At 43.6% G+C, this 144,179-nt stretch overlaps 1 protein-coding gene across 2 annotated transcripts; it reads left to right on the top strand.

Moving 5' to 3' along the window:
- The first annotated feature begins 76,935 nt into the window (after positions 1-76,935).
- KCNK5 (potassium two pore domain channel subfamily K member 5) lies at positions 76,936-122,430 on the top strand. 2 transcript variants are annotated; one of them, XM_081186447.1, is made up of 6 exons: positions 76,936-77,265; positions 77,588-77,835; positions 111,628-111,739; positions 113,667-113,833; positions 115,250-115,418; positions 116,945-122,430. In XM_081186447.1, exons 2-6 carry the CDS (start codon positions 77,650-77,652, stop codon positions 117,760-117,762), a joined length of 1,452 nt encoding a protein of 483 aa, XP_081042573.1. In that variant the 5' UTR covers positions 76,936-77,265; positions 77,588-77,649; the 3' UTR covers positions 117,763-122,430. The 2 variants fall into 2 exon arrangements, with proteins under 2 accessions (XP_081042573.1, XP_081042572.1); XM_081186446.1 differs by lacking the exon at positions 76,936-77,265 and having other exon boundaries at positions 77,478-77,835.
- The last annotated feature ends 21,749 nt before the right edge of the window (positions 122,431-144,179 follow it).

Raw genomic sequence — 144,179 nt, 5'->3', positions numbered from 1 at the left:
TTCGGCTGGCATGCAAAGGGGCTTTGTGTACATACTGGTGTGCATCTGTAGAATGCCAGTCCAATGCCCGGATGGTGTGGTGGGTTGTGCATGGTGGGAATGTGACTAGCCTGCATGGCCCCACAGTCCCTTTCATGCCTGGAGCAGTGTCTGAACCCTCCCTTAGACTGCCAACAGCAGCAGCTGCTAGGCATGGAGTAGCATGCTGCGTGCATGGCACCTTGATGTTCTTACACATGTATGCATGAGTGCTAGAGATGGTGCATCTTCTCTCCACTTCAAGAGACCCTGAGAACAGCAGCAGAGGAAGCCGCTTGGGTGCGTGGAGCAGCGCACCCAGGGGCGGAGCAAGCTGCCCTTAGGGGTGGAGCGAGGGCGGGGCCTCTGGAGTCTGCCTGCCTCCTCCCACTCAGCCACCCTACAGCTGAGGGGGAGGCAGCAGGCAGACCGTTTGGGCAGTGCGGAGCCTGAACATGCCCAGTGAGTGCCACCTGGCATTTTGTCACCCCCCTCCGTGGTGACACCTGGGGCGGTCCACACCCTCTGCACCCCTCTTCCTCTGCCCCTGCCTGGGAAGGAAGCTGAGGCTCAAAGAATGATGCATCAGGCAATTCACAATGACAATAACAAGACATCCCTAAAAGAAAATTTAGAGTCATAATAAGGAGAGTGCTTTTTTTTCCAAATTAGGGCCTAGCAAACTTGGGCACTTGGAGTGAATGTAAATCTCTAGGTCATATCCATGGTGGGATCCCATGGACAGTAATACTAAAAGGAAAGGAGTTCATGATGGCTGGGAGTTTGTTAAGAGGGAGATAGTAAAAGCACAACGTCAGGCAATACCAATGAGACGGAAACATGGAAGGTGCCTAAAGAAGCCAGGGTGGCTATCTAAAGAACTTTTAACTGAGTTAAGATTAAAAAAGGATGTGTACAAAAAATGGAAAAGGGGGGAAACCACCAAAGAGGAATTCAAACAAATAGCCAGCACGTGTAGACACAAAGTCAGAAAAGCTAAAGCACAGAATGAACTCAGGCTTGCTAGAGAGGTTAAAAGCAACAAAAAAGGCTTTTATGGGTATGTCCGTAGGAAAAGGAAGAACAAAGAAACAGTGGGGTCACTCAGAGGAGAAGATGGTGAAATGCAAACAGGGGACACAGAAAGGGCTGAACTCCTTCTTTGCCTCAGTGTTCTCCGATAAAGAAAACAATGCCCGACCTGTAGAATTTGGAGCAAATGATTCAGCAGAGAAAACACAGCACAGAGTAACTAAGGAGTTTACTCTGCTGCTCCAGAGAAGTGGACACGGAGCAATGGATCCAAACTACAAGAAAGAAGATTCCACCTAAACATTAGGAAGAACTTCCTGACAGTAAGAGCTGTTCGACAGTGGAATTTGCTGCCAAGGAGTGTGGTGGAGTCTCCTACTTTGGAGGTCTTTAAGCAGAGGCTTGACAACCATGTGTCAGGAGTGCTCTGATGGTGTTTCCTGCTTGGCAGGGGGTTGGACTCGATGGCCCTTGTGGTCTCTTCCAACTCTGTGATTCTATGATTCTATTCTATGATATCCAGACGACCATTTTATTACACAGGGCTCTGATAACACAGAGCCAGAACGCAGACTATAACACTGGATCAGATTGAGAGAGCACAGGGGCCAAGCTCATAGGCAAGTGGGTCTGCTTCAGAAATTCAGAATGTCTTCCACACGGTGGAGGCTGCCTCAGAATCTTGGGTGTGTGTACACTTGGCATCACACAGATGATAGCATCTCATGAACTCCGCAGTTGTGTGTCAGCTTGCATGGTGCTGCTCACAAACCATTTTGAACTTGGGATTTAAACTCTGGTTACTGTTGCTCCCAGCTCAACATTATGTATGCTGAGCTACGAAAAATAATGCACAGATTATAAAAGTATTCTCATTATGTGTGGCACACATGCACACCCCCTGCAGCTTACTTGCAGCAAAAGACTTGTTTTACGTTTTCTTACCATTTCCTATGCAAGGGGTCAGCTGGAGCGCTGGCTGATTTCACAAGCTAATGATCAAACTCTATGGAGGCCAATTACCAGGAATTGTTGGTTGTGTTAATTATAATTAGGCACTTACCAAAAGAATTAACACCTACCTATCTCAATTTTCTATTCTCAGCTGAAGATTCTCTCTCTCTCTCTCTCTCTCTCTCTCTCTCTCTCTCTCTCTCTCTCTCTCTCTCTCCAAACATTTAAATTTAGTATGAGGGAAGGTGGAATTAAGCAGACCTTTAAAAGTTAGAAGCAAGAAGTTGTGTTTTATTTCCTATTGTCTTTTAAAAGCATCTGTTCAATAAATATTTCAAAAATACAGAATGCTACATATTGAGCACCATAAATAAATGAAGATCAAACAAACATGCAGCCCAAGAGTTACTACTTATTTGAAATTGCAGATATAAACTATTACGTTTTAAATGGTGTATTTATCAAAGTAAAGGTATATCAAAACAGCTTCATCGTGACATTGCATTATGTCTGCAATGGTATGGAGATATATTGAAACCCCCGGAGAAGTGTTTGGCTTTTCTTTAAAGAAAATGCTTATTTATTAATTTAACGTATTTCTATCATGCCTTATTAATACAATTAATAAATCATAAATAATTCCCATGCATGGAGCCAAGCCAATGAGTGGGTGGGAAGAAAATCCAAGTTAAGTAGTTTATTAAGTAATCAGGAAAGCAAGAAAGAAAGCAGGTGACATTAAAAAAATGGATACGAACCATGGGGGACCACAAAGAGACCTCTGGGATTAGCAGGGATATCAGGGATCACGCAATCCCTGAGGTATCCTGGACCCAAACTGTTAAGGACTGGGGAGTCAGCTACATTAGTAAAGAAACACCGCTTTGAATGCACTATAAACATGCAACCCCAGATGGCGCCAGAGAGCAGGAAATTTTAAAACACGATTTTCCATAGAGATTTTTTCTTTTGTTAAAATGATCCAATTTCTGACTTATTTATAGCAGTTTCCCCCCTGTGTTTAGATCTACCCCTGGTAAATTAAAACAACAAGCTTAAGTCTGGCCTGGTAGCATATGGGCAACCACTGCAAGCATGTGTTGGTGGCAGTCTGTCCGCATCAACAGTCTAGCCACAGCAATTTTCACCAGCTGAAGCTTCCAAGCCAAGCCAAAGAAAAGCCTCGTATAGCGTGCATTTCAATAATTGAGCTGTGAGGTTACCAGTGCATGAATCACCATGTTCCCGTATGGCTAACTAATTCAAACAAACTTAAGATCTCTCAGAAACAGATGTCTTTGTTCATTGGCAGCATTCATATTACTGAGGTTGCTTGACACAGTTTAACGTGCTGTGAATTGTTTGTAGCACAGCAGCTCAGTCAAATTGTGATTGTTAATGTGCATCCGGTACACTGCATGAGCCACTGGTCTGGATGAACCAGACAGTTCTTGGAGTAGCAGCTACCTGGCTTCAGCAGCAGAGGGTGCTTGTGATGCCGCCGTGTGTATTGGCGCCTGTGCCAGGTGTCAGAATGCATCATCATTTCATCATCATATTTCACATGCTGTGACATATTTGGGCTTGGGTGTGTGGATGAGTTAGGTAGGCGTATGTTTGTTTAGATGAAAGTCAGCAGTGGCGAAGAGGACAGAAGCGAAGATCAGTGATGCTTTGTTTGCTTGAGATGTTTCCATAGGAATATGCATTGCTTTAAAATGAGAGGTACCTGAAGCAATAATATATACCGTTATCTACCTCAAAGTGCGCTCATACATACTTTGAGTAAGCAACACATTTAAGGGAAACATGTATTTGAGGCAGGTGGTTTTGTTAAAGAGATTAAATTGAAATCCCAAAGAAGGGCCTGCAAACCTACTTCACATTTGACTAGTGATATGTGTTTTCTGAATTGGAAAATTGTCCAGAAAAGAAGGGGGGGGTGAATTGCTGCAGTGGTTACAAACATTTAAATAGTTATCCGTGTCAAAGTCTCAAATCCCTTTTTGCTCAAATAGAGAAAAAGAGATAGAGAAAAGGGTGTCTGTGTGACCCATGCTGAAAGCATCCATGTAACTATTGTAAGGTATATACTGAACCTCGTGGAGCTTCCTTCTCAATATACATGTACAGGAGAGAGGCTCAAAGGTACTGTGATGTTTCTGGGATTCTTTGCCCCTGTTTCTTCGTTCCCAAAAGTTCATTAGATAAGCTAAATGAGGGGTGTTTAAGTTGGTCCAGGTTTATTACTGGGACTAGATCTACTCTAAAATACTAAAGTATTAACAGAACCGCACCCACAGGATTAATGAGCAGGAGCATTCTTGTGTGGGAGAGATTTCACTGGGTTATCGTGTTACAACGCTGCCAGTTCCCAGTCCTTACCGATACCACTTCCTTTGAATGTGCTAATTCTCTTTTTTAGTACTTTTGTTGGGAAGGCCGAAGTATTAACTTGGGGTGAGTCAGGGTCAGCCCAGTACATTTTGCCACCAGAGACAAAGCCCAAAATCAGGTGCTCCTCTCACCGCCAGGGAAGAAGGGGTGAATGCAGACTGACATCCAGGAACACGGTGATGGGAAGAAAGATCAACATTGGGAATCTGCTGCCACCGGGAACCCTGCCGCCTGAGGCAATCTCCTCACCCGGTCTCATGGGTGGGCCAGCCCTGGGGTGAAATATGGTTATTTAGAATCTGCCCCTATCAAAACACATGGAATCCAAAGACCTTAACTTCTCCTAGCTCCCAATAGAAGACATTTTAACATAAGCCTGGGTGGTACATCAATAGGAAATTGCCTGTAACAGCTGATGTAATGGCAGGACCTACTTAGCCTATAAAACAGGGGTGAAACAAAGGTCTACCAATTGCAACAAGTGACTGACAGTTTGGTCCCATAGAAAGGCAGGCAGAACTGGGTTTGGGATAAACAACGCTGGCAAGATGTACTTCTGCCTTTTAGAAAGGAATGGGGAAGGCAGGTTGGGAGTCTGGGTGAAGCAGGTGTCAAATTCTGAATTACAATACTGTATATAAAACTTAATTAACTTTTTGCATCCATCACTAACAGCTACTATATTGTGCTTTATAGATCTTAATTTTAAGGCAGATCTCCAGTTAGTTCTTGTGAGTGACCCAGATTAATAAAGCACCTAACCGAGTGCTGGCTGTGGGTTTGAGAAGTACCTCTGCTGGGCTTCTTCCCTAGTGGGCCAACCCGGCTGTGGCAGACAGCAACAGTCCAAGCAGTGCAGGTGGCCAGGCCTAGCCACCATTTTGATTTCCCATATTGCCCTGGAATGACAATATGTCAAGGGCATTGCAGATAATTAAAGTAGTGGCTCAACCCACTTTCCCATGTTGATCAGAGTATTGGGCCTGGAAAAAATGTAAAGTGGTGTGGGGTCAAGGAAGGCCTTGGTGGTGTGTGCTGCCAGGCACTGAGATCCTGACAGAACCACAAGGTTCCCATGAGTGGACACTGGCTCTGGTATCCAGGAAGGACAGAACAGGAAAGTAGGGCTGTGGGATGCCCAACCCTTAAATCTCACTAGCTGCAACTGTTGTGAGAGTTTTAGTCAATGTTTTGAAATCTAACTTATTATATAAGTGCCAAGTATTGTTATTGTGAAATTGTGTTTTCCATGAGGCATACAGTGGGTTTTCAGCATCAAGCTAAATTTATCCCTGCGGTAGCTCCAGTGACTTGAATTTCTCCCGCTATGCTTGAGTGTTTCCAAATGTACAGAAATCTGGACTGTTGCTTGGGCTAACAAGGAGGTAATGATTTTTAATATGTGGAATATGATATCACCCGATTTACATCCATGTGTTGGATCTCTGCCCCTCTCCTCTTATCTTGCAACTCTCACATTTCATTGCATCATTAAATGAGCTTTTAACTCTACATTGTAGCAAGTGCCTAAAACCACCAAATCCACATAAAACAAGCCTAACCTCAAAAGATTCCCTCTGACGTCCTCCTTTGATGGCGTGGCTCACTAACCCTAAGATCCTTCCACTGTGAAACTCTCTGCGCAAAGTTCCAAGCAAAGATGGGAATCAAAACAGCCATTCATCAATCAGCACCACACCATTTAGAGGATGGGAAGCGCTCGTAAAACACAATCAGCTGTTGGCATTGCTTCTAGCACACTGCAAATATTTAAGGAGAGGGTGGAACTCATTTCAAAAGATTCTATCCATTTAATAGATGATGTAGAAGCTAAACAACTTTTTAAAAGCCCAGCTATGTTGTGAAGCTCTTGCTAAGGTACAGCCTGTTGCATTTCTGAGGATTTCTGAGCACTTTGCATTTTTTTAAAAAAATGATCTGCCCTAGAGATGTTGCAATATCTATGACTTAGGAGATCAGCTTTCCCATGTGAGGGCTGTGTACATACAATGTTTTATTCTAGAATCAGTGGAAACCGAGCTCTTGTTTTTGCTGTGTAGTCCACACTTCATTTGGAAACAGAAGTAGGCAACCCCAGAAATGGAGAGTGTAGGTGGACATAACAGCAAGATCACAATCACCACTTCCTTCTTCAGCCACCTGGGACATGCGCAAGAAGGAAAAGACATGGATAACCTAATCAAGAGGAAGGTTTTCAAATGTGTATCAAGTAACCACACTCACTCTTGTGGACAGCAAGATCTAGAACCAGGGCTCCCAAACTGTGGTCCTTGGGCCACTGGTGGTCTGCAAACTTCATTCAGGTGGTCTGCAGTGTGTCTGTAAAAATACAGTTTAAATCATCAGCATCTAGCACAATGTGTTACAATTGCTCCAACAAGCAGAAAAATCATTAAGTGGTCTCCCAAGAATCTCAGCGGTTTTCAAGTGGTCTGGGGCAGGGAGGGGTGTAGTTTGGGAACCAATGATCTAGAATCATTCTAGACTAAAAACAGCATGTTGAGTGTCAGTATGAAGACTCTGGATTTTTTTACATATGAAAAAGCTTTTGCTGACGCAGCATTCTGTTGCATGAGACAAGTGGGACAAGTCCATCCAGTTAGGCAGTCATGCTTGATCTGTAGCTGGTTATGCCAAAATGGGTTGGCAATGACTGTTAAAGCTGGAGTCATCTTATCTAGAAAACCAGAATACAGGTCACTAGATTGTGAAAGTGGAAAGTCAATAGAGGTATGTATTGCTTCATTGCCTCTATAAATCTTTGCTTATCCTTCACTCTTTTTTTTTTAAAGGATGGCGTCTGCAGCAACTTCTCATGCACATGGATGGGCGAACACATACACATTCATAAATGCATACTATGCTCACTGGTACGGCACATAGTCTGATCAGATAATAGTGGATAAATCAGCAATTGTGGGTGGGGAAGGCAGAAAGCATGAATGGCAGAGATGTTGCTAGGTACTTTAAAGATCCAAAGCACAGGCCTGTGATGCAAATTTGCATAAAATCAACAAATTCTCATTTATGTATTTGTGGATAGATGGAAATTTATAGCTCTTGATTTGATTATTTGATTATTTAAAATATCTCTAAGTGGTGTACAAAAGAAACTGAAGCAACAACAGGCAACTTAGACAAAATATCACAAAAATACATAATTACATATAAAAATGCTATTTGTGGTATTGGGCTTGGCTAGATAAGGTCTGAGGAGTGTGCTGATTTGTAGAAAATCCGAAATTGAGTTTGCTGAGATGTTTATGAGGCGGTGTCATAGGTTCTTCATTAAGTCACTCACCAGGATCTTATGTATTTCGTCATTCACCATCAGAGATCATTTCACTCTTGACGTGCCCGAAGATTCACCGACTGCACATGTTGACTTGGCAGGAGGCTGACATTCTAGAAAAGGAGCTAATGAAACTAAAAGCGGGAAGTGATCACTTTCAGTTCTTACCAGTACGTCTACTATTTTCACCAGGCTGAAGAGTGGTGGTGAAACTGACCCTGATGTTGGGAAAGATGGAGGGCACAAGGAGAAGGGGACGACAAAGGATGAGATGGTTGGACAGTGTTCTCGAAGCTACAAACATGAGTTTGACTAAACTGTGGGAGGCAGTGGAAGAGAGGAGTGCCAGGCGTGCTCTGGTCCATGGGGTCACGAAGTCGGACATGACTAAATGACTAAACAACAACAAATGACACTTCCTCCCTCACTATGTAAGAAAGTGAGTTGGCCCTTGGAGGTGTCAGCTGGGCATTCATTTAATATCAAGAAATCGTGCAGAAAAACCCATTCTAGGTGTTTCAGTCCTTGAGGGTTAACTTTCTTATCCATGGAAATACGAGTAAAGGGGGAAATGTCATCCAGATCTATTCCACGTGATGTTAGGCTTCCCTCTGGGCCATCGCCAATGCGGGCATTAAAGTTCCCACATAGTAGGATTTGGGCATCTGAGTATTTCACCTTTATCTGCTCTATAGGGCTTGTTAGATCAGTTCAAATCTTAACCACCACTGAGATTCAGAATATTTTTTTTCTTGTTTTCCTCCTCCAAAAACTAGGTACATCTTGTGGTCTGGTGCGTCTTATAGAGCGAAAAATACGTAAATAAAATAGTGGTCAATTGGAAAGTTGATTCGGACATTTAAGCTGGCACATTCTACCTGAGAACCCATCACTATCCTATCGTATGCAACAAATAATTCTTAGGAGATGTGATTGTGGTTTATTGTATCTGCAGTGCTTGAGGTTTTTATGGTTTTTATGGTTGTTGTTGCTTTTTCTTTTTGTTCCCTTTGTGAATGATGCCATGGCCTTTGGCTAGCACAATAAAGTTTATGATGATGGTGGTGGTGTCCCATCTGCCCCTCACTTCCCTCTACAGCACGTGCAGAAACTGCCTTCTGTGGGGCTCGCTATCGGTCTCGTCCACTTGATCTGCCGGAGCCTGTCATTGCAATACATACCTCTAGTTCCTAACTCACCAAGGGTTTGAGACCCATCGGCTACCCACACCTGGTTTAGCTGGCCACTTGAAACCGTTTGTAATGTAACTTGGTTACAGTAATACAAAGTTAAGTAAAGGTAAAGGGATCCCTGACCATTAGGTCCAGTCATGACCGACTCTGGGGTTGCGGCACTCATCTTGCTTTATTGGCTAAGGGAGCCGGCATACAGCTTCCGGGTCATGTGGCCAGCATGACTAAGCTGCTTCTGGCGAACCAGAGCAGCGCACGGAAACGCCGTTTACCTTCCCGCAGGAGTCGTACCTATTTATCTACTTGCACTTTGACGTGCTTTCAAACTGCTAGGTTGGCAGGAGCAGGGACTGAGCAACGGGAGCTCACCCCGTCACGGGGATTCGAACCGCCAACCTTCTGATTGGCAAGTCCTAGGCTCTGTGGTTTAACCCACATTGCCACCTGCATCCCTAATATAAAGTTACCAACATATAAAAATAAAAATCAATTCATTTCCTTTCTGACACACCCTCCCTCTCAGCTTTCGGGCTCTCACCCAGGGTCCAAACAAACTCTCAGATCACCCACAATAGTGTTACAATGAGAAGAGACTGCCCACAGCTGTGCAGGTGGTGCTGTGGTCTAAACAACTGAGCCTCTTGGCCTTGCCGATCTGAAGGTCGGCGGTTTGAATCCCTGAGACGGGGTGAGCTCCTGTTGCTCTGTCCTAGCTCCTGCCAACCTAGCAGTTTGAAAGCACGCCAGTGCAAGTAGATAAATAGGTACCGCTGTGGTGGGAAGGTAAACGGTGTTTGTGTGTGCTCTGGTTTCCATCACGGTGTTCCGTTGCACCAGAAGTGGTTTAGTCATGCTGGCCACATGACCTGGAAAGCTGTCCATGGACAAATGCCGACTACCTCACCCTGAAAGCGAGATGAGCGCCGCAACCCCAGAGTCGCCTTTGTCTGGACTTAACCGTCCAGGGGCCATTTACCTTTACCTTTCCTATCAATCAGCTGCACTTTCCACACCCAGTTCCAGGTACAGCAGGTTTGTTGAGTTTTCCAAGGGGTCCAGAGAATGGGAAAAGGATGACCTCCACTCACAGAGCTATCTTAACCCTCGGTCCTCTCTTCCTCCTCCAGCTGCTTAACAAATGAAAGTGGTGGCTGACTGGGCACTGCACTTTGTAACATAGCCAGAATCCTTGTAAGCATAAAAAACTAGTTTGTTTTTTTAAAGGGGGGTGGGTGGGACAGAAGATCCAAGGCCAGTGCAAATGATGGAAGAGCTCTGAGCTATCCACTAACAATACCCCTGAAAAATGGGGAAGGGGATTTAAGGAAAGAGGCAAGGAGACCCTGCAGCCACGCTGGCTGAAAGCAATTAGAGTTGCAGTCAAGAACATCTGGAGGGCATCTGGAGGATGGCAAAGGCTGGTGTAGCGTCCACCCCATGTGTGTATCTAAAACTGAGGGTCACAAGCATCTGATGAGGTGGACCTCTGCCCACCAAAGTTTCCAGCACAATAAATTCATTATTCTTTAAGGGGGCACCATGAGGCTCTTGGTTGTTGCTGTTCTCAAAGCAATCACATGTTATTTTTCCATATGAAAAAAGATAAATTTGCCTAAATAAGGCAAGCCCAACCTCAAAATTCCATGGATTAATTGATTCTCATTCCGTACTCACAGCCGTCAGTGTCTGTGAACACACAAAATATACTTAATATGGCATTCTGTAATATGGTTTGACATGGGGATCACATGTAAGATAACACAAAAGGATGCAGTGTGCATTTTTCCTTACTCTTGAATGCCCACCTAAGGATTAGACAGCTCCACAAAAGTGGAAGGGTTGTTGAGAAAGTTGCAGAATGCTGAGAGGCTGTATAAGAAGAGTTTATCTAAAATGAAAGAAAGGCAGAGGAGAGAGGCTATAAATATGCATCCTATGCATGTGGATTCCACCAGGATATATTGCAAGAAAGGGAGTTCACCAAGGGATAAACTAGATGTGACATTAATCGTATTATTGCCTATTCTGCACTAATTTTCTTCAGCCATAGCAGGGAAGGTGGAGAGAGGAAGCAATTCAGATGAGGATAGCGGCAGGGTAAGAAAGCTGCTTTAACACTCTACCATGGCCTAACTTGATCCCAGTGCTCTGACATCAGCAAGGCCAGAAAATGAATGCTCTGGGACATGGCTGGGATCCAAAGGATCTTAAGACCTCACAGTCCTCCATACCTCCAAGTGAGGGGCAAATTTAGGCATGCTTCAGCCCATCTTTAAACTCTTCCTCCCCTTAGGATTGTAACCTCAATAAAGCACTCCCATTGCTTCTAGAATGTGATATCTGTATATAAAGGGTTTAAAAAAACAACCATCTACTTCCCTATTCAATAACTGTCATGTGACCCTTTTAAGGGGTCAGGCAATGGTTGGCTGTCTTGGGCTGGTTCTCTTGCCTAATGTAAACACTGACACAAATGTCAGTCTGTCCTCTATAAAACCACCATAGGGTCAAAAGTTGTGCCTTCCGGACTTGCGTCGGAATGAGTTTTGAAAGTGTTTTCATCTCTTCCTTAAAATACAGTTAAAGTCCTTCTCTCCCAACAAGAATCTGCTGCGTCAGTTGAGAATCGTCGCAACACTCCACAAAATCTCCGTGTTGCTCTTCATTGTCAGGACTACAAATGAGCTTCTGGATTTAGTTTCACCCACAAATGGGTGCAATGTCATTCCTCTTCATATTTGGTCCTTGATAATGAAGGGGTCTGGCCTGATTCATGGGCAGCTGGTCTTCCGTCATCCTCTACTAACCACTTCATGGACAGACTCCTAACACTCTTTGCCAGACTGAGAATGATAGCTCTATGTTTGTTTTTTTAAGGCCTAGGGAATTTCAGACGGGAAATCCCAAGCCAGCTCCATGTCTGAGAGGTCTCTCAGCACAGTGGCCTCTGTGGGGCCTGCTCCTACATGGGCTTACCTGACATAAGTCATGAGTTTACCTGAGCACCTGACGTGGTGTGAGTCCAGGGCACTGAGAGAAATTAAAATAGTCACCTACCACTGCCACTGTTGGGGACATTGATGGGCCCTGCTGGGGTCTTGGCAGCTGCCCTAGGATGCTGATTCTGGGCTGGGAAAACCAAATTTCCTATTTACCACATAGAGCACATTGTAACACTATTTAAGTCCAGTGCAATCCTAAATGTGCTTTCTCAGGTATCCTGAGTTTAACAAAAGATACTCCCTAGTGCAAGTGTAGCCAACATGGTGCTTTCCCAAGGGGTTGAACAACAACTGCCATCATCTATGGGTTTTGTTTCTATTTAGAACTAAAAAAAAACCCTAACAAGGATAATGAAACTGCACAAATGTAATATATTCCATCCTGATGCAGAAATGGCCTTTTTTGCACTCCTGAGAGCTATGCAATTCGCCAAACAGTGATCCAAGGATTGCAAATGTATTTTACCTCACAAACTGACCCTTCCATCAGTGATTGTGATCCAGAATATACTTACTGACATCTGACAGGAAGGGTTTCTAAGCTATGGTGAACATGCACTCAGCACAGCACTACATGCAAACACATACAGTGGTACCTCGGGTTACATACGCTTCAGGTTACATACACTTCTGGTTACAGACTCCGCCAACCCAGAAATATTACCTCAGGTTAAGAACTTTGCTTCAGGATGAGAACAGAAATCGGGCAGCGGCAGCACAGTGGCAGCAGGAGGCCCCATTAGCTAAAGTGGTGCTTCAGCTTAAGAACAGTTTCAGGTTAAGAACAGACCTCCAGAACAAATCAAGTTCTTAACCTGAGGTACCACTGTATATCAAATATTGTGCACATTTGCATCCAGCATTCAAAGTGGAGATGTAGGATTGCATTCAATGGCTTTGTACTTGCAGCAAATGTTTATACTTGCTCAAGATGGGTGATCCAATTCTTCACCTTACCCCTCTACCTACTTCAACCCTCTGCACTATTTGTTCCAAATCATTCTGAGGGAGGTCCCCCAAACCTCAGGAGCTGCTTTTCATGGGACATGGTGGGGGACTGCACTGGGTAGGTGGAATCTGTGAAAAATAAAGTGAATAATCAAGTTGTCTGGAAGAGTCCAGTCTGTATCTTTCATGTTACATCCTTTCAGTACCGATTCTCATAACTCATTAATTTCAGTGCCCATTTGTATTATGCAATAATCGTATTATTTGATTATAACAAATCTTATCTTTTACCTACAGAGTCCCTGTTTTGAAACTCCTTGGATGGTGAGAAAGATCTATAAATATACAACAGTATACCTTTTCCCCCTGAATTGCATTGCTGAGGTTCTCCCACCATGTATAGCTTTACTCTTGGCAACATATTCCCAGAATAATGACACAACAGGGGCTGGTGTGGAGCAAAGCCACATCAGAAGAAACCTCTGCCTTTGAAAAGCATCCAGAAGGGTTTTCGTTCCCAGTTACTGAATTCCATTATCAACAAATTCAACACCAAAATGTACAACCATTATATGCGGGGTGCACAATAATGGCAATTCTCCACCATCAAAGCAGGCTTCCCATCTTTGACATCACAGTGGTTTCTGAGTCGCTCTGAGAGCAAGCCAACAGGACAGGGTCAAAGCAAGGCACTTCGAACTGTAAGCTAGAAAGCTAGACAGAGACTGTCCTGCTCCTCTGATCAAAAGCCTCACCTTTGGAAACCTCATCTTTACCAAGGTCTGTTCAACATTTTTCTTTAGCTTCTCCTGGTGTTTCTTATCATCACTTTTATCATCACTTTATTTCCTCCCAATATGTGCCAGACGAAGAAAGAGGCCTCCTTAATCTGTAGTACAGGTTAGCTGAATGTTGAGGCTTCAAAGGCATGTGTCTCCTGACATCATTGTTAAGTCCGGTGATGGGCAGCCCCACCTACCTGTCCAATCTGACCTGCAGTGTGTCCGGGACATAAAGATCTGCATCCATTGGCCAGATCCAGTTCCCTACTCTGAGATATATCATTGTGGAAAGTTACATCTTCTTTTCATACTCTCCCCCCCCCCCGTGCTTTTTTATATGCAGTTTTATATCCGATGGGAAAAAGACATTAAAAGGAGGTGTCAAGACCAAGGACATATCTCGATATTGAAGGAGCAAAGGAAAATGCCTTGTTCCGCTTACAGAGCTCATAAATAAATGTGATTGAGTAATGTTTTAAAACAATAGTCATCTGACTTGTGGACGCAGTGAAAAGGACTCTGTGTGCTCAGCATGCAGACAAAATTCCAATCTTCTTTCTACACCAAGTAAATCCAGAGTAGATTTGGGGAGAAGTGCATTGCCTCTGGGCCTTATACCCCCATGTGCTGCTACTCAGATGAAGGGGAAAGCAAGGCAGGAACACTCCTGCTCCCTGCAGGCGACTGTTATTCCCACCTCTGCTTGTCAGGGAAGAAGGGAGGGTATTTGGGAAAAGGGCTGGTGCAAAGGGTCTGGGGGGAAAGGGGGAGGGGAGGGCCACCTGAGATTGTGGGAAGGATGCCAGGAATTCTTTAACTATTTTTATCTGAGCTGGAGAAGAATGTGAGGGCTTAGTAAGCTCACCAAAATTCTTCTCTAAGCCTGGCCTAGATGAACTTTGCCAGCATCTCAAGCTAACCGAGAACCACAGAGCACTGGAGCACAACCAAGGACACAGAGCTAATTCAAAGAGGAGTCTACAAATCAGGTTTGTCCTTTTTTGCTTTTTTTTTTACATTTAAATGGATCACACCATTATGTCTCCGGAGAATGCACACTTCCCTCACCGTTTTAACTCAGTGCTTTTTTATAATCCATTCTCTTTAAATGCCCCATTTCCCTTTGTATCTGGCAGCACTCACTCTGCACCCTGTGGGACCCAAGCAGTGGTGTCCAAACTTTTTTCAAAGAGGGCCAGATCTGATGAAGTGAAGGGCCATGAGGGCCGACCAAAGTTGTTGCCCAGGAAATAAATTGACACAGAAGCCGGATTGAACCGACCGATGGGCCAGATTAGGCCCCTGAAATGGACTTTGGACATGCCTGCACTACTGGAAGGGGACAAGCAGTTCGGACATAATGGCCATGCAAATAAACCCTGTGTGAGTTGAGTGACTTGTGAAGGGGCCGTGCGCCATGCCTACTGTCCCCCACTGCAAATGAACAACTAGAACCTCTGCTGTGTCAGCAGCTCCCTACGCAGGGAACTTTGACACAGACCAGTGCTGGTTTGTCAAAATTTGTTACGGGTTCACTTTGGTTTTTGTGTTGCAGCTGTTTTTCTTATGACTCTTACCACAAGGTCAAGGTCCTCAAGCAGCAAAGCAAAGTAACAAAGATGCAAGCAGCTTCTACAGCAGAGACGTAGACATGGCATAGTGTCATCCATTTTGATCCATCATGGTTGCCCTACTGTGTGCATGCAACTGCCACCTACTCTCAGCAGCCAGAAACATCATAACCAGACACTGGAGAGACCTGTCAGGAATAAGCATGGGCCAATGGTACTAAATAGCATGGGAAACAGCCTTACTAGAAAAATTAACCAATAAACTGAAACTGACATGGGGACAAATAGAAGAAGACGCCTTCACCCCGCTATGGCTCCAGCCAATCAGAAGCCGCAGAAGCCCTGTAGGATGTTTGGGTTCCAAAATTACTTCTGGGTTTGCAGCGTTCGGGAGCCAAAACGTCCGAGTACCAAAGCATTCGGGATCCAAGATATGACTGCATGTGATTTCTAGATCAATACAATTTGAAGAAAGATATTTTCACAGAGAAGTGGGGACAGATCATAAATGATGGAAATCTGGAACTTCCCCAGGGGCTCATAAATAGTGGGGGAGAAGGCCACAATTGACAGGCCATCTCAGTGTCTGCTTGCAAAGCACAGACTATTGGGTTTATGTGCTTGAGATAATGCCTCTCTCTCCACCAAACCCTTTTGCTGTGGAACCCACTACAAAGAAATGTGAAATTATACTGAAAAATAATGAAGTGGAATGTAATCCCTCAACAGTGCTAATGGGTTTGCCAGTCTCCTTATAATGAGGCACCACTTGAGCTAATTAACAGTATTTTGCACATACTACATGATCCTTTGTCTGGCCTCCCATTCAATTAACACATCTCTTCTTCCTCTTCCCCTTTCCACTGAATTACACAGAGGGCAGGGTGACCTGCCAAGACTTAAAATCCCCTGACCTGAGGGGAGAGTTGACTGGTCTGTGTTGAAAAGCTGGCCTATGCTTTTACCTTGGGAGAGAAAGTATGACTATGCAGGTGTCATTATGGGAGAAAAGATTCTGTATCCCCCTACAGGTATGTCTGACAAGGCACCTATTGTGTTATCTTTTGATGTGCAATTCTGAGTCCGCTTCAAGCTGCCTGCAAACTGGAATCATCTATGTCGGGGGTGAAGAACATTTTTCACCCAGGACTGCATTCCCTTCTGGGCAGCCTTCTGAAAGTCATATACCCACAGCCTCCAACTGCCCCTATTTTAACAAGACATTCCTGAAATTGGAGAAGTCATCCTGGCTTCTGATTTGATCCTGGAACTACAACTCTCATCAGCCCCAGCAAGTATCAACAATGGTCAGAGATGATGGGAGTTGCAGTTTATCAACATCTGGAGGGCCAAAGGTTCCCCATGGCTGGTATAGGAGAGTCCTAAAGAAAGGGGTTATCTGCCCTTTCCAGAGATACTTCCTGTGTTTTCAAGTGTGCATTATGATGCTCGGCCTGGGTGCATGGATGACTTCCATGTGGAGGTGCCATTTATCTCACTTCCACTGGCACAAACAGATCAATTTGCAAGAGCAGGGAAAGAAAATAACAAAAAAGTGTAGGCATGTAAAATGGGAGGGCATTTTCATAGCTACATTTTATTGGCTGCTAAGAATGCTAAGTGTATAAAAGAGTTATTTATATGCTTGTTACATGTTTGCAATGTAAGTACATTTTTTTCATTCAATATTAATCATAAATATGCATAATATTTGACTTGGCACAGAGACCGAGCTATACCTAAAGGGCTCCTCCAAACTTTCTGGTTTAACACGATAGTGTGGAAATAGGAGCATGGGATGCATCCTGAGGAACATAGTTTTCCTTTGGACACATCAGCAAGCAGCCAGGTTCATGGGTTGTGCAACCCACCGTATCTCTCATACATAGATTGCAGGAATAAAGATTGCCAGAAGTGCTGCCATTCCCTGGAGTGCTTTTGTCAAGCCCTTAGGTATAACCAGCATTAGACCTACTACAAAGCACCACATTGCACATTGCCTTGGAGCTCATTCCATGCAGATAAGGACTGATTCATCCTTGCACATCAATCACTCAGGGACTTGCAGCGAGACACGTGTAGCGTTTGAGGTGAAGTCAGTTGTGGAATGCAAACTCTGACTCTGTCATGACTGTGATTTATTTTCACTACATGGGTATGAGGCAATGTTGCATGTGAAGGTATGGTTTCCCTGTTGCTCACAGTGTGGGATATTTTTTATTGTGGAGTGCCATCTACCATGGGGGGAGCCCCATGTAAGCATGAGGCTGTGAAAGCACAATAGCAACTGTATTAAAATCAGCAGCAGGTGTATGTGAATGCTGTCTGCCATTGCCAGTTTTGACAACACTAGTGTGCATGCGCATTTCTGATACACCAAGTCGGCAGCTCTAGATATTGCATGTGAGAGCTCCATGTTGTAAATGCATGAAGCACTCTTTTGGATGAGCAAAAGGAGGAATGGGGATGCAATGAGGAAAGAGACTGTGCACTACCTTGAACACCTTTGGAAGAAGAATGAGGTAATAATGTAATTAATAACAATTCACGAGGCTAACCAAATAAATGATGCAAGGAGGGAGCTGCAGCCCAAGATAGGAAAGGAGGTGGTGAGGGAACACCTGGCTACTTTAAATGAAATCAGCTCTCCAGAGCCTGCTGAGCTGCACCCAAGTGTGCTAAAGAAGCTTGTGGATGTAATCTCAGAGACTCTGTCTATAACCTTTGAGAATTCTTGGAGAACAGGTGAGGTCCCTGCAGACCGGAGGTGGGCAAATATTGTCCCCAACTTCAAAAGTGGGACTGGGGGAGAAGACCCAGATAACTACCAACCAGGAAGCTTGACACTGATACAGGGAACAGATAATTAAACTCTTGGTCTGTGAGCACTTAGAAAAGGATGTTGTGATTAGTAAGACCCAACATGAATTTCTCCCCACCCCCCAAAAAAAGTCATGTCAAACGAATCTCATTTCTTCTTAGACTAGGACCAATGGAAGGAGATTCCATCTAAACATCAGAAAGAACTTTCTGATAGTAAGAGCTGTTTGACAGTAGAACAGACTCCTTCAGAAGGTGGTGGACTCGACTTCCTTTGAGATTTTTAAGCAGAGGTTGGATGGCCATCTGCCATGGATGTTGAAATATACTCAGAGTCGCAAAGTGATTTCATGCTCTTTATTCAGCTCATAGTGGCGAGGAGGAATGAATGAAAGTCCCATCACAGTATCTGCTTTATATACATTATTTACACAATGGGCTGCACATGATTGGCTAATTCCGGAATTCTACTGTAAGCCAATCAGGTTGTGGATTCACTTCTATCTGGAGCAGGATTGGGTGGTTCCTGCCAACCAATCATACTGCTGCATTGTTCTAGGACCAATCAGACTGCTGCATTCTGAATCCTATTGTTCTAGGACTAATCAGACTGCTGCAATTTGGATCCTATTGTTCTAGGACCAATCAGACTGCTTCAGTTTGGATCCTATTCAACTCAGTACATAACACCCCTCCCCTCTAAGTTCCAGTCCTGCCCGGGAGGTTGCATTCATAGTCCTCAAGGTATGCCGGCGGCCTACGTGTGCGTTGCGGCCTGGGGTGTTCCCTGGTCCGGGCTCCAGGTTCTGGCTCATGTTCCAAGGATGCTGGCTGTGATGGGGCTGTTTGGTCTGGTGCAACCGACTCGCTCAGTCGTGGTTCTGGTTCCGCTGTCCTTTCGGCCTCACGGGTCCTCTCTGTATTTCCTGATTCTGCCTCTCCTGCTGGCCCCTCCTGCTCTATGGGCCTCACTGCCCCGCTGTTCCCTTGGGACTCCTCTGACCTGTCCTCCTCCTGGGTTTCTCCCGGGAATCGTCGCCGTATCTGGTCGCAGTGGCGGCGCCAGCATTGCCCCCCATCCGTTAGCACCTCGTACGACACGGGGCCAGTGACCCTGGTGACTGTGGCGGGTACCCATGCTGGGCCTGCCCCAAAATTATTTGCGTACACTGGGTCCTGGGCCTTGAAGGTCCGGGGGTTCCTGCCTTCCCCCACCACTACCTCATCCTGAGCTCTATCGGGGTGAAGGCGGTCCAATCTGATTGCAAGTCGCCGACCCATTAGTAGTTCAGCGGGGCTCCGGCCAGTCGTTGAGCTGGGGGTGCTGTGCTGTGCTAGAAGGAATGTGGCAAGGCGGTACTCCCAGTCCCCTTGCGTCATGCGGCGAAGGGTGTCCTTGGTGGTCCGCACCATGCGTTCTGCTTGGCCATTGGTGGCAGGGTGGAACGGCGCCGAACGGATGTGGCGGATGGCGTTCTGTGCTGTGAAGGTTTGGAATTCTCCTGACGTAAATGCAGTCCCGTTGTCTGAGACGAGAGTGTCAGGGAGCCCGTGGGTTGCAAACAGCCTGCGCAGTACCCGGATGGCTGCAGATGCAGAAGTGGACGGTACCAGTGCGACTTCCAGCCATTTGGTGTAGGAGTCCACCACTATGAAGAATGTTTTCCCCTGAAAGGGGCCAGCGAAATCCACATGCAGGCGTGACCATGGTGCTCGGGCGGACTCCCAGGACTGGACTGGGGCCCTTGGGGGATCTGGGCGGGATTCTTGGCAGGCCTGGCAGTGTTTGACCCAGGCCTCTATCTCTCCATCGATCCCCGGCCACCACACATAACTCCTGGCAAGGGCCTTCATTCTTACTACCCCTGGATGTGTCTCGTGTAGGGCTGTGAGGACCCTTTTGCGGAGGGGCTGGGGAACGACGACTCTGCTTCCCCATAACAGGCACCCCTTGTGGGCCGACAGTTCATGTTTGCGGGTTGTGTAGCCGGCGAATTCTGGCCCGGGGCTGCTGCTGGGCCATCCCCTCCACACCCAGTCCAGGACCCGGGAGATGACCCTATCTTTCTTGGAATGGTGGGCCACTTCTTGTGCCTGAATGGGGCGGTCAGGAAGCAGCTCCAGGCTCATAACCTCTTGTGCAGGTGCTGGGTCAGGGCCTGTTTCCGGTAGTGGTAGCCTGCTGAGGGCGTCCGCATGGCCCATCGCCTTCCCAGGTCGGTGAATCAGTGCATACTGGTAGCTGGCCAGGAAAATAGACCACCTGAGGACGCGAGGAGACAGCACTTGGGGGGTCTGCTTTTCGGGGGCAAAGAAGCCAAGCAACGGCTTGTGGTCAGTCACCACGGTGAAGGGCCGCCCGTACAAGAAATCATGGAATTTTTTTACTCCCTTCACGATTGCCAGACCCTCCTTGTCGATTTGTGAGTAGTTCCGCTCGGTTGCGTTGAGTGTCTGGGAAAAGTACGCCACCGGTACCTCTCTTCCATCCGGGAGTTGGTGCCCCAGGACAGTGCCAATGCCATAGGGTGAGGCATCGCATGCTAGCACCACCGGCAGCCTCTCGTCGAAGTGTGCCAAGACAGAGTTTGAGACAAGCAAGTCCTTGACTGCCTGGAATGCGGCCTCCTGGCGCTGGCCCCACACCCAAGGGGCCCGCTTGCCCAGGAGTCTGTGTAGGGGCTCCGCTACCGCCGCCTTGTGGGGAAGGAAGGAATGGTAAAAGTTCAATAGTCCCAAGAAGGCCTGAAGTTCAGTCTTGCTCTTGGGCGCTGGGGCATCACAAATGGCCCGTACCTTGTCCCCAGTCGGGTGGACCCCTTCTGCGTCCACCATAAATCCCAGAAAGTCCACCTGAGGCACTCCTAGTAGACATTTTTCCCGCTTCACCTTGAGACCCGCCGTCTGGAAACGGTGCAGAACGGTGCGGAGGCAGTCCTCAAACTCCTCTGGTGTGGGCCCGGCAATCAACACATCATCGAAGAAGGGGGTGACGCCAGGAATCCCTTTAAGGAGAGAGTCCCTTAGATTCTGGAATATGCCTGGTGCCACGCTGACCCCGAATTGCAGCCGCTTTACCCTGAACGCTCCTCTGTGCGTCACAATCGTCTGTGCCTCTGCTGTGGCCTCATCTACTGGCAGCTGTTGATATGCTTGGGCCAAGTCCAGCTTGCCAAAAAATTTCGACCCAGCCAGGGTGGCAAGGACATGGCTGACCACTGGCACTGGGTATGCGTGGGCCGTGAGGGCCTTGTTTATGGTACATTTGTAGTCTGCGCAGATGCGGACCGAACCATTAGGCTTGACGGGTGTGACGATTGGGGTTTCCCAGGGGGCATTAGGCACCGGCTCCAGCACTCCTTGCTCCATGAGCCGGTCCAATTCCTCGTCTATACGGGGTTTCAAGGTGAACGGGACCCGGCGGGCCTTGAGCCTGACCGCTCGTACTGCGGGGTCAAGCTGTAGCGCAATGGGGGGGCCCGTATACTGTCCCAATTTCCCGTTGAAAACCCCTGGAAATTCCTTGCATATGGCGTCCACGTCCACTTGTAAGCTAGTGTGGTTCACCCCATGACAGCTAGCCCCAGTGGTCCGAACCATGCCAATCCCAGTAAGCTAATGTAGGGGCCCTTGACCACAAGCAAGTCCAGTTGCCGCGTCCGCCCTCGGTATTGCACCCTGAAGGTCCCCACCCCCATTGTGGGGACCTTACGTTTCTGGAAGTCCCGTAGGGTGAATGGGGCCGGCCTGAGTTTGGGACCCCCAGTAGGACACAGTTTCCTTAAGGTCCTTGCTGAGATTATGGATAGAGTTGAACCCATGTCAAGCTCCATGCGGCATGGGGCCCCCTCTATCTGTACCTCTACATAAATTTTCTCTACGTTGGGGTGGGGCAACTGGTATACCTGGCAGTCCGTGAGCTCCGTCGAGTTGCCTTGGTGCGTTGGGCCCCGGGACCTGGGGCTCTTGGGTTGGTCATCTGATGCCTGGTGTCGGGTGGGCCGAGCCCGACACACCCGGGCGATGTGTCCCAATTTTCTGCACTGCCTGCACTCTGCGTTGCGGAAACAGCAGGTCCTCCTCTCGTGACTCTCCCCGCAGCTTGCGCAGTTTCCTCCTTCTCGTCGAGGCAGCTGTGGTTTGTGCGCTGCTTGAGTGCGCTGCTGTACTTGGTGCACCTCCTCCCTGTTGGATCCTGAGTCGTCGGTGAGGTCTTCGTGGTGGACCCTCGGTTGGGATGGCAGGCTCGGCCGTGCCTCTTGCGTTGACCTCTCAGCAGCTTCCGTTGCCAGGGCCTCCTCCAGAGCGACCTGGAACGTTAGGTCCTTCTTAGCGTAGAGGCGTCGTTGCAGCTTCTCATCCTTCAGTCCATCGACGAGGCGGTCACGAAGCATGTTCTCCAGCTCTGAGAAGTTGCAGAACCGGGCGGCTTGGCGGAGAGAGGTCAGAAACCCAGTTATGGTTTCCCCAGGGGCTTGTCGCTTTGCGTAGAAGGCATTTCGACGAGCCACCACTGAGGGCTGCGGCGAAAAGTGCCCCTTCAGCTGTTCCATTATTGTTTTGTATGGAACAGTAGCGACGTCTTCAGGCGCAAGGAAAGCCCGGGCGATTTCAAACGTCTCCTCTCCGCAGACGCTGAAGAATATCGCCCTCTTCTTGGCGTCTTCTTCGTCGGTGACCCCTTTGGCTTCTAGGAGGAAGGAGAAACGGGAGGCGTACGCTTCCCAGTCTCCAGATGCTGGGTTGAATGGCGAGAAGCTGCTGTTGGCTGCCATTCTGAGTTCCTTGTGTCCCGGAGCTGAAGCCTGGATACACGGTGCGAGGCAGCGGTGCGGCAGGTGGCGGTGCTGCGGTGCTGTGTGTGGCAGTCAGCTCAGCGGGATCCCACCTTCGTCGCCAGTGAAATATACTCAGAGTCGCAAAGTGATTTCATGCTCTTTATTCAGCTCATAGTGGCGAGGAGGAATGAATGAAAGTCCCATCACAGTATCTGCTTTATATACATTATTTACACAATGGGCTGCACATGATTGGCTAATTCCGGAATTCTACTGTAAGCCAATCAGGTTGTGGATTCACTTCTATCTGGAGCAGGATTGGATGGTTCCTGCCAACCAATCATACTGCTGCATTGTTCTAGGACCAATCAGACTGCTGCATTCTGAATCCTATTGTTCTAGGACTAATCAGACTGCTGCAATTTGGATCCTATTGTTCTAGGACCAATCAGACTGCTTCAGTTTGGATCCTATTCAACTCAGTACATAACAGATGTTTTAGTTGAGATTCCTGCATCACAACGGATTGGACTAAATGACCCTCAGGGTCCCTTACAACTCTAGGATTCTAATGCATTTCCTAGCACAATTCAAAGTGTTGGTGCTGACCTTTAAAGCCCTAACTGGCCTTGGCCCAGTATACCTGAAGGAGTGTCTCCTCCCTCATCGTTCAGCCTGGACACTGAGGTCCAACGCCGAGGGCCTTCTGGCAGTTCCCTCACTGTGAAAAGTGTGGTTACAGGGAACCAGGCAGAGGGCCTTCTCGGTAGTGGTGCCTTCCCTGTGGAACAGCTACCTTTCAGATGTCAAGGAAATAAACTACTATCTGACTTTTACGTAGCAGACATCTGAAGACAGTCCTGTATTGGGAAGTTTTTTATGTCTGATGTTTTAGTATGTTCTGATAAATGCTTTGAGCTGTCCAGAGTGGCTGAGGAAACCCAGCCAGATGGGTGGGGTATAAATAATGTTGTTGTTGTTGTTGTTGTTGTTGTTGTTGTTGTTGTTGTTGTTGTTGTAAGATACAATTCTGAAAGACCCATACAATCTGATTCTGAACTCTTAGAAGTAGGACTGCACAATGTGGAACCCATAAAGCTGAATACAGTCCATAATCCATATACCATCTCTATACCTGCACAAGCTCATGCTGTAAGCTTCTTGCTTGCCCAGAACAATTTTAAAAATCACCAAAAGTTTTAAGGATAGTGAACTTTCTGCCTCTGGTAAGATACCTGCACAGCTTTGGCTATATAAAAGGCGCCAGTCAGAATGTTAGTCCTGAAAATGCTTGCCTGTTTAGGTAGAAAATTATTAGCATAGTTTCCTTGTTATCTAACACTGGGCTTACTTCCAGGAACGGGATAAAGTCATCTTCATTCTTTTCAGTTCTACCAAATAAACAGCATTCCTCATTCCTTGTTGTTACTATTTGGAAGTGAGGTGATCTGGTTTTCTTCCTTATTGTGATGTCCCCCTGTAACTAATCAGCAATGAAAGCCAGACCTGTTCTACCCATGAAGCCAAACAAAATTGCAGGGTGGACCATAACTTCTTTAGTGAGCAGGTGAGGAGCTTTGCATTAAAAAGTCTTGAAATGGTCAGGAACAATTTGCAAGCTCAGTCTGTTTCCTGCATGCAAATTTTCTATGTGTGGAGGGGTGAATCCTGCCCCCTGCCCAACATAGGGAATTCCATGAAAACGTGATTCTGCCATTTGGAGCAGGAAACGGTAAAAAAATGGTAAAAATAGATAAAAAATTGGAGAACTCGCCCATCTCTAGAAATAATGCCACGGTTTTTCTGGCAATAGCACTTGTAACCTAAATATAACAGTTCCCTCTGATACAATTACACAGGTGTAAGGCTGCTGCCAGCGACTCCCAGCTGGTTGCCCAGGAACGTTCAAAGACAAGGGAATGTTTCTTACCCTCCACTTTTTATTCAGTATTTACAGAGAGAGGCCATAGAACCCAGCCTCTTGGATAATGGTGTTGTCTTGAGTGAATCTCCACACACACCCATCTCTCCCACTTCCTCATTCGTCATTCTCATAGTCTCTCCTACAGGTGCTGGTATATGCCCTCAGTCTAAGAGCTCTTTGCTCTCCTACTTTCAAGGCTCGCTGGGTTCTGGGAGATAGAGGGTCTGGAATGCTTTCTAAAGACACTGTGTCTGTCAGCTGTTGCACCCCTGCTGCTTCCTTCTCGTCCTCTCCCATAATTTCCCAACTTTCCCTCTCATCTGCCTCTGAGCTGTGACCTCCCTCAAACCCCTGTTCTAAATCTAAACTGTCTTCCTCTTCCTCCTCCCTGGAAGGGTCAAGATGGGGAGGCGGTCTCCACCATTCCTCCTCTGCCCAGGCCCTGACAGCAGACTTGCTTAAAGAACTGGGCCAAGGCTGAAAGTTGATGACATTGGCTTCCACTGACACATTCAGCTCAATCATCTTCTTAGTTTTGTGATATGTGGAAGATATACCTCTCTACCCAGAAATGTGACACATGAGATACAGGGCTGTTGTTGTTATTGAAAGAAGAAGAAGAAGAAGAAGAAGAAGAAGAAGAAGAAGAAGAAGAAGAAGAAGAAGAAGAAGAAGAAGAAGAGAGTTGGAAGGGACCCTGGGGGTCATCTAGTCCAACTATTGAATTCAATGGACTTACTCCTGGGTAAGTGGGGTTAGGACTGCAGCCTAAGCCTAGGAGACAGTCACATTCAACTCAAAGGGAATTACTTCTGAGTAGGCATATAAAGCATTGTGCTGCATGACTAAAACCTAAGCATATTTATTTGGTAGTAAATTCGGCTGATGCTGATGAGATTTTGTTAGGACTGGGTTGTAAATTCTGTCACCCTTCGTTAGCAAAATTCGATTTGGGTGAAAAGTCACCAGTTCTCAACACAGAGTTCAAGCAAACTCTCTACAGCGCAGTCTTAAAACGAGACTAGTAAGGCACAAAGGATGTGGATGCTGAAACTATTATGAATAATGATCTGGATGTGTCGATTTTAATTTGGTTGCAACACAGAAGTATTTTCTGCTGGCCTTCATTTAAAAAGTTGCTCAATATGTGAGTAATTGCAGTGCATCCGAAAGGATGACTTTGAACTTATGGAAAAATTTCTTGGCTTTGAAAAGAGAACAATATGATTTGGGTTTTGGGTGGAAAATACGTTAGGTAAAGCGGAGCAGTGAAGAACTCAAGGCTGAACTGTTGTTGCCAGACACTACTCTTTTGGCACTGCATCTTCAGTCTCTGAAGTGGTTTTGGCAGTCTTGACATCTCTCTTAGAGCCACAATGTTGTATATAGGAATATATTGCTTCATTACTTCAATCCATAACAAAGGAATGAGACTCAAGGAAGCTGCAGCATATGTATAGAACAGAAATGGGATAAATGCATGAGCAATCAGTTATTGAGATAGTGCTTTTATTCAGTGATCTGTAATCAAAACCTACATATAAATATAATTCAGGCTAGACAGTATTATACGTTCTCTTCTGCAATATTCTCTTGCTTTTCCCAATGCCATCTTAAGTAGCTGAAATCCATTTCTACCTCCAGCATTGCTATTTTCTTTAATGAGAAAACAAAAGAAGAACAAGCCACTGTAAGAAGAACACTACTAGAATGGGCCAGTGGTCCATCTCATTCAGCTTCTTGTTTCCATATTGACTAATCAGCTGTTCCTAAGAAGTCCAAAGGCAACAGACATCTCCCTGCATTGCTTCCCAGCAGAAGGTTGTATATAGCCAGCATAACGTGGAGCCATTAACAGATTCATCCTTGGTAATCAAATCACTGGAATTCCAAAATGGGGATGGATGATTTCTGCTGACCTTTTTCATTTAATGCACCTATTGAAGTTCACTTCTGTATGAACCTGAGCAATAGTCGGCTTGTAGCATTTACCTCTACCTATAGGCAAAGAGATGCTATCTTAATTGACCATGGTAGTCAAATAAAAAACACTTTATGGGTGAACAGCTTGTACTTTAAATTGTTTTGTGAATATTAATTTGTTTGCTATATTTATATGTCACCTTTCTGCCAATGCACACAAAGCATTTTACAGTCTTTTTCTCACCATTGGCCGTGTTGGCTGGAGCTGGAGTCCAGCAACACCTGGAGACACCAGTTTAGTCATCCCTGCCTTAAAGACACAGATACTACATACTGCGGCCATAGTATTAACCTTTGCTTATTTTCCTCACACACACACACCCATTTGTCAGGAGCAGGGCAGCTGTATATTGCACAAGGTAAGTGGAGTTAACTCTTTTTTTATAATAATATTTATTGAATTTTCACAAATTATATAAACATACTCACTACAAACAAACAAACACAAAAACAAACAAGTATAATTTCAAAACCTTATTTTCTTAAACCTTACTTCACCGACCTCCTCATACCTCCCCTTTCTGCATTCCAATTTCAAATTTAATTCAGCAAATCCTCACCCTTAATTTTATCTAGTTGTATTCTTTTCTCTTTTTTTAACTTAATCTTTACAGCTGTAGTCCACTTACTTTCTTTTTAAAAAAATTCTTGCAAACTACATCAGCCAAAACATACAGACATTTAAAAGGTAAAAATAAAGAAATAGAAAAAGAAAGAAAAGAAAAAGAATAGAAAATAGAAATCAGATTAACACATATTAACATAAAAGAAACAAACTTACAGACGTTACACATTGGCTTCCATCCATCTCGATTTAGGTTAGATAAACTTATAACCATTCTGCAGTTGTATTATAATAACTCTATACATCGCAGGTTTTAAATTCCGTCCACTGTTATTTTTTTAATTCCCAAATTACCTTCAATATAACTTAAAAATTTATTCCAATCATTCTTTAGCTTTACGTTTTTTTGATGCCTGATCCTCTGTGTCAATCTCGCTAACTCTATATACTCAAATAGTTTCGTCCGCCATTCTCTAACCGTGGGGATGTTAGGGGTTTTCCAGTTTTGCGCTAACAGGATCCTAGCCGCCACCGTTGCATATTGGAAGAATGTTTGAGCTTCGCTTTTGATCTCCTCTCCGATCATACCTAAGAGGAACGCTTCAGGTTTTTGGGGGAAAGTGTATTTCAATATTTTCTTTAATTCATCATAAATTTGTCCCCAAAATCTTTTCACCTCATCACAAGTCCACCATATGTGGAAAAAATTACCTTCTTTAGTTTTACATTCCCAGCATGTGCTATCCCCGGTCTTGTACATCTTCCCCAGTCTTGCCGGGGTGATGTACCAACGATACATCATTTTTTCTAAGTTTTCTTGGAGAGTAGCACAAGCCGTGAACTTCATACCACTCCTCCAAAGTTTCACCCATCTGTCATGTTCCAGGTTATACCCCAAGTCTCTAGACCATTTGACCATGACACCCTTCACCTTTCTATAATCATAACATTTTAACACTCATTAATTTTACAATATCTCTTAAGATAGATTTTAAATTTCTTCCAATCTTCTTCCGCCGTCTCTTTCCTCTGGTCTCGGATTCTGCCAGTCATTTCAGCCAGTCCCATGTAGTCTATCACCTTCATCTGCCATTCTTCCAGAGTGGGTAGATCTTGTGTCTTCCAATACTTTGCTATGAGTATTCTTGCTGCTGTTGTGGCATACATAAAAAATGTTCTATCTTTTTTTGACACCAATTGGCCGACAATGCCCAAGAGAAAGGCCTCTGGTTTCTTAGGGAAGGTACATTTAAGTACCTTTTTCATTTCATTATATATCATTTCCCAGAAGTCCTTAATCTTTGGGCACGTCCACCAAAGGTGAAAGAAAGTACCTTCAGTTTCTTTACATTTCCAACATTTATTATCAGACAAGTGGTATATTTTTGCAAGCTTGACTGGGGTCATGTACCACCTATAAATCATTTTCATAATATTTTCCTTTAAGGCATTACATGCCGTGAATTTCATACCAGTGGTCCACAACTGCTCCCAGTCAGCAAACATAATGTTATGACCAATATCTTGTGCCCACTTTATCATAGCTGATTTCACTGTTTCATCTTGTGTATTCCATTTCAACAGCAAGTTGTACATTCTTTGCTTATTTTCCTCACCCCCCCCCATTTGTCAGGAGCAGGGCAGCTGTATATTACACAAGGTAAGTGGAGTTAACTCTTTATTAGGAAAAAACAGCATCTGTAAAGAGCACAGCAACTCACGGCTCACAGAAGAACCCCGACCAAACCTAAGAGGAGGCATGTAGTGGTGATAGGGGATTCCCTACTGAGGGGAACAGAAGAAGTGATCTGTGGGCCTGACAAGATGTCTCAGGAGGTATGCTGTCTCCCCGGGGCTAAGATCCAAGATGTAACTGAACGACTGCAAGGAATCATAAAACCCACTGACAAATACCCCTTCCTCTTGGTTCATGTGGGAACCAATGACACTGCAAGCAATAGCCTCCAGAAGATCAAAAGAGACTACGAGGCTCTGGGCAGGAAATTGAAGCAATTAAATGCACAGATTGTCATCTCATCTGTCCTCCCAGTTGAATGATGTGGCCCAGGGAGAGAGGGGGAAATAGTGGAAGTGAACAGCTGGCTTCGCAAATGGTGTAAACAGGAACGGTTTGGATTCTTAGATCACGGACTGCAGTTTCTTGAAGATGGACTTCTGGCAAGCGATGGGCTGCACCTCACAACAGTTGGGAGGAATGTTTTTGCCAAAAATCTCAGAAACCTCATCAGGAGGGCTTTAAACTGACTAATGTGGGGGAGGGAGACAGTGCTCCTGAAGGTAGGAGTCTATCAATTGATGAAGATGATCATCCAAATGTCATAGACCAAATGGAGCAAACAGCACGCAGACCTAGTGGTGGGAGGAAAAAATCCTTAAATAAGAGACACGGGGGAATGATTAATGGACTTCAATGTCTGTACACTAATGCGCAAAGCATGGGAAATAAACAAGATGAGCTTGAGCTCTTGGTACAGCAAACTAAATATGACTTAATAGGCATCACTGAAACCTGGTGGGATAAGTCCCACGATTGGAATGTAATAATGGAGGGATACAATCTATTTCAGAGAAACAGACCAGACAAGAAAGGAGGAGGAGTGGCGTTATATGTCAGGGATGTGTATACCTGTGAAGAGATCCAAGATTTAGAACCTCAAAGCCAAAGTGAGAGCATTTGGGTCAAAATTAAGGGAGAGAAGAATAACAGTGAACTCATTGTGGGAGTTTACTATAGATCCCCAAGCCAAACGGAGGACATAGATGATGCCTTCCTGGAACAGATGGCCAAGCATGCAAAAGGAAGGGAGATAGTAGTAATGGGGGACTTCAATTACCCGGATATTTGTTGGACGTCAAACTCAGCCAAGAGCATAAGGTCAAACAGATTCCTCACTGGCCTTGCAGACAACTTCATTGTCCAGAAAGTGGGAGAAGCAACAAGAGGAACAGCCGTTTTAGATCTGGTCCTAACCAATGTTGATGACTTGGTTAGTGGGGTAGATGTGGAAGGATCATTAGGCGCGAGTGATCATGCTCTTCTGAAGTTTACTATACAGTGGAAAGGAGCAGCCAAGCATACTAGGACTCAATTTCTTGACTTTAAAAAAGCCGACTTCATAAAACTTAGGGAAGTGCTGGGTGAGATCCCATGGACAGTAATACTAAGAGGAAAGGGAGTTCATAATGGCTGGGAGTTTGTTAAGAGGGAGATAGTAAAAGCACAACTTCAGGCAATACCAATGAGACGGAAACATGGAAGGTGCCTAAAGAAGCCAGGGTGGCTATCTAAAGAACTTTTAACTGAGTTAAGATTAAAAAAGGATGTGTACAAAAATGGAAAAGGGGGGAAACCACCAAAGAGGAATTCAAACAAATAGCCAGCACATGTAGACACAAAGTCAGAAAAGCTAAACACAGAATGAACTCGGGCTTGCTAGAGAGGTTAAAAGCAACAAAAAAGGCTTTTATGGGTATGTTCGTAGCAAAAGGAAGAACAAAGAAACAGTGGGGTCACTCAGAGGAGAAGATGGTGAAATGCAAACAGGGGACACAGAAAGGGCTTAACTCCTCAATGCCTTCTTTGCCTCAGTATTCTCCGATAAAGAAAACAATGCCCGACCTGAAGAATTTGGAGCAAATGGTTCAGCAGAGGAAACACAGCCCACACAGATAGTACAAGAATACTTGGCTAGTTTAGATTTATTCAAGTCTCCAGGGCCAGATGAACTGCATCCAAGAGTATTAAAAGAACTGGCAGATGTGATCTCAGAACCACTGGCAGTCATCTTTGAGAATTCCTGGAGAACAGGCGAAGTCCCGGCAGACTGGAGGAGGGCAAATGTTGTCCCTATTTTCAAAAAGGGGAAAAGAAAGGACCAAATAATTACCGCCCAGTCAGTCTGACATCAATACCAGGGAAGATTCTGGAGCAGATCATTAAGCAAACAGTCTGTGAGCACCTAGAAAGGAATGCTGTGATCACCAATAGTCAGCATGGATTTCTGAAAAATAAGTCATGTCAGACTAACCTGATCTCGTTTTTTGACAGAATTACAAGCCTGGTAGATGAAGGGAACGCAGTGGATGTAGCCTACCTTGATTTCAGCAAGGCATTTGACAAGGTGCCCCATGATATTCTTCTAAAGAAGCTGGTAAAATGCGGTCTTGACTATGCTACCACTCAGTGGATTTGTAACTGGCTGACTGACCGAACCCAAAGGGTGCTCATCAATGGTTCCTCTTCATCCTGGAGAAGAGTGACTAGTGGGGTGCCACAGGGTTCTGTCTTGGGCCCGGTCTTATTCAACATCTTTATCAACGACTTGGATGATGGACTCAAGGGCATCCTGATCAAATTTGCAGATGACACCAAACTGGGAGGGGTGGCTAACACCCCAGAGGACAGGATCACACTTCAAAATGACCTTGACAGATTAGAGAACTGGGCCAAAACAAACAAGATGAACTTTAACAGGGAGAAATGTAAAGTATTGCACTTGGGCAAAAAAAATGAGAGGCACAAATACAAGATGGGTGACACCTGGCTTGAGAGCAGTACATGTGAAAAGGATCTAGGAGTCTTGGTTGACCACAAACTTGACATGAGCCAACAGTGTGACGCGGCAGCTAAAAAAGCCAATGCAATTCTGGGCTGCATCAATAGGAGTATAGCATCTAGATCAAGGGAAGTAATAGTGACACTGTATTCTGCTCTGGTCAGACCTCACCTGGCATACTGTGTCCAGTTCTGGGCACCACAGTTCAAGAAGGACACTGACAAACTGGAACATGTCCAGAGGAGGGCAACCAAAATGGTCAAAGGCCTGGAAACGATGCCTTATGAGGAACGGCTAAGGGAGCTGGGCATGTTTAGCCTGGAGAAGAGGAGGTTAAGGGGTGATATGATAGCCATGTTCAAATATATAAAAGGATGCCACATAAAGGAGGGAGAAAGGTTGTTTTCTGCTGCTCCAGAGAAGCGGAAACGGAGCAATGGATCCAAACTACAAGAAAGAAGATTCCACCTAAACATTAGGAAGAACTTCCTGACAGTAAGAGCTGTTTGACAGTGGAATTTGCTGCCAAGGAGTGTGGTGGAGTCTCCTACTTTGGAGGTCTTTAAGCAGAGGCTTGACAACCATATGTCAGGAGTGCTCTGATGGTGTTTCCTGCTTGGCAGGGGGTTGGACTCGATGGCCCTTGTGGTCTATTCCAACTCTATGATTCTATGATTCTATTCTATGATTCTTCTTCGATAGGAATTACCCCATGAAGCAGTTGCAGACTGAAGGTCCCCACCTTCCCACAACTAAGTCCCCTCCTCCCCAGGGCTTTCCCCAAACAGTCTGAGACTGCACCTGTGTACCTGCTCCTCCTGTTACATGCCTCCTCTGGTTCTGGGAGACCGCGGGGAAGTGAGCTTGTCACATCAGGAGGGAGAGACACTCATGCCTCTTTGCAGCCAGACTCCTCTCTGCCTCTTGGTCTCCTTCCTCTCCTGCCTTGGCTTCTGAATCTGGACTTCTTTCTGCCACAGACTCTTGCTGGTCATTAAACCCTGTTAGCTCTTCAGCTTCTGACACCTCCTTCTCCCAGGCCTCTCCCTTTGACTGCTCATCATTGTCCCACCACCAATCCTCTGGCTCTGAGCCTTCTTCCTTTAGGGGTTTCCCAGCTGGCTCCTCCCACCATTCCTCCGCATCCAACTGGTCCTTGACACCATCTCTTTTGTAGTATGCCTACCAAATATCAATATAGCCTTTTAAATGGGGGGGGGGTCTATTTTATTTCTGTCTCACATTTATATCCCACCCATCATGGAACTGAAGGTGGTTCCCAGGTGCTCACATATCCATTGCCTGCCCAGACCTGCTTAGCTTCAACAAGGTGGTTGCCTCATGTGCCTTCCCCACCATGCCTTAAGGAGCTCAACAAGAGCCAGTAAAAAATCCTAGCTACTATGGTGATTCATAGTAAGTATATTTATTAATGCGCGCACACACCCTGTGCTTATGCAGACCTAGTGCCTTGCTTTCTTCTCCAATGGGCTTTTAAAAATAGCCGACTGGATCTCTTCCCTTTCTTCTCCTCCATGTGGAGGCTGATGCAGTTTGTGCCAGCACCTGCATGGACTTTGTAAGCTGCAAGACAACTCATTCAGTTGCAGGTGAAACATTCCTGATATTTTCTGTTTGTCCGAGTTACGAGACGATCCATGATTCATGTCTGAACTGAATTACTAACATCATAATAACTGGTAGATACAAGCTACTCTAGTAAATATGCAACAGGGCTCCAAACACAAAATATGTTGATTGTTTTCTCAGCAGGTGGTTTAAGGTCACTAGCTTCTACAGCTGCTAGACGTACAATAGCCTCCCCCTGAATCCAGCATGGACTGATTCGTGGTAAACAATTCCTGTTAAACTGGTTGTTAGGGTTTGATGACTGTACTTCAAGCAAGGGGCAGTTGGATAAGGGAAAGGAACATGTAGCAGAGTGAGAAATCTGTGTTACAGGTGAAAAAACAATTTGTCCTATAATTACCTCTCACACACAAGCCTCTCAAAGCACTGGCTACAATAATAAATAAGGATTGGTATTATTTAAGAAAAAGTGCTACTATGACTCAGGGAAAGCTGAGATACAGCTGGAACAGATGTTGTCTTCCATTCAGTTTCTGATCAAGTAATCAATGAAGTGATCGTAGAAACTAAAGAAGAACTAAGTTAGACATCATAAAAAAATTCCTTCCAGTAGCACCTTAAAGACCAACTAAGTTAGTTCTTGGTATGAGCTTTCGTGTGCATGCACACTTCTTCAGTTAGACATTGTAAGTGATCTCTGTTTCTTGGGAGGGGGGAATCTGTCTGCTTCAATATACTGCCTTTTCTTAGAGAAGAAATAGTAAATGAATGGAGTTCTTTCACGCCATCTTTTTTGAAGTGAATTCCTTCATTGCTCTCTTTGACAGCACCATAAAAGCTATTTATAAGTCCTTCGTGATTTTTTTTTCTTTGTGAACTGCGTTAATAATGACTGTACTTCTTTTAATCAGTGGTATAGAACTTGTTCAGAATTCTTAGGGTGGGAAGAAAAACCTAGATAATAGGAATGATTCACTAAGTGCTTTTCACAGTGATTTCAACCTCATGCTTAACTCTTCAACTGGAATCAACAGGATTTTAGACCACTTTGGCTGGATCATACCCAATTATACTGCTACTTTAAAATGCATGCGTAGTGATAAGCTATTACGTAGGTGAGGAACTACACAAGGGATCCCCAAAAGAGGTCCCCAATTTGCCCACAATGTAAGAGGAATGGTGAGCATGTCACGACACATGAAATCTTAATAGCTTGGTTCTGGGTTCTTAAAGGATCATCTTCTCCAGTATGAACCTGACTGAAATTTAAGAGCTGCCTTGGAGACCCTCCTCCAAGTACTTCCAGTATGTGGTGACTATGGAGAAGGCCTTCTCAGTTATGGCAACCCTTTCGTATAATATTCTTCTCCCTCAGTAGCTGAGAATGGTCTAAATTCTTTCATCATTCAGAATGCAGGTTAAGATCTTCCAGTTTTCCAAGACTTTTAGTGTCTTACAATAGCTGTTAATGCTGTGAACCCTCATTTCTGCTGCTCTGATTTCATTTTTAAATGTTTTATTGATCTCTTCTGTTTAGAACACTTTTAATTATTGTTTGTTCTTTAGGTAGCTGTTTTTAACTCCTGCAAGCCATTCTGAGATATTGTTTTACTAGAAAGGTAACCCAGATCTCTTGGTTTCACACACTTCTAAATAAACATGTATAGTCAAGTGCTTTCGCTAGATTGTCTCCTTTTGCAAACTGGTGACAACCAATTGCATAAAATATTTGGCAGGTGCCCCATAGCGGCATCCAGCTACTAGGATGAAAGAATTCGCTATTGTATGCAGGGCCACTTAAGGCAAACTTCAAAAACCTTGTTTATCAAATGTTCAGTGGTTCCAACTTCCAAACCTGCACTGGAACTCATCTTGAAGTCTGGCTCCTTGCAACTCTAACGACAAAAATGTTCCAAAACATATCCGGGATGGAGATCATCTGACATTCACCCCTACTAGTTAAAGTCAGTTTCTTTGCCACAAACTATGCAACTCCTGTCTGTAAAGTCTTTGAACAGAATCCTTGCTTCTGCCAGCATTTATTAGCTAGCAACGGTTAATTATCTACTCGTACATTCATAGCATATGAGAATCATGTGAACTTAAGATGTAGCTTCTTCCTCCAATAAGTAGTGTGAGTCATACGAAAAAAAGAGATGTCATTCTGATTGAGCCATACAGGCTTAATCAGACAACAGTGTCAGGTAAACTGTGGTCCCTCAGGTAAAGAACACTCTTTTTGACTCACTTCAGTGGCGTCTGCCATACTAACCTCTGGGTCTTTCAATGCAATGAGCCACAATGTGACCATCCACCCTTTAGAAGACTTTCCATCATATTCACACAAATCCATTTTCAATGGTGATAACACAGTCTCCTGTCTGCAAGTAACAGCTGGCAGAAGAAAGGTTGTGATACTGCTTCGCCCTTTCCCGACTAAAAAAGATGACTAGATGTTTGCTTCAGCACTGGACAGAGGAAGTGCACTGCTTCCAAAGAACAATAATGGTGGCATATTAAACAGTGTTTTAAATTGTTGTAGGGATGGGGTTCCTTTAGGAATGGAATTCTAACACAGCAAGAGCGTCTCCTTCCCTCAACACATCATGAAAAAAATGATGGCTTTAAGCATTAAGCACCCAGAGGTGAGGCAAACCAGAAAGCTGCTGTAATTGAAATGGTGTGTGAAATAGAGATAAAATATTTCAATTTTTCTTTTATTTTTTAAAGTTCATTTTATAAACATTTCTATTGTTTTCATTCATCTGGGTGAACAGCCTCAAACTTTATTTCTATGTGATGGCAAAAACAAACTCAAGGTCCTTGCACTGGGGCTGGGATTTGTCTGAATCAGACAACAGTATAATCCACTGGACAAAGTACTGGACTAATTTGCAGCAAAATCCCTGTCCAGCATGATTTTGTCAGATACTCTTAGGCAAATCAATATTATTGTTTGGTTTCTTGTTGGAAGAATGATGAAGACAAGATCTGTCTTTAAAACACCATTAATACGGCAGAAATGACAACAACATACATTTCTCTTTGGTTGGTCCAATAAAATTGATCTGCATTAGCTGTTAACAGACAGGTGACTTAACTATGACTCCCAAAGTGTGAGGAAGGTCCCTTTAAGACAGACATATATCCAGATTTTATGAGGCTCTGCGTTTCTTGCTGCACGTTATAGTCTCTGAGCACATTTAGAATACCTTCAGTTTTTCACTGGTCCTCTTTATTCGGCATACATAGATCACCTTTGATGTGCTGTACTATATTTTTTTAATTATAAGTTCAATGTATACAGTAACTCATCAATAAACAGAGGCAGCCATTATCAGTATTATAATTATGGGAGTCCAGAGGGTGCCAGGCATCCTTAGTTATTTGTTTGCTTTTTGAAGGCATAGTAGAACTAAAATTAGGGGAAGTCAGAGGTATGGCTTGTGGATCTCATTAAAGACCCTCTGTCTCCCCCACCCGCCCATAATCCAGCCATTATTTCATTATATTCGCGGACAGTTAAAAGCAGCTGGACACTTTTGCTGACTGCTAAGGTGAAGCTACATTTACAATTAGATATAAGGACGCAGAGAAGTTATCCATATGGTCACTGACTGCCAAAATCTCTGCTTGCCATGTAATCAAGCGCAATGGCACTCCATATGTTTCAGTGAACTGAAACAGTGTGTGCTGGGTTTGTTCTCATCAGTGCCTTTTTGTTTCTATAGTACCTTGCAGTTCATTGACAGAACTGTCTACAGGGGAGGACGGCTGCAGAACTCAGTACAAGTCTGAAAGAAGGAACTGTCTCTACAAAGTAAAGACCTTGGAGTCACTCTGTCTCCATTCCTTTTTTCTGACAGAGATTCTTTTATGGAACATATACTCGGCTAGCCAGCCTGAGTCTGGGTCTGTGCATAGTAATTACGGCCTCACTGCTGGTTGTTGCCTCCCTCTAGAGAGGGGGTTTTGTGAGTCTATAATTGTGCAGTGTTCACAGGGGTGATCTCAGGGCAGCTGAAGTTAATTGGATTCATTTGGAGATGGGGTAATTGAATCTGCATCTGCAGGTGAAATGTGAAGGCAATGACTGAACTGGTTAAAAAGCAAGATGCTGGAGAGGGTGACACTACTTCCAGATCACCTGTTTATCTTCACCAAGGTACCTTTGGGGTGGGACTAGAAGTTATGAGTCGTGATGGAGTACCGACCAGTCCATGCTTCTGGGAGATGCACAGCTGAATGACATCATGTGTCATGCATTGTGTATTTGTCATGTTTGGAGCCTGAGAGCTCCAGTGTCTTGCTCCCAAACCTATGTAGTGCTAGTGGATGTATATGAATACACCACTGTGCCCTACTCAGTGTGACCCCAGTCCATATTACAATGGGTGACTGATCTCACAGCCAAATATTACAAGCTGGACTAATTTGCATACCACACCAAATAATTGGAAATGTTGCTGACATCAGTAAACCTGGCAGGTCATGTCCAGGCTGGTGGGTCCAGAGGTGGGGACAATAGAAACATATAGATATATAAATAAAACTTTCAGGCTGTCTATGATATTTACTGATTTTTAGATCCTGGTACCAGTTACCTGCCAGAAGGTAGTTTTATGAGCTGCACCACTTAAAAATAATATGTGCTTGGCAGCCTTGCTTAGAAGTAGTGAAACACATTTCTACAACCACTGAAAAAATGTTTAAAATTTGTTTCTTGATTATTCTCTCTCTAGTTCTTTATTTTCATTTTTTTTTAAAAAAATTATATTTATTGAAATTTTACAGACAATAAAAGGTTACAAAATTAAAAATAAGAAATAAAAAAGAATAACAATAATAAAAGAAAAAGAGATACAAAAATACAAAGACAAAATACATAAAAAGTAAAAAAAAGTTAAAAAGAGATCAATATTTTCATGTCTTATATTTCATTTACTTGTTTCCTGACCTCCTCACACCCCCCTTTTTTGTATTCCAGTTCACATGGTTAATTCAGCAAATCCTTACCCTCTATCATTTATCTTTACTCAAAATCTTAACCTATTATAACTATATATTTTCAACCATTGTCAATCCGTATTTACTTATTCTTGTTAATCTTTTTACCAATACCGCTTATTTTCAATCCAACATCCCTTTAACATTCATTAATTTTACAGAACTACTGTAAAATCTAGTTCCTTATTTTCATCAACATCCAATCAGAATAGAGCTGCTTTCAAGAAAATGAATGTCATTTTTCAAAAAACACAATAAAGGATTATTTACTCGTACACATTGTAAAATAAATAAGTATCTGTGTTTTACTTCAACAAAGACTTTCACAGGGTCAACCTGATACATCAAGGGATTAGGAACTCAAAGTGTTACACATGCACATCATTTTCCCCCCTTATTGAATTAAATGTTTTAGGTCTGGAGAAATCTAGGAGTGAATTTGTCAGCCCAGCACATAATTAGGTGTACTTTCAAAGCCAAGTTCTGTGCAAGAATGTGTTCATTCTTCAAACCTGGTTCAAGAAGGCCAACAAAACTATTTCACTTTTTAATGGCCATGGTGGTAATATGAAGTCAAACCACTCAGCATCAGTTATCTGAAAATAAGAGTCATGTTCCCATACATTAAGATACAGTTAACAGATGGCTCTCTCTTGGGAATGGCTTCTTCTCATTTGCTGCTGTAGCTAAAATACTTGCTGTAGCTAAAATACTTGAAAACTGCGCACAGGCTTTTGATTACATCATCTGGCTCATGCCACAGCTACTGATACTTTTCTTTTCTTTTGATGTGTTACTTTATTGATTACTGCTTCTTAAAGAGAACTTGTAAGCCACTTGAAGTACATGCAAGTGGGGTATAAATTATACACAAAACTACTGAACCATCCCCAGAGAATATCTACAACTCCTACTGAATTTGAAAGGAAGCCTGTTGTAACTGTCAGGACACTGGAGTGCTAAGGGTTGTGCCATGCACTGTGTGAAGACGATTCCTCAAGTTCCAGTCTTAAGCTGCAGTCCTATGAACATTTACCTAAGAGTAGTCTCCACTGCATACAGTAGGGTTCATCTGAATAAAATGCATACTATTAGTTCTATTAGTGGGTGGGGGACAGGACTGGACTTTCCATCCAACATTACATGTGAATCCATGTGATGGCTATTTTTGTGAGTGTGATGAGATAGCTGTACCCTAAAGGCACTGCTACACAGAGTCTATTTTTGGTAATGAGAGTATGGTTTCAACTGATTTTTTTTTTTTTTTACAATACTCTGACTTCTCCCCAAGATGAAGTTCATGCATATTTAGCACTGCATGTGACTTTGTGTCCTTTATTGTGACTTGTTCACTTAGAAAAACCACATATACACAAAATTCTTGTATGTCCCTTGTGTGGGACAACAGCTTATTCTCTCGACTCACCACACACTCCACATTTCACAAAATTCCCCATTAACTGCAACGTCATTCATTGACAAGGAAAGAGTCTTTGAAGAAATGGAATGGGAGGTGCCACTTTGCAGATGGCGTTACTAGTGCATTTATGAATTTATGAGTATCTTTTTATATTATTATTCTTTTCTAAACCAGCAAATTCACAGGCACACTCCCTGAAGGCCCAGTCCTCCATTGTCTCCCAAGACAGATGGATGCTAGCCTATACATTTGCTGGTTTAGGAAAGAATAGCATAAAAAGATACCCAAGGGAGACGATTTAATAGAACTACAGTTAAATTGTATCTCTGCATAAGACCTCAAAGTAATAAAAGTGTTGTGAGTTGGGGATGGGATTAGCCTGTATGCCTGAGTCCCTTCTAATTCCTGGATCCAGCAAGGGTTAAAATCTAATTGATCATTCAATTGTTGAAGCAGCTTCTTGGTAATGGTCCCAAATATGGGTCTGTGCCAGAGAATAAATGGGTGGGGCCCCCTCCCTCAGCTAGCTGTTAGTTAGAAAGACAAAAGCCGAAGTCGAGGTGTGAGAGAGAGTTGGAGGCTAGAATTAGGCTGGGTAGCTGAGAGACAGAGCCATGCCTGATTTCTGCAGAGACTCAAGGCTTCAGCTATGGTTGAAGCAAGACCTTCTTGGGGTGCTGATGCTGTGAGCCCCTCCACTGTAGACTCAGGTTGCATATATGTGTAAATAAACCATATATCCTAAAGACACAACAGCCTCTGCTGTTCCTCATTCTGAGGAAACCAAACCTTGGGTAAGCTCCTGGAACCCCCGGGATCTCACACTGCTTGGAGACTGGGGTGGTGTGCAACAATATTGTCTTTGTGTTACAGAAAGATGGTAGACTTAATTTATGCAGCTCTAAAACCTTGTTGGAAGAATGGAAATAAGTATATCATTTATGAATACATAGAGTAATTTTGCTTCTATTTTAGGTCTGTTTTATCCATACAATTACTTTTCTGAGTCCTGGTTTTTCATCTGTTACAATGAAATTTAGACATCGTCTTTCACAGCAGTGCTACTGTTACAAGGAAATTGTATGTGGGAGTGAGCAAAAAGGATCACAAGTAATTAAGTGAGCGAAGTCTGAGTCAGGTCCACAAGCAGGATCAAAGCATATACAGCTTTCCTTATTTGTTTTAGCCCAGCTGCATGCGAAAAGAATTTTACACTTCCATTGCTACAAATTTCCAGAACGCCTCAGTATTTACAAACTTCATTTTGCCCACTGCAGAGTTTAAATAGTGTTTAACAATTGTCATTTACGAATTTCATTTCTTTCTTTCTTTCTTTCTTTCTTTCTTTCTTTCTTTCTTTCTTTCTATAATTTTTATTAAAATTTCTGTTTTACAATTTATAATACTCATTTAAACAACCTTAAAAAATCAATGACTTCCCTTCTCTTTCCGTGGTTCATTTTGCATAGCATAAATCCCTGCATATTATACATAAACTAAACCATTCAGTATTCCATTATTACATCTATCAAAACTTATTTACACTGTTGAAATTCTCTTAATGCTGCCAACGTTTTCAAGTGTACACAATCCCCCCCCCCATATAGTCAATAAACATTTTCTAATCTTCTCGCATTACAGCCCTCTAATATGGGGCAGTCCAGTGCAAGCAGCCCTCAAGGCCTTTTTGGGTGGCCCTCTGCAACATTTGATGCCCCCTCAGCCCTCACGCTGCCTTCCCAAAGCCGGGTAAGCAAAGTGCTGGGCTTCGGGGAAGGAGGTGTGAGGGATTTGACAGGGTCCTGGAGTCTTCTTTACTCCTTCTCAAAGCCTAGTTTGCATTTTCTCAGCTTTGGGAAGGAAGTGGGAGGATATCTGGGACCTTGCCAAAGCCTCATACCTCCTTCACAAAGCCTGATGCCTTGCTTCGCCACAAGGCAGTGTATGGCCTGCGGGTTCCTTGTCGAAGTACTCTTGCGGCCCACTTGGTATGAAAAGTAGGACTGCCCTGTTCTAATAGCTCAGTGCTATGACTGTGCTCTGCATGCAGAAGGGTCCTGGGATCAGGTACATAACAGGTGGTGGCTAAGACCTCTGCCTCTGAGGCCTTGAAGAGCCGCTGCCCTATCAGAGAATATTACCGTATTTTTCGCACCATAGGACGCACTTTTTCCCCCCTAAAAAGCAAGGGGAAATGTGTGTGTGTCCTATGGAGTGAATGCAGGGGGAGGCAGGCGGGAAAAGCCCCCAAGAGCCGCACACAAGCTCTATGCGCTCTTGTGGGCTTTTCCACAGGAGGGTGAAGGGACTGACTGGCTGCATCAGTCCCTTCTCCCACCTCCCAGGAAAGCCAGGAGAAGCCTCGATCTCTTTAAAGGGCTTGTGTGGCTTCTGCGGGCTTTTGGGAGAGGTGAGGGAATCGCCCCACCTCCCGGGAAAGCCAGGAGAAGCCCTGTGCAGCGTCTCCCAGCAAGGAGAGGCTGCACGGGGCTAAAGGGGAAGCCAAAACAGTGAGCGGGATCCATCCTGCTCGCTGCCTTGGCTTGTGCCATAGCCGCACGCAACCCCTCCGGCAGGGAGTGGTTGTGCGCAGCCTGTATGCTGCTCTTTGGGGCTGGGGGGGGGAAAGATTTTTTTTCTTGATTCCCCCCCTAAAAACTGGGTGTGCCCTATGGTCCGGTGCGCCCTATGGTGCGAAAAATACGGTAATTTGTACTAGAAAGGCAAATACTCTGACCTGGTGTTTTCTTCATTTCTGCCTGTATAGGAAAGCAAATCTGTTTCAAAGCGGCTCGGTATTTCATATTACCTCTAAATAGATTCATTGTTGCTGGGAAAAGATCTGTCTCTTGGATCACAGGTCAATTTGACATAAAGATGGGCTTGCTTCCAAGTCCTTTTTTTATTATTTAGCAAAATAAGGACAAACCCATGCTTGAAGTAAGATATGCCAAATTAAGAACAGGCAAGCAAAAACAATCACCCCTCAGATGGAAAATTGGTTCCCGTATTTTGATGAAACGTATAATTAGCAACTCATCGGCCTACACTGATCTCACTCTTACGCACATAACAGTCACGGGGAAACAGGCTGTGAACACCATGGGTAGCGCATTTCACACAGGGAACGGAGTGAAGAAGGCAACCACATTGCACTTTTTCCTTAGTGGCTCTTCATTTTTCTCCTTCTTCTTCAAATTAGAAATTGCACAGAGTTGGTGGAAGTGATATTAGTTAATGAAGAAGGGACTGGTCCTTGGTCAAAGTCCTGCTGCCTTTGAAGGATGAATGTTATGAATGCTGATGGCATGCTGAACGCCAGTTAGTCTACTACTAATAAACAATGGTAAACTTTAAATAGGATTTCTTACTGCTATGGCAAAATGGCAGGGGAGCAAGCAGTTTTCGAGATTGTCTTATTTGATGTTATTGTTGTTATTTAATGCATTATTATTATTATTATTATTATTATTATTATTATTATTATTAAACATTGTATATCACCTTTCATCAAGGGATCCCAGGGCAGTTCACAGAATAAAATACGAGATAAAGCACATGTAAATAATTCACCCCAAACGCTAAACCACTTTGTGAGGAAATTGTTTCACAGACAAATGCTGCTTTTCAGAACAAGCAAACATTAGAAAAGAGAAGAAGCAGTCTCATTCTACATGACCTGCCATCTAAATTACAGGTACACTCTTAGCCCCAAGTTCATGCCACCCTTGGCCTAATTTTAGGAGGGAAATTTTGGCAAGGAGGAAAGGGGGTGGCAATGACAAAGCAGTGTCAGAAAGAGAGAGAGAGAAGGCGGTAATTCCACTCACTTCCTTTTGGCTCATATCCCGTCCGCTTTTGGCTCCAACTGCTGCCCACTTTTAACTCAAGCCCCACCATCATTACTGTGTGGTCTCTGACAGATCGCCATGGGAGAAATATGGTCCTTGACAGAAAAAGGATTGTTCACCCTGATTTAAATTCCCCACAATACTTTCTGGAGGGTTCACAGCTCTTATGCTAGCTTTTTGGTTTTTTTGCACGGTTTATCTCCAGATGTTTCCCTGAAGCATGCCTATTTGAGACACATGTCCCATTAAAACCAACGGTGATACTTTTCTGATAAATGTTTGTCACTCAAGGAGATGATCTCATCTGTGCCCTTTGCAGCAAATTCCCCTGCGAGTGTTAGTGGCTTTCCCTTCCTCAAGCTCACTCTTCTGTTGTGCTGTTGTTGTAAGAAGCCATTTTTCTCCTTAAGATCTCTTTAGGAGGACGGAATTTCTGCTATTTAAAGTCCTGCACATGCAAACCTCTACATCAGACTCTTAGATCACACTCTTGGCAGGCAGCCACTGAAGCAAGATAGACAGAACCTGTTTTAATGGGCATTTTGAATGCCGCAAGAAGAATGTCAACAGACAAATTGCCATAACCTGCCTGAACCAGCCCTTACCCTCCTAGAATCTAAAGCCAGAACTGTCTGGGAATTATTTATTTTGTCAAGAGGTGTTTTTTTTTAAAAAAAAAAAGATAAAGAAATCAGTAGATAGTCCCAGCAATCAACAAAGTAAGTGATTTGCATGGACATTCTCTTCTGAGCCATTACAACTACTTAAGGCTAATTGGAGTTCTGTTTGCCATCCATGTTAATCACACCTGGAGAGACTCCAGGCATTGCATGAGTCATGGACTTCAGCTTAGAGATCAGCCGCTGTGCTCCCTTTTGATACTGACAGACTCAGGAATGTAGTTTATTATGTACCAGTTGTGAAAAATTACTCCCTGGTGAGATTACCTGGAAGAATCATCAAACAGCTTCTACTTGAAGCCACTTTAGGCCATTTCTTATCCTCTTCACATAATCTCAAGAAATGCGAGTGCACCTCTGTTACACCCTGAACAGGTATCTGAGGACAGATAGGCTTAAGGACACAACAGTATTGCAACGTATCAAGGCAGCTGCAAAAAGTTTTGCTGACTTGCAGAACTAAGGTAACTATAGATACCTTTGTTTTGTTTACCTTCTCACATATCAGTTGAGTACTGTATTGCCATTTTGCCTATTATCCATCTTGCCTTCATGTTTGAAGCCAGATCTGTATTTATGCTACTCTAGCAAAATAAGCACATTCTCAAACCTTTATTTCTCTAGACGATGTGGGCATTTCCAAAGGAGACTATGAAAGGAAGTACCTAACCTGCAAGCCTTCCCTTCATGCCATGGAGTTGTATTGTGAAATGCATGAGGTGAAAATTTTCTTTAAAATCACCAGTATAATAAATGAAGAATTACTTCCAGAGGATAACAACATTGGTCTGCTGCTGCAAAGAACAGTCCCATGGCACCTTAGATGGTGAGATATTGAATTACATTATCCTCCGAGTAGATCCATTGGATTTAACCACTGATTTCAGTGAGTCTACTCTGAGCATAACACATTTCTTCCTAACACTTTTGCTGCAGTAAAAGCTTTCGTGAATTACCGTAGAGCCCCTTTCCTAAGACATGTGATCCTGGCAGATAAAAAAGAAGTGAAGCTGTTAAATTGAAGATTTAAAAACAAGAACAACAACAACTGTGTGAACTCTTGTTCAAAGCATAAAATATTGCATCACATGCAAAGATTTAGCAATTACTGTATAGCCTCTTTGCAAATTTGTTTGACCTTTTTCTTAAATGCCATTTCTTTTGTGTTCCTTCCCTAAAGCAGGAGATGCTGTTACTAGATAAGCATGATCAAAGGCTCATATTTGCCAAGAGATTTCAGGTGAGAGGTTAGTGGCTTATCCAGTTTCAAAGTATGCCCCTACATAGCATTTTAGTCTTTGCCGCACAGAATTGTACCATAAACTTATGACTTTGCATTTTTCCTCTTTGTGAAATCCTGTCAAACCCTATAAACCTGTCAAACTACAAACTAGCTATGACTTGAGAATGCCACAAATGGAATGTCAATGCTTTCTTCCTTGGGTAGGGGATAAAGCTGCAGGAAGGATTTAATCCAGATCAGAACTGTGAGTCATGGGAAGGGATATTTTCCCCCAAGCCGTATTTCCATTGAAAATCCTTCTCAAAGCTATTTGCCCTGCGTTGAAAGATATGGGCTTGCAGGAACTCCCATATACCATATGTCTAGTTTGACTTTAGAAGCTGAATGTTACAGACTAGTGGGGTGGGTAACCCCATAACCACCTCTTAGCCTAACCTACCTCATAAAGTTGTTGTGATGGAAGAAGAAGAAGAAGAAGAAGAAGAAGAAGAAGAAGAAGAAGAAGAAGAAGAATAGTAGTAGTAGTAGTAGTAGTAGTAGTAGTAGTAGTAGTTTGGATTTGATATCCCGCTTTATCACTACACTAAGGAGTCTCAAAGCGGCTAACATCCTCCTTTCCCTTCCTCCCCCACAACAAACACTCTGTGAGGTGAGTCAGGCTGAGAGTCTTCAGAGAAGTGTGACTAGCTCAAGGTCACCCAGCAGCTGCATGTGGTGGAGTGGAGATGCGAACCCAGTTCACCAGATTACAAGTCTACCACTCTTAACCACTACACCACACTGGCTCTCACTGGTAAAATGGGGAGGGGAGACAAGTATGTACCTTGAGCTCCTGGGAGGAAAGGTGGGATATAAATGTAATAATAAATAAATAAACCTGTGATTTCCTGCTTTTTTGTGGGGAGTGGTTATTGTTGCAAAGCTGTCAATTCATTAGTAGGGCTTTAGGCACAATCCCCAGAACTTAACCCCCATGTAAATGGTGGGCTTACTGTACATACTCTTATGGGTTTGGGAATGGTTCTGAATGACCTCACAGGGTATCTTCTAACCCAGTGATGATGACTGTGAAAATTCCAGGATTAGCAAGGGACTGGTCTGGCAAGTTCTTTGCAGGATCTCGTCCTCAGTTAACTGATAGTTTTCAGGTGAGAGGAAACTTTTGTGAACTTACAAGAAAGGCAAAATGATGACTCATCCTTTCTAGGTATAGGCTGAGAGGACAGAGGGCTGAGCTGCCCTGTTCCATCTTCATATTTCCTTAGAAACCTGACGGGGTCATGAAGTTGGGGCATCTGTGTAAGTTAAATTGTCCCTTTGCCCATGCTCAACCTGTGTATGTGCATAAATAAAGCATATATCACAAAATGCCAGCAAGTCTGAAATTAACCTGATTCCAAGGGAGACATGGCAAGAAAACACCCTTGGAGTTCTTAGCACTCAGAAGATTTAGGCACATAAAATCATAGAGTTGGAAGGGATCATGAGGATTATCTAGTCCAACTGCGTGTAGCGCAGGAATATTTTGCCCAATGTGGAGCTCAAACCAGTGAACCTGAGATGAAGAGTCTCATGCGCTACCAACAGAGCTATCCCTCAGGACATGTGTTGTGTTGTTGTTGTTGTTGTTGTTGTTGTTGTTGTTGTTATACCACCCTGACCATTTGGCTGGGTTGTAATACAAATCTGTAACAGTACATTCTGTATGCAAATGATGATGCCAGTTTCAACCAGTATGGTGTGTGTGTGAAACATCTTCTAGTCCTGTCTGAAGTCATACGTCAGGCATAGGCAAACTCAGCCCTCCTAATGTTTTGGGACTACAACTCCCATCATCCCTAGCTAACAGGAACAGTGGTCAGGGATGATGGGAGTTGTAGTCCCAAAACTTCTGGAGGGCCGAGTTTGCCTATGCCTGTCATACATGTATGAAGCCATATATAAAATATGGACTGAATCTGGCTTAACTACACATCAAAGCCCCAAACAAACAAATAAAAACCAAACATTGGTTTCAATGGAGGAAATAAGCATGTTTCTATCACAAACCCTTCTCACTGAAATCAGTTGGAATAAGTATGCTCATCTAAGAGAGGTAGACTTGATTCTTCACGGCCAAAGCTGTCCCCCCCCCCGCCCCATTAAAATTGGGTGCAATGGCAGCATGATCAAAATCAGCACATCTGTGTGACAAACAGCTACACATAATCAGTTTGCCATAAATATACCAAGCAAACACATACAAATATGTAAACCACATGTCTGAAACCCACAGAAAAGTCCTGAAACCATTTTCTCTTTCCCAAAATTACCTCAAATATTTCTCTGCAGGGTTGAAGGAAATGGGGAAAAAATCTCCCCATTGTCTCTGTGCTCACAAATCCTGCCTTAAGGGCACATTTAAGGTGTGAATAGGGTGAGCCTGTGACCTGGATTCAGGAATTAAGTAGTTATAATAACAAAAGATTTCTTAAGGAAATCAGCCCTGAGTGCTCACTGGAAGGACAGATTGTGAAGCTGAGGCTCCAATACTTTGGCCACCTCATGAGAAGAGAAGACTCCCTGGAAAAGACCCTGATGTTGGGAAAGATGGAGGGCACAAGGAGAAGGGGATGACAGAAGACGAGATGGTTGGATGGTGTTCTCAAAGCTACCAGCATGAGTTTGACCAAACTGCGGGAGGCAGTGGAGGACAGAAGTGCCTGGGGTGCTCTGGTCCATGGGGTCACAAAGAGTCGGACACAACTAAACGACTAAACAACAACAAAAATAACAAAAGAGTGGCCAAACCCCAGATAATGAGATCAGGTAACCTGCCAGACAGGAGATAACACACTCAGGATTCTGTTTTAGACCACCCCCTGTGATGTATGTATGATGTTTCTGGGCGTGGTCTGGAGTTTGAGGGTGGTTTCAAAAGTCTATAAAAGGTCAGGCACACCTTTGTTCTTGGTTCCTCCTCTTTCCTGCTTGTGTTGAGTGAGGATCCTGTTGCAACAGTTTAATAAAGATCAGGCTTAATAGCTGTTTTGCTTCTCAGTATTCTCAGTATTCTGTGGTTGGCCTCTGTTATTTCTCCTACCGATAGAGAACCTACAAAAGGACTCTATATGGGTTCTTGGGTACCCCATAAGGGAAAAGGAGCAGGGGTTTTTCTCATAACAGTGGGTAAGCCCTCAGTCTCTGATTTCCTCTGTGCTAATCTGTCCAAACTTGAAAGCCTCATCATTTCATTCACTTACCAGACCTGGAAGCAGAGGCACCATCTTCTCTAGCTGATTGAGGGGGCAACATCTAGATGTCACACACGCAATGTCATGAAGAGCCAGGGGGAAGAACCAAATGCCCCCTGAGCAGCCCTATCAAAAAATACATTGGGGGTGCAAAACTGCCTCAGCCCCTAGGAGCTGGAGCCTATGTGTGCTAAGGAGGATCCATCAATTACCTTGGGGCTCTAGCCAAAGACACTACTGCTCCTGTTCGGGGGGGGGGGGATCCAGAATTGCATCCCCTCTCCAATACTGTTGTTTTCAACACTTGGTTTCAAAATTCCCATGCCCCTGGCAGAATCCAGTTCTCTTATGTACTGTTTAGTTAAGCAATACAGTGAAACCAACTAGACACCCTAAATTTCTCTTATTGATAAATGGCTGACTCACTCAGTCAATACTATATTCAGGTGAAAGGCATTGAGGATGCATTCTTTAACCAGTCAATCCAGATTGTGGAGGAAGTGAAAAGGAGTGAACACAAGAAACTAACACAGAAGATGACTGTTGGAGAGAACTGCAGCAAGAGTCGCAAGCTGTTTTTCCATGTTAAGGACTACCAAGGTTCTATGTGAAAGGTGGTACCACTGAAATCAAGAGCTCCCCATGTTTTCTAAATGAATATCAATCATTTTTGTTCCCTCTGAAGTGTTGGAAAATAAAAAATTGAACCTGGAAAAATTGTTGCTTGCTTATGCACAAAATAAAACTAGTGTTTAATAATAGGTGTAAAGAATGGGATCTCAGTGCCATGTAATGTTGGTTCCGTATTTGTAAAAATTTGATATTTCAGTGTAGTGGCACCTATTTTCTGGAAATCCCTGCCTATTTCCTTTAGGCAGGGGCTCTTCATTGTTTTATTTCTGACGTCTGTCTTGACAAGCCTACCCAGACATATAATTTTACTATGAATATTTTTTAAAAAATGTTTATTTTATCTATATTTTGGTAGCTTTATTACATCCAATGTTTTTAAAAGATCTGTTCTTAGTGCAATTTTTTTTAAAAAAGTCATTTTATATTAATCACTTATAGTGTTTTGATTAAGCCGTGTATAAATCTTGTCAAATGAATGAATGGATGAAATCTTTCCCCAGTCAAGACTGGAGGAACGACAATTGGGTGACAAACTTCTATGTCATTTCCCCTACACACATGATGCCAAGCTTTTCTTAACATTACATCAGCACTCACCATACGGGCCACCAAAATCAAAACAAAAACAAAATTATATCAGCACTGTGGGACAAATCAGTTCAGATACACCTGGCATGATGCATAGAAAGCATCTAGGATGCTCCATGAGAAAAGAGAAATGTTGCTGCTTTTTTAAAAAATGAGAAATACGTGGCATCTCAAAGAATTTCCTTGTAACTTGGACTTGCTTCCAGGAAATGTGTTTAAGATCAGGCTCTTAATGGTTGGCAATTACTGGGCAGTTAATAATAGCCAGGCAATTTAAATTCCTCCAGCAGTATCAACAAGATGCAGCATCCTTCCTTTCCTTTTTACATGCAACTCATTTCTACAATGAAGCTGTCACATGCCAATGCTGGGTAGGGTTGCCTGGGAGCCCCTCATTTTCTGGGCATGTCTTTTGTTCCAAAGTACACAGGAGATAATGATCAACCTTTGTTTTAGATGAGTCATGCTTCATCACGCTTCCAACAACAGACACTGAAACTCTGTGCAATCTCCCTTGCACATTAACATTTTAAACCAGATTGTCCACTGGGAGGGCAGACTACTATGCATTTAGACAGGGGGGAGGGTGAGCAGGAACTGGAGGGAACGAGTTCCCTTACCTTTTTAAAATTAAGTAATTGTTTTTTTGGGCAGGGCTGGAACAGATATACAGTGGTACCTCGGGTTACATACGCTTCAGGTTACAGACACTTCAGGTTACCGACTCTGCTAACCCAGAAATAGTACCTCGGGTTAAGAACTTTGCTTCAGGGGGACCTTGCCCTCCCCTTCCTGTCCTGACAGGGGAGGAAGCCTCGAGTAAAATTTAAGATATTGATGGATGCCAAAGAAGGAGGTGGACCTGCCCTGCCAGACCTTTAAACTTTTCTGTGAACCATCTGCTTTTTGCTGGTTGAGAGAATGGTTGCTTTTTGAAAACACTGAAGCATTGGGCAATGGCAGATGAAGTTGATGGACTAGATGGAATTGGTGGAAATGACTGGCAAGATCCGAGACCAGGGAGAAGAGTCGGTGGAAGAAGATTGGAAAAAGTTTAAAGGCTATTTATAGAAATATTTATAGAAATATTGTAAAATTAAGGAATGTTAGAAAAAATGTTGGAATGAAATTATATGGCTTTAGCAGAAATGTCATAAGGAATTAAGTATAAATAGATTAATAGAAAATTAAAGGGAAAGTATGGCAAGAATGTGTTAAGATAATTATAGAACAGAAAACAGAGTAAGATGGAAAGGAATTGCTGAAACAAATAATAGAAGTGGAATACAAAAAGGGAGGTGGGAGGAGGTCGCTGGAAATAAGTGAATGAAATATAAGATATTGAAAATGTTTGAAGTGTTTTTAAATTGTTTTTGCTTGTTTTTGTTTGTTTTGTTAGTCCATGTAGCGTTTTTGTATTGTATTTGCATTGTTTTTTCTTTTCTTTCTTTCTTTTTTCTTTTTTTGTTTCTAGTGTTGTGTTGGAAATGTTAAAAAAGTAATAAATATCATTTTTTTAAAAAAGAAGAACTTTGCTTCAGGATGAGAACAGAAATCGTGCTCCGCCGGCATGGCGGCAGCAGGAGGCCCCATTAGCTAAAGTTGTGCTTCAGTTTAAGAACAGTTTCAGGTTAAGAATGGACCTTCCAAACAAATTAAGTACTTAACCCGAGATACCACTATACACCCAATGCCTGAGCCAAAAATCCACCTACCGGTATATCTGTAATCAATAAAGTTGTGGCCATTTCTAATCCAGGTCATCTAATCCAGTTGTGGCCATTTCTAATCCAGATCTAATCTGCTTGAGTTTATTAATCACATCTTACATTTAGCCACTGTGCAGGGAGGGGTGTGTGGCACTGCAACTGGGCCCACAATGAATAAGCAAGCAAGCAAACAAACAAACTTCATGGTGAGTTCCCCCACCTTTTTGGGGGGTGCGGGAAGCATTGCATTTTGATACAAATCTTTTTCAGCTTGTAGAATTGTACTTCAGCTACGGTGGAACAAGCAGAGGTTTATGCTATCGTATCTAAAATGGTATCCATTGTTGGGCATATATGGCCAGGCCTTCTAAGAACATAAGAACAGCCCAAGGTGGATCAGACAAACAATCTAGTCTCCCACAGAGTCTTCAGTGTTGGCCAGCAAAATGCCCCAGGGAATTTCGCAAGTGGAGCAAGATGAATACTGCCCTCAGCATATGGTAATCAGAGATATACTGACCCTTGTATATGGAGGCAGGGCTCTTTGGGAGATGCTGGGGGGGGCAATGGGATTGTATTCCTGTCGAAAGCTAGCATAAGTGACCTAGGGTAGCCTTCACCAACTTTGTGTCCTCCAGGTTTTTTGGACCACAACTTCCAAAACACTGGGCTGATGGGAGTTGGATGCTCTATCTCCACAGTTGGAGGCAGCAGTGCTTCTGAAGACCAGCTGTTGGAAACCACAGGAGGGGAGAGTGCTCTCATGCTTGACTCTTACTTGCTGGTTTCCTACAGGGAGCTGGTTGGCCACTGTGATAACAAGATGCTGAACTAGATGGACCATTGGCCTGATTCAGCAGCCCCTTCTTATGTTTTTTTGTAGTCCAAAACATCTGGATGGTACCAAGGCTGAGCTAGAGGAGAGAATAAGGAGAGGAAAAAGAAAGCAAAGTTTGTGGATGATGCCAAATTATTTAGGGTGGTGGGCAGGCTTCTTGTGCATTTTAGAACCCTGATTTTCCAGGGGGCAAGATGATTTGCTGTGTGTGTGTGTGTGTGTGTGTGTGTGTGTGTGTGTGTGTGTGAACAAATGCATGAACAGGGCTTGTAAATGTAAAGTGATGACTTTGAGCCTAACCCCCCTAACTTTACATACATACTGATAGGGGCTGAGCTAGCAGAGATTGACCAGGAGAGAGGGTGGGGTGTTATTGTTTTGTTTGTTTTTAAGTTATGTATTTATGTGTTTTATATTGCGAACCACCCTGTAATCTTTGGATGAAGGGTGGTATAGAAATATTGGTGGATAACACAGTGAAAATGCCAACTGTGTGACAGTTTTGAAAAAGGCAAAATCCATGCTAGTGCCGGGACTCACAGTTGCTGATGAGAAAAAACTTGAAGAAGAGTTCTTTCCAAAGGCTTTGATGCTTTGATTATGCAGCCCACGTGCAAATTGCTGACTTAATGCACTCAGGCGATACACATGGTCGATCCTAACCACAGCTACAACAAAGATAGGGGCAGGTGCTCTAATTGTCAGAGCTTTGGGTGTTGATCCCACACTGTCATTCCCCTCGACTATCCTATATAGTAACTCACAATTTGCATGCATTTAATTTTTCCGAATTCAGCTTTACAGGCTTGGCAATTTAAAAATAAAACAATAAAAGGGGGCAAAACAGAGCAGGCAACTGGGGGAAATGGCTTTGGCAATTGCACTGAACCCACAGAAGATGGCTACTGGCATTCTTTCCTTCTTTCCAGTTTCATACAGGTACCAGGTTGGCCACTTTGAGAAACAGGATGTTAAATTAAATAGGGTTTTGGTCCTATTCTGCAAGCTTTTTCTGTTCTTCTGCACTCTCTTCTGTTTTTATGTCCCTCTCTCCTCCCCCAACAAGCATTCAGAGATCTGTTGTTTTTATAAATTTTTACTGAATGCTACTCTTAAATGTTTAAGTGCTGCTATTTCAGTAATTTTAATGTATTGCTTATATTGAATTTTGTGTTTTTCGTATTATACTGTTTGACCTTTTTATAAAACCACTTTGGCTTTTTAAAACAGAAAACCTGAACATTACCCCACATGCCACTGCTGCAGTGGCATTTTACATGCCACACAAGAGACAATGAGCAGAACTCCACCCCCACCCAAGTAAATTCTTTAAAGTATGCAGTGCACCAAATCAGTTTCTCTCATGAACTGCAAAGAGGAAACCAAAGTCTTTCGTTTCCTTGATTATGTAAGACTCTGTTCCACTACTGTTATTATTCCTTATTATTCGTTATACAATAATTTGGCAATTACAGCTATGGAGGTGGAATAGAAGCCATCTCCCTTTGAGCAAGTCTGGGCATCCACAACTTGGCTCTACCACTAATGCTTCCCCTAATCCGAATTGCTTTCACAGGGGTTTTCCCCCAGCCACTATTGTTTTCTTCTACCAACACACCTTACTCATCATTTTGCAGAAGTTCCTCTTCACCCAGTGCACCTGCTATATGTTTGCTCAACCCATATTCACATGCTCATACGTGGTAATTATATTTGGTGGTATTAGAGATTATTCCCTTGAAATGCAGGAAGCTGTATGACTTCAAGGGTGCATCATTCTGATATCAATTGATACAGGTTAGTTTTTACATCTGGGAATGCCCAGACATGTCCTCTTTTGGAGGTCCTACATGCCCACCAGGGAGGGAGTTTACATTTTAATGCAAATGTCTGGATTTTGGGATATATATATATATGTGGGTGGGTGGCCCTGGGTCTGGATCCAGCATGGGTAGCCTCTTGAGAACAAAAAATCTACCAGTTGCTGGAATGTGCCCTGATCATTTACAGTTTGCAATGCCCCATTACATCTTTTCTCATACCTGCCCAACATTTTTATAATGCTATGCTCCCTGTGTTTGTAAAATGGGTGGTTAGTGAGGTTGGTTGGAAATGGGGAAGATTCAATACTTTGCAGGAAAATATTGGGTTTCAGTGAAAAAAAGCTGTATGTTTCCCTCAAAGCCCATAGGTTATACTTGTGTACTTTGGGGGTTCTGAAGGACAAGAAATGGCAATGGAGGGCAAACAACAAGTTCAAGGGAGAAAGGGTAAACAGAATGGACAGCAAACATCTCTATTGCTATATAAAAAGTGGAGGACAAATGGCACTTAAAGTAATCAAAAGTTAGTCGAAGATTATTATTTATTTATTTTTTTAAAAAAGACAAGTTAGGGGAACACACTAGAGAATTAATAAGAAGTAGATTAGAAACTCAAAAATAGTTAAGAGTAAATAATATTCTATAGAAATATAGGGCCCGATTCAACTAACTGCAAGTTTAAGACGGCAGCTATTCCTCAAATAACTTCTTTACTTTAGGCTGCAATCCTATACTCACTTACCTGGAAGAAAACCCCATTGACCTCAATGTGGCTCACTTCTCAGTAGACATGTAAAGGATTGCACTTAGTGTCCTTCTTTGAAGATCCATCAGGTCTCACCTTGCCAGCATTCAATTGCTTCCTGACATTTTCCTAAATCATCTACCGTTTTCAAAGGTCAGTCAAACTCTCTAAGGGCAGTCCATTCCTTGTTGGATACAATATAGCAGACTATACAATTTCCGAGAATGCACTTCCTCATTCTGCAGCTGATGTCCTTTAATACAGCCTGCAAAACTGTTTACGTGGTCAGTGGTGTTTTCATAGCCCTGTTTAGTCATGATTTAGCTCTATTTCATCTATTATTTTGGCTTCAGTGCTGACGTATCAGTGTATTTGCACCAATACTCTGCTGAGGTACAAGTATTCTCTCTCTCTCTCAATATATTCTGAAGTCCAAGTGACATTTCCAAAACTACATAGTAAAACTTTCATGGGCAACCTGAGTTCGGATAATTCAAAGCACTAGGAATATAATCTCACTCTGTATATCCTTCATGTGAAATTGTGAACAGGCTGTCCTGCTGAACACATGGGGGGGGGGGAAACAGCTGATTTTGTTTGGTACTTTTTGTCTGAAGAGTTTTGTTTCCTTGTGTACGCTGGACCTTGAGAGGGGAATGTACCTTCAGAAACGACCAGCGCCCTTCAAATTCTTATCTAAAGGAATCCCCCAGGAAACCTTGGAACTCTTACAAAAATTTGGGCTGTCTGTTATATATCAATTTTACAAGGACACTACTCTTTGCCTATTGTACCCTCCTGTAAATGACCAACCCCCTGTCCCCTCCCATGCTCCTTCATTGGCTTGCTTCGGTTTGTTCCATAGAGCTGTATGCAAAAGAAAAATATTAACTAAAGTGCTAGCTGCAGTCTAGCTGATGATTAGCCACTGAACGTCAAAATCAATGCCTGGCTATGTCAAGATGACACACTGTCCAGCCAACACTTGACCCAGGCTACAGTAGGTAGAATCAGCCAATAAAGGAACACCTTTCTTTATCGAATGCTTAGTACAGTGGTACCCCGCAAGACGAATGCCTCGCAAGACGGAAAACCCGCAAGACGAAAGGGTTTTCTGTTTTGGAGGCGCTTCGCAAGACGAATTTCCCTATGGGCTTGCATCGCAAGACGAAAGCCCATAGGGAAATGCTGGCGGTCGGGAGCAAAGACTTTCGCCCACAGCCGGCCTTCAGAAGAGGACCTCTTCTGAAGGCCGGCGGGGGGCAAAAGTCTTTGCTCCCCCCCTGCCTTCCCCCCGCCTGCCCCGGCGATCTTAAAATGCTGGCGGGCGGGAGCGAAGCGTTCGCTGCCGACCCCCAGCATTTTAAAATCTCCCCGTGTCCCGGGGAGATCTTAAAATGCTGGGGGTCGGGAGCGAAGCGCTGCCGACCCCCAGCATTTTAAAATCTCCCCGTGTCCCGGGGAGATCTTAAAATGCTGGGGGTCGGGAGCGAAGCGCTGCCGACCCCCAGCATTTTAAAATCTCCCCCTGTCCCGGGGAGATTTTAAAATGCTGGGGGTCGGGAGCGTTCGCTGCCGACCCCCAGCATTTTAAAACGCTGTTCCGAAGCGGGGGGCGGGAACATCTGCCCCAGCCGCCCCACTTCGGAACGCTGTTCCGAAGTGGGGAGGGGGGGGCGGGAACAGCTGCCCCATCCGCCCCCCTTCGGAACGCTGTTCCGAAGGGGGGAGGGGGGGCGGGAACAGCTGCCCCATCCGCCCCCCTTCGGAACGGTGTTCCGAAGGGGGAAGGGGGGGCGGGAACAGCTGCCCCATCCGCCCCACTTCGGAACGCTGTTCCGAAGGGGGGAGGGGGGGCGGGAACAGCTGCCCCATCCGCCCCACTTCGGAAAGCTGTTCCAAAGTGGGGAGGGGGGGCGGGGACACCTGGCCCAGCCGCCCCACTTCGGAAAGCTGTTCCGAAGTGGGGCGGGGGGGGCGGGGACACCTGGCCCAGCCGCCCCACTTCGGAAAGCTGTTCCGAAGTGGGGCGGGGGGCGGGAACACCTTCTGAAGGCGGGCAGGGGGCGAAAGTCTTTGTCCCCCCTGCCTGCCTTCCCAGGGGCTTTTAAATCGCCCCGGACAGCGGAGAAGTCCTCCGCTGTCCGGGGCGATTTTAAAATGCCGCCCGCCAGCATTTTAAGATCGCCCCGGACAGCGGAGAAGTCCTCCGCTGTCCCAGGGTTTTTTAAAATGCTGGGGGTGGGAAGAAAAGCCCTTGTCCCCCCCTCCAGCCTTCAGAAGAGGTCCGGGGACAGACTGTCCCCGGACCTGGTCTGAAGGCGGTTTCCCTAGGAACGCATTAATTGATTTTCAATGCATTCCTATGGGAAACCGTGCATCGCAAGACGAAAAAACCGCAAGACGAAGAGACTTGCGGAACGAATTAATTTCGTCTTGCGAGGCACCACTGTATAATGTTTCCTTAACCAGTGATTTCAGTATCCTCATAAGATCGTTTTTGTTATTATTATTAATGCAATATCAGTAATGCCTTTGTTGTAATTGCAGAGGTAACTTCCTCTCTTGGGATTCTTTGGACATTCTTTTTTTTCTCATTGGAAACCTATTCTCAAGTACCACCTTATTATTTGTTTATTTGAACCCCATCTTTTCTACCAAAGCACTCCAAGAAGAATAAAAGTCTCAAATACTTGTAAAAAATATCAAATCAAGGAACAAAGCAAAAAATCAGCAATAACAAGAAAACCACATACACAATCACACCTAGCTGCATAATAGCATAGCTTGAGCACAGCAGGTCAGAAGACCCTAAATTTCTTTCTAAATAAAATAGTCATAATTAAGAATGGGGGAGAAATTTGATCCAGTTCACATTTAAAGCCAAATTTATCAAATTAGCCCTTTCCAAAACTATATGAAAACTGAAACACAGTCATCCTTTGAAATTTGCATTTACCCAGATTTCTCTAACCAAAGAATGTTCACAAAATATTAGGGGGAAGTGTGCATAAAAATGAATATGTTAGTGAAAATTGTTGGGAAATAACTGAGAGATATCAATTAATCTGGAAGTCCCACATGTGTGGGAAACGACACAAGGAAAAATTGGTAACTGCCTGAATTCAAAAAATGAAGGGCTTAACTCACACTCTAGCCAAAAGAGTCCCCAGCAAAGTTTAAAGCTGAAATATATGCAGCATCTTCAAAGTGCAGGAAATATAGGTTGTTAGACCTTTAAATATCCTAGTATTAAGCACTCACAATGTGCTCTCCCTGCTCTCCCTCCTCTATCCCTCTCACAGTGAATAGACCACAAATTTAAGTAAGTTTAAATGGTTAACTTACCATAATCAGAGTTCTCACTCATGCATCATTTAATGGTACAGCAAAGTCAATACAGGTAAAAAACTATTGAGTACAAAAATACAAGAGTTAGTTTCAAACATGGAGTCTGGAGCTTGGGAGCTGCAGCCTCATGTGTCTGGTCAGCTACGGGGGGGGGGCGTTATTAGTTTGCTTTGTTCTGGCTCTTGATTTTATTATGTATTTTGTGTTTCTTATATTTTTTATGGAGAGAGAGAGAGAGAGAGAGAGAGAGAGAGGAAACTAGCCTTACTTCATCCTCCCCAAAGTTGAGGGTGTGTGACCTATCTAAGCCTTCTCTAACAATTTACAGCTCTGTGGCCTCATTTACTAACTAGCATAGACATGCATTGTAAGGTATGACTGTAAAATCTCCCACAAAAATAACATCCAAAAATGCATTATGTTGAGAGAAATTGCTTGCAAAATGTGTTCATTAGGAGAATTTTGGATTTCGAAGGGGCAGAGGAACCAGAGACCAAATTGCAAACATACGCTGGATTATGGAGAAAGCTAGAGAGTTCCAACAACACATCTACTTCTGCTTCATTGACTATGCAAAAGCCTTTGACTGTGTCGACCACAGCAAACTATGGCAAGTTCTTAAAGAAATGGGAGTGCCTGATCACCTCATCTGTCTCCTGAGAAATCTCTATGTGGGACAAGAAGCTACAGTTAGAACTGGATATGGAACAACTGATTGGTTCAAAATTGGGAAAGGAGTACGACAAGGCTGTATATTGTCTCCCTGCTTATTTAACTTATATGCAGAATTCATAATGTGAAAGGCTGGACTGGATGAATCCCAAGCCGGAATTAAGATCGCCGGAAGAAATATCAACAACCTCAGATATGCAGATGACACAACCTTGATGGCAGAAAGTGAGGAGGAATTAAAGAACCTTTTTATGAGGGTGAAAGAGGAGAGCGCAAAATATGGTCTGAAGCTCAACATCAAAAAAACGAAGATCATGGCCACTGGTCCCATCACCTCCTGGCAAATAGAAGGGGAAGAAATGGAGGCAGTGAGACATTTTACTTTTTTGGGCTCCATGATCACTGCAGATGGTGACAGCAGTCACGAAATTAAAAGACGCCTGCTCCTTGGGAGAAAGGCGATGGCAAACCTAGACAGCATCTTAAAAAGCAGAGACATCACCTTGCCAACAAAGGTCCATATAGTTAAAGCCATGGTTTTCCCAGTAGTGATGTATGGAAATGAGAGCTGGACCATAAAGAAGGCTGATCGCCGAAGAATTGATGCTTTTGAATTCTGGTGCTGGAGGAGACTCTTGAGAGTCTCATGGACTGCAAGAAGATCAAACCTCTCCATTCTTAAGGAAATCAGCCCTGAGTGCTCACTGGAAGGACAGATCGTGAAGTTGAGGCTCCAATACTTTGGCCACCTCATAAGAAGAAAAGACTCCCTGGAAAAGACCCTGATGTTGGGAAAGATGGAGGGCACAAGGAGAAGGGGACGACAGAGGGTGAGGTGGTTGGACAGTGTTTTTGAAGCTACGAACATGAGCCTGACCAAACTGCGGGAGGGAGTGGAAGACAGGAGTGCCTGGTCCATGGGGTCACGAAGAGTTGGACACGACTAAACGACTAAACAACAACAAACCACGGAGCCTAGGGCTTGCTGATCAGAAGGTCGGCAGTTTGAATCCCTGTGACAGGGTGAGCCCCCGTTGCTCAGTCCCTGCTCCTGCCAACCTAGCAATTGAAAAGCACATCAAAGTGCAAGTAGATAAATAGGTACCACTCCGGCGGGAAGGTAAATGGCTGATCTGTGTGCTGATCTGGTTTTGCCAGAAGCGGCTTAGTCATGCTGGCCACATGACCCAGAAAAACTGTCTGCGGACAAACGTCGGCTCCCTTGGCCAGTAAAGCGAGATGAGCGCCGCAACCCCAGAGTCATTCGCGACTGGACTTAACTGTCAGGGGTCCTTTACCTTTACATTTAAAAGTGGAAAAATGAGGAAGGGAGAAAGCTGAAATTGTCAGATCCTATGTTTACTCAGAAGTCCATTGTGTACAGTGGGGCTTATTCCCACATAAATGTGCATAGGATAGAAATTTGAAAAGCTTTTTCAAAACCAGGAAGGTCTTAAAATGTGCTGGAAAGACTGGAGATTTGGAATGAGGTGGACCATCCTTGACAGGCAATTCCACAGAGTGTGGAGCCACTGCAGAGTCCCTTGGTGCATCAAGCTACTCTTCTGAACTTGTTAGAAATCTTAAGAAAGATTGGCAGTCTCCTAAAATACCCTTACTGCAGGATACTCAGAAGGAAGTCCCACTATAATCCATAGGAGTTATACACAGGTAAGTATGCATGGGCTGTAGATTTAAGGAGGTCTAGCAGATCAGAATAAATGTTAAATTCAGTTGTTTTCTGCACAGATTGCATAGCTGCTTCTGCTTTTTTATTTTTTTCACAACAGCACATGTAAGATCTTGCAAAGGATTTTAAAAACTCGGACTCCAGAAAAACCCACAAACACAGCTAATCCCAAAACTTTCCACATCAGCAGACAGGTACATAGAATGGCTCACATTGCTTACTGTAGAAACACAACACCACAAGCCTTGTCCTTATGCTGTATTCCAGAGAGTTACACCCACGGCATTCTCCTTTTTCAGTAGGTGAAAAAATAAATACCTTTTGAATGTACCGAGACATGTGTTTTAGGGAGATGGGAATTACTAAAGGCCTACGGCTGATGTAATAAGGATGGGCAGAACATTGAGTTACTCTTCCTATTTTGTAAGCTAAACAGTACCCAAGAACTGAGCTGCTTGGAATGTCATACTGTTATGAAATCAATGCTTTAATAAAGAAAAACAAGGAACAAAGTCTACCCTATGCATTATTCATTGACAGGGAGGAATATAACAACTTCCCAAGAACTTGCAACAAGCTATGCTGAAACTGTCAAAGGACCTTTCCAGACAATGTTTTTGTGCATTGAATATGAAGTTATAACTAATATTGGGGTGGAGGGTTGGCATCTAGATGTCATTTTTAAATGTTCAAATACTCAGTGCCATTTAAACTATAATTTCCCTCCATGCTTTCTGGACGTTAATTCCGCCTTTGAAATCCCGGTATTGTCTGGGAAAATCCAGATGTATGGCAGCCCTACAAAAGCACCAGTGTCTGACTACATCTTAATAGCACATCAGTCCTTCAAGAGCCAGCATGGTGTAGTGGTTAAGAGCAGTGGACTCGTAATGTGGTGAACCAGGTTCGCTTCCCCGCTCCTCCACATGCAGCTGCTGGGTGACTTTGGACTAGTCACACTTTGAAGTCTCTCAGCCTCAGTCACCTCACAGAGTGTTTGTTGTGGGGGAGGAAGGGAAAGGAGATTGTTAGCTACTTTGGGACTCCTTAGAGTAGTGATAAAGTGGGATATCAAATCCAAATCCAAACTCTTCAAGAGCAATGGCCCTGCCCCTTTCCATTGTGTAGTCACTTTGATTCTGATTTGATTTTAGGATGTATTTTAATTGATTGCTTGATTTTATGGTAATATGTTATATATTTGATGTTAGCCGCTCTGAGACAGGTTTTGGCCAGGGAGGGCGGGGTATAAATAAAATTTATTATTATTGTTATTATTATTATTATTAAACACTACTGATGTTGGATGGGTCTTGCCCAGGGGTAGGGAACCTCAGGCAGGTCTAGGGGTCAAATTTGGTCCTCCACATCTCTCTGTCTCACCCTCCAGACCTCTTACCAGGCTGCAACCCTGCTCCACCCAGATGTTTTCGCCTAACTGTAATGTGTCCTTGTACTTTATAATGCCTCTTGCTTGTCTAGATGGAGGACAGAGAGGAATGTGTGAGAGCTGATCAAACAAGCCTCCAGTACATTGACATTTGTTGCTCCCCTCACTTTTTCCCACTGGCTTCATTCAGCACTGGCATGATGCGGCCCTCAAAATCTAGCCCTTGGGCTAGAAAGGGTTCCTCACCCCTGATCTAGTGTAAAGGAATATAAGCACTATCTGTATGTAAACAGGAGATTTTTGCAATATCAAATTCAAATTTCACTTGCAATGCAGAGTTCTAAGATCCAGCTGCATCCAACTTCTTGGCAAATTCCTATTACAGACCACTGAATTTCACTCAAAGAGCTGAATTCCACAAAAGTTTATTATCACATATAATAAAACAGTATGAATGGCTCCGCTGAGTTAAGGTTTACACAGTTTTATTCATACAAAAATATATTTGCAGCTTTGAACAAAATATGATTAAATTTTCTCTTCCATGGATATAATAAAAAGTAGAGATATTTCTAAAAAAACCTGCCGGTCACTGGGTTTATTGGTTCATGCTGAAGATGCTTGTTGTTTTCCATTGGTTTTCTGTTCTATTTTAGGACAATGTTCTTGGCAAAACCAGGAAATGCCACTTGCTTTAGAATGTACTTGAAAGCCTTGAACTGTGATAATAGCGTACTTTGTAATATATTGAGTTCTCGGTAAGCTTTGGGCAGAAAACAATCTATGTAAAGACTGACAAACTATAGTATTGGTCATCTCACCATAACAGGTTGTAGTGCAGACACACAAATAATAACCAGAAATCCCTATAGAATAATAGAATACCTACACACTTTGCCAATGATTGTAACCTGGAAAGCAGAGTGTTCTGATGTACATTGCTAATACCTTTTGTGAAAATTGTTCTAGCGACAAAAGCTATTGCAGCATTTTCAAAAGACATTGCAGAGCCTGTCTGAATGAAAGCCACTTAATCTCCAACAATAAGAAGTACTGTTATTGTAATCTGCCCAGGAGATATATGCCTGCTGACCTGCATTAGGTCCAGTCGTGACCAACTGGGTTTGCGGTGCTCATCTCGCTTTATTGGCCGAGGGAGCCGGCGTACAGCATCCGGGTCATGTGGCCAGCATGACTAAGCTGCTTCTGGCGAACCAGAGCAGCGCACGGAAACGCCGTTTACCTTCCCGTCGGAGTGGTACCTATTTATCTACTTGCACTTTGACATGCTTTCAAACTGCTAGGTAGGCAGGAGCAGGACCGAGCAATGGGAGCTCACCCCGTCACGGGGATTCAAACCGCCGACCTTCTGATCGGAAAGTCCTAGGCTCTGTGGTTTAGCCACAGCGCCATCCACGTCCCTCACTGACCTGCATTAGGATTCCCCAAACAAGACATTCAAGTCATCACTGTCTCCTGTAGGAACCAAGTTTCATCATTTAACTATGCCCTCCGTGAAGAAGCACTTTCTTTTATCTGTCCTGAATCTCCCAACATTCAGCTTCATGGGATGTTCATGAGTTCTAGTGTTATGAGAGGGAGAAAAATGTTTCTTTAACCACTTTCTCCTTGCTGTGCATAATCCACTTTTATAAGTAATGCAATCCAAGGCAGTACTAAGATTTAATACCCAGTGATGCAATAATACTCAGCAGAGCCTAATACTCAGTGTTCAGTGCTTCAGGCAAACTCATTCTTAGATAAAAAGGAAGACTAGTAAAGTGTTGTCAGTCTCAGCAGATGTTTCACTTCTGCGTTTGAGAAAGATATAGCAGCTGAAATTGGCCGCTTGCTATAAGAATTAAATGATTTTTTAAAATGTGATGCCAATATACAGTAGTCTTTATGCAGACAAAACACTGCTATTCCTTTTCCCTGCTAAACTCTGTAATAAAGTTTAATATTTGCAAAATTCAACTACAAGGAAAAGATAAGCAACCACACATAATCTTCCTAAACTCAAATAGGAAGTGGTATGGGTCTACCAAACGCCACTCTAATTAGCAGTGTCTATTTCCAGAATTTGAATCTAGTGTCTTCATTTGCATTGCATAAATGATTGTACATTACTTGCATTAATAATCATACACTTCCTGAGACCCATAACTTTTGTAGGATTATTTGATCAAGGGAAATGCAAAATTCTGTCAACTGCCTCAAGAATTGTAGTGGTTATGAGTTTCTTTTGGTCCAAAATCCAGGTGCCTTTTTAAGATATTGAAGGAAATGTATGGTAATTTACAAATTTAATCCAGTTACAGTAAAATCACAGAACCAATACCTTCATAATTAAACCCTTTGCAGCCCCAACAGATATTAGCTGCCTATCAAATTTACAAAGTCTGCATGCCTAAAATCTTAAGAGTTCTCAGATGGTCTCACAGCAATACCATCTTCTAAGTATTCACTAACTGTCCATAGAAAAAATCCTACTAAATAAATTTTATTTTATGATTTATTTCTATAGTTTCTCTTTGGCAAAAGAAACATAGGAAATTAGAAGTGAAATATTCATTGGATGTAGTCAGCAACCTTCTAACAAGAGCAGGAGTGGCTAAAATGTGACTAGTCACCCTCCAAATGTTGATGTACCCCCATCAGCCCCAGCCAGCCTGGCCAATAATCAGAAATGATAGTTGTAGTTCAGCAACATCTGAAGAGCAATAGGCTGGCCACTCCTGAACTAGAGAATTAACCCTTTCCCTTTTATTGAGAATTAGAAGAAGACAAGTAAAATGATGTGAAGACCCCTGGGAGACACTTGGGATTTGCAAACTGAATGTCCCTAGATGTGCAGTTAGGGTATTCACATGCTTATCTAAAGCTTAAGCATCTGAAACTTACTGGCTGAGCCTAAAATTGTCACAGCAAATGAGCTGGGGGCAGGGAGATAACACCAGTTAATTTTTGGTTTAATAAGGTGTGATTTGGCAAACACACTCAAGAATTTTTATTTTAGGCAGCCTCTACTGCATGTTCAATAAGGCTCAAGGAGCAGGGAACTGTTCAACAACTTTCCCTGGAACTGTGTCTCTCTCCCCAACAAATACAAGTCTCTACATGAGCTAAAACAGTGTTTACTGCAGATACTGCTGAAGCAATCTACGGTATGTGCTGGGAAATAGAGGTAGATAAATCCCAGGACATCACAGAGTATTCTATACTGTGCTGGAAGTTTTCATTTTTCATTTATTTATTTATTTATTTTTATTAAAGATTTTCTTGATTTAAAAAAGTGTGTGCAATGTCTCTCTCTCGTCTCTCCCCCCCCCCCCCATGTAACATTTTTACAAATCAGTTTCATTTTTGAGACATGAGGAAGAAAAGAGGGAAAGAGGTGGCGGGGGGGGGGACAGATGGGTGGGGGTGAGGTCGGGTGGCGATGTTTCTAATTCACTTACTATATGTAGAGTTTGATGTCAATGTTGCTTGTGCAGGTTCTTTGTTGTTCACTTGTGTTCCTTTGGTGGGGAGAGAGGTTGGGGTTGGCCTATGGTGTAGTTATTCATTTGTGGTTGGCTGTGGTGGTCTTTGTTTTCATGTGTGAGTGGGGTGGGTGGGTGTTTTGGGTCAGGTTAGCCATATTGATTTGTATGCTGTTGGTGGATTTTTGTCATTGTCTTGTTGGGCTGTGTATGTGATAAAGGGGGGCCATACCGGGGTGAAGGTGTCTTCTTCTATTTGTCCCCGTGTCAGTTTCAGTTTATTGGTTAATTTTTCTAGTAGGGCTGTTTCCCATACTATTTGGTACCATTGGTCCATGCTTACTCCTGACAGGTCTCTCCAGTGTCTGGCTATGATGCTTCTGGGTGCTGGCAGTTTTCTAAAGTTCTTCCATGGCAAGAGGATGCCTTCTGTAGACAGAACTTCTGTTATTTTGAGGCATGTTTCAATCAGCATTTGCAGCAAAACCAAAAGCTCATCTGTTTTCCCAAAACCAGTGTAGCCAATCTGCCATGAAGAATGAATGTGGCATAACGTGATCTTAAGACCAAAAGACTTTCCTGAAGCCAAAGGAAAGTCTGCCTAAACACCATTTCATTGAGCAACACACTCCCCTTTACACAAGTGATTTATGACAGTAGCTAGATAAAACACAGCTAGATGTGTGCTCACAAGCCAAAGATGAATAAGCAACAGAGCACATAGCTTCTAAATAATCATTACTGGAAATGGTGGTGAGTTCATTCCTGAAGGACTAGCTCCTTCAATACAAACTATCCTTGTTCATTTTTTTCATTTGGACCATTTTTTCCTTTTGAACTTCAATTTTTTTTAAAAAAATGGTACTGCTGGCATGATCCTTCTTAAATTTGGCTGCAACCAAGTTGTTGACAGCCCTGAGGCACCACTAGTTGAAGTGAAATAAAATACAGGCTGGCCATTCACCCAAAGAACTTGATTTAAATTTGTCTTCTGCCATGAACACTTACTGGAAATCCTGGGCCAATTTTCTTGCCATCAGCATCAGTGGCCTTTGTCAGACTGAATGGGCTCCAAAGTATTTCAAACTCCAAAACACCCATTTAAATTTACACCATGATTAGTCAAGTCTCAAGCCATTGCTTCTGCTGCACACCATCCTATGCTTGATCTAGAACCATTTTTTCTGACATCTATTTGTTAATTGTGCTTGATCTAGGAAACATCTGTACAGCAAATATGTCTTAGACACACACCTCAGCTGAAAGTCATTTCCTTTCTGGACTTGAAAGCCTGAAACTGATGACCTATGCAAATAGTAAGAATGATTGATAATTGTGGAATTGCTCACAACCATATTATCTGTTTCTACCTCATTGTATTTTTTTAAAAATAGGTTTACTTTTAACTATGATTTAAGTGAACCCGACTTTTTCATTAACTCAACTAACAGGAAAAACTGTGGGGCCCATGTGACAGGTGTTGGGAGTGAACAATAAAGGCACTGTTTAAACAGAGCGGGTCAGAAAAAGTCAGGGAGTGGAACAGGAGGATTAAAAAAAGAGAGAGAAAAGAGGGAAACATTTATGAGGTAAAGCGAGGCATTTTAAAATCAGAAGACAGAAACAGAGGTGCCATTTATGGAAAAGCGCTTAAAGAAAAGCACAGCTCTAAGAGCACCCATGGCTAAGACAAATTCTTCCTTATAGCATAATCTGTAGCAGCTAGGGGAAATATGCCTTGTAATTCACTCTGCCTAAGACGAGATGAGTGAAGTGAAATTTCCAAACTAAAAGGGTTTGTTGACAAGAGCTAGAGTAATTTCATGATTATGTCAACAATAACATTTTCTTTGGAAATTTCACGTCAGGAACCAGAGTCAGGAGTAGGTCAGCAATAAAAACATGCCATTAGTGAAGTTAACTCTTTATTCAAAGAAACCAAAACAGTGCAGGCCTAGTGATCACAGCTACTCTTCCCAGTAGGTTTTGCCCCAATGAGGCAGTTGCAAGGACTGAAGGCAGTTGCCACTCTATAAGGCTCCTCCCCCAGTTCCTTCCCCAGTAGTCCAAGGCTCTGTCACCTTGTATCTCATTGCTCTACCCTCTTAATATCTCTGTGTGTTCTGGGAGACCAGCATGGAGGGGAGCTGGTAACAGCAGGAGGGGGAGACTCCCTAGATTCTTCAGCAGCCTGCCTCATCTCTGCCTCTTGGACCCTCTCCTCTCCAGCCTCCTCTTCTACTTCTGAGCCTGGACTGCTCTCTGCCCCAGGCTCTTCCTGCTCACTAAACCCTGTTGCCTCTTCAGCTGCCAACACTTCCTCCTCCCAGTCTGCTTCCTCTTCTTCCTCTGACTACGCATCGTTGTCCTGCCACCAATCCCCTGGCTCTGACCCTTCCTCCCCGGGGGGTTCCCTTGGGGGTTCCCCAGCTGGTGCTTCCTACCCATCCAGCCACTTCATTCCGTCTTGTCTTCTGTAAAACCAATTACAAGGCATATTTTAAAAAACTAACAATATTTTTTTGCCCACTAAAATTATAGTTGTTGTTTTTCAAGACCTGCTGCTATCCTGGGTTATAAGCTTAAAAAAAATACCCTAAAATTCAAAGGTTGTGCTATGGCGAGTAATGTTTTAGCACAGAAAAAAGGGTCTTCATGTTTTGTAGCGCAGATTTTGTTCAAATGCCAACAGTCTCGGTTAATGCCCATCTTCAGGAAGAGCACACCTATAACAGTTTATTTCTTCCATCCTTGAAACTTCCGGATGGAACAACCAACTCTAATTGGGGCTGAGTCATAAAGGTCATGGGAAAGCCAATGTCAAGTGTTAAGGATATGGACGTTTTATGCAATCCACAACCCAGCTATTTCAGAATACTCACAATGAAGTAAGTGGGCGCACCCTAATACCTTTTCCTCAGTGCGTAATGAAAGTTTTATATCTTGTGATGAAATGCGTTAATAATTGTGAAATACTGGAAGTTCAAATACGCTAATATAATCTACACAAAATTAAGCTCCAAGCTCCACAAAAATACAAGAAACGTTGTGGTATCTCTGTTCAATATTCTGTCAGTTTAGTTTGGCTCACATCAACATTTACAATCACACGGGTGGACATATTTAAGCAATGTAGCCATTAAGGCAAAGTCACAAGTCTTTGAAACCCATTCTCTAAATTGGTGGGTTTGAATCATACTATTTAGGAGCTATTAAGATTTTAACTGCAGTTAAAAATTCTACCGCAAATCATAATGCTCCTGACACAAAAAGTTTTTCCAATACCCTAGCAATTGATTAAATGAAAAGTATATAGCCAATCACTGCACTAATCACAAAAACAGCTTCCTTCCAATATATCTTACCTTATCATAATTCCACCAAGGATAAATAAAATTAACTGTAGTTTTGGATCATATCCACCACTTTTTTTTTAATAGAAATTTTTCTGTGCCACTATATCATAAAATATCAAGGTAGTGTACACTGCTAAAACATCATTTTTAAAAATTAATTTAAAAAATAAATATAATTTCAAAATACTGATTTTTAATTGATTTTTAATCTCAATTAACAAAACATACCGACAAAGGGAAAACAGAGGTTAACAGTTGTTCAAGAAGGAAAGAAATATATCAGCTGGTGGTTTTGGTCCAATAAAGGCATTCCAATAAAGGCAATCAAAAATATTTGCTTTGTTAGGACAACATTCTTACTGACATTCTTTTCTTTCTTTCTTTTACTAGGCAATTGTCCACTACATTGGTTGCTGCATGCAAGTGAAGAGGAATTCTGATCATCAAAATGTACATCACATGTTTTATTTTGCTACACCTTGGTGGCAGGAGGAGATATAGGATAGTTGTCTATGGCAGAATGTGTTTGTTTCCAGGAATGTCTCCAGCTCCACCCCTCCACCAATTCAAGTTCTTCTTTTCACTTGACTCAAGTCTTTCTTCTTCCCCTTCCCTGCTTATGCCTGGAACACTTTCCTAACACCCCTATGTGAAGCTGCTTCTCGCTTACCTTAGGTGCATACCCTGGGAGTCATTTTAGACTCGCAGCTGTCCATGGAGGCGCAGGTCAATTCTGTGTCCAGGGCAGCTGTTTACCAGCTCCATCTGGTACTCAGGCTGAGAACCTATCTGCCTGCGGACTGCCTCGCCAGAGTGGTGCATGCTTTAGTTATCTCTCGCTTGGACTATTGCAATGCGCTCTTTGTGGGGCTACCTTTGAAGGTGTCCCGGAAACTACAACTAATCCAGAATACAGCAGCTAGACTGGTGACTGGGGGCAGCTGCTGAGACCACATAACACCGGTCCTGAAAGACCTACATTGGCTCCCAGTACATTTCCGAGCACAATTCAAAGTGTTGGTGCTGACCTTTAAAGCCCTAAACAGCTTCGGTCCAGTATACCCAAAGGAGCGTCTCCACCCCCATCGTTCTACCCAGACACTGAGGTCCAGCTCCAAGGGCCTTCTGGCGGTTCCCTCACTGCAAGAAGCCAAGTTACAGGGAACCAGGTAGAGGGCCTTCTTGGTAGTGACTCCTGCCCTGTGGAACACCCTCCCAGCAGACGTCAAAGAGAACAACAACTACTGGACTTTTAGAAGACATCTGAAGGCAGCCCTGTTTAGGGAAGCTTTTAATGTTTGATGCAGTACTGTATTTTAATATTTTGTTGGAAGCCCAGCCAGATGGGCGGGGTATAAATAAATTATTATTATTATTATTATTATTATTATTATTATTATTATTATTATATTTTAAATCCTTCTGCAGAGCCTTTTCCAAGTCTTCAGCACAATTTTCATTGTGATGCCCTACTGAATCTAAGCTTAAGTGTGAATAAGTGATCTGAATACATGTTGTTTTCCTGTTTACCTTTGCCACCTTCTTGCTCACCTGTGTACCAGAAATTCCTTGGGGAAAGGACCTGCCTTTTTGTCTGTTACTCCATAAACTGGCACATTGGTTGCACTAAAATAAACAAGCAAACTTCTTATCCAGATAAGGATCTGTGCAGGAAAGCATATTCCAGGCATGTTAGGTCCCTCTTGCTGCTATAGTGAGTGAACAATCTCACTTACATCCACTTCATTCCTGACTGGCTAACCGCTAATGTAAGCCTAACACTCTAGCTAGAACTGTTTTTCAGTAGTTGTTGCATTACTTTACGGTTATCAGTACTGATTTCATCAGTCAATTTATTTCCTGGTGATATCATTTTGCAAGATCCTTCTGCGCTGTCTGCTTTGTACTTTAGTTCTTATGTAAACTGTGGATAAAGGCTGGTTTCTAAATGTGTCACAGAAAACCACCGACAAGAGTTTCTCACTTGCACACTATTAAGTACGCACAATGTTCTCCATGCAATGCCAGTATTTATGCAGCAGTCCCTTACAATGAATGCAGACAAACATACAGACAAAAGAATAGTTCAAAGAAAATGAAAATATTTTCCCATGCTACTTGTCAGTTTCTGACTGAGGCTTCTATCCCATGCACATGGGAGTAAGTCCCATTAGAAAAAGAAGAAGAAAACTGTTTTATACCAAGTCAGATCATTAGTCCATCCAGATCAGTATTTTCTACAGCAGTAGTCCCAGTTCCATTGGGTCCATGCAGCCATGAAACTCTTCACTGTTGCCCACAAGCAGGGGAAAGAAAGTTATGAATCAAAATGTGCAGATACCCTTCTAAACAATGCCTATGAAATGAGTCATTCTGGATGGTCATGCCTGTCAGTGCTTTTCCACTTAGTGAAGTTAAACCGCTGATTGATAATTGATTTGTTTGGACACTGGGGGATAGGAATCCCTGGGGTCCTAAAGAGTTTTTCCCCTCCTCTTTAGTGCACTTGCCCTGCTTCTGTCTTATATTCTAGTAGTCCATGGAATCTTTGTAATTCCATCTTCCCCCCTAGCAACCAGAATGCATCCTTCCTGTGGTGATTTTGTCTGGGATCAGGTACTGTGCTCCAAAGAAGTTGTTTTCAGCAAATACTACGTCACAATAAAGTGTGGTGGGTGTTAAAGAATCACCTCCTCAAATGACAAATGCAAAAAGTAAAAACTTTGCAACACAGCTTAGCCACATGCTATAAATGTGTATTTCAGAAGTAATTATGTGTTTAATGGGGCATACTCCCAGGTAAATTGGTATAGGATGGGAGCCTAGGTCTTGCTTTAGGGATGGCAATGGGGAAATATTGTTCTTGTAACTTTAACTGCTGTATCTCTACAATGAGGACCAGCAGGACATAGCTGACTTCCAAAGGCAAACATGAAGCTGTCTGTATCCTTAAATGTGTGAGACCTCACATATTGGGATGAGAATGCTAATCTTTTACTTTCCACCCAGGGTGTACCTAGTAAAACATTTACAAAGTAAGTGTGGGGAAATCATTGACAGGACTGAGCCCATGCCTTGCGGGGGGGGGGGGGGACTACCCACCAAACCTCAACTGTAGTCATTGAGGTTAAAGAGATGAATTTCATGATACATCGGATGAAGTGGTCTCTAGTCCATGGAAGCTTTTGCCATAATAAAACTGGTTAGCCGTTAAAAGTGCCACAAGACTCAGTTAGTTTTGCTGCTGCAAACTAATATGATCACCCTCTGAAAAACGGAGGTAGAAAAAGCAAGCATGTTTTGTTCTTTGAGAAAATATGCTTACCTCCAAATGTTAAGTGAGAAAATATTACTCTAGATATGCTTGTTATTTTTATTATGACCTGTGGGAGGGGGACAAAAATAATTTGTGTGAGAGATTTTAAACCAAGAAATAAAACTGTGTTGGACTATAGATACTGTGATTTGAAGGCTCATTTTCTACTCATTATCTCTTAACACATTCAGGTTACCATCCAGACATGCTAAAGATATACTTACATGCTGTTCTAATTTGTGTTTATGCAGAAGTGCTGAATTTGGAACAAGACCATCTGGGTTCAAATCTGTGCCATCTATGAAGCTCACTGGGTAGCCTTGGAAAATATGCCATCACAGAGTCCTGAGGCTAAAACGAGCCAACCTCAAAGCTACCCCAAAGGGTACAAATGACTAAATTTATGGGACTTGCTAACAGGTTAAGTGTGAATAGGATTGTAGCCTTCTGTTGCTACAGCACTGACTCAACTGCCAAAGCACACTTGGGCTGCCAATCTTTCTAGGGACACTTGGGAAGCTGTGCATGGACCCGAGAGTTTTCTGCCACAACTGTACTGACACCCAGTCTAGGGGGGTGGCACTGACTGACAGCTTCCCCCTCTTTCATCCCAGTGTTGAAATTTTAGAAGTCACCAAGAAGGAGGTTGGGGACAAAATTGGGGACCAATTGTTTCTCCCTGTCATTGGCTCTAGCTCAACCTCCTGCTGGCACCCCTGCCTTCTATTGTGGTGTAGTGGTTAAGAGCAATAGACTTGTAATCTGGGGAACCGGGTTTGCGTCTCTGCTCCTCCACATGCAGCTGCTGGGTGACCTTGGGCTAGTCACACTTCTCTGAAGTCTCTCAGCCCCACTCACCTCACAGAGTGTTTGTTGTGGGGGAGGAAGGGAAAAGGAGAATGTTAGCCGCTTTGAGACTCCTTCGGGTAGTGATAAAGTGAGAGCTAGCAGGGCAGCAGTTGAAGAAGGAGCAAAAAGGGTTTTCTTGTGTGTGTGTGTGTGTGTGTGTGTTTCTTTGTGGCTGATTAGCTGCTCTCCCTGTGCAAAGGTCAGAGGGGGCAGGGTTTCTGTTGAGGCAGGTGATTAGCTGTGGGAGGAGCTTATCAGAGCTTTCAGGGCAGCAGCGTGCGCCTAGCGGTGTGCGCAGTTTGATCCATCTTTTAGATTTAGGGGAGCTAGTCTCAAACGTTTGTTGGGGGAGACCTAGGTTTTTTTTGGGGGGAGTTATTTGTCCTGTCTTCATGCTTTTTATGATGGAGGACCGCTGTAGCCACCCCCAACGACACATTCTCAAGATGGAGGGTGAGGGAACAGCTGCAGTCGCCTGCGGTTCCTGCGCAATGTTTGCCATCTTGCCAAAGGTTGCAGGCAGCTTTACCTGCAGCAATTGCATGTAGATTGCCCTCTTAGAAGACAAAGTCCAGCAACTGGAGAAACGTGTAGCTACGCTCCAAAGAATTAGAGAGCTGGAGCTCTTCTTGGAAGCAACAGAGCACACCGTCTCCACCAAGGAGGAGACAGGGGACTCCCCCGAGAAGGAGGCTAGTTCACCAACACAGGAGCCAGATATATGGAGAAACGTGACTCAAAGAAGTAGGATGCCCAGGGTTCGCTCTGATTGTTTAGAAATACACAATCGCTTTGAAGTCCTCCCCCCTAGCATGGAAGAAGAAGAACAGACTCCATTTGAGGATCTCTCCCTCATTACAGTCGATCAGGTATATGAAGACGAGCAGCAAAGTCAGTCCTCAGGGAATGTGCAGGCGACCTTGGAACGGACAGCTCACGGAAGAACCCCGACCAAACCTAAGAGGAGGCGTGTAGTGGTGATAGGGGATTCCCTACTGAGGCAGAAGCAGTGATCTGTGGGCCTGACAAGATGTCTCGGGAGGTGTGCTGTCTCCCCGGGGCTAAGATCCAAGATGTAACTGAACGACTGCAAGGAATCATAAAACCCACTGACAAATACCCCTTCCTCTTGGTTCATGTGGGAACCAATGACACTGCAAGCAATAGCCTCCAGAAGATCAAAAGAGACTACGAGGCTCTGGGCAGGAAATTGAAGCAATTAAATGCACAAATTGTCATCTCATCTGTCCTCCCAGTTGAATGACATGGCCCAGGGAGAGAGGGAAAAATAGTGGAAGTGAACAGCTGGCTTCGCAAATGGTGTAAACAGGAACGGTTTGGATTCTTAGATCACAGACTGCAATTTCTTGAAGATGGACTTCTGGCAAGCGATGGGCTGCACCTCACAATGGTTGGGAGGAATGTTTTTGCCAAAAATCTCAGAAACCTCATCAGGAGGGCTTTAAACTGACTAATGTGGGGGAGGGAGACAGTGCTCCTGAAGGTAGGAGTCTATCAATTGATGAAGATGATCATCCAAATGTCATAGACCAAATGGAGCAAACAGCACGCAGACCTAGTGGTGGGAGGAAAAAATCCTTAAATAAGAGACACGGGTTAATGATTAATGGACTTCAATGTCTGTACACTAATGCGCAAAGCATGGGAAATAAACAAGATGAGCTTGAGCTCTTGGTACAGCAAACTAAATATGACATAATAGGCATCACTGAAACCTGGTGGGATAAGTCCCACGATTGGAATGTAATAATGGAGGGATACAATCTATTTCAGAGAAACAGACTAGACAAGAAAGGAGGAGGAGTGGCGTTATATGTCACGGATGTGTATACCTGTGAAGAGATCCAAGATTTAGAACCTCAAAGCCAAAGTGAGAGCATTTGGGTCAAAATTAAGGGAGAGAAGAATAACAGTGAACTCATTGTGGGAGGTTACTATAGATCCCCAAGCCAAACGGAGGACATAGATGATGCCTTCCTGGAACAGATGGTCAAGCATGCAAAAGGAAGGGAGATAGTAGTAATGGGGGACTTCAATTACCCGGATATTTGTTGGATGTCAAACTCAGCCAAGAGCATAAGGTCAAACAGATTCCTCACTGGCCTTGCAAACAACTTCATTGTCCAGAAAGTGGGAGAAGCAACAAGAGGAACAGCCATTTTAGATCTGGTCCTAACCAATGTTGATGACCTGGTTAGTGGGGTAGAAGTGGAAGGATCATTAGGCGCGAGTGATCATGCTCTACAAGAAAGAAGATTCCACCTAAACATTAGGAAGAACTTCCTGACAGTAAGAGCTGTTCGACAGTGGAATTTGCTGCCAAGGAGTGTGGTGAAGTCTCCTTCTTTGGAGGTCTTTAAGCAGAGGCTTGACAACCATATGTCAGGAGTGCTCTGATGGTGTTTCCTGCTTGGCAGGGGGTTGGACTCGATGGCCCTTGTGGTCTCTTCCAACTCTGTGATTCTATGATTCTATGATATCAAATCCAAAACTCTTCTCACCAGTCATGAGTGTAGCCAAGGGAGGGGACAGGGGGGGCAGCTGCCCCCCTAAAATGGGTAAATCAATAAAAATACTTAACTAACTGAGGTTCTGCCCCCCCTAACATGATGCCTTAACATAAATCCTGACTACACCCATGGCACCAGTCTCAATGAGCACCAGCCACCATTGAATTTGTAAGAGATGCTGTGGAAGCAGAATTTTTGGGTATCAGTTGCACTGATGCAACATGCCTGTCACCCACCCCCTAGAGACAAAGAGTGAGCGAGCAGCCATAGGTGACTGAACTCTCTCTTTGGGAAGCTGAACCAGGGGAAAGTCAACCCACTCATCCTTAGAGGAAGGCAGCCGCAACCACCACTATTATTTGGAAGCCACAATGGTGCAGTGGTTAGCAATGGACTCTGATCTGGGCGACCGGCATTAGCTCACTGGGTGACCTTAACCGGCCACGGCCTCCCAGCCTCACCTACCTCACAGGGCTGTGGTGAGGATAAAAGTGAGGAGGGGAGAACCATGTACATTGCCCTGAGCTCCTTGAGCAGAAAAGGGTAAAGAAAGGGTGGTGGGGCAAGGACTGGGGGTGCAGCATGGAGGCCCCCACCAAAACGCACTGCTGCCAAGGGAACCAGGCCTGCCCACTACTTTTTGTGTTTTTACCTTGTATTTTTATGCCCTGAGATCTGTGGATAAAGGATGTTATACAATTTTATTTTATTTTATTTTATTCATCATCATCATCATCATTCCTTTTCCAGCACTGCGTAAAGCATACAGATGAGCTTCAGCTCCAGAGTGATCATTTTATCTGAGATAACGAACGTGGCTACTCTTTTGAACTTTTAAATCCACTTTTTTTTTTTACCAGTGCTGAACCTTCCTTCAGCCCTCGGAGGGCGGGAATATGAGAGTGAAAGACAGACAGGCAGACACACACACACACACACACACACACACACACACACACACACACACACATACACACACACACTTGACGTAGGCTCCCACCCAGGTCAACGTAAGAGCAAGCAAGCACCTCGCTTAACTGCCGAGGAGCGCAGCTCACCCCGCCCAGGCGGTGGCAGCAGCTAGCTCTGACCATTCCACGAGCTGGCACCACGCAGGGCGGGCGCTCCGCTCCTAAATAGCTTTTCTCAGGGCGGGCCGGGGCCACTCTTTGCTGAGAGAGCGGGCTGGGAGTAGCTGAGAAAGAGACGGCTGTTGCCGCACGCGGCGTGGCGACCACGGCGCCCTCTCTCCGCTGCTGCCACCGCCACTGCCACGGAACGCGCCGGGACACGGAGTCCGCGCGCCACATGGGACACAGGCGGGCTGAATGAGGCTTCCCCGCTGCCTCCGTCTCTGAGGCGGGAGAACGGAGCCGCCGCCGCCACCACCACCACCACCGGCCAACCGGTAACGGCTCCGCATGCGCCGCTGGTTGAGAGGAGTGGGGGAGCAGAAAGGCACCAAATTCAAACAGCGAAAGAGACGCAGGCAGAGAAAGGAGGACCGTCGGAAGAACGGATGGTTCGGTGGGGGGAAGCGACGAGGAGGAGGAGGAGGAGGAGGAGACGGTGGGAGGAGAGCCGAATGAAGTGAGAGGCAAATAAAAAGAGGGGCTTCGGGGAGGAGGAAGGGGTGGGGAGCAGAGGCAGGCTAAGGCAAGGCAGCGCGTGAGAGTCCCTCGCATTCTCTCCAGAGGGAGCTCAGGTCTGCTCTCCGCTTCCCTCGCCAGGCACATCCCCGCGGCCGCCTCTCCTTTTCGCTGTCGCTGAGCGTCCCCCACTGGGCGCCGCCATGGTCGACAGGGGTCCCCTGCTCACGTCGGCGATCATCTTCTACCTGTCCATCGGAGCAGCGATTTTCGAAGTCTTGGAGCAGCCTTACTGGAAGCAAGCGACGCAGAGCTACAAGGACAAGAAAACCCAACTCCTCAAGGATTTCCCGTGCCTGGGCCAGGAAGGGCTGGACAAGATCCTGCAGGTGAGTTTGGGAGCGGGGGAAAAAGCTGCTCTTCCGAAAGAAATCCGATAGAGAAGTCGCTGGGCTGGGCTGGAGTGTGGCGGCTTGTCCACCTTCTGTGAACCGACGGTCACGTTGGAGGCTTCCAAAGCGGAGGACTTCAAAGAGTACTGTATTATAAGCCTAAGCAAATGGCACCTGAGGACATGAGCGCACACCTCCCGCACACGAAATAAAAAGGGGAAATACCACCCATCCCTACAGAGTTTCCCCCCACTTACACGGGGACATCATTATGTTCCTCCTGGGGGAAGGAGCCAACTCTTTGAATGAAAGCATGGGTTATTGTTTAGCTCTGTCGGTGCGTTTCAAACTCTGCACCTCCTCCCTCCCTAAATTGCACAAACCTAACAATGCATGAACCAAATTCAAAGTACAGTAGATGAACACCAGGAGCGATCCGAGGTTGGGAGTATGTGTTTGCAGAACAAATCGTTCTTTGAAGGGGGGGGGACACACACACATTAAATGTGGCATTCAACTCGAAGCTCACTTGTAACAGCAGTCTTTATTTCATTCTCCCCACCCTTTTGGAGCCCTCTCACTGTACCCTCTCGACATACAAAGGCGTTTATCTGTTAAGCAGCGTTTAAGAACTGGACTTTCCCCAGAGTGCTCAGACTCAATTGGTTTGTCACACTCTTTCCCCTCTCTAAACTCCTCCTCAGTCATACGTTGCCGGTGCCTGTTATTGTGACTTTTCTAAGGGGCAGGCCCAGCACAGTTTTGTACTGTTTTATGTCAGCAGCAGGTGCTTAGTTTCTCCTTTCCTCTTTTTCAAATGTTGTGCAGATGTTATCAGTACAACTTTTAAGCCTGTGAGCAGGTGAAAAGCGTGGAAGCGATTATAAAAAGAAAGCGAGTGCAAACAGGGAGAGGGGGGGGAAACTTTGTGATGTGTCCTTGAAACAATGTGCAGTTTTAAGATTTCTTTCAATATTTGAATGGCAAGGCTTGTATAGTAACACCTGTTTCATGCTTTGCATCTGGATAACTGAGCTGTGTGCGGGTGCATGGATGTTTTCCTCTTGAAAGTTCAAAGGTGAACGTCTGTTTAAATTAATTCACTGGGAAATATTCCTTCCTGCAACTTCTAGCTTCTCTAGAATGTTTTCTCATTATCAGCTCAGTATGGATACTCTGGTAGATCTGAATGTGAATAGAAAGATTCCAGTCCTCAAAGAGCTCAACTTGCAGGAGCCCCATTGATTGAGCCACATGAGATCCGGAAACAAAGGATGATGCTGAATAGTTCCTGCCCTTGATCCTTTTCTTTGTTTGCCTGTCTCTTCTTATATGCTTCATAAGCTCCATTATGTGGAAAGTTTGCCTGGCACTTTTGTTAAGCTCTGGCTTGCACAGAGTGTGAGGCCAGACAGTAAAATAAAGAACTGCAGAATTCTTGTTGCAGCTGCATAAAATATCATTTAGGTTGAATCCTCACTGAACTTCTAGTAGTATATAGCAGTGGACATGTTACTGATTCTGGAACAGAGTCTTGCAGCACCTTTGAAGGCTAGTCTTTATTGCAGCATAAGCTTTTGTAGACCAGCTTTTGTCTGTCCTATGCATGAAACATTGTCAGTTTTGCAAGCTCCTGTAACTGTAAACTCCTCAGGGCAGGGACCTGACCCCTTTTGTACCCTGTAAAGTACCGTGTGCATTGATGATGTTTTAATAACTAGCATGTATGTATGTATTACATATACAGATATAGCTGGAAAATTATAAAAAAGGGAGGCCAAAATGTCATGAAATACAGGAAGGTACAGGCATTCTGTGGTGTGTGTGTGTTTTTAGAAAAGCTTGTTCTTCTGGCGTATTCATAGCACTTTCATCTGCTGCTGAAGTTGAAAAGGGCAACGGGAATGCTCAAGGGCCTGGAGACATTCGTCCTATGTAGAAAGGTTGCAACATCTGATGAAATGGTACAGAAGGGGGCACATGATAGAGGTATATAATGGTGTGAAGACAGAGAAGTATTTCTACCCTCTCTCCTAATACGAGAACCCAGGCTTATCTGATGATGCTGATTGATAGGAAATTCACCAGGGCTCTTCTTTATGTTCTTAGTGTTTGTGGGTGGAATTAAACGTGCACTATTACAAACGTTCCATCTGCACAAGCAGAAGGTTTGCCAGATGGAATGATTCCACCCCCCTGCACTGTTCTGGAGGTTCTTCTGACACAGACACCCCCAAGCCAATTGTGGGGAGGTGAAAAGCCTGTGTGCAGGGCTTCCACTGAAAGGGTCATTGGTATATATCTTATTCTTCCTGTGCTTCATCACTTTGAAGTTAATATAACTGTAGAGGGTTATGCAATAAGGGTCAATCAATTTATACAGCCCGGGCTGCATGGCTGGAGTATTCCATGGTCTGTCTATCTGTTTTCACTTGTTTTGGGGGATACATGGAATGGATCCAATTTTCCAATTTGAAAAAAAGGAAGGATGGGCTTACAATTAATTTACTCATTGTTATCATATAGCATTGCTTTTATTGAAGTCAAAATGAAAATATTCTGACCACTGGACGCACTGGGATAATATTCCGTAATGTGAACTGGGGTAGTCATGGCTGATGGTTATCACAGAAAACCCCTCTTTTAGTGTGAGGGTGAGCTAAGTAACCTTTTGGTTTAAATTCTTTTGTGCTGTCACTACTGATTTTCAGGTTTCTGTAACTTTATATCTCTGTTGGTCCCTTGGTGACTGATGTGACTGTCATCTAAGGCAGTGGATCATAAACTTGGTGTTTGCTTGTTCTTTGTGGACTTGTATTTTTTTGCCCCACACCCACTACATGGGGGGATGATTGACAGACTTCACATTATAAAAACTCAACTACTGTGCAGCTAAGTGGAAGTTATTTGTGTGCACATGGAAGAATGATGCATGCAGCTGGTGGTTTCTTCAAAGTTTTCAGAGGAACTAGTTGCTTGGCTTTAGAGGAAAATCAATCAAATTTATTAAAACAAAAACCTGAAAGGTACCTCTTCAGCATGGGATGGAAATTCAAGAAAACCTGTTGGCATTTACCTCCCTTTTCATTGTTTCAGATTTCAGGTTTGGTTACACTGCTAGTCGTGTGCATTGCACAACATTACAAATGGGTTTTGTGTAGATGTTGAGCTAAATAATCTCTCAGTATTTTGCCTGAGGGGTCATTGTCACCAAACTTTATAACACTGTAAAGCTATGATCATTCGCCTTCCATGTATAAGATGTTGCACACAGAATATGCTTCTTGATCTTGCACAATCATTGCTACATGTTCCTATAAGCGAAAGTTTCGGAGGCTTCCTGTTCAAGGGGCTAGAACTTCCTCTTTCTTTTTCAAAGTTCTTCTTCAGCATAATTCAGAAATGCTGCTGGTACATCCATCTCCTTCCCCTTTTGCTCATGTTGTGCCCATGCTTGAATCCCTTCATTAATTTCCACTTGCCTTTGGTTTTCCCCAACTGTACTCTGTCCTGTATGTACTGTTATCTGTTTCTCTCCACCCCCTCTATTACATTGAAGTCTCATGTCAGGTTTCTATTTCTTGTATCCTGTTTTTAGTTAGGGCTATTCATGTTTGTCAGGGGTTTAGGAGCAGAGGCACGGGCAAGGGAGGAAACAGAGAGCGAAGGGGAGGAGGCAGAAGAAAAGATGAGTGATGACGACGACCCGAGATCTCCTAGTCTTTCCAGTGAATCAGAGGATTCACAGAAAGGAGCACCAGTGGCCAGGGCAAGGGGGGCACCCCAGGAAGATAGAGCCAGAAGGGACTCAGGGGGGAGCAGCTGGAAATCGGGACCAGCGTCACCGCCAGGAAGCAGGGAAGAGGAAGGGAGCCAGGGGGGAAGCGCTGGCAGCTCACCACAGGAGGGAGGGCATGAGTCAGGAGTGGCCACACCTCCATCGGGGAGCGAAGAAACGGTTAAGAGGAAGGTGGAAGGTTGGGCGCGCGCGCCAAGTTCAAATGCAGAGGAAGGCGGCGCAGTAAGCAGCCCCGAAAGGGAACCAGGTCCTAAAGCCCGGCGCAAGGAGGCAGGAGGGTCTGGGTCAGCGTCAGAAGAATCCCGGAAGGAAGAAGCCCCGGGGGGTAGAGGGACCCAGAGGAGGACAGTCAGGCGGAAAAGGTGGAGCAAGGCTAGGATATTAAGTTGGTGCACACGGGGCGGAGACTCAGACGGAGCTTCGCCGATCTAGCTACTAGACGTAGAGTTTGCGCGCAGCAGCGTGAGAATGGAAACTGTAATTCAATAAAGACTTTTACTTAATGATCGCTGGCTAGCGTGATCCTCTGTGAGCTAGGATCTTCAAGCAGCTCTGACAGTAAGCTCCGTCTCTTATTGTGGGCATCTACAGCCTCGAGGAGGGGAGAGAAACAGGTGCCTACTAGCGAGCTCACGAACGGCAGACGACATGACGGCTGAGCAGCAGATAGAGGACCTCAGAAAAGCAGTGGCACAACTGAACGCCGAGGTTCTCGCATCCAGGAAGAGAGAGGAGGAGGCAGCTGCCGCCTGCAGGGATCTCCAGGTCAGGTTAGACGTGCTGACAAAGCAGACACCCCGGCAGGAGGGAATTGGGTTGGCGAGACGGACAGGCGGGCTAGTCTCTCACTTCGATGGGAACCTGCAACAGTATCCCAACTTTAGAGCCGACGTACTGTGCGCACTGCAACTGCTGCATAAAGACTTTAGAGATGAACAAGAGAGAGTGGGGTTCATCATGTCCCATCTGCATGGGGATGCGAAAGCATGGCTACGCAATTTATGGAGAGATAAGGATCCGGCGCTCCAGAATGCGGATGCCTTTATTAAAGCGATGGATGGGTGCTTTTTATCAAGTATTGACGTGGATCTTGCACGGAAGGAGGTGCATGGGCTGAGACAAGGGAGGGCCAGCGTCAGGCAGTATCATGCCCGCTTTTTCGCCTTGGTCAGTGCCCTGGAATGGGACAGAGATTCGGCTCCTGTAAGAGACCTCTTTTGGGAGGGGCTGCACAACTCGATTAAAGATGAGATCGCGAGGGGGGAGAGACCCCGAACCACCCAGGAGGTCGTTCAGAGGGCACTGGCAGTGGGGGTGAGGCTGGAAGGACGTCCGTGGAGCAAGGACGAAGGGCGTGGAGGGCGCGAACCAGCCGGGGGCCCTTCCTTCCTTCCCAGAGAAGCAGCGCGGGCGCAATCCACGCCTCCGCCAGGAGGAGGAGCCGAACCTATGGAGGTTGGAGGTGCAAGGGCTCAGTCAGCAACCAGAGCCCTAGCACCGGCAGCAGTGAAAGCGAAGCCTCCTAGAGGGACCAGGAAGTGTTACGTCTGTGAGGAACCAGGGCATATGGCAAAAGAGTGTCCCCAGAGGCCCCACAAGCTCACTGCAGCCTCAGCAATGGTGACTGCAGCAACGCAGCAAGGAGGACCACAGCAGGAAAACGACTCAGTCTGGCTGGAGGAAGAGGCACTGGGGCCCAGCCAGACGTGTTAGTGACGCAGTCCCCAGAGATTTTACAGCCCGTGAACCCCCTCCCGCCCAAACCAGTAGTGAGGCTCACAGCATCTCTCCAGCTGCCCAATGGAATCACCATAGACGTGCCACTCACCATTGACTCAGGCAGCAATGCGGACTTTATAGGGCAGGACTTTGTAGACAGGCACGCTGTGCAGTTGCTGCCGGCCACACTGCCCCTGCAGGTTGTCACGGTGGATGGCAGGGAGCTGCTCGGGGGGCAAGTGGTGAAGCAGACGCCACCAATGGTGATGCGACTTGGGAATCACAGAGAAATCATCAGCTTCAACGTCACTCAACTATCTGACACGCCCGTTGTATTGGGCATGAGTTGGCTGGACAAGCACAGCCCAACGATGGCTTGGTACCAGAGGCAGCTGACCTTCGGCTCTTCCTTTTGTGCTGAACACTGCATCGTGCCCAGGCAGGAAGGAGAGGAAGAGGAGTCACAGCTGCTGCTCGGCACGCTGCAAGCGATTCCCCACAAGTACGCTGAATTTTTGGAAGTTTTCTGCGAGAAGGAGGCAGACAGGCTACCCCCTCACAGACCATATGACTGCAAAATTGACCTGCTGCCGGGGGCGGCGCTGCCTAAAGGGAAACTGTATTCCATGTCAGAGGACGAACTGCAAGAACTCAAGGAGTTCATTGATCATAATTTGCAGCGCGGCTTCATCCGGGAGTCCAAGGCAGTGGGGGGCAGTCCCGTATTCTTTGTTAAGAAGCGGGACACGCCCCAAAAGAGACTCGTAGTGGATTACAGGATTTTGAACAGTGTGACTAGGCCATCGGACTTCCCCATGCCCCGAATTGACGACCTTCTCGCAAAGGTACGGAAGGGCAGAGTGTTCACCAAGTTGGACCTGCGGGGGGCGTACAACCTCATTCGCATGCGGGAGGGTGATGAGTGGAAGACAGCCATGTTCACGCCACTGGGGACCTACGAATATAGAGTTATGCCTTTTGGATTGCAAAATGGCGCCCACGTTTTTCAAGCATTTATGCATCACGTGTTGGCGGGACTTCTCTACAAGACGTGCGTCTGTTTCTTAGATGACATCCTGATCTTTTCGGAGTCGCAGCAGGAGCATGACAAACACGTCCAGGAAGTGCTGAGCAGGCTAAAGCAACATAGGCTCTACGCCAAGCTGGAGAAGTGCCAATTCGACGTGACAGAGGTGGATTTTCTGGGCTACAAGCTGTCTGACAAGGGGCTCGCCATGGACAGCGCCAAGGTTCGAGCGGTGTTGGATTGGAAGAGTCCGCGCAACCGGAAGGAGGTCCAACGGTTTGTCGGCTTTGCGAACTTCTATCGCAAGTTTATCAAGGGCTTCGCGATGCAGACGGCGGCCATCACTGACACGCTTAGCTCCAAGAAAAAGAAGTTCATTTGGACAGAGCAGGCGGAGCAGTCCTTTCAGGCACTCAAGCGTCTCTTCGCGTCGGAAGAGCAGCTGCTTCATGTCAACCCCAACAAGCCGATGAGGGTGGAGACAGACGCTTCGGACAGAGCCGTGGGGGCGGTCCTGCTGCAGAAAGACCCGCAGGGGGTGTGGCGACCGGGAGCGTTTTACTCCAGGAAGCTCAGCAAGTCCGAGCAGAACTACACCATATGGGACAGGGAGTTGCTGGCCATTCACGCAGCGTTCAAGGCGTGGAGACACTTTCTGATCGGCGCCAAGCACACGGTGCAGGTTTGCACGGACCACAAGAATCTAGAGCACTGGCGCACGGCACAGTTCCTGAACCAGAGGCAGATACGTTGGGCTGAGTTCTTTGCGAACTTCGACTTCCGAATAGAGTATGTCCCGGGGGACACCAACATCATGGCAGACGCTCTCTCCCGTAAGCCACAGTATCTGGAGGACGCAACACCAGCGGCCGCCATGCACATCTTCGCACCGACAGTGTGGGCGTGCGCCGCGGCGACCGTGGACCTAGAGGCGGTGCGACGAGCGTTGCAGGGGGACTCCTTCGCACGAGCAAAGATGGCAGAGGTGCAAAGGGGCAAGGCAGCGGCCGACGGTTTCCAGCTAAGAGATGGATTGCTCATCCGTAAAGGGGCCATCTACGTGCCGGGAGACGAACTTCGAGCCAAGGTGCTGCAGCAGCTGCACGACGCGCCCACGGCCGGGCACTTTGGCAAGGAGAAGACGGTGGAATTAGTAGCCAGGGATTTCTGGTGGCCTGGAATGAGAGGGGAGGTCGCAGACTACGTGGCGAGGTGTGACACCTGCCAGAGGGCCAAACCAGTGCACAAACCGCCGGCCGGACTGTTGGAACCGCTGCAAACTCCGGTCGAACCTTGGGAAAGGGTGGCCCTGGACTTTGTCACGGATCTGCCCAGCTCAAGGGGCAAGACGGCAGTGCTGGTGGTGGTGGACCTGTTTTCCAAGATGGCCCATTTCATTCCGTGTGCTAAGGTGGCCACGGCGGAGCAAACCGCCAAACTGTTCATAGACCACGTGTTCAAGGTTCACGGTCTGCCACGGTCTATTCTGTCCGACCGGGGGCGGCAGTTCATCTCGAATTTCTGGCAGAAGCTGATGGGCTTCCTGAACGTCAAGATCAACCTGGCGTCGGCGAGACACCCGCAGACCAACGGGCAAGCGGAGCGGGTCAATGCCATCATGCAGCAGTACCTGAGATGTTATGCAAATCAACAGCCTGCGACGTGGGTGGATTACCTGCCGCTTGCCGAGTTCGCCTACAACAACACGAAGCACGTGTCCACGGGGGTCACGCCGTTCTTCGCCAACAACGGGAGGCACCCCAGAACCTTCCCGGGACTGGAAAGAATGGGGGAGGGGGAGCCGCAGACAGCAGATGCGTTCGCGTCGGAGCTGCAGGAAGTCCACGATCAGCTGAGGCGCCACCTGGAGCTGGCCAAGCACGCATACAAGGTACAAGCGGACAAGCACAGAAGGGTTGGAGAAGAGCTCCACGTGGGAGACTGGGTTTGGTTAGCAGCCCACGCAGTGCCGGCCAGGTCGTTGGCCAAGAAGAAACTAGGGCATAAGCAACTGGGCCCCTACCAAGTCGAAGAGCAGGTCAACCCGGTAGCTTTCAGACTGGCACTTCCGGAGGGTTCCAGAATGCATCCGGTATTCCACAGATCGGTGCTCACTCCCTACAAGGCACCGCACAGGTTCCAGGAACCCGGAACGGCGCCGAGTCCGGCCAGAGACAGAACAGGGCACGCGGGAGTGGCACAGAAGGAGCGCATCAACGAAGTCACGGAGATTTTGGACTCCAGATGGGGGGAAGAGGGGGTAGAATACTTTCTCGCCAAGGAGGGCACCCCGGCCAGTGCGAACAGCTGGGTGCCGGGCTACGCCTTAGACGAACCTCTGCTCAAAGACGAGTTTCATGCCCTCTTCCCACATAGACCTATGCCAGCAGACTTTTTCGACGACTGGCTTTTCACGCCCACGCTTTCGGCCAGCACGTTCCGGGGGTTCGACTCGGACGAGGAACCGACACGAGACGTCCGTTCCCCGGAGGAGTCACCCTCGGGATCCGCCTCAGAACCCTCGTATTGGTGGGACGATAGGCCAGAGGAGCAGTTCCGCAGAAAGTGGCTGGAATGCTCAGGACGAGCAACGCCGCCAGGAGGAAGTGAGGGAGAGACGGACATGGACATTTTCGGGGACGACCCTGGGTTCGAGCACGGCGGCACAGAGATGGAAGCGGAGGTGACCGTCGTCGACGAGAGCAGGGAGGAAGAACCGGAAGACTTCAGATGGAGGCCCGCCACGGGAAGCGACCGATATCCGACGTTCGTCCCTTTGCAACAGCAGCCCCCAGCTCCAGCACCGGAAGGAGGGGAGGGGGGAATGGGGGGCTTCGAGGGGGGGATGGATGTCAGGGGTTTAGGAGCAGAGGCACGGGCAAGGGAGGAAACAGAGAGCGAAGGGGAGGAGGCAGAAGAAAAGATGAGTGATGACGACGACCCGAGATCTCCTAGTCTTTCCAGTGAATCAGAGGATTCACAGAAAGGAGCACCAGTGGCCAGGGCAAGGGGGGCACCCCAGGAAGATAGAGCCAGAAGGGACTCAGGGGGGAGCAGCTGGAAATCGGGACCAGCGTCACCGCCAGGAAGCAGGGAAGAGGAAGGGAGCCAGGGGGGAAGCGCTGGCAGCTCACCACAGGAGGGAGGGCATGAGTCAGGAGTGGCCACACCTCCATCGGGGAGCGAAGAAACGGTTAAGAGGAAGGTGGAAGGTTGGGCGCGCGCGCCAAGTTCAAATGCAGAGGAAGGCGGCGCAGTAAGCAGCCCCGAAAGGGAACCAGGTCCTAAAGCCCGGCGCAAGGAGGCAGGAGGGTCTGGGTCAGCGTCAGAAGAATCCCGGAAGGAAGAAGCCCCGGGGGGTAGAGGGACCCAGAGGAGGACAGTCAGGCGGAAAAGGTGGAGCAAGGCTAGGATATTAAGTTGGTGCACACGGGGCGGAGACTCAGACGGAGCTTCGCCGATCTAGCTACTAGACGTAGAGTTTGCGCGCAGCAGCGTGAGAATGGAAACTGTAATTCAATAAAGACTTTTACTTAATGATCGCTGGCTAGCGTGATCCTCTGTGAGCTAGGATCTTCAAGCAGCTCTGACAATGTTTTAATTTGAAATTGCGCAAAGTTACTAAATGTTCATAGGCTGCAATCTTACATGCATTTAGCTGGGAGTAAGCTGACATCTAAGTAAACATGAATAGGGTCTGGCTGTGTATGTGTGCTCTTCATTGCTGAGGATGCAACTCAGATAAAATACCCAGTTTAGGGGGATATTTGTCACTTCTCTTGTGACCTGACTCTGCCTCTTCTGCTGACATTGCAGCATCCATCATGCTGCTAAGCTGCACAAAGTGCTACTCCATGGGCTAGGATGGAAGTAGTGAGAAGTGTGGATTACTGCTGACCCGTGAATGTGCAGCGCTGGCTCTATCATTGAGCACAGTGAAGCAGCCAACGCTGAGACTGGCAGCATGGAGTTGGAGGGCAGAGCCCTGCACACTAAGCTAGTCTGCTGCTCTCAGGTGTAACTCCATCACCAACATTGAAGCAAAATTCAAATGCCAGTCCAGCCAGCTTCTGTACATGGAATAGGGAGTGCCATCTTGTCCTTTGCCTTAGGCAGAAGCTTGAACCAGCTCTGGGATTATGATTTAGAACACACATAGGCCTAATTCAGTCTTAATGGTCTTCACTTATGAATAAACCACAGTGAACATTGTGCTTGCTTCCTCTTTTGCATCCATGAGGAGATCAGTTTTATACTAACCACAGTTCTCTGTTATGTCCTGACTAAAGTTTTACATTTGTTAGAACAAACCAGGATCAGCAATCATGATTTAATTCTGGCTTATTTTCACTAAACAAACAATCCACAGTTCCATGAATTCAGACATAATGAGGAACTCTGGTTTGTTAAAAAACTGCAAGCAAAAGTTTTTCTCCAACTCAGAGGCACACCAAGGAAGGGAGAGGAGGGAGTAAAGGTGCAAACTGGATACACATTCACATAGTGGGAAACCATAGCTTCTATTACATTTGATATTTACTCCTGTATCAGGGACTGGCTGGATGCAGAGGATTGGTGGGAGGTTGCAAGAATGGGTGAAGCAAATCATGTATATGGTAGCGCACATAAATTCATTGCATTGCACTGAAGTAAGTGAACCTTCTGTTCCCATTAGGTTCACTGAGGGTTGCTCTGAAGTAAGTGTGCTGAGAATTTTTTAAAAGTTCATATGTTGTACAGGGAAGGACAAGTCTATATTAACTGGTGATGTGTGAACTGCTATTTCAAAGCTTAGCTACCCCCTTCCCTTAACTGCTTAGAGGTTTTATTACAATCAAGCAATATATGCTCAACACTAAATACATGCAGCCGAAATTTAACAAAACAATTTGTTACATTTCACATCAGCACTGCAATCACAAAATCTACCCCTTTGCATTTCATGTCCTTTTTCTTGCAACTCCTCTCGTTACTATACTCTCACATCTTCCAACTGATTATAGTAGTTCATATGCCTGAAGAGGAAGACACAAAAACTTAGGCCATAATGGATCTGTTAATCCTGAAGATTTAAGAGAAGACCTGTGTATTTTGGCAATATACTCTGCAGCCTTTGTAGATATTCCCTCTGAAACAGTTGAAAACTCTCAGCCTCTGATTCCTCATGTATTGACATGACTTTGACTTGTGAAACTGAAGTGAGAGGCTGCCATAAAAATTATGATTGTAAAAAATCGTTATAAATGCAAAATAGCTTAATTGGGTGTGTTAAATCTTGATGGAGTTCATCAGCTTGGAACTCAGATACGGATCCTGCATTTAATTTTGTTTGCTTGCCATTTTTTTTACTTTGTTGTTCAAAGATGCATTGGAGAGGTCCCTGCTACCCTATTGTCGCTATGGTGTAAAATTGTTTAGCCAAGATTCATAGCATGTGTCCAATAGGAGTTATACTTCCAAACATCAAAAAATAAGTAGCCAGTAACTGTTTACACACTTTGGTGAGGGAACAGCTGAGACACTTGTGAATTTTTATTTCCTGGATAATTATTAAGAACTTGGGAAAGTGGAATTGGCTGAGAGCAGGTTTTCTTCCTTCCTGGCATAACTGCCAAACTAGTATTAATAACTAAATGGAACAAGACCCTATTTTCAAAAAAATGGAAGCAAAGTTCTTCCTTCCCTGGAGGAAAAACAGTTACAGGAAGTTGAGGGTGCACCCCAATGCCTTCCTGTGTAGCCGTTTGACATTGCTGGAAAATTTGGGGTTCCATATTTCCAGACACAGACCCTTGAAGTACAACTTAAGCACATCACCCTACTCATGTTATGAACAACCACTGAGTCACAGAAACATGAGTAGGTTGTTGCATCATTTCCTTGGTTCTGTGTCTTGTGCAAATTAGAAATTGTGCACCTCTTGTCTTCCTCTTTCTCCCCCCTCCCCTCCGCCTCTTTCTCTATAGCGTTTGTCACGTACCAATTTATTTTTCAACAAGAACTTGATTACATGTTATATTGCTATGTCAATTAATAGAATCATAGAATCATAGAGTTGGAAGAGACCACAAGGGCCATCGAGTCCAACCCCCTGCCAAGCAGGAAACACCATCAGAGCACTCCTGACATATGGTTGTCAAGCCTCTGCTTAAAGACCTCCAAAGAAGGAGACTCCACCACACTCCTTGGCAGCAAATTCCACTGTCGAACAGCTCTTACTGTCAGGAATTAAACAGATGTTAACATCTGCATTGTTGCTGATGGAGGAAGAAGAGAGGAGTAGGCACACCACACTCCCAATAACAGTATTTAACCTGTGGCCTTCAAGATATTGTTAGACTACAGCTCCTATCAGTCCTAGTTTGCATGGCCAGTGGTCAAGAATGATGGAAGTTGTAATCCAACAACATTTGGAGGGCCAAAGTGTCCCAGCTCCTGCCATACTTGCTTTGAGGAAGGAATGTTTCCACCTTCATTTATAGCAAGAAGCTGTAGAATGGCCTTCTTTTCTCCACATCTCAATAAGCATTTATATTGTTGTTGAGCAAATGAGATTTTTTTTCCTCAGCAAGTGAGCCATTGCAATTTGGAGTGCTGTCAAAATTCTTATAATTATTAAAATGCATATACTGCCATTCATCCAAGGATCACAGGGCAGTTTGCAGTATTCTGTGTAGCTCAGCAAATGCCATGGGCATCTTATTTCCTAAATGCATATGCCATTTAGGACCGGAACATCCAAGATCCTGCCTACAAGGAGGGGTGTAAGGGCTGAAGTAAATTAAGATGAATACAGAATTTGCTGTGAAACTAATTTGCTATTCCTTGGAGTGCGACTTCTTCCCCTATCATACATGGGAGCACAAGTCATCCAGCTTTTTAAAAAAAGAGTGGTGGTCAGCAAGATGACTCCTGGCATCTTTTGTGTTTATTGATTATATAATGAAAGCTTGTCTTTGAATTAAGGGTTGCAGGACTATCTCCAAAAGGATGAAGTAGCAGCATGACTTCATTGTCTGGATAAGCTCTTATCTCAACCCCATGACTAGTATAAGGCTCCTTTCATGCATGATGTGTAGATATATTCAGTGGAAAGCCTACATATGTAGGGGTCTGTAGGACTAGCCATATTACATTTTACATTCCTACTATTTCGATACCCTCACTCCAACTTCTGTCTGACATACACTAAAGCAGATTGGCCAAGAGCTGAGCCAGTTATATTTCAGACAGTGAATTAAGGACAATGGCTATCATGACCTTTCAAGATACATACCATTGATTGTCCCAGTTGGATAAGGGGTGGGGGTGGGAAGAAGCAGCTGCAGGAAGCCTAGATAAACCTAAATGTGAACAACAAGTTTGTGGCTTCTTACAAAGAACAGGATGCTATCTTTGCCAGAGCGGTCTCTTACCCCACCCTTGATTTGCTTCTGGGTACTTTAAAAAAGACATAAGAAAGAAGAAGAAGAAGAAGAAGAAGAAGATCTATATCCAAGTAAATGTGTAAGTATCTTGCACACTCTTGGTGGAATTGAAGCAACATTAACTCCTCCTGAAACTTGGAAATAACTACTGAGATATCTTCAGCTCTACGACAATGCCTGAGAGAACCACTATTTCTGCCATTTGCACTATGCAATCCATTATTTACTTAATTCATTTACCTGAAATCTGCTTTAATCTGGTCCCAAGTTGTTCAGTAATAATGCCTTGGTATTAGTTAGGTATTAGTAACAACACACTGAAGATAGTCCAGTACCGAATAGGCAGCCAGAGCAGTTTCCTCAATGCAGATGTAATTATGTGCATATCCAAGTACTGCATTTAACAACTTCACTGCAGTATCCTGAAGCAGCAGGAGCTTCCAGATGTTGTAAATAAAAATATGCCCTTTTCCCTTATGGGGTATCCAAGAGTCCTTACATAGGTTCCCTATTGGTAGGAGAAAATAACAGAGGCCAACCAGAGAATATTGAGAAGCAAAGCAGCTAGTAAACTTGATCTTTATTGATCTGTTGCAACAGGGTACTCCCCTCACACGCAGGAGAGGAAGAGGACCCAGAACAATGGCGTGCAAGGCCTTATAAAGACTTTTGAAATTCCCATTCTCTAGGTCAAGACCACCCCCAGAAACATTATGCATCCATCACAGAAGGGGTGTAACCTAAGACCACCCCTCAGATACATCCCACCTACATCACAGAAATTTAAATGTTGTTTTTCTCCTGTCACAGTTTATCTCCTGTCTGGCAAGTTACTTGATTGGATTGCCTGGGGAGCCTGGCCATTCTTTTGTAGTGGTAAAATACTTATTTCCTGGGCCAGGTCACAGGCTCACACCTTATTCATATCTTTGAGACAGGATTTGTGAGGAAAGAGACAATGGGGAGGCTTTTCCAGGTTAACCTTGCAGAGAAAGGATTTGGTCAGTTTAGAAATCAAAATGGTTCCAGATTGGTCTTCCTGTGTTGATCTATGTATGTGCAGTTATGAACATTACCATATATCTAAGACCATAAAATTCCTATCACACAGACCAGTCTGAAGGGAAGCCCCCCAGAAAGCACATTACAGTTGTGCAGTTGTGAGGATACCAACGCATGGATCATGGTGGCCAAGCTAGCCCTGTTCAGGAAAGGACATACTTGGTGTACCAGCCTAAGTTGATGGTAGGTGCTCCTTGCCAAAGAGGTTGCTTGGTCCTACAATGACAAAGATGGATTCAAGAGGACCTGAAAGTTATGTAGCCATTCTTTCAGAGGGAATGCAGCCTCATCCAGAACTAGCAAGCTCACAAACTCCTGGACTTAGCTATTTTGTCAAAACTTCCAGAGAGACTTTGACACATAGTTCCAATTTTACATAATGTATCAGTGGCAGACTTGGACTTGTAAATTTCAGTGGTATCCTGTGCAATGCCAAAATTTGGCGCGCACGCGCGCACACACACACCGCCTCTCAATATACATTCTATAAGTCACTGTTGCGGCACCCTCTCAGCTCTGCCCCAGGTGTGGGCAAACTGGTTGTGCTCCCCTAAATCCACCTCTGAATATATGCAGCAGCGTTACATATTTTCTCCAATAGAGATGTACAGCTAAGGTCAATCATGTAATAGTAGTAGTAACATGAAATGTTTAGGGAGTAGCCAAGCTTCCATTTTACAGACATCTTAAGAATGCATATCCAGACCTCCTCCAGTATGGACAGCTGCTTACTTGGACAGAAGTCCCAACAGCTGCTCTCCTTTTTCTGGCCCACACATCATTGAGTCGATCCAGTTTCAGGCTTTATGATGCAACAGCGCTTGCAGCTGCACTTGTTTCAAAAGAAGGGTGTTACATTTTCAGTGGTTCCTGAAAATACAAAATTGGCTAAAAGAAAGAAGTTTGAGACAGCCGTTTCCTGCACTGTTGAGGGTGGGGAGGGGTAATATTTATTTATTTTTGTACTAAGCAGATGTAAAAGCTACAGAAACTGAGGACAGGGAGAAAAGAGAGCAATTAGTAGAAATTTGTTGCTTCCAGCAAAATGCGTTCTCCTGGTCAAACTGTTCAAGGGCACGTTTGCCTTTCTTAGCTGCCTGCATCTAATACGGGTCTTAGTAAGAGCAGGTCGTGTTAGTTCTTTGAATGGCTTATCAGCACGTGCAGCTAGGCCTGTCATATGAAGCCCAACCACAAAGCAGCAACAATTTTTGTGAAGTTCTGAGTGCAGAAGTACATCCTGCAGGCACAACCCGGTGCTAAAAGCAAGACTGTTCAACACTGCACTCCACCATGGGGTTAGTGGTATGCTACTAACTAGAGGATGTGATTGCATTAAGGTACAGTATCACGGTGCCACAGTCCTTGTGCATATGCAGTCTTTGTGTTTATATTAATGTAAATAAATTGCAAAGCTCACTTGTCACTGTAAGCTTGGTTCTAATAGTACACTGAAACCAGTGGCGTAGCGTGGGTTGTCAGCACCCGGGGCAAGGCAAGTAATTTGCGCCCCCTAACCCATGGATTTGCGCCCCCTAAGCCGTGGATTTCCGCCCCTAACCCTAACCCCCAGATGTTGCGCCCGGTGCGGCCAGCCCCCCCTGCACCCCCCACGCTACGCCACTGACTGAAACATTTTCTAGGGCTTTCTGTACAGTGGTACCTTGGTTCTCAAGCTTAATCCATTCCAGAAGTCCATTCCAAAACCAAAGCGTTCCAAAACCAATGTGCGCTTTCCCATAGAAAGTAATGCAAAACGGATTAATCTGTTCCAGACTTTTAAAAACAACCCCTAAAACAGCAATTTAACATGAATTTTACTATCCAACGAGACCACTGATCCATAAAATGAAAGCAATAATCAATGTACTGTACTATAAAATAAATAAGACAGTATGCTTTCATGAGCTTTTCATGTGTATCTGAAGAAGTGTGCATTCACATGAAAGCTCATACGAATAACAAACTTAGTTGGTCTCTAAGGTGCTACTGGAAGGAATTTACATAACATGGCATTTGACTAGCCTGTTTGTGTCTTTGTAAGAACGATAACAGCATTTCAAAAAGTTTCTGTAGCAATCATACTGAGACTTGTAGCTGGTTACATGTTACCTTTTCTGAAGAACCACAGACGGAAACCCCCCTTTCCTTTTTCTTGCCTTCCGTGGGTTTTTTTGTTTGTTACTAGAACCCATGACAGCACAGGAAGTAGGTTTATTTTACACAGAGCCAGACCTTAAATACCATTCTTTGCAAACCCCTCCCCCCAAATATTGAAATTCAAATAAATTAGGAAAATGGCAGTTAGAACTCAAACTACACCCTTGAAATAGTATATCCTCTTTCCAGACAGAACAGAGTAAAACCTCCTAACTGACAAATAACAGATTTGTATTAGTTAAGTTCTAGCCCCACTTACCTGAGACTAAGGGCTCATCCTCACTTGCCTTTTGCCTCACTCTTTCCAAGCAGAAGTCCATACTTTAACACTCCAAGCATGCATTTATTTATTTATTTATTTAGCCCTGCACTTCCCTTGGGAAAACCACTCTGTACAGCTAAACCAGAGCAAATGTCAATTCTGGTTTTCTGCAGGTGGAGGTTTATAAGCCCTAAGCCTTATTGAATTCCACACAACTTCTATTTGAGTAGATATCATTAGCTTGCACTGTAAGACTGACTGTCCTATTAATTATAATGAAACAAACTTGTTCGGTTTTCCCATAAGTTACACCTTGGTATCCAAATGCAGTTTAGACAAGCCTTTGCACTTTTAATGCAAGTTATGTGTCAAAGCCTCAACATTAATCTGTATTTAAATTATATTAAATTAACATAATTCAGTTTAGGGCTATTAACCACATTAAACTGAGAGCAGCACATGACTCATTTGTAAAGCACTGTTAAATGTCCAAGCAGCTTTTTATTTCTTCTCATTCAGCTTCGTTTTATCTAAACTCCCAGGGGAATGAAGATGAGAACATATCGTGCTTTAATTAGCCGAAGTTTCGCTCAATGAGAATACTATGCATTAGGTCTGATTTGGGCTATATGGAGCACACCAAAGCTTTAGGGAGCAATTCAGTGCCTCCCATGTGCTACCACTAATCCTCTATTGCTGGCAGTCCTCCTGACCACATCAGAGTGGGGCCAGATAAGGCCCTGTCTTTTATGTGGACTCGGATAACCAAAGTTTGATAATATGCTGGCATTTTCAGGGTCTTGTGCCATTACAGTGAAGGTATGCAAGGAGGCATCTCTCTCTACCTCCTTCAGCAGCCTTAAAACAGAACCTCACTTTTTCTACTTGGGTACACAGATCCACGTATGAAATACACACATACGTGATCCAGCATGTTTGAAGACCAGCTGTGCAGAATTCTTGCTACCACCCGCAACCGCAAAATCCTCTGGAGCAGTGTTGGGAAAGAACTGGGATGATGCTACTGAGTTTTATTGTTTGTTTATAAAATTTATTGTTTGTTTATAAAGTTTAATATCCCACTCTTGAGAACTGAAAAGCCTTGCAGTTAAGGATTAAAAATGACGAACCAGCGGAAGCAGATAATCGGATGCAACACAAAAAGAGACACAGACTGAAAATGATGTATAATTTGCATGTACCAGGTTCACATGTGAACTAAAACTGTATCACCCATGCAACACAACTGGTGTTACAACTCCAGATTCTTTGCACTGTAAGACAGTGTGCTTGTTGTGCAGAATCAAAAGCAGATTACAGTACATTGGGGTGGGGAAGAGCCCCCCCCCCCCCGTTATCCATGCTGTTTCTTAAACCATCTGTGTTGACTGAACATGTCTATTTAACTACAATTATTTAATGACTCCTCTAAAATAGTTATCTAAATTGCTGTTTCATGACACAGTAACCAGTTACTGGTTTGGCAATACTCACCCTTGGATAGTTTGTTTAGCTGCTGCTCCTTTTTTAATTATATGGGATGGATGTTCTCTTGGATTTCGTTTGGTTTACATGTAGGACAACTAGATGGAAACTCACTATGAAATGATGAACTTGCTGTTTCCAGCTGAAAATAAAGGTTTTGTAGATTCAGTGTATTGTACCTACAAGTGGAGTCAACAGCGGAGCATGTGAGTCAGATACCTCCTCTTTGAGTGGGAGTGTGTCTAGTTTCGGTGTGAGGTCTAGTTTAGTGGGTGGGCATCCTATGTTGTTTCATTTCATCTCCTACCAGCCTCAGCCAACATTGCCAATGATCAGGGATGATGGGAGTTGTTATCCAGCAACATCTAGAGGGTCACAGGCTAGCCAGCTTTGCTTTAGATACTTGTAGTCTAAACTGGGAAGTAAATACTGCTGGGGTCAATAAGGCTTGCCCAAGTAAGTGTGCACAGGATGGTAGCTTTAGGTAATTTTTTAGGAGGAACAACGATCGAAATTGCGGTCCATTGTTGTTGTTCTTAAGAATTCAATAAGATTCCAGAGCTTTCAGGAACAGAAACCTCCTGCAGCAGCCTGTGTGTGGGTTTGTTTGGCACATCAGGTTAACTAACTTTGAAATATGTTAGCTTGCATGAGTTTTGACTGTGTGCCTTTTTATTTATATTTACATTTTATAGTAGTATACATTGCCTTTCAACCAATAGGCCCTTGATGCGGCTGTTTAGAGTGTTTTCTCATTTCTGTTAAATACTTACACCGCTCGAATTTTATTTGTTGATTAAATGCTAAGAGTGTGGCAATTTCAGGCCGGGGGGGGGGGGGGCTTAGCTCTATAAAGTGAGCCATCTTGCTAACTGTTTTAAAGCCAAATCATTTTTGTACTTTGAATTCTTCAGTTTGGAGTCATCACAGTGTTTTGAATTTCGTATAGTAGAAAAGGGCTGACACAAGGGGAAAGATCCTTCTTTTAAAATAACACCCCACAAAAGGGAAGGTTGTCTTGCCACAACAGTGGTTCTGATTTCTGAGGATATTTTTCCATTTTCTCTAAAATATTGAATCTTTGTTATCCATGCCAAGGGGAACACTGAAGCAATGAAAGTGTGTTCTTGTGTCTTGGGAGGAGTCCTGTCCTCAGGCAGACATGCTGTGTTTGGTCAATTACTCTTCTGTAATTTTCCATGCACTGCCTATAAACATCACGGAATTCTGCAAAACTTCATTTGCCATCTGTCTTGAAAAACCAAGCTATCATTTTTCAGAAGAACAAATATCTATCTGCTGATGATTGAGCTAGTAGATGTTTGCAAAGCTCTGCAGGGAAAACAAGATGCACCATTCTTTTGTATCTCACTTTGATTTAAGATCACACTATTTCGACAGAAGTTATCAATACTGGTGTCCATTTTTTTTGTTATACTTCTATGGTTTTTAAGGCTGTGAATTCTCTTTTAGGCAACTGAATTCCAAGCTTCTTGTCTTGAAGCAGTGTCTATGTTTTTCTTGTGTTTGAGCTTTTGGGGATTAACTATAAATAAAATTTTGTATCTAGGAGCACAGGCATCATTTGTACTTCTCATCCTCACACACAGGCCACATATATCACACTAAGTCAAACTATGGTTTTATTAACTCAGAATTTGTGAAACAAGCCACGCTTAAGCCACAAACCATCCAACCAACCAAACAAACAATCCTAGGTCTGTTTTGTTTTTGATTGACTTGTTTCCTCCCCCCCCCACTTTCCTCTCCTTGCTCTCCTGAAAGCCATTGAGGTACCCTGCTCCTGCTCACTGGATCACAGTACCCCTTCCCATTAGCCAGCTGCTAGAGAGGAGGTGTGGAAATTTTCTCTTGAGTGCTTCATTTGCTCTTGTCAACAGCTAATTCCCCACCTTCCCCTATCAAGGAAATACCTGGAGTTCTTAGCAGTACAGTTTCTTAACCTTTTTACTTGCTCCACTTTGCTGCTGCAATGTTTATTGGCTTTATTTCCCCAGCTGCACTTTATAGAAAATTTAGGGAGAGTTAAAAACCACAAAGCACATCCTTGCTTAATGCACACACTGGCATCCTAGTTCACCTAGGGCAGTTCAGGGAGTGAAAGTGTGACATGATTATTGTGTCTGCTGCTACCTGTGTGAATTGTTTTTGAAACCTTGAACAGCAGGTATCTAGCACATAAACATGACTTGAAACCCTTCTCTACAGGTCAAAGAGGCATTTAATAAAGCTGCATTTAGTTGCAATCTTTCAACAGTGCAATCTTTCAACAGTGCAAACATGGACTAAGAAAATAATTCAAAAAGGTCCCTTTTAAGTTTTCCTCTGCTATGCATGTTGCAGCTGTGAAACAAAAGCCACATTGGTAGGGAAACTGATATTGTTACCAGACAGAGTTGGCAGTGACAATGGCTTAGCACTGAGAGCAATTTTGCTTTACAGCTGCTCTTGTGTAGTGTCTCTGCTTGGTGAGCAATTTCGATTGTAACATCACACTTAAAGCATAGCTAAGGAAGTCCCCTTGTTTGCACATAATGTTAAATCATTGTTAAGTTCAGTAAGCCAACAAATACCCATGGCTTATCTCCACTAATGAACCATAGTTAATAAGCTATAGTTAAGGCACTGGGCTTGGTTTGCACATAATTCTAAACCATAGTTCATGCAAATCAGGCCACATGAATTAGGGTTTTAAGTTGTACTCTGACAAATATGACACTGGGATAGCCACATTTTAATGGTAGTTCATTTAAATATTTTGATTTTGTGCAGATTTTATAATATGCTTTAACACTTTAAATAGAATTCTGTACTGAAGAAATCTGCCCACACCAAATTGTTCGGCTTTCTGACAGCAGGCTTTTTCTCAGCTGCTGCTTGTTTGTCTTTTACCACTGTTGACACTGATTTCTGTTTTCTGTTCTGAAGTACTCTCCAGACTTCATGACAGGGAGATAATTCTTGGCTGTTTTAAATGGGGGGAAATCATCCAAATTTGGAAGGCCATTCCCCACCCCCACTCCAGTTGCCTCAGAAGTAAAACATGTCCATTGTGTAGTTATGTTAACTTGCAGAATTAGTATCTGTTAAGAGGACTGGTAATCAGTCATAGCTCTTCTAGTCAAGGATGCCTGTAACTTATTAACTAGAAGTGGCTTCTGCAGTTGGGGAAAAAGAAATAGAAAGTAAGTTCAGTGTTAAACCAACATGTAAGGATGGAATAATTGTGCTTTCATCCTAGCTTCTGCTTATTTGCTCTGACATCATGCAAGTAGGTCAAACGTTCAAGGATGACAGTGATTTGCTCTGGGTGTGATCCAGCAGTCTGTGATGCCTGGTAACCTTTTGTTGGCAGTATGGTATTCATTTGCACTGTAAGCTGCAGGACAATGGACAAACAGAGGACCCAATTTATAGTTGCCAATTTACATGCCATGAGTTAAGTTTTCTTTTATCTTTTTTGTTAATGCATGTGAGGACAGCATGTGTAACATTTCCCTATTGCAATGTCTTCATGAACATAGGTTCATATAGTAATGAGTTTGTGGATGCCAGAACCTCCCCTAAATTCCTGGGTCTAGTGATTCTTGGTGTTTAATCAGTGCTTAGAGTGTTAATATGGGTTGCCAGGTGTTGAATTTAGCAGTGTCAAAATACAGGTCAAACCAGTTTTTCCGTGCTCAGGAAATCACCTGGGAGAAGAGCCATAATGGAGAACAAAAGAAAGGTAATGGGCAACCAAACAAAGCAGATACGCTCAGCCGATGGGTGTGAGCCCCCACTTCCACTGAGAGATAGTTAGCAGGAAAAAAAGAGTTGTATTTGGATTGCAGTTGGTTGGGATATGGGCTAGAGAGAGAGAAATGTCAGGCTGTTAAATGCAGCAAGCTGAGCAGAGGGTCAGAGAGACATCATTTCTTTCTGGATTCAAGGCTGCAGCAATGGGAAAGACAGGACCCTCTTGGAGTGTAATGCTTTGAACCCTTCCATCATCATAGGCTCAGGTTGTATATGTGTGTGATTATCATAAAGACACCACAGTCTCTGCTGTGCCTCAGTTCCAAAGGAAACAAGAACCCTGGGTAAGCAACTGGACCGCTGGAATCTCACACCACTCAGAGACTGGAATGGTGTGCAACAACATGTCAGATACTGCTGGCTTGCCACCACAATGCAATCTTTTTAATGTTTTCTGGTAGCATTTTATCAGTAACCTATGACGAAACAGATTAGGGAACTATATAATGCCCCAACGAGGAATCAAAAAGAAGTATTTAATATATAGTAAATGTATGTAAAGATATCCTTTGCTTCTAAAGCTGCCTGTAACATTGGCACTGAAGCAACGTGGTTTTAGCTTGTTTTAAACAGCTATTTATGTTGAGTGCCAACATTAATTGCTCTGATTCTGCCCCCAGCTTAACAGTGCAAAGTTCAGACTTGTTCAAAGGAAGACCAATTGCTGCAGATCCTTTAAGATCCAGGTATCCTTTAAGCTTAATTGTTACCATCTTCACTTTACATGCATATTCTAAAACCTGGTTTATTTGTTTGTTTATTAGATTTTTTACCCACTCCTTCACCATGGTATACAATAATAGAAACAATTACAATTCTAAAACACATAAAACCATTCCAAGTGGAACAGAAACATTTGCCTTGTTCATTTTAGTTTAGTTATCTCAGGTCATGCTTTATTCCTTTCCCTGGAGCCTGAGTGATTCCAGCATTCAGTGCAATGGAAACTGCTCTGGTTTTGTGGGCTTCTGGTGAGTCTCACTGAGGTAGTGGTGGGAGATGATACATATGTTTTGGTTTTTACATTTTTTAATTTTTATTGCACTGAAGTTGTTGCTCACCCTTTGATTAATAAGTAGTGCTTGTAATAGAGCTGTTGTTAGGACATACAGTGGTACCTCAGGTTAAGAACTTAATTCGTTCGGGAGATCCGTTCTTAACCTGAAACTGTTCTTAACCTGAAGCACCACTTTAACTAATGGGGCCTCCTGCTGCTGCCACGCCGCCAGAGCACAATTTCTGTTCTCATCCTGAAGCAAAGTTCTTAACCCGAGGTACTATTTCCAGGTTAGAGGAGTCTGTAACCTGAAGCATATGTAACCCAAGGTACCACTGTATAGATACAGAGATATAGATAGACAGATATAATCACAAAGGCTGGTGATGAAGCAGAGTATAGCTACTATGAAACATGACTCCCCTCCCTCTCCCATTTCCTTTTTTAAAAATTGAGAATTCCTAAATCTTTGGCAAATCAGCTCGTAGATGATAAAACAACAAAATCTTGGACGACGTCTCCTCCCTCCCTCTCCCGCAGCAATCAGAAGTAAAACTATGCCCAGTGTGTGTAGTTCTGTTACATAAGAAATAAACAAGAAACCAGGCAGCATTTACTTGCATGCTTTAGATTTCAGACTTTGCCACAAGCTCTGGGCACTTTGTTAGGTAAGAAACAGAGGTTTGTTCAGATGCAAGTCTAGGCTGCTGGCACAGTAAATAACAGACGAACAGCAATAAATGAGACATCGTGCCTTGAAGCCCCAAAATATGTGAACACTCAGTAGTACTGTTATATGAATGCTACAAAAATGATCTGAAAGAGCAAAGCTGTTCTCTCAAAGTATGATTTGGTTTCTTGGTGCTTTTTGCATTAAAAAGTGATTATTGGGGAGGAACAGCAGGGGAGGGCTTTTGTCTTCATAGCCAGCTGTAGACTTCCCAGAAGAACCAGACCGCCCCAAGTTGAATCAAGGATGTTGGACTACATACACTCTGATCCAGCAGGAGTTGTTACATATATTTGTGTTGCTGAGATGCAGATTTTATTATCCACTTGCTCATTAATCAGTTGATAGGTTTAACAGGTAGCCCAAATCTAGCTATATTTATTCCAATGTAGGCCCTACGGATTCCAACCAAATGTGTTCGCAAATAAGCATCGTTAGGATTGCAACCTTAAATTTTGTGTTGAATGTTTTAACTTCACTTTTCTCTACAGTGATGTTACTCACTTTGGTTCTTTAAAAAAACCTGTGCAGCACATAGGCCAGCTGATAAGAGGGGGAGCATAGCCAAAATTTTAATTTGATTATAGCCTGACTCACCAGGTAATCCACTTTATGCGGTGCATAAAGTTCTCCAGCTGCACCTGCACAGCTGAGAAAAGTTCACGTTTCAGTGGAGAAATTGCAACAGCACTTTGAACTTTGATTCCATTCCTTTGAAAGATAACTGCAAGTCAAAACAACTGCTGAAATGATTAAACGGTATCTGCTAGCAACAATCAGTTCTTCACAATAGGCAATAACAGATGAAAACCTGAATAAGGCCTTAGCAAATTTAAACAGCTATCAAAGAGTGCAAATAGTATTAACGTCTGTACTTTGAACACTCCCCTCTTTTCTCCCCCCTTGCTTCACTCTTGCTTGGGTGGAGCAGCAAAACTGGCAGCAATTCTTATATATCTCATAGATAGCTTAGTCTTCCAGAAACTGCAATAGTCTATAGGGTGGGAGTCAACATGCACCTCCTAATGCAGGTCCACTTCATGCGATGGACCTGTTTTTTCATGCACTTCAGAAACTAGATGTCAGGTAGTGGTGCCACTTGCAGCAGTAAAATCTAAATCCATTCCTCTGAAGGGAGGTGAACAATTTTCACAGCTATGTTTCAGTGTTTGCAATGAATACCTAGGTGCTAGAGAGGGCCACACACAGTGTAAGGAATACATAGTGTTTTGCAGGTGAAATTTGACTGTCCATCAGTGGTTGCTAGCCATGATGACCAAGTCACAGCTGGGGAGGGTCCTGCTTGCATAGGCATCTGGTTGGTCATTGTGAGAACAGAATGGGGGACTAGATGGGCCTTTGACCTGATCCAACAGGGGCCTTCTTACCTTATGTTTGTATCCTCCATTTCTAAGGGTCATGCTGTACGTAACTACTGTTTGGAAGTCAGCATTTTATGAATATAGATATGATCTGCCAGGACAATATGTGAACTTTCCCTAGTTTCCTGCTCTATTTACCTGGCTCCCATTATGCCTTTGGGCTAATTCACAGTAAAGTTTCCCTATAAGAAATAAGCCGAAGCTCTTTTAAATTGTCTTCAGATGGAGTTAGCTAAATTTATGCTCAATTAATTTTATACTGCATCGCTCTGCCAATGAAGCAGAAGAGGGAGTGGGGTTCCAATCTCAAGAGTCTCATGCTCTTGCTATGAATCTTCTGAAAGGAAGTAAGTTACACTATCTTCCTAATATATCAGCTAGGCTGGGCAAATGATTAAATTAGAAATAACATTTTGCTCCTTACATGTTTCTCATGAGTAAAGAGACCCACGTATTCAGATGTTTATGCCCCTGTCATTTTGGCAACATTACTAGTAAAGTGTATGATAATGCTTTTCGGGGAGATGGGTGATAAGATTGGATGTTGGCAGAGTTATAAGTTGGTGATCCAGTTAGATCTCCAAACGAAAGTAACTAGTCTTCATACCATATAAGACTTCCCATTGTTCTCATTTCAAGAGATGATGCCAGACGACTGATTTATAGGGTGTGAGGGGTTCAGTTTAGCTACAGTGGTAAATGTGAAGTAGACTTCCACACCTAACGCATATGTTTCTCTGCCAAGAAGAGGGTAGAAACTTTGCAGGGGACCATCACATGGGCCATGATGAAGAGGTCATCAATATTTGGGGGAAATTGAGTTTAGCAAACAGCCACTTGTGGCTGAAACAGATAGACAGGAAATGCTTCTCAAAACATTGCATCTTTGCTGCCTGAGGCAAAATGGGAAAGTAGCTGTAGCCTAACCTACCGGGGATCACATGGTGGTGGGTTCCAGCAAGATCTCTTGAGATTTCCTGAAAACCCTCACAAGTTCTCACCAGAAGCCACTTCTCCTCACTTCTCCAGCAGTGACGCCCCTTGGATTCTGCCTCCTAAGCCAGCTGCCTCAGTCCACCTCATGGGTGGGCCAGCCCTGGGATCTGTAGCCCAGCTTCATCTGGGTGGGCCACAAGTTCCCCACCCCTACTAATGAGCCTGTTAAAATAATCCCTGCTGATATGGGAATTGGCATATGCAGCTACTTATCATCTCAGAGTATCCCTGGCTTTTGCATATGTGTGTATATATATATATATATATATATATATATATATATATATATATATATATATATGATTAATGACCCACTCTTCCTTCAATGCAAGTGCACATGAATGTTGATACTGACTCATATCCTGGACTCTTTCACCCCTAAGCCCTTCGAATTTTGCTTTTCTATTAAGGTCAGTTAAATGAAAGTGTAAAATTCCCCACAGGTTGCAAACCTCTAGGGTGTTGCCTGCCAGCTTGAGACAATGCAATTCACCTGTTTGTTTTTCTCTCTCCCCCGAAGGTCACTGAGCATTCCCAGAAAAGTCAAGTATCAAATGGAATCTCAAATAATGTTACTAGGTGGGAAGTAAGAGGGAAGCAGAGAGTGATTTAACAGCCATCCTAAGTCAATTTCCTAGAGTCCCTGAGAGACTGCTGTGTCAAGTGCCTGAGGCTGCTTATAAGAGTTGCTTGTTTGGCTGTTTGCTCCTGACCCTGGTCATGTGCCAGTAGGTTTCAAGCAGCTGGGGAGGCAGAGGCCAAGTGAACATTCATAACATTACCATTTATGTCTGAGATGGGAAATTGGGATGGGCAGTAACCAAAGGTCTGAGTGCTCATGATTTGGATACACTCTGAGGAAGTCCTAATTCCTAGGAATGTATTTGTTACGCACACATTTGAACATACGCATCTGGCCTCCTATTCAATGCTTGGAAAGAGTTGACACCTTAAGTGACGGTTAAGAGAAGTGGTGCAGCTTATCTTCCAAGTTGCATGTAATCTGGACTTTTGCCCCATTTTTGCAGCCTCTTTTCGCCCCGCACCAAAGTTCTTTACTTCAGTCTCTTTCCACCCTTTATCGTCAAAATGCTGTGTTTATAAAATTTCTGGTTACAAACTTATCTGGGGAAAACAGAAAGAAGAGGAGAATCCCCTTTCTTGTGTGTGAAGAAGTTTCTGTCTCCAGACTGCTGGTTTGTGTTGCTGTTTTTATGTAGACCCATGTGATTATGTTTTATTCAACCTCTGGGTCTCCTTTCTTGTTTGTTGCCTTGATCTCTCCTCCTTCTCTCCAAAGGGCTAGTGATGAAGTCAAAGGCAGGACTGCAGGGAAAGCAGCTGGAGGGCTTATTGTCTCCTACTATTTTGCTCTGTTGCTGCTGGCTTCTGTTAAAATAAAAAACCGCTGAAAGAGGAACAGTGATATGAAGTTTCATCTGATTATAAATTCAAACCCCATGCTCCTGGGCTGTTTTGTTGTGATTGGCTAAATTGTTGGTATTTTGTGTGTTCCTGTGATTAGATAACAGATCCACAGACATTCCACTATCTTGAAAGAAATTACATAAGGGGCTTGGAAGCAGGCATTAAATGCAGATTCTCATTTCTAAAATTTGAGTGTTTCATCAAATAAGGAAAATAATAGCACAATTGGGTCACATAGGACAAATACATATAACATGGATAACGACATATAAAAAGATACATATAAAAAAGCAAACATTAAAAACAAGTGACATTTTACTAAAAATTACTGGTGTTATTTTCTTTTTTATTAACAACTATACTTACTGAAATCACATGCAAAAATTGCATTCCTGGGTAGGCTTGCTGAAACGATTTTTTTTTTTTAGCAGATGCCAAAAAATGCAGTAAAAGTTCCTGCCTAATATTAATGTGCAGGGAGTTCCAAGTGTTGGGTGCTTCCATATGAAAAGATAGATTTCTTGCAACTGCAGAACAAACCTTTTGTGGCACTAGAGAGAGGCAATGTGTTCCTGGTTAGTTAGCATTGACCACAGGACCAGAAATCATTGCCATTTCTCTAACTCAGCTACTTTTGGCATCATCACACTGACTGCCTGGTCCCTAATTGGCTAGGACCACTGAAGTGGATATCAGAGCAGAAAAATGGTACTGAATTATTTGCAGTCCAGGGGGGGAAATAGCTGTGAACAATGCTAGGGAACCTCCACCCATAAAAATAAGCAGGTTTGGGGCAATATTTTGAACCCCTCAAAGGCTCATTTGCCCTGAAAATATTTCTAGGCTAACATTTCAACACATCCCTATCTGAAAACTGTATAGCCTTTATATTGCAAGGTGTTCAGTCTAGCTCTTTACTAGAGCTTAATTTTGTCACTGCCTGTGTTGCTACTCCTGCTTGTGTTGACTTGTAAACAGCCTTGTGCCAAGGTGTATAAGCATCATCTGATGAAACCTATTGCAGCAAAACAAGTTTTATATGGCCATAATCTTCTGCTTTATCTGAACAGATAAGAATTGTGACTGCGCTAGCATACCTTCCGATAATATTGTGCAGTTGTAAAAAAACACCAAGCTGTTTTATAAGGCTTTAGCTGGACTCGGGAGCTGCCATTTTGTCAGGGAATCAGGTGATTCCTTCGCAGTGTCGAAATTTTTCAGGCGTGCTTCTAGCCTTTATGATTGAAGAAAAGCTAAGGAATCTGGAAGCATTTCTTTGAAGCCTCAGGAGCAGCTGAAAAACTGGGCAGTGCTTCTAATATGCATGTGTTGGTGCTTCAGCACTGCCTTTCTCCAACCCCTTTAGGCTCTTGATTCTGAAACTTTTAAAGCAACCTTTCACAGGTAAATTTAAGAAAATCTGAAACACGGCGCTTGCTAGTTAAATTGTTTGAATGACCCAAATATTATTTACTTCAGTGTGTTGTGGAATGTCTTCAGCTCAGAGTTGTTACTTTCTTTTTATACCATGCAAAAATATTCACTTCTTTCCGGCCTCGTGATTCCTTTATTTTTAATCTCAGTTGTGTAAGTTGTGTCTGCTTCAAGGTTGTACATGTATCCTAAGGCATTGTAAGCAACAATTAACATAGCTGAGGTGAGATTGTAATTTTGGAAGAGATCCCTGTTGTTGCTGTGCTCTTAGAACTATAATTTATTTGTTTAAAACTTAACCCCTGTTTCCTTAAAGGCTTAGGGTGGATAACAGCAATTTTAAAGTTTGAGGAACTCGAATTGCAGGAGCCATGTGACTATGCTTTGTGGGTAGGTTACCATGTGCCTTTAAATGTGAGTTGTGTGTATGGCTTCTAGCTATATGCTGGCAAGCATAGCAGTTTTGCTTCATGTTCCTCTAGTCTAGTACCTAATTACTTAAAGGCTGGAGCAGATGGGGCTCATCATCTATGAGAAGGAAAACTCTGGTTCCTAAACCTCTGTTCCTAAGACAGTCCCTAAGACAGCTGGATGGCACCTCGTACACCAGCAACTCCTGCAGCCAAGCTGATACCAAACATATTGCTCGCAGGGGGTTCATGTCAGTGCTGCTAACACAGTGGTTTGTCTTCTTCCCTGGAGGCAGACTCTTGAGATCAATGAATGGCAACCACCACTACTACAATAGGAGTTGGCACAAAATATGGCCCATGTACTGAATTATGCTGAAGAGAATCGGAAGAAATTATGAAATAAAAGCAGGTTTCCAATTATTTAGGAAAAATCCTACACACATGCATGTATGCAATGTATGCAAAAAAACAACCTTAACAGAAACAAGACTTGCAAGTTTCCATTTTTAAATAAAAATTGAATGCCTTTAGGATAAAACTCTAGATACCCTGATAATAACTAAGCCCTCTCAAAAAGACAAACAAACAGGACAATGTGTCATGCCACTTCAGTTCCAGAAGTGTCCTGAATTTTTATGGCTCGATTGTGTATTTTGAAATGAACTCCATATTGCTTCAGTTCCATGTTGAGATTTATTATAGCCAAAAGACATGAGGAAAAGAATGAAAGCGGTGTCAAGCAAGGCCATAGCTCATCCTAGGCAAAAGCATGCCAATGGGGACAAGAGGGAGGTGCAGCTTTGGCAGAAGAACAGCTGTGAGCGCGAACTTGTGAAATGTTGACACAGCAATGAGAAGAGTTGGCCCTGTAGCTTCTCAGGATATGAACTGCATTGATATGCTCTTCCTCTCCATCTGCTGATTTATGCCTCCCGCCTCTTTACCCTGAAACACAAGCACTTGAAGATTGTGTCTGCTATTTCATATATGAGGAATAGGAGAAAGCCAATTTGAAAGAAGTTGTATTAACCACCACCTGTTAATGCTGTCATAAATCTAATTAATTTTGAGGGGAGGAGGAGGTGCCTCAGTTTAACAGCAACATATCCAAAATTCTGTGAGCCCAGTAGTTTTGGGTGGCCTGTTGTAAGATTGAAACTTCACAGTGTAGTCATCTGTATGTGAGAGGAAGAAGAAACTATTATGCATGTGTTGCTTCACTGACTCTTTGAATTGCAGACAAGGGTATAGATTGAAATGCATAATTGAACAGAGATTGTGGTTAATGAAGTTATCTGCATAAGACTTAGCATATTGGGCTGTTTCAGACATTGTCATAAACCATTGTTTTACATGACAGAATTGAGCCACATTGACCCTTATGCTTGTCCCCTCCCCTCTCTCCCTCGGGCACAGTCATATGAATATTTCACTTCTGTTTTTTATTATGATTATTAAGCACAGCTGCTTGTTTTGACCAGCCCAACAAACCATGCTTAATCTTAACTGGTTTTCTGTGCAACAAGCCAAATTTAAGCCATGGTTAAGAAGCTGCCTTGTATTTTTTTAAACAAATCATAGTTAAGGTTAGCCTCAATTTAGGGTTTGGATGTTACATTAAACTGAGGTCAATCAAAAAATGGAAGTGAAAGCTTCCAATCTCCCCTTTGCAACCCTGTCAGAGGAGAGGAGTAGTGGATGAGACCACGGTTTATTATGTAACAATAAATCATGGTTTATCATGACATCCAGGATGGCCCAACCAGCATAAAGTACAGTGGCATTCAGATTCTTTGATTTTACTGTGGGAGTCTGAGGTCATGAAATATCACTTGGCCTTAAGAGAGGAGTGACGGGGAGAGATAATGGAATTGCTACACCTCTTCCTAAAAGGGCTCTGGGCAGTTCAATCAGTCCACTCAGTTGTGTGGAGCCCATGCTGTGCAGCAGTGCTGCATGTTTTTCTGATAACTTAAATCATACCCATGCAAACCAATTTTGTTCTGGCATTTTAGAGACCACATAGTGAAAATCGCCAAAGTCATGCCACAAATGGCTTGCCTCATTAGACCATGCTCCCTGTGGTTGCGTTCCACTAGTTTTCTGAGTGCGGCCTTAACTGATTGTGGAAATAGCCTCTTAGCTGGGTCAGCAGTTTCGTCCTGATCTTAACTTTGTTTATATCTTCTTTTTCTTCGTCTTCTTGTGTTATAAATACAACGTATGTGCTCATTTTGCTATTGGGTCCTTACCTGCTGGGCAAAAGGCTACTTACAATTGTCAGGTATATGCATGACATGGGGCAGGTTTTGACATAATTTCATGCATGTGAAGTTCAGTATATTCTCCATTTCTGAAGGCTACCATTGTTTCTGAGGTATACACTAAATCCTTGCACTCACTTTTGCTCTTTTTATCAGTAGGTTGACAGTGATTTCTCTGGAATTCAGCAAAAGCAAGGGTGTTTCTTCACTTATGGGGAAGTGTGAGAGTCCTAGTGATGTCAGAGACAGTTTGTACTGTGAGACACTAGGTGTTATGTGAATATGCAGATGCTGAGGTTGGCCATACAATCCCCACCTTAATATTACCGTAAATCATCCCTTTAAAGCCCCAGGCTCCTGACATCTTTCTCCCTCATCCCTGAAAGAAAAATCTGAAGGGATTGCAAAATTCCTCTTCAATTCCCTTAAGTAGTTTTGGTTTTAAAGTTTTGTTTTAAGAAAAACAAAATTATTGGTTCGTTGGCTCCAATCAATTCGTATCTCTTGCTGGGATCAATATATGCAATCTACAATGGACCAATAAAAAAGGTTGGAAGTGCAGTGTGTCCCAAAGTAATGCCTACAGAAAGTCGAGGTCACCCTTGTTAAAAACTGCTGTACTTGGAGAAATGTTTAAAACACTGAAATGCTTAAGTCGCAGGAATGGGCTCTCTTGCCACAAAATGCCCAAAATAAATATTTAGTGTTCAAATTGGGACAGCAAGTCTGAAAGTTTCTTTGCACTCAGTTCCCTTTCTCAGTTAGCCCTGATAGCATGAAATTCATTTAGGAAATGAGGCAAAGAAAAATAAACTGAAAAGCCTGGTTTCATGGAGGCTTGCCTGAGCACAGCAAGTGTACAAGCACTCCACTGTGCTTGTACTGTTTTCATTTGAACAGCTTTGCCAAAAGACTCCATTCACCATGCTTACGCTCTGGCCTTGATAAGACCCAAAACAACATTGCGTGTTCTTTAAAGCAACACCAAGAAATCATTCTCAAATTCAGTTTATCGCTTACTGCATTTGAAAACTGGACTATAGACTATCCCAAGTGTTTTTATGACTTCAGAATCTAATACAAAAGATAGCTCTACAGCTTTGAATAGTTACTCTTTTAATTCCAATTACTTCCAAAATCTACAGCTATTAAATACTATAGGGTTTTGAAAAATATTATAAGCTGGGAGGTACTAGATTTTCTTGCCAATCTTAAAATTATCACTGATAAATTGATAAAATTGAACATGTGTGAATGGGGTAAAATATATTTCGAAGACTGCATTTTATTTTCGTAATGGAAAAAATATTTTGTAATGGAAGAATGACTTGTCTTGTTTAACTCTCTGGGTGCATTTTGAGTGACCGCTGTCATTTTTTCTATAGGTGGTATCAGAAGCTGCTGGACAAGGGGTTTCTATTGATGCCAATGACACCTTCAACTACTGGAACTGGCCTAATGCTGTCATCTTTGCTGCTACTGTGATTACAACCATTGGTGAGTATTTGGCTTGCTCTTGCTTTCTGAATATTCTCCTTCTTAAACCTCTGGTGAACAAAGAATGCATAAGTCCCCCATGACAATGTTGCGAAGAAGATGGTAAAATGTGGGTTGAGTGAGGTAACTGTTAGGTGGATTTGTAGCTGGTTGACTGACCAAACCCAAAGAGTTCTCACTAATGGTTCCACATCATCCTGGAAAAAATAGACAATTTGGGTGACTGAAGGTTCTGTTCTGACCCCCATTGGTGTTCAATATCTTTATAAATGACTTGGATGAAGGAATTGAAGGGATGCTCATCATATTTGCAGATGACAGCAAACTGTCATCAATGGTGCAGAAGACAGAATAGGCATTCAAGAGGACCTTAACCAATTGGAGAACTGGACCTGAACTAACAAAATGAATTTCAGTAGGGACAAATGTCAGGTTTTTCCCTTAGGCAGGGATAACCAGCTGCACAAATATAAGATGGGGAACACGTGGATTGCCAGCAGTACATGTGAAAAGGAACAAGGGGTCTTAGTAGATCACAAGCTTAACATGAGTCAACAGTGTGATGCAGCAGCAAAAAGAAGAAGCTATTGCTATTCTAGGCTGCATCAGTGGAAGCCACAATCACAGTCATAGTCCTGCTCTATACTGCCATGGTTAGATCACACCTAGAGTATTGTGTCGAGTTCTGGGTACCACAATTTTGAGTCACAAAAGTGATTCAAAGCGACTAAAATGAGTTGCCACAATCAAACCAATAAAAAGCTTTATGTATTATTTGTGCCTCATTCCCAAGCTAGAGAGAGAATGAAAGAAAACAGTGTTAAAGGGTTTATTTACGCTGCTTTTTGTTTTGCAAAATTTTTCATGTTGTTAAAAAAAATCTTGTAAGATGTAGGAAAACATCAGAGCCACAGTCTGTTTGTTTGTCTTGAGAAAGAACATGCTTAGTGTTAGAAAACATACTGACCAGAGTAGGTGGGCAAGGGGAGGGCATAACCAAATAAAGCACTATGTTCGACTTGTTACCATTATTTAAAATAATTTGAAACTTGACATTCTTTCTTCCTCCCCCTGCCCAGAAAAACTTTGTATAAACAGTTCAAGAAAGCAAAAACTGGTTTAAACTTGAATATTCTTATTGACTTACAACAAGGGCTCTGCTCTCCCTAGGTCCTTGTTTGGCGTATTTTCAGCCATGAGGACTGAAAGCATAAGAGAGTTGTTTTTGTCTCTCTCTCTCTTTCAGTGGCAGGTGGCTGAGCAGTTATATGCCATATAGTATTTAATAAAGTTTGGTTTCAGTTTTCGTGGCGTATGTAACCTGTCTGAATCCTGAAACAGAATATCTTCTGATCCCATCTTCATAACAATGTAGAACAGCACAGAACAGAGGTGGTTGCACAGAGCAACAGCTAAGTGAGGTGGTTCCTCCACCAGCATTGCAGATCAATCATGAGATGACAGCCTGGCAAATACAATGTCTTGTTCAGTATTCAGCTGCATGGTTACTGGCTGGCTTCTGAAATTTCACTGTCTATCCACTCATTTTCAAATGTCTTTATTAAGGGCTGAACACTTTACTTGTTTTAAACCGGAAAGCAAAGAATCTTAGGACTCAGAATTCTGAGGCCAGCTTCTGCGGATGCAATGTGTAATCACAGAATCTGTAGCCCAGTTCATATCCTATTACTGTTTGCAGTGAGTGCCCATGTGTGTCTGATATGTATATGCAGGCTATGATAACACTGACTCGTGACTTACTAAATGATCATATGTTACACAGTAGAGGCAAGTAAAAATCTTGCAGAACATCAGACCCAAAACTGTCATGTGTGAGCAAGCTCAAAAACTTTCACAGAGAAGAAATTATTATTGTTTGGTGCTCGAAAATGGCATAGGTAACTTTTAATACAATGTTCTTTTTCAGGATATGGAAATGTTGCTCCGAAGACTGCAGCTGGACGACTTTTCTGTATATTTTATGGACTCTTTGGTGTTCCTCTCTGCTTAACATGGATCAGTGCTTTGGGGAAGTTTTTTGGAGGACGTGCCAAGAGGCTGGGCCAGTTCCTGACAAAGAGAGGAGTAAGCCTGGTACGAAATGAATTTCTGATTATCTTACTGCTGGCACAGGATGCATGGAACTCTGAAGACCTTTAAAATCCGTCTATGAGACAGATGATGCAGAAAACATTTCCTTTATTTTGAAGTAACTCAGATGCAATTGATCACCTTTCTTTACTGATAACAATATTGATGCATGCCAGAACTGTTTGCAGTATAAATTAGTACTGAATTAAAACCAAGGCAGCTAAGCAGCTTGAAATTTTAGTACAAATTCCTATGCATGAGCTACACAAAAAATTAAAAGGCTATGTATAGGAAAATTACCCATAATTCACATATCAGCATATCAGAAACAATTTTAGATTATTGGGGATGTGAATTTCCCACCTTGGTAGCTATTCCCAGCCTTCCATTCTGCCCCAACTTCCCTTCTTTCCTCTGTTTCCTACTTTCTTGGTCCATCCTATAGTCCTAAGACTGTCCATACATTGCAGCTAGAATACATTGCTCAGATGTGCAGCTAGAATATATTGCCCAGATTTTTCACGTAAATTCTAAATAAGGGCCAATAAGAAAGAGTGCAGAGCCAGAACTGTCACTGGCTTCCTGCTGTTGCTTAGCAAAGAATCCGAAGGGGTGGCATATGCTTCAGAATGTAAAAGGTTGGAACCCTGTCCAGATCTGTTAAAATAATATTTCCTTGCCCTTTGTACCATCATCATGTCTCACAGTATTTCTTTACTCTTCTGTTTCCCTCTAAATTCCCTGTTTTGAGGGGCTCGGGCTTATCTTAGTTGAAGAAATACATTATGCTCTTGTAGGATTGAGCAATCCCATCTTTCTGCTAGATGGGGTTTCTTTTGGTTTGTTTGTTTCCCTCTTTCTTGGGTGCTGGGGGAATCTTCACTGGCTAGAAAGAACTTGCTAATGGTTTAAACTTCATCACATTGTGTCATATAGTTTTATTACAACACAGGTTTTGCACCGTGTATTTGCCATGTCTTTTTTTTGCTCTGCTGAGGTATTTATGTAAAAGAACCTCCATTTCAAAAAATGTACAAGTTAGAAACTTGAGAGAGAATGGTAGTTACTAAGAGGTTTCTCTGATTTAACTGTTAAACTGTGGGGCAGGTTCCACACAAAGGAAAAATGCTATGGAAAAATCCATGGTGTGATGGTTTTATGCCAAGATGCTTCTTGCTTTACCAGCAAGAAAACAAAAGAAGAAGAATAAAACATGTCTGGAAATAACCAAAAATTCAAATGAACCTGCATTTTACTCATTTACTTCCTATATTTACTTCCTTTAGTTTGGCTGCAGTTGCTACATTCTTGGCACAGGATAGACGGTTGTTGTGGTTTTGTTTCATTAATGCAAAATGCACAAGAAGAGAACAAAATGATTTATCTTTATCTCTCCCCCCCTTTTTTTATTTATTGCAGAGAAAAGCACAAATTACATGCACTGCTATTTTCATCCTTTGGGGAGTCCTGATCCACCTGGTTCTTCCTCCCTTTGTCTTTATGGTGACTGAAGGCTGGGATTATATTGAAGGTCTCTACTTCTCATTCATCACTATTACCACCATAGGATTTGGAGACTACGTTGCTGGTCAGTAACAATTCATGACACCCTGGCAGCTAATTAACATTAATACTTTGCACGTTTGCAGCACTTCTTAACACAACCGCCGACCGCAAAGTCAATGTGCGGAGTTGCAAGAGTGATTTCCTATATAAGTGACCACTTTTTATTGGCATTGGAATTGCCAGTTCTGCAAAGAAGAAAAATCACGCGGGCTGTCATGTGGGTGGTTCTTGGTTCATGCACAACTGACATAAACAATCAGATTACATGTAAGCATTGGAAGGGCAAATTATTAAGCTGAGAACAGCGGTTGCAGTCTTTCTTTCTTTTTATCCCACAAGCAAGCGTATCTCATTGTGTGGTGACACATTGAGGGCCACCTTTGTCTTTTCCCCCTTGAGGCACTGGCAGCTCTTACATTACTGGGATCCCACCCCATTTAAAGAAGTATGGGCTCAGCCACGTGTTTGGCATTATGTTACTGTGTGAGGCTCAGTATTACTTGAAGCATTGCTGCTGTGTATGGTTATGGTGCCATATTTGGTTCTGTTGCAATGTTTACTTTAATGGGTTGCTCTTGTATTTTATTGGTTGCATTTTGGGATTTGACTGACATTTTGCAAACCACCTGCTTTGTGAACTGAACAAATAAAATAAATAATACTGGTGTGAGGAAGAATTTCACCCTGATTGGGGAGAGTAAAACACTAACCACAGCACTAACTCTTTGGTAATGCTACCACCACCCTTCCACTAAGCTAGTGAGATGCAGGGACTCACCATTTCCTTCAGTTGTTTAATTTGAAAAATAAGGAAACAGCCAGCAGACCCACTTCAGTCACGCTGGGCGTAAAGTCCATTCATCCCCTCTTTCTTCCCAATGTACCCACTCAGTAGCTTGAGGGCAAGTATTTAGACATAAGGGGCAGGTACGAATGAGCGGTCACAAATGCATGCCAAATCCCAAAAGCCATTTTATAGATACTTTTATTAAGAATAATAATTTAGAGACTCTGCCAAGAAGGTTTCTGAATGACAGGTTGCTCCAGATAGCCAACCAGTAGGTCTTAAAGAAAGTCACCATTAACGCCTATTAGGGCTAGAAACTGGGAAGCCAATGTGTTATGTGATGAGGAGATTGCCTAGGTACTCATTGACAGACAAGATCTTGTACAAAGAAGGCTCCAGCTATGAAAACATCTGTCAGCATAAATGTGCAGTTATTGGAATTTAAATATGTGACAAGACTTTTTAATCTTGGACACTTGATGTTTGCAGAACAGACTGTTGAGGTTTGGTACTTGATCTCAGGCCCAAAGGCTGACCCTGATCCCAAAGTACCATATAACTATTTTAAGTTATGAGAGGTACTACAAATTAGACCCTACAATTAGTTGTTCACATTTTAAAAAAATCTCCTTTTTAGTGGGTTGCAAGCACAACTTGCCTGTGTTTCTTGTGAAACATGAAAATGTCAATGTCAATCTAATGTTAAGGCATGTATGTATGTATGGTCCTATAATTTTGTTTTCTGTTTTTTTCCCTTTCAGGTGTGAATCCAAATATGACCTACCATTCACTCTATAGATACTTTGTGGAGCTATGGATCTACCTAGGCTTAGCATGGCTTTCTCTCTTTGTTAACTGGAAGGTCAGCATGTTTGTTGAGGTCCACAAAGCAATCAAGAAACGAAGGAAAAAAAGGAAGGAGTCCTTTGAGACCCACCCTCCTACAAAAAAAGCTCTTCAGATGTCTAACCCAAAAGATGTGAACATTTTCAGCTTCCTTTCCAAGAAGCAAGAGACTTACAATGATCTCATCAAACAGATTGGAAAGAAGGGTCTGAAAACAAGCAATGACAAAATCCTAAATGGAGAGCCAGTGAAGCCAGCCTTGCAACATTCTAGCCAAGATGTCAAAGTGATGTACACAAGGAGCAAGTTATTTGACTATGATGAGGTTTCTCTGGGACTCCAAAACTTTCATGTTATGAGGCATCTAACTGATAGGCGTATTGGGGATAGCTCAATTGAGGGCAGTGGGTTTGTAAATCAACTGGATCGGATCAGTGAGGAAGAAGGAGAAGCATGGGACTCCAGGGACTATCGACCCCTGATCTTTGAAAATGCCAATATAACTTTTGTAAATGAAGATGAGGATGAAGAGGATATTTCAGATGATGAAGAAACTTCAAAGTCGTCTATGGATGACAATCTTGCAGAGGAACCAGAGTCTCCAAAAAAACTGGTGACATTTTCATCCTCTAATGAATCTACGTTTACCAATAACGATTTAGAGATATCTGTGCCTTATGAGCAGCTAATGAATGAATACAACATAGTGAATACTGCAAAAGCTGCAACGTGAACAACAGCTTTTTCTTTTTTGTTACTGGCTTCCTGAAGATCATTTAACACAGATTTGAACAGATGAACATGCATGAGGAGGAAAAAGAGGAAGGTGTACCATGTTTGGCATTTTCTACTGCCACCACCTCCTTGCATTAGCATACTGAAAGCGTTCAACAGCTGGATGTTATCTCTAGTTGTTTGTTACTCAGTTTGATTACTCACTGTGAAGTGACAATTCTAAAAACTTGAGGGTTCCTTTTCCCTTTGGGGAGTTGGTCGTGCTTGAAGTTAGGAAGAAAAGCCTAGAGTTATTGGGCCTATTCAGTATTTGATGAAGAATGACGTTCTGATTTTGAAATCAGACTGGTTTGGATTGATTGTATGTATGACATGGCTGGTTACTGCACTAACTCTTGATTTCTGAAAAACTGAATTCAGATCACATCTAGGCTCAGAGTGGAAAATGTTGATTGTTTCATGCAAGCTCAAAATCGCACAATGAAGCTCTCTTTCCATTCTCCTTCAAAGGGATGCTTTGAACCAGAAGGGCTGAGTATCTAAAGGTCAGAGTTGAGATACATTGGCAGTCCTGACTAGGGAACTTGAACAATAACTGTTCAAGTTATGCCAGTTCTGCTGAGTCGTGAGCTGAAGGTCCATGAACAAAAGCACTAACTTAGACACAGAACCAATTTTATGGAGACATTATATCTTCTATTGTACAAGAAACTATCTGCAGTTAAACCTGGTTATAATGACAAGTACATATGACTAATATTTAAAATTTAGTAACAGATTGGTGCGAGGAGATTGCAGATGGCAGATTTAAAATGAAGAAAAGCACAGTGGCAAACAGTTTTGCATCAGAAGTGCCCTTCCATTGTCCATAGTCTACAGAAAATACTTGAATTTCATGTGCTCATGTCTCCTAAGTGAAGTTTGGTGACACTGCCCTTTTGAATGACTGGTTTTTAGATATATAAAAAATGCAAAGCACAGCCTGAATACCTTGATGTTTGTCTGAACAGCCAAAGAGCTGCTTTGTTATATTCATTGTCTCTCTGATTCTAAAACATTCCATTTTTCTCCACTCCATTTGATACTTTAGAGTTGATGCATATTTGTTATGGGCACACAATGTTGTTGGTTTTTTCATATATTTCTGCTGTATTTCAACTGCTTTCTAAGTAAAATGAAAATGTTAACTAGCATTTGGGGAGAGTATGAGAAGACTTATAAAAGCAGCCGAAGCTGGATATCATGGCAAAGGGCTTTATCTGATAATTGGCTTTTTCATTGCGGAGAAATAACTAACTCAGTGGTTGGTATTCCTTTTTAAATTACATTATAAATCTTCGGAGGAGAGTTACAATGGTGAACAATCTAAGCAAGTGTTCTAGCCTAAGTGTTCTAGATCACAGTCCTAGAGATGTTTGAGGATCAGGTTGTGAGTCACTCCAGTGTAGATTTTAATTGTACTTCCTCCTGTTTTGATCTGAAATGGAAGAATTAGTGGATGATGAAAATCTTGGAGGGAGGATTTTTGAATCTGACATGGTAAGAAGGGCCAAGTGGAATTTTTGCAGTGCTGATCTTGAATGATTAGATATACTCAAACTTCTCTTTTTGACTATTGTTTGGCTTCTGAAGAGTGGGGAAGAGGTGTGTCGTATTCCCTTTTTAGAAAATGTCTGCAGAAGGACAGCTCAAAGGCATTAGCTGCAAAAGATGGTCTGTTCATTTCTGTTTGGAAATGTGTACTGTATATACAAGGAAGGTTGCAAGAGGAGAAAAGAAATAAGAAGGAACCCAAAACTTCTATTTTCTCACACTTTTCTAGACAGGAAATTGTTCAATTGGATTTGCCAGTGTTATCTTATGCATTATGTAATGTATAGCTGAAATAAGGCCAGGAGGCTAGTGATGTTTCTCTTAGAGGCTTTGTGGCTACTTTTTAATAGTTAGACTGACCCTTTGCAGGCATGACTTATTTTTCCTCTGTAAAACAACATTTGGCATCAAACAGTTTCACAACTCAAAAAATGGCGTCCTGCTGTTTTTATCAGTGACAGTGTTCCTCATATTAATAGCAGTTAATACACTAAGTACTGAACTGTGTCCCATTTTTGTTACAGAAGTGCAAATCATTTTTATGAAAATAACTTCATAATGTTGACATTGCAATCTGTTGTGTCTTCCATGAATGAATGACTTAAAGGTTTCTCTCTGTACTAAAAGAGGTACAGAACAGTGCACACTTCTTTTAGTGTCAAGATCAGTATAGGAACAGCCAAGAAACAATGTATAATTCCCTTGAAACATTACGTCTTCTTGGTGTGACTGTTGTGTTGTTTAGTGCATAGGCAGGCAGAAACAAAATGATAGGAACTTGAAGCTGAGGTCTCCATCTTAAGGCTCACCTGTACATCTACAGGTGAGCTTGTGTGTCCTGATGAAAACATAGGTTAGGTACTGCTCTTTAGATGTAATTAACACCTTCCTAGGAAATATTCTGCATTTTAGGAACTTTACCCACTTCCAAGGAAACCTTATCCTTGTTTTAAGTGAAGACATATTTGATGGATACAAAGACTTCAGTGTTCTGCCTGTTGCCTGGTTAAAATCAAAGTGGACATGTGAGAAACAGCTGGATCATCTGGTAGAATCTTACCTCTCAACAAATCCACCACGTGCCTTGCAGTGGGGGTTTTTTGGTCATAAAGTGGCCAGCCCAAAAGGCTATATGCATAACTTAGTGGATCATGGTTTTTAGCTGCTGAAAGCTATTCATTTACCCTTCACTGTTCTATGATCCTACCGGTTAGTTGTTGGTTTCTTTCTTTACCTAGCATTCATTAAACAATGGAGTCACCTTAGACCTACCAGAGGACTGGTTTGCCTTAGCACTCTCCTGGTCTGAAGTACTGTCTTCCATGTTTAGTGGAGCTTCAGTCTTTTCAGTCTAAGTCCCTTTGAAGTGCCTTTGACTAGCTTGAATTCTCAGCCAAGTATTGAGAAGGATTTCCATAATGTGAAAATAAGCGAAAGTGTTAGGTTTGGAAACTTCTTCTCCTCCTCCGGCCTGAGAGCAGGGAATCTCCACTTTATGTTCATGTTATAGGTGTTTATGGAAGGGATTTTTTTTTTTAAAAAAAAAAAAAGATAGCTGCTAACCTTCAAAAGCACCGGGGCATCAATCTTATGCATGTGTTTCAGTAGGGAAAGGGAGGAGTCTCCTTTCCACCTATCTCTACTAAGCTGTGGATCATGAAACCTTGGTACTGCTGCTTTACCTTTCACCCCACCGCTACTGTTGTCACTGGGCTCAGAACAACCCAGAATGCTGGCAATAGCTGCTAAGCTTCATAGTGTTATTGAAAGGAAATACAGTTCCATAAATTGGACCAAACAACCCACCAACTCTCCTTCTTTTTCCTTAACAGTGTATAGCAGTGGTTTTCAACCAGTGTGCCTTGAATGGTGGTCAGGGGTGCCGTGGGCAACACTAGCCTCTGCCCTTCTTTCTTTCCCTCCCTTCCTCTGATGCCCTTTCGCATCTCTGCATCCCAAAGACTTACACAGCTGTTTATTGCAGCAGCTCTGGCTATAAGATCTGTGAGCGAATGGTGCCTTTGGGAAGCACCTCTCTTTGGGGCGGGCAGCTCATACACCAGGAACGGCAGCAGTAGCTGCCCGGATGACTCCCAAGGAGAGAGGGAAAGAGAGGAAGTTGAGGGAACACCCCACAAGGGAGGGTGTTCAAAAAAGGGGGAGAGGCTGCCAGCTCTACACACAAGGGGTGACACTACTGGACTCCTGAGTCCCACAGGGGTGCCGCAGAAAGAATGTAGTTGGTCAAGGGAGCCGTGGACAACAAAAGGTTGAAAACCTCTGGTGTAGATGATATTCTCATGACCAGAATGAGCCAAACATTGGGGTCATTCCTGGGACTGAGATTGGGTATTCAACTATCTTGAAGTAGGGAGGCAACTGGGTGAAAATTTGCTCTGAAAAATACAGGAGAAGCTTTACAACCCACCCACCAGATTGATGTTTGATTGATATGCATATCCACGGCAAAACTGACCCATAGATAGTGTAAATGAGTATATCGCTCTAGCTTTTCTTTTAAAGGGGGCCACTAAATGAAGCTCTGAAACACTTGCCTACACAACTGTTATGAATTTAATACAGTGGTATGAAACTTTTAAGCAACATTTTTTATTGGTTCTTCTTAATTTGAATACATCGTTGACTCCATTGCTGGCAATGGGTGTTTCAAAACATATAAACTAAAGTTTTCTGCCCTGAGCATGATCTGATTCTCCCCTTATTTTATTGATACGGTACAAGTGAAAATGTACTAGTATCTTCTCTGGAAAAAGGATTATGTATCCCTGCTGATTTTAAAAGTTGCCTAGAGCCTTTAGTTTTCATGCTTTCTATGCTGCACTGAATTTTAAAATGAGGGTCTCCATTTTCATATGCTTCTGGAAGTGTGCACAGACCTAATGATCTCATCTCTCACTCCATCACATGAATAGACACAATTCCTGTTTCAGTCTGTACTTTTGTTTGCTGATTTGTGTCACTGGAATCACTGTATGTACATATTAGACTTTGTAAAATGTAATTTATTTTAACTCTTTTTCAATAAAAAGTGATTATTATTTTTAAAAAAGAAGTTTTTCTTTCTCACACTTAATGGAAATTGGCAAAAGGAAATGACATACTAGACTGAATTCAAGAAAGTTGTAGTGGGAAAACATACTGTGTGGTACTCAACTGAGTTTTACTCAGGGGAGTAGGCCTGCTGAAATTAACATGATTAATACAGTGGATCTGCTTAGAGTAGATATTAGTTAACACCACTCAATAAAATAGATGGATTTTATTGAAGATATTGAAGAACTCCTATAGTGGGGTTGAAATGGGTATTCAAGGTCTAGGCACATTATCTTTATTTTAAGGTCATTCCTAAGATACTACTTTTTCCTAAGACATCAGGAGATACACTTTCAACTTAACTTTAAAAGGAGCCACTTTAAGCTTCAGAAACCAGGTGTGATACATTCAAGAAGCCTTGAGAGTAAGCTCGGATCCATGTTGTTCCTAAAAATAGGACAATTGTGGTTTTTGTTGGGCATAAACATAGTTGAAGCATTTTAAAAAATAAATAGGTGAAGTGTGTTCCTTTAAAACTCATTCACCATCACTTGAGATGCTAAAGTCATTGGAGACCTGTAGTGTTAGCAGCTAACAGTTGCATTAGCTGCTTGGTTTTATTATAGAGAGATGGGATACCACCTTTTAATGGCTTTTTTTCCCCAGGTAGAAAGAAAGCTTTGCTTTACACCTCTCTCCAGTGGAGGTAAAGATAAAGACAAATGATCAGAGAGTTGCATTAAAGGAAACCACATGTTTTTATGTCATGTCACTAACCCATTCTGATCTTGACTAACCAACTAGCCTGCGAGGTTGGTGCAACCTTAATCAAGGAAATGCTGCAGTTTTTTTTCCTCTTTGCGATTATATACTGGGATGACTGCTATGAACAAGCAAAAGCAACCTACACTGGGATCAGAAGATCCTGCATGCCTTGCTCCTGATAGCCGGTTTATGGCCTCATGCCCCACTGATTACATCTCTTTGTACTGCTCAGTCAGTTTCTGGGTGTGTAAGGAAACACTGCTTTCTAGTGATAATTAAAAGGAAGCCATTACCCTTGTATCGGCTGAGTATTGTTTTGTGTTGATTGTGGCAAGGATGCACTGCTGAGCCTGATGATAGACAAGGCTTCTGAAGAGACAGTGCAGTGTAGTCGTCAAAGAGTAAGGCTAGGACTAAAGGCAGCTGGGTTCAAATGCCCACTTATAGCCACAGGATGACCTTAGATTAGTAACAGGGGTCAGCAAACTTTTTCAGCAGGGGGCCAGTCCACTGTCCCTCAGACCTTGTGGGAGGCCAGACTATATGTTTTCTTGGGGGAAATGAATGAATTATTATGCCCCACAAATAACCCAGAGATGCATTTTAAATAAAAGCACACATTCTACTCATGTAAAAACACCAGGCAGGCCCCACAATTAACCCAGAGATGCATTTTAAATAAAAGGACACATTCTACTAATGTAAAAATACGCTGATTCCCAGACCGTCCGCAGGCCGGATTTAGAAGGCGATTGAGCCGGATCCGGCCCCTGGCCTTAGTTTGCCTACCCATGGATTAGTTACTATGTACCCAATGCCTAAGGAACATGAAAGCTAAACAGGTAATTGCCACTCAGAAATCAAGTGACTATTTAAATTGATGGGTAAAGCTGAGACAGCAGGGCCCATGGTTGGGGATGGTGGGGACTACAGTCAAATATCTGTAGGACCATAGCTTTTCCATCCTGGTATATACAAGCCAAGGGAGCGGGTGGCTCTGTGGCCTAAACCACTGAGCCTCTTGGGCTTGCTGATCGAAAGGTCAGCGGTCGAATCCCCATGACAGGGTGAGTTCCCATTGCTCTGACCCAGCTTCTGCCAACCTAGCAGTTCAAAAGCGCACCAGTGCAAGTAGATAAATAGGTATCACTGCGGCGGGAAGATAAATGGCGTTTCCATGCACAGAAGTGGTTTAGTCATGCTGACCACATGATCTGGAAAGCTGTCTGTGAACAAATGCCAGCTCCTTCCTCCTCCTCCTCCTAAAAAGCGAGATGGGTACCGCACCCCATAGTCGCCTTTGACTGGACTTAACCATACAGGGATCCTTTTACCTTTATATACAAGCCATATTGACCAGTGTTTCTCACAGGAAGCTGACATCTTATTATCTGAGAGGGGGTGGGAATTGGCATCCTAAAGTATGTGGAAAATGGCACACCCACTCCTGATCTTCATTAAGCATGTTCAACATAACAAGGTGATAAAAGATGGCATTTATTTTCCCATTCTAGCAACTTGCTGCTATAGTGAGGATGTTGCATGAATCATGAGGAGCTATGAGAAGGCAAAGACAGATGATGGTACACAGTCATGTTCCCAAGAGTCTCCTACATAGGTGACCATACAACACTGCTCCTCAATTGCTGTCTGCATGTTTTGCTTCCTATAATTACACTGTCATAGGGCCCACAATGAGATATTATATCACAGAATAAAGAGAACTTCATTTCTTGGAACAAGAGAACACACGGATGTCATGGGAATGCTGCCCAAAATAAGTAGCCCTGTGGTTTTACACCAGACTTTACCAGCAAAATGTAGAGCGACTTGCTGGTTGGATTGCCACCATTATGTGGAGAATCTCCAGGTCAATGTAACAGCCAACCAACAGCAAAACTAACAGCCAACAAGAAAGTCCAGTTGCGGTACAAAAGATGCACCACACATACACTGAAGTAAATGTTGCACCTGCAAGAAATATGCCATCCCCATGGAGGGTTCATTATTCCTATTGTGCTTCACTGGTGGGGAATAGTGAGCCCTCCGTGGGTATGGCATATTTCTTGCAGGTGTAACATTTACTTCAAATATTCCACCAAGAGATGGGGAACCTGCAGCTCTCTAGATGTTGTTGGACTCCCAGCTCCCACCGGCATCAGCCAGAATGGCCAATGTTCAGGGATCTTGGTAATCATAATCCAACAACATCTAGAGGGTAGTAATAAAATTTAATTGGACAGAACTTCTAGAGGGCCATGGGCTCCCCATCCCTGTGTTACAGAATAGCTTTGAGATTCTTGGCTCTTGCAATCCAAGCAGGTTTGTCTCAACTGGTAGATCCATAAACGACTACAGAGCCTGGCCTTGTACCAGTGTGAGGAAACCAATGTCACATTCACAGTGATGAGAGTTCTCTTGAGAAGCCTACAGCTACCCAAACCAATCTTTTGTTGGCAAGATACTTGCCTGGAACTGATGTATTAGGAAACCATGGTCTCACTTATTGGTTACAATCACCATTGTTGAAGTCCTATAGCATGCTAATTTGAATTGTGAAGGGATGTGATGGCTAAACCCAGCATAGCCTTATTGCTTGAGCAGATTCTAACATTCCCTGCTCTGTTTTAAAGTCTAATTAAATAATAAGTTAGCAACTATAAACATATCAGGGTTAAATTTGTATCTGTAGCTGTTTTTTGCTGTTTCACATTAACTCATGATGTGCACCCTACACATAGTTTATCCTTAGGCCTCTTCACCAAAACATTTCTGGCCATGGGCTTCAGTATAAAGGCAAAGGTAAATGGACCCCTGACCACTAGGTCCAGTCATGAACAACTCTGGGGTTGTGGTGCTCATCTTGCTTTACAGGCCGAGGTAGTCTGTGTTTGTCCACAGACAGCTTCCAGGTCATGTGGCCAGCATGACTAAGTCTCTTCTGGTAAACCAGAGCAGCGCACGGAAATGCTGTTTACCTTCCTGCCAGAGCGGTACCTATTTATCTACTTGCACTTTGACGTGCTTTTGAACTGCTAGGTTAGCAGGAGCAGGGACCGAGCAATGGGAGCTCACCCTCTCACGGGGATTCGAACCGCCGACCTTCTGATCGGCAAGCCCTAGGCTCTGTGGTTTAGACCACAGCATAGTTTGACAGATTAGAAAACTGGGCAAAAACAAACAAGATGAATTTTAACAGGGAGAAATGTAAAGTATTGCACTTGGGCAAAAAAAATGAGAGGCACAAATACAAGATGGGTGACACCTGGCTTGAGAGCAGTACATGTGAAAAGGATCTAGGAGTCTTGGTTGACCACAAACTTGACATGAGCCAACAGTGTGACACGGCAGCTAAAAAAGTCAATGCAATTCTGGGCCTCATCAATAGGAGTATAGCATCTAGATCAAGGGAAGTAATAGTGCCACTGTATTCTGCTCTGGTCAGACCTCACCTGGAGTACTGTGTCCAGTTCTGGGCACCACAGTTCAAGAAGGACACTGACAAACTGGAACGTGTCCAGAGGAGGGCAACCAAAATGATCAAAGGCCTGGAAACGATGCCTTATGAGGAACGGCTAAGGGAGCTGGGCATGTTTAGCCTGGAGAAGAGGAGGTTAAGGGGTGATATGATAGCCATGTTCAAATATATAAAAGGATGTCACATAGAGGAGGGAGAAAGGTTGTTTTCTGCTGCTCCAGAAAAGCGGACACGGAGCAATGGAGCCAAACTACAAGAAAGAAGATTCCACCTAAACATTAGGAAGAACTTCCTGACAGTAAGAGCTGTTCGACAGTGGAATTTGCTGCCAAGGAGTGTGGTGGAGTCTCCTACTTTGGAGGTCTTTAAGCAGAGGCTTGACAACCATATGTCAGGAGTGCTCTGATGGTGTTTCCTGCTTGGCAGGGGGTTGGACTCGATGGCCCTTGTGGTCTCTTCCAACTCTATGATTCTATGATTCTATTCTATGATTCTATAGTATAGTGTAGTGCTAAATCTACAGACCTGCCATAGTTCTAAGAGTCCATTAGTTAGAGCTCAGCAGCTCATAGGCCTGCAAGATATGCTATCTTAGCCAGAAAAAAACCCCAAACACCTTTCCATAGTCTTGATAAAATTGATGCATTCACAATGTGCAATGGTGCTCACAACTATGCTGCATAAATGAGAGAATTCTGATTGGCTGGTTGGGAGATGTGACTATTATGTCCTACCTCCTGAAAGGTGTTTTCCAAATGAAGGAAGTGATAGGCTCCAAAAGCGCTAACACCTTTCAGATAAATGAGTAAACAAAAATCAGGCAGTAGAATGCCATCTCAAGTATATCAGTTGCGCTAGCACATATGTGCCCTGATTAAAATTATATATAAATTAGCTGATAAGCACAATGGATATTATCTTGTAACCTGAGGGGTGTGTGGAGAACCATGTTTCACAAATAGTTGCACATAAATAAATAAATCCTATATTCTGGTTGAAAATACATTAGCCAAAATCCAGCACAGTTAAGTGTGCATAAGACACTAAAAGTGTTATTTCAGTCCATATTTATTTCAGAAATAAATAAGTCAGAAGCAGCAAGCGGAGATTTTAAAAGGGTCGCCTCAAATCTGCAAGAGCACCAGCTGCATAGACAAAGAAGTATCTTTTGATTCCCAGCATTTTTCAACAAAAAAACTCACTTGTAAAGGAAGGCAGTTGGAGCTACTCACCCATTCAAGAGTAATCCATCTGCCTTATATTTCCAGACTGCAAACAACTCAAGGCAATGCAACTGCTCAGACCACAGAACCATTTGCTATCTTAAGAGAGACAGTGGCTTAAGACTGGCTTGTGTTTGTGTCTGAAACATGTTGAGAATTAAAAGATGTGTGATTTGTTTAGACAGCTGACACTCTTGCAGTTTGAGGCAAGACATGCTTTGTTCTTGTTGTTGTTTAGTCATTTAGTCGTGTCCAACTCTTCATGACCCCATGGACCAGAGCACGCCAGGCACTCCTGTCTTCCACTGCCTCCCGTAGTAGCTTCGAGAACACTGTCCAACCATCTCATCCTCTCTCGTCCCCTTTTCCTTGTGCCCTCCATCTTTCCCAACACCAGGGTCTTTTCCAGAGAGTCTTCTCTTCTCATGAGGTGGCCAAAGTATTGGAGCCTCAGCTTCAGGATCTGTCCTTCCAATGATCACTCATTGCTGATTTCCTTAAGAATGGATAGGTTTGATCCTCTTGCAGTCCATGGGACTCTCAAGAGTCTCCTCCAACACCATAATTCAAAAGTTTAAGTCCATTTATTTCAGTGAGTTGAACTGTGTCTAAGTCTGTACTGGATTATGGCCACATGTGTATTTCCACAGGACTGTAGTTCAGTGGTGGAAAACATGATATGAGAGAGAGAGATATGATTTAGTAACCTATAATTATATCTTAATAACTGGTGTGTGTGTTCTCCAAATCGTTCATAAACCTGAACATCTCTGCATTAAAACGTGAGAACCCCAATCCCTTCACAAGATGGTCCTTATTAAAACAGGTAAATTTGGTCCTTATTACAATGGGATGGAACAGTGGAAGGGATAAATTGCTCAACACAAGGGCTCCCACACACATGGCGAAGTATGGTAAAGGCAATAGTACATGCAGTTGTGTATATGCTCCCAGAAGAGTACAACAAAGGAGTTTCACCTCCTCTTGCGACACAATACAAGGATTACCATTGGCAGTATGCCATGAATCATCATGAGAAGCAGACATTTTGGAATTTACATACAATGTCTGTAGAATTCAGTTATCATTGTATCCCATTAAATCAGATGGTGTACAAATATTCATTCATCTCAGTTCTGTTAACTACAACTGCTAACTGCCCCCAAAAGGAGTTAGCGATATATCACTAACAATCAGTGCTATTTTCCTAGAAAAAGAGGTGCCGGAACTCAGCATGAATACCTCCCTCGTTCTCTTAAAAAGGCAATGGTGCCCACTTGAGAGGTGCCGGAACTGAGTTCTGGCTGGGAAAAAATGCCCTGCTAACAATGTTACTACTATCAGGCTGCTTATACACCATATATTTTAAGCACAATGGATGCACATGACTTCCCCAAAAGGATCCTGAGAACTGCCGTTTACTTCTCACAGGGTTACAATGCCCAGCACCCTTAATAAACTACAATTTCCAGGATTCTGGGATGCGGGGACTCATATGCTTTAAATGTATGATTCTTATGTATGGTGTGCATGCAGGCTCAGAAAAGGGCACTCGGTTTAAAATAGTAAGCAATAATATGTACGAAAGTGCATTTTTCAATGTTTCCGGGAAACATTGAGAAATGTGTAGGTGTTGACAAAATCACCGTCTGAACAAAATGCCTGAAAAGAGACAAGGACTGATAAAATGGTGCTCAGAAGAAACGTGGTTGGTTTGGTTTAAGAGATTTCATCAGCTTGCAAGCTCAAAGTGAAATGAATGTGTAGTGGTAGCATGGAGTGGAGGAAGATTTTTTTAAAAAGGCGTTTTTGCTGAAAACAAAAAAGCTACCTATTACCTCAGAGAAGTCAGTTGAAGTTCCCAGTGAAATCACACAGCACGAGAATTTTGGCATTCATGTTCTTACACCACCTTCCTCATTTCATGTTACATAAGGCCTCTCTGAGGCACTAGCATCTCAAAACTCGCAGCATGACATCACACCTCCTTTCCCCAGCATCCTTAACATGGAAGAAGGTTGCAAATGCCTTTCATTTTTACAAAATGATTTGAACCCGGGACTTGCTGCTGCTGAACTGTAGTCTTGCAGAAATACAAGTAGGCATTGCAGTTGGGTTAGTATGAAAGGGGATGCATCATTTTAAAATGTGTTCTACTTATTAAAAAATGATTGTATACTGCTGTTCATTTTAACAAAAATCAAACTGATTTAGAACAACAATGAATATTCACAAACCATTTTTGACTTACCAAACATTTGGTCTTTTCCCTATATCTTGGAAAGGAACCTTTTAAGGGAACATTTTGGAACTCACTTGGAGGGACATATTTTAAAGCCTATATTTCCACACTTTGCTGCCTATTCTCTGATTTTAAATCTCTGCTGGGGTTCCCACACCAAAAGGTACTTCCTCCAAACTTGGATCTTGGCATCCAAGAATGTTCCTTTTATACCCCCCCCCTTGAACCAACAATCTGGGACTGTCACATTTAGAGGGAAGACTTTTAATTAGCTATTTCAACCCTAGCTTTGGTTTTTAAAATAACAAACATTTAAAATAAACAATCTCTGTCAGCCTCAGAGGCTTTTCCTCCTGTCTTTTGGCCAAAACCAGAGGTTGAGCAGGAAGGCATAGATTTGCAAGTGAAGAGTGAGATGAAGATTTTAATCCATTTCCCCTGTCCTGTTCCAAAATTTTGAAAGACAGCAAAAACGATCCCCTACATATTTTTTAAGAATTGTTATCTGTAACTAGGGCTGGCTGTGCTATATTGGGGAATAAATTCCACTGAACTCAGTAGGGCTATGGGATTGTTCTGTAAATTTCTTTTCTATTTAAAAACCTAAAAGCCATGACAGTCAAAGAGTATGTGTTATAATGAGTCAGGATCAGAGGAAATTATAGGTATCTGAGAACTGGTTACATCCCTTTGCATGTGCACACTAATCTTACTTCATTGCCTATAGCTTCAGGCTGTGTGCACACCATATATTTAAAGTACATTTCAAGCCCCCCGTCTCACGAATCCCTGAAAGTGAAGTTTGTTAAGCGTGCTGGGAAATGTAGCTCTGCGAGGGGTAAACTATAGTGCTCACGTTTCTTGTGGGGCATGTGCAGAGCAATTTTTCTAGAAAAACAGGTGCTGGAACTCAGTAATGAACACTTTCCCCTTTCGTGTTCGTTTTCTTTGTGCCAGGAAGTGGGTTTAAAAAAAACCGACGACGACAACCCTTTGCCACACTTCAGTCACAGCAGGAAGTGACAGTTTGGGGAAATGTCACACAGTTCTGGTACAGAGCCCTAGCAGCCCATAGAAGTACTGGACTTCTTTTTTCTTGTGTTCTGTTGAGCATTGTGTAGCTACTGTGTGGCCTGGAAACATCCTACATCACAACCAATGTATTGCCGCATCTGCACCAGGCATTTAAAGCTTTCCTCAAAGGTTCCTGGGAACTAGAGCTCTGTGGTGGAACAGTTCCCAGAGTTTTTTGGGGGAGGTGTGCTTTAGATGTGCTTTAAATGCATGGTGTGGATGTGACCAAAGTGTTACAGATTGGAGGCTGCCATTTTAGGTATATAGGAAGCAGCCTTATCCTGAGACAGACTCTGTCTGGGGTTCTAGGCAGGTGACATTCCCAGCCCAACTTTGAGATGCTGAGGATTGAACCTGGGACTTTATGCATGCTAAGCAGATGTTCTGCCACTAAGCTATAGCTCTTCCTAATTTCTCAATCAACATGTCAAAGGGGATGGGGACGATTTTGATTCAGCTACCTAATTCAGTTACCTACCTAACTCTTCTTCTTCTTTGGCGATCACTAGTAGCCGAGTAAGATTGTCTTCCATAAACACGGTTTTAAATGAGTCCGTAAGTGACTGTGGAGGCCAATTCTGGACCCACACGTCCTTCCACAGTGGGGACATTGGTTCTTGGGCGGGAGTTGATCATGGTTTGGATTTGCCAAGCTTGCCTTCCTCTTAGCACGTCCCTCCCTTGCGTTCTGAGTTTGAGTGTCTTCAAAGTCCATGACACCTTTGGTAAAGGCTGTTCTCCAGCTGGAGCACTCGCAGGCCAGTGTTTCCCAGTTGTCAGTGTTTATACTACATTTTTTAAGATTTGCCTTGAGACAGTATTTAAACCTCTTTTGTTGACCACCAGCATTACGCTTTCCATTTTTAAGTTCGGAATAGAGTAGTTGCTTTGGAAGACGATCATCAGGCATGCGCACAACATGGAGAACTCCAGCAAAGCAATGTGAACAAAAATGCACAAACTGGGATAAAGCATTCATATATATATATATATATATATATATATATATATATATATATATATGCAGGTTTTGGTGTCTTCGGGTATCTTCCCGTGTAAGAGTTGGGGTGTCTAACTCTTACACTCTTACATATATATATGCTTTCGTAGATTTTCACGGGTACAGGAATGCAGGTTTTGGTGTCTTCGGGTATCTTCCCGTGTAAGAGTTGGGGTGTCTAGGCGAGGTCTCACTCGTCATCTTCAGGCTGGTGCTTTCGGCTTCTTGTTACTAGAACAGAGGCTCTGTTCTAGTAACAAGAAGCCGAAAGCACCAGCCTGAAGATGACGAGTGAGACCTCGTCGAAACGTCGCCTAGACACCCCAACTCTTACACGGGAAGATACCCGAAGACACCAAAACCTGCATATATATATATATATATATACACACACACACACACACACACACACACACACACACATACATACATATATACATACATATATATATACATGGCTTAAAACAGCATATAAAAATGCATTATTTTAGGGGAGATTGCACTGCAAAAATATGCCTATTAGGAGAAATTTACACTGAAGTGCTGATGAATTTTCAAGTGAACTTTTAAAAGAATAAATAAATACATTGCAAGTGGCTGCATTTATGTGGATAACTGAATTGGAGATGAAAAAATTAGAAACTGAAAGAAACCAAAATGGACAGATTTGCCCATCCCCAACTGTGTGTGTCATGTGACCTAGTCAGCTTCTAAGTCTGAAACTGAAAGGGGCATCATCTCGTCCTTGGCTTGAACAGCAAAAGGTCTTGAGCCAGCTCTTGGTCAACAGCACAACTATTTACTGAACACACAATGTCACTGAGAAGGAAAACAAATGGAAAGGACAAGGGGGTCAGAAGACTGCTGGCTTGGTGACACAGCTTATGTAAGGTGTGTTTCCCATTGATGTGGAGAGCTATAAAAAAAAGCCTATATAAGCATTCTCCATGTATCATGTTTACTCGTACCAAGGTGACATGTGCTTTAAAAATCCCATCCGTGTGTGGAAGTATTTGAGGTCTGCACTCTTTGCAGGGAAAATAAGCCTAACAAGGCTTAACTAAATTAAAATATCTCTGAAAATACTGCCTCTGTATTTGCCACTTTGATGTCAGTAAGCGAAAATATACTATTTTGCAAGACAGGTGGTATGTCAGGGTTTCTCAATTTTTTTCTTGCAAAACACATCATTGAAATTATCTTATGCACACCCCCAAACCTTTTTTCGGAGATGAAAGAGACATGACGCAGAATAGCTGTGATTAGATGTCCTGATGAGGACCCTCCTCTCTCCATCATTTTAAAGTGACCAGTCACAGGGAGCTCTGATTTCGATTGGAGCATTACAGCTGGCGGAAAGTATTTACCCCACCATTACCAAGCTGCTGTTACCAGACCAGCAGCAGAGAAAAACACCAGAACTATGCAGATACACACACACACACACACACACACACACACACACACACACACACACACCGTCTTACAGGAGTTTCAGGAAGGCAGTTTAGAAAATGGCACAGAGGAGCCAATTAGATAACTGCAATGTTTTTTAAGTGGGGCTGCCCTTGAAGGCTGTTTGGAAACTGCCATTAGTTCAGAAGACAACAATAAGATTGCAAACTGGAACTGGATGTTACAATCACATCACACCTATGTGTCATGAGTCCTGCAGCACTGCCATTATTGGTTTGGCAGGCTGTAATACAGGATGTAGAAGGAGGGGCAGCTGAATGGTGGGAACCTGAGTTGGAGGAGGAGGAGAGTTTGGATTTGATAGCTCGCTTTATCACTTCCCTAAGGCAGGGGTCAGCAAACATTTTCAGGAGGGGGCCAGTCCACTGTCCCTCAGACCTTGTGGGGGGCCAGACCCACCGCCTCCCAAAAGCGCCCCCCTCCTGAAAGGCCCCCCGCCTATGCCACTTATGCCGCAGCCGCCGACACTGCCTTGTCCTTGGCAGCATCAGCGTCTTCTGTCTCAGCAGGGCACAGAGCCCATGCCGCTGCCGCTTCCTCCTGCTTGGCCACCCAGAGGCACCCGCAGCCTTTGATTGGCTGCAGGAGTTTCCTGCAGCCAATCAGAAGCCGTGCCCCATCACAGAAGTCAGTCTACGCATAGCGAGGCCTCTGCATCGTGCCTGTTTAATGCATCGACTGACCGAGCGGGCGGCAGGGTCCGCAAGGTTTGCGGGCTGGATTAACGAGCCTGGTGGGCCATATCCGGCCCACGGGCCTTAGTTCGACAACCTCTGCCCTAAGGAGTCTCAAAGCAGCTAACAATCTCCTTTCCCTTCCTCCCCCACAACAAACACTCTGTGAGGTGAGTGAGGCTGAGAGACTTCAGAGAAGTGTGACTAGTTCACCCAGCAGCTGCATGTGGAGGAGCAGGGAAGTGAACCCGGTTCAGCAGATTACAAGACTGCCGCTCCTAACCACTACACCACACTGGCTCCAGTGAGAAGAGTGGGTCACCCCTTTCCACCCTGACCTGAATCGCTTGGAAAGAGGGAGCAGAGATGCCAGCTCTCCTCCCTGACTTTCTTGTGCAGTGGACAGCCGCTCTGGGGGCTTGGGACAGGGGCTTGGAGCAGCTGGGACGGGAGGTGGAGCCAAAGGCAGCAATGCCTAAACAGGAGACCAAACAGGTGCAGTCTTGCCACCTAGAACCAGGTGCTGTTTTCACAGGTGAGAGCAGACACACCCACCCCAAAGGAGTGTATGTTTGCAATCCCAACATTCCTGCAGAGCAAGCAGGTCTCACTAGTAAGTGCACCACGCCTCGTCTTTCAAAGCTTGGCGGGCAGGGTGTAGAAACTGATTGGGACATCTTTGTTGCATCTGTCCAGTTCTGAACTTCTTGTCCTGTTCGTGAAGTCCTGAACCGTGACTCCTCAACCTTGTGTCTGCTGCTGAGCCTGTACCCTTATTTCCCGGAATAAAGTCTGAATTTGGAGAGAAATGGGAGGGCAGTGGGCAATGCCTTGGTGATGTACCACTGGTGAGGCCCTGGTGGTCCCTGCTGTGGTGCTGAGCTCTGGAAGCTGCCCAATGATAGCAGATTATAAGAAGGCTTGTATTTCAAAGAGCAGTAATTAGGATTGTGCATTCTTTTCCATTCATTTTTTTAAAAAAACCACATGCTGCATATCCAAAATTTGGTGTTATTTCACAGTTTTTCCTTCCACTTGTCTGTCCTCACAGTGAGGGGAATAGACTCTTCCACAGTATCTGACCTTCTCCGTGCTCTGTCTAGCAACCTCTCCTTCCTCCTGCCCCAGTGTGATGGATCACAATGTCATCATCATTTCTGAAGTCTGGGAATCCAGTCAGAAAGAAGATTTCTCACGAGAGAATTTATGCTTTTTAGAAAGGAAGCTTAGAAGCATTTTTATTGCTTTCAAAGCACCTGCGAGTGAGAACATCTGCTGCTATCTGGGGTTTACTTAGCTTTTAATACCACCCTTAAATACAATCACACAATCACATTTTTTTTCCTGGCTGGGATCCTTGCGGTGATGGCTCCCTGTGTTTTTCCCAAGAATTTTCTTGACAGAAGTAGGGCTGCAAGTTTTATAGATCTATATATCAAGAGAGAGAGAGAGAGAGAGAGAGAGAGAGAGAGAGATGATGTGTCTTTCCTTTAATGAGCTTTAGGCAGCAAAACTATTTGCCACCTCCTCCCATTTATTCTCACAACATCCATGTCAGGAAGGTTACATTCTGCTCTCCAAAACATACAGTGGTGCCCCGCAAGACGAATACCTCGCAAGACGAAAAACCCGCTAGACGAAAGGGTTTTCCATTTTTTGATGCGCTTCGCAAGACGAATTTCCCTATGGGCTTGCTTCGCAAGACGAAAACGTCTTGCGAGTCTTGCGATTTTTTTTGCTCCCCCCCTTTTTCTAAGCCGCTAAGCCACTAATAGCCTTTTAGCCGCTAAGCCGCTAAGCCTTTAATAGCCGCTAAACCGCTAAACCGCTAATAGCGCTAATCCGCTAAGCTGCTAATAGGGTTGCTTCGCAAGACGAAAAAACCGCTAGACGAAGAGACTCGCGGAACAGATTATTTTCATCTTGCGAGGCACCACTGTATTGGAGAATTGTATAACAGTACAGGTCAGTGTTGGTACCTTCATAGAATACTCTGTTTGATGAAGTTTGACCAACAGCAATGGAGAAATGACAGCGAGAGTTTCTGATTTTCCTCACACAACAATACCTTGCAAACTATGAAACAGAATCACAACAGCACATTCAGAGTATTTTAGACCTGATAATGGTGTAGGGATGGGCAGACAGGGAGAGAGAGGGTATGTGCAGATTTAATGCTACTAGCAATGGGACCCACAGGGAAAGTTCTGACAATTGTCTCATTTGCCTCTGTTAATTCCACCAACGGTGGGCACTTCTAGGTTGTCACTGGTTTTAGGTGGGATTCAATCACATACAGGCAAATTCAGGTTGTACAATTAAAGCTGGTCTGGCACTCTTGCACAACAAACCAGCTCCACCTGCCCCCAAACAGAACTTTTTTGCAATATACAAAGCGATGGGGAAATGTTTGCATAATTATTGCATTAATGCAAGATTGAATAACCTTTTCACAAACAAAACAGTACAAATGCTCAATGAATAGTCAATATTGTATCACCTAACCTCTCTGCAAAATTTGTGCAGACAGATTCAACTGAATGCTGAACAACAGGTTGTCTGGAAGGGACCAGTGTTTCCATTCCCTCCCTTGCTAAACAGTTCCAAGGGGAACCGTGCATAAGTTTTTCATTAACCTATTTCTTTTCTTTTCTTTTTGGCAAGGTGGGGGGGGGGGGTTGGGATCTGGCTGAAATTTCATTTCATTATCATTTCCTGTCCTCATTAGGAAGTGATCAAGCTGCTGTCCTCATTTTAATCATTACAACATTCAACGTCTGGTCACCTGGGATTTGGGAGGAAAGAACATGAAAAAACTACAAAGAGAAATAATTTAAGCTCGGCAGTTCATTGACGGCCGATCTTAGAAAAGTAACAGAACTTGCAGACAATCAGCCTTCCACAAATGGCTGCACTGAGACAATGAAATACAAAATGTTTCTGAGCCCATGCTTCGGCGACATGCACCTTTAGCCAGTACATTTCTCAATTTCATTAATGCAGACATTTTGCATAATAGACTAACAGAAAAGGCAGGGGAAATGTGCCAACAACTGGCACAATGTTTTTAATCATAGATTTGAAATGGGGGCGGGTGTGAGAACAGCTGATGCTGTGTCATGACTGAAGCCAAACAGAACTGGAGTGGATCAGCAGTCCGGATGGGAAACAAATAACTCAGTGTGAGATGGGGAATATTTTTGAGCTGGGGACTGATGCCGGGGACTGATGCTGGGTCCATTTGCATACAGAATATATGCTCTGCCACTGAGATATGGCGCCTCTCAATTGCTGGGCTAAATAACATCAGTCACATTATCAAGGGCTTATTTACCTACACATCTTCTTATTATGTAACATCACCATTTCATAGTAATACTCTGCAGATGTTTATAATGCATCAGCCAAAGATCATCACAGTCCCCACAAAAGAGAATGAATGGACCCAAATGGAATGCTATAAAACTGGAACACACAAAATCAGTCTGGGATCATTTCAGTCTTCTTGGACATTGTGTCTTTAACCTTAAGGTCAATACAAGGAACAGTTGCAGTGAAAAGCGACTGAACTAGAATCTAGTAAAAGGGCATGTTTTTCAGGGATTGAAAAGGCGTTATGAATGGCTCTCTCAGCTGTCTCCCATTTTGTGCTATAGGTCCTTTCCAGGCAACAGGAGAAATGTTAATTAATTAATTTATTATTATTAATATAATTTATTATTATTACATTTATACCCCACTTTCCCTCCAAGGAGCTCAAGGGGGCAAGCATGGTTCTCTGCCATCCCATTTCATCCTCATAGCAATCCTGTGAGGTAAGTTGGGCAGAGGAATGCTGACTGGCCCAGGGTCACCAGCAACAAACAGCCAACAGGGTGCACCCCCTTAAATAAGACAGGGACGGGCTGGGCACAGCCCCCAAACCCCTGCTTCTGATTGGCCTTGTGGGCACTGCCCACCCATATCTGAGAGGCTAGAGGCGGCTGGCTCCAGATAACCACCCCCTCCCCCAGCCACGCTGGAAGACGGAAGACTCCATGGACCCACCGCAGCCGCACCATGCAGCAAAAACTGCCCACCTGGAGCCCTAGGTGAGCGGTTATTGTCAGAAAAGCCCTTTGAAACTTCATGTTTTGTTGCTCCGTCAATGAAGTATTATATTCAATCATGTTTATCATGCCAGAATGTGTGTTCTTGGCATTTTTTCTATCTTCAGTCCTTATCTTACGAACCTCAGGCCATGTGTACATATAAATACTTCTGCTACTTTCTTTGTCCACACAGTCATAAAAACATAAGAAAAGCCTGGCTGGATCAGACAAAGTCAAAGTCTGATCGAGTCCAGCATTCTTGTCTCACAGTTGCCAACCAGGGCTGCTCCAGAGGACTTGTTTATTGCGCATTCATCCTGATTTCCTTGCAAAAGGCTGGTTTGAAGGTAATGCAATGCCCACTCTTTATTGAGCATTTGTTTGTGGGGAAGCAACAACCGTTGTCGCTAGTAGCCATTGATAACTTTATCCTTTATTAATTCATCTGTCCCCACCCCTCCCAGGGTTTAAAATATGTGTCTGCAGACGTATTTTAGACGTATTTTAGATGGATCAGGGAAGAGAAATTTCAGGGTCACCAGTTGGAGAAAATAACAGTTGAGGAAAGTATTAAGTCCTCCTTGCTGCTGCTTCTCTTTCAATCACCTGCTCTCAAAGCAGTTTTTAAAACAAATTTAAAAAGGATATCCTGTAATGTGTAATGTGTAGTTTGGCCTAGAATCTAACATGTGTGCATATTCTCCACTTGGAACTCAGTGACCTCCACTGGACTATGGAGGAACTGCAAGAATTATTTCAGTTTGTATATCTCAATACAGTGGTACCTCAGGTGAAGAACTTACGGAAATTCATTCCGGAGGTCCGTTCTTAACCTGAAGCTGTTCTTAACCTGAGACACCACTTTAGCTAATGCAGCCTCCCGCTGTCACCATGCCGTCGCTGCACAATTTCTGTTCTCATCCTGAAGCAAAGTTCTTAACCCAAGGTACTATTTCTGGGTTAGCGGAGTCTGTAACCTGAAGCGTCTGTAACCCGAGGTACCACTGTATATTTCAGATGTTCAAAATGCAATACTAGAGGAGGGTTGAATGGGGAGGGAGGGAGAGGAGAGGAGAGTTCTCCTGGCTCAGCTTTACTAAACCATTTCATTGGTTGTTAAATGTATAGACCCTGGATTCAAACTGGATAATTAGCAGTTGTCTGCTTGGAGTCAAAAGGTTTGTACTGTCATGGAAAAGCTGACTACACAGTTAAAAGCATTGAACGACTGACAAACAGAACTTTTGTAGACATATGGTGTGCCTTCATAGCATATGTAACAGAAACTAATTCCAATACGCAGCAACACATGACCAGTTGTGGTGGGACAGATTTGGCTGACCTCTGTATCATGCTCTTAGGGGGTTTAGGGGGCTATGTTAATCAAATGGGGAACTCTTGTGTTGCTATACTGGAAAGATTAAATAAAAATATTTATAAATAATATAGACACTGACTGTAGCTTTCTTAGAAGTTACATAATACTGGAAGAAGTCCGAGACTGGATCTTTAGAGAGGTGGTACTTCCATGTATTGGATATACAGTATATGTCTTTACTGAGGGAAAAGTGACTTCCATGCAACATGGTAACACTTTATCTCCCATGTGAATGACCACCTCTTTTAGTGTTGCTGCTTCAGATGTTCTGGACAGTCTTTGCCAACCTGGTACCCTCCAAACATTTGGGACTACAACTCCCAGCTAGAGAGGCAGTTGGACGCTTGAATGCCAAGGGAGCCAAATATGTACTAAAAGTGGATAAGGAGATTGCAGAGAAGCAGAATTGGTTATTTGCACCTGCCTTCATAGCAGAAGATATAGGTCAGATCCCAGTGCCTGAACAAATCTTTGCAGGAAGGAAGTCTGAGTAACTAAGAAAATAGTGGTGATGAAAAACAAAGTTCCAGGCCTAATAGACTAAATGGAAACTGACAAATTGTCAGGTCTGGGTGGTATCTATCTGAGAGTTCTCAAATGTGAAATAGCTGGTATGTAATTTGTCCTTCATATTTGTTGGTGAAACTTGGGAATATGTGTGAAATTGCACTAAGTGCTTGGTCTGTGTCTCGAGCAGGGGTGTCAACTCGAATAAAAAAAACTAATAAAATAACTAATGATGCATGATGCAGTGCATGCACACTATTTGAATGGCAATGTCCATCAAATGGGGGTGGGCAGCCCTCTCAAATATTTTATTGGGAGGGTTGAAGACCTCTTGGCCCCTATGCCCTTTGTCCATGACTGATTTCTGTTCAGGGTAAGGATGCCAGCTGTAGTGGGTTTTGAAACAGCTCAAGGCCACAGGCCTCTGGTATTACTCATGCAGCCTCTCTGGGAAAGACTGACAACTGAAAAAAGGAGCAGACTCTGAAGCTCTTCTGGACTGCTCTGCTGGCGCAGCACAACTCTGCTGATTACACTGGGATAGGTGTGATATCAAAATCCTATCATACCTGAGCACTGGAAAGTCACCAACATAATGCGATTTTTTTAAAAAAGTGATGTAGCAGGTGGGGTGGGAGGGTGACCTAGAAATTGCAGGTCAGTTAATAGCTGTCCTTGGAAAATTGGTGGAAAGTATTGCTTAAAATAACCAAGCCTTCCTGAAGCAGAACCAATGAGGCATCTGCATCTGCAAGTCCTCTCTATTTGAGCACTCTTTGAGAGTGTCAACAAGCATATAGATAAGAGCTGAGCTGGTTGACACAGTGTACTTGGACATTCAGAAAGCCTTCAACAAAGTACTGCAGCACAGACGCCTAAGTAAGCTAAGCTGTCGTACAAGGAAAGGTCCTCTTGTGGATCAGGAACTGGTTACATAACAGGAAATTTTAATAATGAATATACAGTGGTACCTCGGGTTAAGTACTTAATTCGTTCCGGAGGTCCGTACTTAACCTGAAACTGTTCTTAATCTGAAGCACCACTTTAGCTAATGGGGCCTCCTCCTCCTTCCGTGCTGCCGGAGCACGATTTCTGTTCTCATCCTGAAGCAAAGTTCTTAACCTGAAGCACTATTTCTGGGTTAGTGGAGTCTGTAACCTGAAGCGTATGTGCTGGAGGAGACTTTTTAGAGTCCCATGGACTGCAAGAAGATCAAACCTATCCATTCTTAAGGAAATCAGCCCTGAGTGCTCACTGGAAGGACAGATCCTGAAGCTGAAACTCCAATACTTTGGCCACCTCATGAGAAGAGAAGACTCCCTGGAAAAGACCCTGATGTTGGGAAAGATGGAGGACACAAGGAGAAGGGGACGACAGAGGACGAGATGGTTGGATAGTGTTCTCGAAGCTACCAGCATGAGTTTGACTAAACCGCGGGAGGCAGTGGAAGACAGAAGTGCCTGGCACGCTCTGGTCCATGGGGTCATGAAGAGTCAGACACGACTAAACGACTAAACAACAACAACATATATACATATAATAAATCACCTTTCCCTGTTTGTTTGTTTTGTAACACAAAAGAAATATTTAATAAAAACATTTTTTTTAAATGCTTTTAGCTTGTTCAGAAATGATCTAGAGTTAGGGGAGAGCAGTAGGGTGGTTGGCTGATTATATTAAATTGGTTGTCAAAACCGAAAAGGATTATGAAGAGCTCCAAAAGGGCCTCTCCAAACTGAGTGGAAGGGCAGTAAACTGGCAGCATTTAAGGCTCTTTGGGGAAAGGGGGAGTAAAAGGCAACCTGACAGGAGTGTGTGAAATTATGTATGGCATAGAGAAGGGGGACAGGGAACAGTTTTCCCTCAGTCTCTCATAGATTAGGTTAGAACTCCAGTAGACATTAAATGAAGCTGAATGACGGAGGATTCAAAACAGACAAAAGTCCTTCCTCACACAGTGCAAAGTTAACCTGTGCAATTGCTCCCTCAGGACTCAGCAATGTCTTATCAATTTGGGTGGCTTTAACAGAGGACAAATCCATGGATTTGTCTATCGGTAACTACTAGCCATGATGACCAAGCTCTGCCTTCATGGTTGGAGGCAATGTGCTTCTGAGTACCATGAGAAGAAAGCTGCAGGAAATGACAGGGCTCTGGAGCTCAGGTCCTGCTTGCAGGCTTCCCATAGGCCTCTGGTTGGCCGCTGTGAAAATGGGAAGCTGGACTGGTTGGGCCACACTGGCCTGATCCAGCGGACTCTTCTTATGTCCATATGCTGCCTTGACGACCTAGAAATGCAAACTATAAATCCATTAAGTAAACTAACATTAAAGAGTGAGACATAATTCCCAGATGTGAAAAAACAGCTTTTTTTTAAGCACACGCTACAGAACAGGACATTATATTTGTTTTAAATATTTGAGTAGAGTACAGATAACTAATCCCAAAACTATTAGTCATTGTGGTTCCGTTCATTTTGAGAGTTTTATATTGCATGGGTGTAAAATGTGCACCAGTGTGGTGTAGTGGTTAAGAGTGATAGACTCGTAATCTGGGGAACCGGGTTCACGTCTCCACTGCTCCACATGCAGCTGCTGGGTGACCTTGGGCCAGTCACACTTCTCTGAAGTCTCTCAGCCCCACTCACCTCACAGAGTGTTTGTTGTGGGGGAGGAAGGGAAAGGAGAATGTTAGCCGCTTTGAGACTCCTTCGGGTAGTGATAAAGTGGGATATCAAATCCAAACTCTTCTTCTTCTTCATCATCTTCATTAGAAAATCTCTGGAAGTGAGGGCAGCGGAAGCCTTGGTGTTTTATCAAATCTACCAGGTTTAAGTAAAATGCTGTGGCTCATTCACACTCATTCAAACCATGGTACAAATATATATATATATTGCTTTCATGGCCTTTCTTTACCATGGAATTTTTATTCAAGCAATATTTTGGGAAAGATTGACAGTAGTCTTTGTCTTCATTGCATGGTACCTTCCCACAACTCTTCCTCAATGCATTATTGCATACACAAAGTGGAAAACAAAAAATACAGTGCAATCATAGACTTGTCGATTTAGAATTCAATAGTACTTCCTTCTTATTTTGCAGCCCAAGAGCTCAAAGCAATCCAACTCTATAATCTCCTCACATAGAGGGCCAAAGCTGAGATATTGTGGCCACCTATGTCCACTCAATGATGTCCAGGTATCTATGTGGACAATTCCAGCCCAAAACATCTGGCCACCTGAGGTGGACAAGGTGGTGCTCCTTTTCATGTGCAGAAGCTGACTAGACTGGCAGAAATGCTACAGCAACACTAATGATGGGACAGTGTCCTCCATCACACCAGAGGGCAGCAGGCTAGCACCTTACCCCTGCTCCATGCCCCTCAGCATCTTCCACTGGAGGCAGCTGTTTGTCTAATGGTAGGGCCAGCCCTGGACGTGGAACCCCAGGTGACCAAAACCAGTCTTAGCTCTAAGAATGCCTCACTGGTCCTTGGAAGACCCACTTCCCACAAAGCCTGACAGTACGGCAGCCTGCCAGATAAAGAAACTGATGCTATTTTCAGGCCAAGGCACCTTCTACAATACTCAGGTTCAGGGATGCCAAGCTGAATAAAATATTGTGAGAGCCCAGGTAAGCCCTGCACCATATAATTGATCACATGACACAATGCGCACACACACACGCGCGCACACACACACACATACACCATTTTAATAGGAATGCCCATCAACTCTGTGGGGGCCCAGCTCCCTCACATATTTTCTGGTGGAGGCCAAAGCCCCCAATGCCCCTTCGAGTTGGCTCCTATGCTCAGGATGTTAATAATATTATTTTATGGTGACTGGTAATGAAAGCCTT

The sequence above is a fragment of the Podarcis bocagei genome, assembly GCF_964188305.1.
Source record: "Podarcis bocagei genome assembly, chromosome: 3".
Lineage (NCBI taxonomy): Eukaryota > Metazoa > Chordata > Lepidosauria > Squamata > Lacertidae > Podarcis > Podarcis bocagei.
This window is presented reverse-complemented; position numbering and strand designations above follow the sequence as displayed.

Coding starts and splice junctions, on each gene's coding strand:
- KCNK5 (XM_081186447.1), top strand. CDS start 77,650: ATGGTCGACAGGGGTCCCCTGCTCACGTCGGCGATCATCTTCTACCTG. Junction 111,740..113,666: donor TACTGTGATTACAACCATTG/GTGAGTATTTGG, acceptor GTTCTTTTTCAG/GATATGGAAATGTTGCTCCG. Junction 115,419..116,944: donor ATTTGGAGACTACGTTGCTG/GTCAGTAACAAT, acceptor TTTCCCTTTCAG/GTGTGAATCCAAATATGACC.